The sequence below is a fragment of the Mustela lutreola genome, chromosome 1, assembly GCF_030435805.1.
Source record: "Mustela lutreola isolate mMusLut2 chromosome 1, mMusLut2.pri, whole genome shotgun sequence".
Classification (NCBI taxonomy): domain Eukaryota; kingdom Metazoa; phylum Chordata; class Mammalia; order Carnivora; family Mustelidae; genus Mustela; species Mustela lutreola.
This window is the reverse complement of record NC_081290.1, coordinates 118,031,408-118,175,586: the sequence shown is the minus strand read 5'-3', so window position 1 is coordinate 118,175,586 and position 144,179 is coordinate 118,031,408. Positions and strand designations below refer to the sequence as shown.

At 36.7% G+C, this 144,179-nt stretch overlaps 1 long non-coding RNA gene and 2 pseudogenes across 2 annotated transcripts; 2 read left to right on the top strand and 1 right to left on the bottom strand.

Annotated features, from left to right (window-relative positions):
* Window positions 1–28,135: 28,135 nt before the first annotated feature.
* On the top strand, window positions 28,136–28,567 carry LOC131824654 (eukaryotic translation initiation factor 1-like; annotated as a pseudogene).
* A 20,181-nt stretch (window positions 28,568–48,748) lies between these two features.
* Window positions 48,749–51,433, bottom strand: LOC131824613 (tubulin beta chain-like; annotated as a pseudogene).
* A 7,563-nt stretch (window positions 51,434–58,996) lies between these two features.
* Window positions 58,997–143,462, top strand: LOC131819668 (uncharacterized). Of its 2 annotated transcripts, none has more exons than XR_009349281.1 (3): window positions 58,997–59,300; window positions 62,823–62,958; window positions 143,122–143,462. It is a non-coding gene; the product is annotated as an uncharacterized LOC131819668 (long non-coding RNA). The 2 variants fall into 2 exon arrangements; XR_009349280.1 differs by lacking the exon at window positions 143,122–143,462 and adding an exon at window positions 81,454–81,657.
* Window positions 143,463–144,179: the final 717 nt, after the last annotated feature.

Genomic DNA, 144,179 nt, shown 5'->3' with positions numbered 1-144,179 from the left:
TACCTTTATATTCCCATTTACTAACCCCATAACAGCTGCATAGGAGGATCTCATTAAATATTTGTTGGGCTAATGAATTAACTCATAATTTTTTTAGGACCTTTGGAATCCATTAGAATCTGAAATCTTTAAATAATGATAATACGACATTAAGTATTCTTCACTGATTGTCATTATGACAGTAATCACAATAATAATAAGCCTTTTCATCTCTTTTCTAATTAATACTCAATTTAAAATTTAAATCTTTCACAGCCTATCTTGCTTCCCCCCCCCCCCCCCCCCGTCTTTATAGTACTGAAATATATTTAGTAATACCAAAAGAAATGAATACAGACAGATTTGCAAAAGCTGATATTTACTAGGTAACTATCTGCAGGGAATGTTATATCAAGTCTGTCACCCTGAACAGTTTGGAATCCACATGTCATAAAGGAGACTAAGTAAAGAGCAATTTTTGACAACAACAATAATCTTAAACCTAAAATAAAAACATTTGACTTCAACAGCCTGGGCATTTATGCAGTCACAGTGATCAAATTAACCTGTATTTGTTCTGATCAGAGGCACACAAATACTATCTCTTATTTGTTAGATTTAGGTTGGAATTGAACACTTTAAAATATGCTATTTATCTCTCTCTCCCTCTGCTCCACACCAAAACAAAATAAAAATATAATTTTGAAAAGAAATGGTCATATTGGTATACAGGAACAGTTTCCATAATTTCAAAACAAGGTATTTCAGATGCATTAAATATAAGGTGGAGAAAGAATAGGAAAGGGGCTAACATTTACAAAAAAAAAAAATGCTATTTATATGCAAATAATTCTATTCTTTTTATACATTAGAAATTGAATTAGCCCACCATAATCAAATAACCAATTTTTAAAATTTTTGTTGCCCTTCTTCTAACGGGCTTGAAGAAGTTACATGAACAAAGGTATAAAATGAAGGAGGTGAAAGAGGAAAGGGAAGCGGAGGAGGAGAGGGAAGGAAGAGGTTTAGAAAGAAGTCAAGAAAATAAAGAAGGCAACTGTAACCAGTTTGACCACTGAATAAAGCAATTTAATTTGGCTTTCAGTGGCTAGATGTCCAAAGAGAAATGAGGAAAGATGCATGTAAAGAGAAAAGGCAACAATGAACCTCTTGGAACTGGCTCCATACTGTCTCTGGGGGCTAGGGCTAAAACAGGGAAAGAATCAATCTCTGCTGATTTTAAGGATTGAATTTAATTTTAAACTAGGTTCGTAAGAAAATAAGCATAGTGAGGTCACGTACTAGCGGAAGCATTATTATAAATTCGACTCTAGATCAATGGAATAGAATTGAGACTACAAAGTAAGTTCTTACATTTATGGTAAATTGTTTTTCAACCGATGTGCCAAGACAATTCAATAGAGGATGGATAGTCTTTTCAACAAATGGAACCACTGGATAGTCACATGCAAAAGGATTACGTTGGGTTTGTACCTCACACCCTATACACAAAAAATTAACTCAAAATTGGATTGTAGAGCTAAAACTACAAAACTCTTAGAAGTAAATGTAGGAATAAATCTTTGTGACCTTGGGTTAGGCAATGGTTTCTCAGATACGACATCAAGAGCACAAGTAACCAAAAAACAAAAGGTACAGTGGTATTTTCAAAATTGAAAATTTTTATGTTGCAAAGGAAATAGTCAAGAAGGTGAAAAGACAACCCACATATTGGGAGAAAATATTAGCAAATCATATATCTGATAAGGGGCCGGTATCCAGAATACATAAAGAGCATTTACAATTCAATAGTAAAAGGCAAGTAATCTAACTGTTTTAGTCTGTTTGGGCTGTATTCATACAAAATAGGATAGATGGGGTGGGTTATAAACAACAGAAATTTAGGAATGCGCTGGAAGCTGCAAGTGTGATCAGGGTACCAGCATGATCAGATTCTGGTGAGAGCCAATGTATTTGTGTGCTTACTCATGATCATTATTTGATTTGATCTCATGGTAGGTAATTTCATAAATAAACCCCATTAACTACACAAGACCCCTGCAGTGATCGGTTTAGCTTAAAAAATGTGTTCTATCTAACATCATCAGTTGGAAATACATTTCAGGCAATGGCAATTTCTTTTACCTAATGGATTGTAAACTGAAACTCAAGTCAAATCAATACATTTATTGAATGCCTGTTACTGTGCTGGGGTGCAGAGAAAATATTAAGTACAAAATCAATGATTTTAACCTCAAGAAAGTTTCTAAGTTTCTCTGTAGTTCAGAAGATCATTACCAATCTCCTGTGAATTCTTCAAGATCTATACCCTTACACTCAGAAGTCTTTTTTCCTTGTCATAAGCAGAGATAGTTGGTTAGTATTTTATCTTTTATTAGGTTATTTTAGGTGTCTACTTACATGTCTACTTGCCCTTACACATTTTAAGCTCCAGGTGACTTCATTCATTCATTCATATAACAAATATTTGTCAAATGTCGATTACCATGGTAAGCATATATGATGATATGATATAAAAAGATAATATATGATAAAATGATAAAAAAGAAAGACAAAGTTCTAGTTTCCATAGAACTTTTGGTAGAATAATACATAAAATAAACAGGTAGTATAAGTTCACTAATTTAGTAATTATTTCTCATACATGCAAAGAAAATGCACCTCTTACTGGATTGAACTGGGAAATACATGTATGTACCATAGCTCATCCCTGTGTGGCTCTTTCTTCCCCAGACCTACAACTAAGTATAGGAAGGAATCATCTCTTTTTGACTTACCACTAGCGGAATGTATAGTTTTCTCTCTTCACTCTGCAAACTTCCACTTTGCAATTTCTTTGGTTCAGACTTTCACTTTGGAATTTCTCAGTTGGGAGACAAATACCAGATATTTATGTTTTCCAAACCTAGGCAAACATTCGATTCTCTCAGCAGTAGCTAGCTCGTTCCATTCAGTAGCCTTGGAGTGAGGGAGAAATACTTCCTTCCCTAACCAAGCAGTGTGTGTGTGTTGAGGGCAGTATAGGTAAAGTACTACTGTTTTTGGATAGCTTGGCCTAAAGACATTCTCACTTTCTTCTTTAGATTTCTTTAACTTCGTATATATCCCTAAATTAGGTAATAAGTCAAAAAATGCAAAAATATTTTTTGATTGCCTATTTTGCAAGTCTTGCGTAGATGATTTCACAAACTACCTCAAAATTGAGGGTAGGTGGCATTAATGGTTGTTTTGTGTTTGGTCTTGACCTTAAACTGAAGTAGATGAAATTCCATTTCAATATCCTGTTAGGTTTTGTATCTAAATTTTATTTTCTACAACATTAACTAATTTATATTCTCAACAGTCTGACCAGACTTTTTCTACAAGGGAACTTAGTTATCAGTAGATTTGTTACTTTAACCAAAGATTTTGGAGAAAAATTAGTAATTTGTTTAAAATGGTGTTGAATATATACTAAGTTCATTCACATTCATGTTTGGAACTGGTAAGATTTTACACTGAATCATATATTCCACAATCATTTTAAAAATATTTATGATGGATTGTTAAAGGAAGTCCTATCATGTTTGGCATATTACTTTCCACACTTCAGTGGTAACAATAAAGGAAAGTTTTTCTCTTTTATCATAAATGACTGTATATTTTGAGTCTGAGACTCTCACATTCAGCTTATCTCTGATTCTTTTGGTAGAATAGGTCATGATAGGCATTAGGACTTCTGAAGAGCTCTCTAAAACTCCTGAAATTAATTGTATGCAAAAGTTTGTGCTTAAGTTTACAAACTGTTGTTCTACAATTTAATTTATAAGGACAGTATCTTAAAACAAGACCATTAGAAAAATAACATGTATTTTAGTCAAAGGAAACTAGTGGTAAACAACAACAAAAAAATTCACAAATTGTGTATCAAAATAATTGTGTTTATGCATTTATTATGTCATTGTACAAAGAATTTGACTTGACTTATAGAAATACATTGGGTAAACAAGATTTAAAAGAAAAAGGACTTTCAGTTTAAAAACAGAACATACTGTCAGTATATTCCCCCTTCTCCTCTAAGAAATCATGAGAAGACCACAATATGAAGAAAACACACATTTCTTCTTCAATTAAACTAGTTGACAGGTAAAACCCCAGACTCAAAGATAGTTGTAAAGTATTCCATAATCAGTGAAGACTAAACAGCAGGGCTGTAAGCAGTGGGCACTGCAAGAAATTATGAATTTTTAAATAACCTCTGAGAGGAAGTTTATCTAAGTATGAAACAAAACTTAGAATATGTAAAGTAAAAGATTGATAAATTCAAGAGCATAAAACAACAACAATAATAAAATTTCTTCAAGTTGAAGAAAAATGATCAACTGGAAGAAATATTTGCAACCCATTACATCCAGTGGTCTAGTTTTCCTTATATAAAAAGAAATTTTAAAAATCAGGAAGGAGAGGCATCTGGGTGTCTCCATCGTTTGGGCGTCTGCTTTGGGCTCAGGTCATGACCTCAGGGTCCTGTGCATGAGCCCCATGTCAGGCTTCCTGCTCAGCGGGGAGCCTGCTTCTCCCTCTCCCCCCTGCTCATGTTCTCCCTCTTGATCTCTCTCTCTCAAATAAAGAAATAAAATCTTTTTTAAAAAATCAGTAAGGAAGAGATCATCAATCCAAAAGAAAAAGGGGAAATGATATAAAAAGACAATTAACGGAAAATACAGATGGATCTTAACCATAAAAAGATTCCCAACTCCACTCACAATAAGCTAGTACTATGATTATGACATTGTTCTTCACTGATCATATTGGTCCATGTAAAAAATAATGGCATGCTAGTGGGAATATAAATTGATAATACTTATATAAAGTTTTTGGGAAAATTCTCAAAATTTCAAATTTTATATTGTAAAAAAATAATATACTTACAAGTTTGTTCATTGTAGTACTGTTTGAAATGGCAGGAGATTGAAAACAACCCTAACATTATTAGTACAGGTTGGGTTAAATAAATTATGATACATACGAAGAATGTAATACTATGTAGCTGTAATAAGAATGTAGGAGATCTGTATGTAGTGACATGGGACTATGTTTCTCTATATATAGATAAAAGAAAATAGCAAAGGATAAAATCATGTGCACGGCTTGCTTCTTTTCTGCCAAAAAGAAAAAAAGAGAGAGAAAGAAAGAAAGAAAAAAAGGTATATGCACATGATTATACATTCTTTGAAGGCCTCTTGAAGAATAAAAAAACAAACTGATAATGATGGTTTTTCCTGATTTGGCAGGGCGAGGTGGGTAGTAAGTAGCTGGAAGAAGGGTAAGAAGAACCTTTTATATACTCCTCTATATTTCTTTTGAATTTTGAACCATTCAAAATTTGTACTGTATTCATATCTATACTGCATATTCAAATAAAGAAAATTAAAGGTAAAATCAAATAACAATAATGACAATATGTATATTTATGATTTTGTATAGTTATTTCTTTAGTGGAAGAACATATGGATATATTTATTTTTAGATTAAGGACAGCTGCAGAGTTTTTATTAACAAATGATATTATTTGTATTTGCCTTTTCAAAAAAACCAATTTCAGTTGTTAGTTATTTCTAGAAAAATGATTAAATGCCTAAACGCAAACAGAGTAAAAAATATGATTCCATCTTCAATGTACTTTAACATAATTGTATTCCATGGCTCACTTATCAAATTACTCCTTTCTGCAGAAGCTATTTCTTAACTGTCATGCATTAACAACAACACATAATCCCTAGACCATCCAGACTTTTTCTTGACAAATAAAAAGCCATATGTATCTAATTTATACAACTCGCTGAGTTTAGAGATAAGTATATACTCATGAAACCCCACAAGAACAAAGATCTTTTTTTGTTCCTAAAGTAGATATAATTATTGCCCATTTGACTGTGGAAAACTTGATAATTTCACTCTGGAATATTTGATTTTAAGCAATATATCTTCCTGATGGATCTTTTAGGATAAAGTTGTAGCAAAATGCACATACATGTAAAGGAGTAGATAGTTTTGCTATATTCAGTTGTTGATTGTAAATCAAATACATTTTGGAAGATGTCTTCCAAATTTTCTGCATCGAGTTATAGAGCAATTCATCTTTATCTGCTGTTTCTGAAGTAGTTAGGTGGCAGAAAATGTATCTATTGAGGCTAAATCTCATCATAAATGTAGAGAAGACCAATCACTCTCCATCCTCTTACAAAACATACATCTGGCATTTCAAGAGGAGTTTAAAATAATGAAGATTTCACCCTAAAAAGGAGCATCAAAACTTATCTGTGCTTTACATTGCTCTAAATTACAATCTGATCAGTAAGTGATTCTTTTTTTTTTTTTTTTAAGATTTTATTTATTTATTTGAAAGACTGAGATCACAAGTAGGCAGAAAGGCAGGCAGAAAGAGAGGAAGGGAAGCAGGTTCCCTGCTGAGCAGAGAGCCGGATGCGGGGCTTGATTCCAGGACCCTGAGATCATGACCTGAGCTGAAGGCAGAGGCTTTAACCCACTGAGTCACCCAGGTGCCCCCAGTAAGTAATTCTTACCCACATTTATTCTCATTGTGGTATTAAGACATATATGCTGTTTAAATATAAGTATACAACTTGACCCATTCCTTCTTCTTCTTTAGAGTTGAGGGAAATGATGCTGATGGTGATGATGATGATAGTAACAAAACAATAGCAACATTTATTTTGAATAAAGATGACATACTTTATTCTGGGCACTTGATGAGTCCTCTACATCCGTAATGTTATTCAGGCCTCACAAAGACTTGCGAAGTAGGTACTATTACTATGACTATTTTATAGAAGGGAAAACATGGATTTTAGAGGGTAACATTTAAAGTCACATGGTGGCTAGTGCAAGGCAGATCCTGATAGTGTAAGGTGCAAAATTGTGTACTTGGTAAGTTTAGAACAAATTCTGCTCCATGAAAGTCTTCTTAATTTTAATTTTGTTCATCTTGAAATGTATAAATATTTCTACCTAAATCCATTCATAGGTAAGTACTCTTTGTCACCCTTTCAAGGTATCTTTCTTCAGCAAATACTCTCACTAGACCAAACTGATCAAATACATTGTCTCTATTTTGAGTTTTTTGAATTTTTCTTCCAATTTAGTTTCATCATAAATTTTCCTCACAAACTAAAATATGTTGAAGTGCATTATAAAATTTCAAAATTAAATTTTTATGCCAATGGAATTCCCATGATTTAATGTGTTTGATTTGTCCTTTGCGTTTGTAGGGAAATAGTTCAATGTCTTCCTGTTTGTAAACTCTGTTATGTTTGTTATAATTTTCAAAAACTTTCAAAAGTTGAAGGCTTTTTAAAACCACTATTTATTAAATATTTCAATTAAAAATTTTCAACTTGGGGCGCCTGCATGGCTCAGTGGGTTAAAGCTTCTGCTTTGGGCTCAGGTCATGATCCCAGGGTCCTGGGATCCAGCCCCACAACGGGGCTCTCTGCTCAGCAGGGGGCCTGCTTCCTCCTCTCTCTCTGCCTGCCTCTCTGCCTACTTGTGATCTCTGTCTGTCAAATAAATAAATGAAATCTTTAAAAAAATTTTTTTCAACTTATTTTGAACAAACTGTGAATACCATTGTATTGCAATACCGTTGTAGGACACTTAGGTTGATTATAGGGTAGGATGTCTTCAGATATTTTAAATTAAAACAATAATAAGAACAGCTTTGGTGTCTCTTGAAATAAAAATCAGAATTTGGGATTGTGGAACCATGCTTCCCAACAGTATCAGAAGGTTCAGTTTTCTTGGTTTTACTACTTGGGACACTGACTCCATCTTTTAGGTCCTATCTCTTACTGGAAACACTCTATATTTTTCTTAAAAACACTGAGCAAGGTCCTAACTGGATGGCCTCTGATCTCCCACTGCCTTAATCTGATAATACCATTAGTTTGTGAGACCTTCCCTCTAAAATGTTATCATAGCTATCCACTTCACAAACTGTAACTTTGGTTTATCAGACAGAGTTCCACATGAGACTTACAGCTTTGCCATTACTGGTTCCTGTTGCATTTATTACTATATTGAGGAGAAATCTACTGGGAACAATATAAGACACTATGACAACATTGCCATTTAGCAGAATTTACTCTGAAAATTCTAAGCATGTGCATGGAAAGCATTTTCTTAATTACAAAAGTTGAGTGAATATATCAACAATTTCAACTTTATTAGCCATAAGATATCGTTTGAGAAGATTTTAGCAAAGCATTGATCATTTTAAAATATAAAAATAATAAAATTGTGTTAAAATATACTTTTCAGAAAATTTCAGAGGACATCGAATTAGAGACAGCTATCACTAAGAAATTCATTTAAAGATGTGACTATGTACCAAGAGCATTTATTTTGCTTTTATCTTCTTATGTTCAGATAATGAATATAAAGAAGTCTTTGTTTATACAGATATTTAATTTTTAATTTTTGAAAAAAATTTTATATAATTTGAGGCTGATGTAAAAAAGTTTTCTCATTCTCAGAAATGTCCTGATTTGGACAACAAATAACATGGTCATTCTTAAATCATGTCATTTCTGTGTAACCTGCTCTGTCAGTAGGTGGCAGTCCTGACAACGTCTAAGGGAGAGTCAAGCACATGAGGAAAACCAGTTTAGTGCAGGAAGAGAGAGAGAGAGAGAGAGAGAGTTTATAATTGGATTATAGAGAGCACTGTGGCTTATTTGCAGCCATTTCATCCATTTCCCATAGATTTGTGTAGAGCTGAAATTAAGCTGCCTGATTCATGAAGACATTTAAAAAAAAATTAGTATAGAAAGGTGAAATACCTTTATAATTTTTTTTTCTGTCAGTTGCACTTGTCCTATTTTTCTTCTATAGGTTATGTGAAGTTAGGTTGAGGCTATGAACTAAAAAGAAAATATGATGATTTATTTTTACCAATATGCTAAGGTTGTGAAAGAATAATGATAAATGATAAAAAAGAATTATACACATAGACGAACTCAAAATTGTATTGGCTGAGGGTAGAACTGAGAACTCCCAACTTGATCTAGTAGAAAAATGTTTAGTTATTTCTAGAATTAGGGTGAAAATTAAATTCTAGGCAGAATTTCACATAATATGCATATATTTATGATTTGCAGTCAAGTTGTCAACTGAATGTAATTAGCTCTGAATATTTTTGTACTTATATATTAGGCAATTCAAATATGCTGTTTATGTATTTTAGTGACAGGTCGCAGAAAGAATTATGTTGAACTTTCACAGAAACGGAAAAGAGGGTTTTTTGGAAGGTGGGTGAGAGCGAGTAAGTTGGGTGAATCTCCCTCCTGTCTCTGCCTTTCTCTATACGGCTACTTTCCCATCTTCGGTGGTCAGGGGAGACGAAGGATATGTTTCCAGAATACTCCTTCATACTACCAAAATATCACCGAAAGTGCTAAGGGGAATTCTAGGGCCAAATGTGATAAAATATATTTGGAGAGGGAAATCAGAAATATTTAGCTGTTTTTAGTAAAACATAAAAAACAATTTTCCAGGGCAAGATGATGGTTATTTGTAATTTGTAACTTTAGGGGAAGTAGGGAAACAAAGATTTTTTTTTTTTTAACAATCAAAAGCACAAACTAATCAGATGTGAAATATCTAGAGATAATAACTTGCCAGAAACCTTAGTCTAAGGTCAGGAAGCAATCAAAAGTATTGGAAGAACCGAGGGCTCGGAAAAACCCAGCCCAGAGCAACACCTTTGTGAGGAAGTTAAAAGGAACTTAACTTGAAACTCAGGTTTGAAGATACTCCCCTTCCGTGATCTATGGATTCCATGGAGCAGTGAATTCCACTGTCCTGGTAAAAATATCCAAATTCTACTTTGCAAGTCAGTTCCCTTTGTGAGATGTCTCAGCCACCGTTTGTTTCCTAGTTGGTCCCAGTAAAGAGACACCCTGGACTGCTCCGTGTCAGGCAGGTGTCCAGGTCTTCCCATCTCTGTAATACCTGGGCTCTCCTACTCCTCTTCCCTTAAACTATCCACACCACCACTTTGAAGAGGCACACACTTGCCATATTCAATCAAATGCCTTACTTTTGCCATAAGCCTCTGTTGGATTCCCTCAGCTGGAAGCACTCTTGCCTTTTTCTAAATCTGAATTCTATTGCTATATCTCTCATTCATCTCTTAGGCCATTCTACTTTCATTGGAACTGTTGATGCCTACCTTTTCTAGGCTGTAAAGCCATAGAAATAGCTACATATTTTATTGTGCACAAGAAGAGCCAACCTTACCAATAAATACTTACAGAATAATTAATTATTATATGCATAATTATTAAATTATTATTATTATTATTATAAAAACAATGGTTAGAAATTAATTGGCATGGGTGTTTCCTTTCTTCTTTTTTCAATTAGGTCATTGAACCTCAGGGTCACTAATTTAAAAAAGGAAACTGAGGACTGGAAAGCAAATCACAATGGAGAAGGAATTATTTACAGTTTAAACCTGTTTATGTAATGTTACGTGAGACTCTAGATTTATTTACTTCTACCATATCTGGTGTTTACCCAGTAGTAAACTTGAAATGATTCCATTGTACAATGGAAGGTTTAAAAAAAAAAAAAAGCAGAAGTTTTTTTTTTTTTTTTTTTTCTAAGAACAGTGGAACCACGGTCAATGAAGGAAATATCTTCTCCTCTCTTACTTGAGTGGGGGAGAAGTAGGTTACATTATAGAACCAGAGGCCCTCCTTTTTGAGGTTTTCTTTGGGAGCTATGCCATTTTATCACCTGTTACATTGGTGAAAGCATTTAGCACAGTGTCTGTATATAATAGATACTCAATAAAAAAATTATTTACCTTGTTGTTGCATTGCCAAATGCCTCTGAGAAATTTTTCTAGTTATAATAATGAGTTATGAAATAAAGTGTTTGTCTCGGCAAACCACCAACTGTGAAACAGGTGGAACTTAATTAGGAGTATAAATGATGCTTATATCCTGCTGGATAACCGATAACTCGGCTTTTTTTTTTTTTTTTTTAAGATTCTATTTATTTTTCTGAGAGAGTCAGAGAATGAAAGAGAGAGAGAGAGAGAGCGTGAGTAAAGGGAGGGTCAGAGGAGGACCTGGACCATGACCTGAGCCAAAGGCAGATGCTTAACCAGCTGAGCTACCCAGGCACCCCAGCTCGGCTTATTTTTTATAACTAGAATAAGAAGTAGAAAGTCAAGTTGACAAGTGATTAGGAACTCTGATTTCCTTTAAAATTGGGATTCTACTATAAATATTACTATTATAATAATATTAATAACTTTGTTGGGCTACCTGGGTGGCTCAGTCATTAAGCGTCTGCCTTCCGCTCAGGGGCTGGGATCAAGCCTCATACTGGGCTCCCTGCTCAGCGGGAGGCCTGCTTCTCCCTGTCTTACTCCTGCTTGTGTTCCCTCTCTCACTGTGTCTCTCTCTGCCAAATAAATAAATAAATTTTTAAAATATTAATAACTTCATAATCAGGCCTCAGAGGTGGTTTCTGTTAAATATAAGAAAATGCATTTAAATATCCATTTAATATTTTTTCTAGTATTTGAACAGTTGATTTAATAAAATCTTTAATTTGAAATGACCTCTTTATATATACCAAAATTAGGATTTGTCAGCACAGCCCAGTATTTCCATGGCCCCATTATGTAATGCATATGGAAGTTATTTAAATATACTCTAAATCTTTTAGTGAGGTGTACTTACAACAGACGGAAGAATCAAAGAAGTTGTAGCATTGTAAATACCAACATAAAATAAAATGAAATACATTCTAGATACTCTTTGGGTATAGAATGATTCCATAGCATTTCCCATTTTGGACAGTAGATGTCATCAAAAAGTTAAAGATGCCTGAGTAACAGCCACTCAGTACACCGAGGTTATTAAGTATTATTTGAATACAGTTGTGAAAAAATGTTAGAGGGAGAAAAACTTCTTTATCATAAACCTTTTCCCCCTGATGCCTTTAAATGCAATTTTCCCTACTATTAGACATTTTTAAAGCCCACAAAATGACAATGTATTTTATTTCTTTTTCCTGAAAGAACAATGTGTTTTCTTTTTATTATTCTACCCTTTTCTGTCACATCTTGAAATTCCATTTATAATGTTCATTTGTAGTCTGCAGACTCTAAAAATAGAAAGTTAAGTAGTAATTTCTATAAACTTCTGAGATTCTCAGATGAAAGGTGTTAAATGAAATGTATGCCTAATTACAATATGTGCCAAATTACCCTATTTTTCTCTGAAGCCGGGGCAGAGTACTCTCCAGCTACTATCAGTAATGCCAGCATCATCATGTTTGAATATGACTGCCTAATAGTGAATTAAGGGTTGCCAGAGCCACCTCTCAGTAGGAGGCCAAGAAAGAGGCTGAGGGCCTTCCTTCCAGCTGCTTTCTCAACTTAGCGAAGGCGGACCAATTCCAACCTTGCACTAATGTTTTGATCCCAAGAGAACCGCAAAATAATCTCAGCCTCTTGGGCTAAGGGGAAGAAAAAAAAGAGCGAGGCTACCCCACCTCCCCAACCTTAGGAACCACATTGGTTTGAGGAAATCATACCCAGCAGCAGCCACAACGAAAGGAAAAATTGAGCTATCAATGAATTAGGAAAGATTCCCCTGATGGACCTATCACAAGGCTTTTTATTTTAATTAAATATTTAACTCATTAATATTGAGAGAGAGGGTAGAGAAGGGCAGAGGGAGAGGGAGAGAGAAAGAATCTTAAGGAGGCTTCACACCTAGTGTGAGCTGAAACGACGCTTGATCTCCTCACCCTGAGATCATAACCTGAGCCAGAATCAAGTGTTGGGTGCTCAATGACTAAGCCATCCAGGTGCCCCAAGACCTTTTAGACAGATCACTGTCATTTCCCCACTATTTCTGAGTCCTAAAACTCTAAAATAGGTGTCAAATGTGTCAGCTCCAATGTCCCTGGGAAGCAGGACGATAACAGAAATGTATGAATTGGTCCAAACTAGTTTCTCCATGGTAAGACATTCCAATTCAAACTTTGCCAGCACTGTCTCTGCTCAAATATAAATCTATAAACCAAGGTAAGCCCCTAGGCTTTGAGCATTTGATTCTTGCTTAATACTTGGTTTGGATATTTATGGGTAATACTTAGACAAATCATTAACTTGGAACTTAATGAAAACAACCAAAGGATCTATTGCAAGCTGACTGAGCTCGCATTCTAATGATTTCATGCAGCAACCGAACACATAATCATACAGGTAAAATTATAAAGGATATTATATAGGATAAAATTATTAAGGTAAAATTATAAAGGATATGGAGGAAAGTTCTGGTATGATTTCAATTTCTCCTAAGTACTTGGAGATGATCTCTGATTAGAACAGTTCTGATTCTGTCTGTATGGCCCTTTTTTGTTGCCCTTGACCTGTGGGAGAGCTCAGCCCTTGTTCTTGTATCTAAAACACTGTCAGTGAGTTCAGTAAACCATCCTGTCAAAATCCATCTGCCTGAATTAACAGCACTGACCAAATATTTTATTGAATATAATATCACAGCACATACATAGTGGAAGGATATTGTTTTGGAAATAAATTGCAATGCAAGTTTAGTTAGAAGAGCTTATATTTAACTTGAAATTACTGACTTCTAAAAGAAACCTGAGCAATCTTTACTAGTTTTCTCCCCCAGATAAGTTAGAATAAACTATGGGTAAAAGTTAGACACAGAATTAGCAGTATTTCTACTTTTGATGATTTTTTTCTTTTTCCACATTCCTTTTGATTTTCTACAGCTATGCAGTTTTTTTTTTAAATTTTTTATTTTTTATAAACATATATTTTTTATATACATATATTTTTATCCCCAGGTCTATGCAGTTTTTGACAGCTGTTTTCACTTCATATTTATCATATGTTGCTACAGAATTCTGATACATGTTTTAATTATTGCCCAATACTCTTCTATTAAGTTGATAGGCCAAAATTTAACTAATCATTTCATTTTTTTTTTTTTTAAGATTTTATTTATTTATTTGACAGAGAGATTGCAAGTAGGCAGAGAGAGAAGGAGGAAGCAGGATCCCTGCAGAGCAGAGAGCCAGATGCGGGGCTCGATCCCAGGACCCTGGAATCATGACCTAAGCCGAAGGCAGAGGCTTTAACCCACTGAGCCATCCAGGCACCCCAATCATTTCTTATTGTTAAATATCTAGGATTTTTTTTGTTTAGAATAAATAATTCTGCAATGAGTATAGATATTCTTTCTTTTAGATAATCCTTGGGAATATTCCCTGGAGTGAGATTATTGCATCAAAGGATATCAACATTTATATAGTTTTTGGGACACATAGTAAAAATGATTTCTAAAATGTTTATCAGTTTATGTATATACATTAGCCAGCATAGATACTTATCTTATTTTTCATTTTGCACAATCATTAGTCATAACATGTTTTTAAAATTTTAATGTCCAATTTTAATTTGTTTACTTATTTTTCCTCCTATGTGCTCAATTTTTTTCTTTTTGATATTGATGTCTTTTCCTGAAAATATTTCCTTAGTTTTTTCTTCTTTATTTTAGTTATGATATATTTTATTATAAAGAAAGGATAGCTAATACATAGAAGAATCTTTTCCTTTGTGGTATCTTTTCTCTCTACTTTTTTATCAAGATTGTAAATGAGACCACTTTCCTCCAAGGTCTTTGTTAATTAGTTTATATAATTTTTTCTGGCAGCCAAGCTGTAGGTAACATCCCAATTTAGTTATTAATCTACTGGCATTGCAGGGAAGGCATGTGAAAAAAATTATCTTTAATAATTCTCATTAACTTTGAAACACTTGCTGCAAATAAACTATTATTTATTGTCTTAACTAATTTTGTTGGGAATAACTAAAAATAAAAACTTGCTAATAATTAGAAGTACAGCAAATTTCAAGGCAGTGTGCTCAGCTCTGTGAATTTTAGGCAATTATTTTTTTCTCTTCAACTTATTTTAATATACAACTCTAAATATCAAGGAGAATTCTTCTGAAGTTTTTTCCTCCCAATGTAATAAAACTGATCATTGCTCTACAGAACATATCATTTGTCTTAACCAAAACCAGGTAATTTCTAATTGGTTTTTTGAAAGGTTACCATTTGCTTTCAAGTTGATTTGCTCTTTTTTTCAAAAGACTGCTTGACACCACATGACTTGTGAATTTTTTGTTTGTATGGACACATCTGGCCTTAGAATATTGCAGTTTATGGATCAAAGAAGGCTATTCATCCCTTATGTAAGAATTTGAGAAGATGAAATGCTATCATCAGCTTCATAAATATGGAACATATCTACTACCCCACTCAGAAGCCATGAAGTATTTTACGCAGAAAGAGATTTACTACAATTTGCTGAGTGTTCACAACCCTCCCGACAACAATATTAATCTCTCAGGCTTGACATACTCACTCAAATGGACTGAAATAGACCAAATATTTGCCTTCTTCATACATTTCAGATGTAATTTTCTTGGTCTTCCTCCGTAACATCTAGCGATTTCCAAATTGAGAGATAAGAGAACACAGGCATATGCATGGAAGAGACATTTCTTAAAGCTCACTGCAAATTGATACAACAGAAAGCACACCACAAATTCGTGGAAAGGCATGACAAAATCATTGCATTTCTTGTTAGTGCCTTTGCCCACTACTATTAGGACCACTGACTGCTTCACATTAGGCTCACCCTGAATTAGTCTAAGCCCTAGGCCCCACAGACTGGTGTTTATTGTCATGGTCATTATAAGCCATTATTATTTGTTCCTAGAGTGCAAATGAGTTTGTTTTCTTTTAATTTCTCTTTGGAAAAGTACCCCAAGGGAATGATAATTTGCAAAAAAATGGACACGTGATTTTTTTTTTGCCAAGTGAGTTTAAATTTAATTCGGGACTTTCTAAGGGAAAGGCTGAAGGGACCTGACTTAAAATGATTCATTCTAATTGATCATATCAAGGACAATTCATACTTACAGATGAGAGAATCTCAGGGTCAGAAGGTATCTAGAGGGTCTTGTACTCAACTCACACTAGCCTCAGGAGACTGCTGTGAGAAAAGAAAAAGATCTAGCAAGGAAAACAAGGTGTCAAGTCTGTGGGAAAGGCTAGGAACAGGAAACAGGAATGGCATAAAGGAATGGAGAAGTTCCAAGTGTTCAGGCATCAATTTCAACATGTTACAAGGAAATCCTTGTAAAAATGCATCCCTTTGTGAGGCTCCTGTGAGATTTGTTTCTTTGGTATTGTAGTGAAATTGTTAGTGAAGTAAAGATATTGAAAAAACAAGGTGATTCACAGCTTAGTAGAAATACTGAACCTCCTAAAACATCATAGAGAGAAAGAGTACAGGGTTAAGGGTGATATAACAGATGTTTCATTGCTGGTAATTTTGTTTGATGATGGAATTGCTTCTTTTTGTTTTGTGAGTGATACCTTCATCTGCCAAACTGACGATTCTTAAAAAATGGCAGCATTCCAATACTATCCTTCAAAAATTGCAACCACTCTCTTTTCCATGAGGAAGCTTTCTCTTAAAATTTGGAACTCATATTCAAGTAGAAGTCAGTTATGTCTACACAATTCTTGGTAGTCCTCTGATTAACTATGTTGGATACATTGGAATTATGTGTTATTGCTTTTTAGGTTTTATTGGGAAATTCAAGGAGAAGCTGGAACACTTCGTCTCTTTAGCAATTATGTGTTTTGTCTCTCATGACTATGACTAATAGTATGTTCTCAATTTAGAGCATCTTTTTCCAGGAAAATGGTTTTATAGCCAGAATATGTGATTCTTTCTTGGCTGTTCTTCCCAATGCAGTGTTTTAGGATTATCACTAGTCGTTGCTTGTGATTCCACAATGTGTTCCTTCAGGCAATTGAACATTATAAAATCTGGACACATTCTTCATACTTAAAAAGGATCTTTCTTGCTTTCATGTGAAAAGCTCTTCATTTCTCTTTGGCTTCATTAGTCTTCAAAATTAGTATCCAGTCCTTAAATATAGCAGGGCTTGGTTTCTGTTCTGCCAATTACCATGCTCCAAATCTCTTCTACACTCCTCATATGTTATTAAAGTATAGCCCCAGATCTACCTTCAAATAACCACTGTCTACTTTTTTATAATTTAATTTTTTTATTTTTAAAACTTTCTACTATACTCTCTTTGCTGCATTTTGGGGTATTTTTGTTGTATGTCTTTTTTTTTTTTTAATGTTCAGTTAACCACTGTACAGTACATCATTAGTTTTTGATGTAGTGTTCAATGATTCATTAGTTGTGTATAATATCCTGTGCTCATCACAACATGTACCCTCCTCAATACCCATCACCCAGCTACCCCATCCCCACATCCCCCTTTCCCTCTGAAACCCTCAGTTTGTTTCCTGGAATCCATAGTCTTTCATGGTTCATCTCCCTCTCTGATTTCTCCCCCTTCAGTTTTCCCTCCCTTCCCCTAAGGCCCTCTGTGCTGTTCCTTATGTTCCACATATGAGTGAAACCATATGATAATTGTCTTTCTCTGCTTGACTTATTTTACTTAGCATAATACCCTCCAGTTCCATCCATGTTGATGCAAATGGCGGGTATTCATCCTTTCTGATGGCTAAATAATATTCCATTGTGTATACCTCCTTTTAAAATCTTTCTATATTTTCTGTGTGTAGAATAAAAGTTAAGTCTATCTATCTTCAGACGTTGATTTCTTCTGATCTTGAAAGGCCGAGCTCATGTATAATTTCTATGGTCTTATCTTTAACCATTCCAGTCATAAGTGGTTAAATTCTTTTCACTAAATGTATTTTGAACACATACTGTATATGAGGCATTAGACTAGGCTCTGATAGAAGGTTTCATGGAGGAGATGTCATTTAGATTTCATGGAGGACATGTCATTTAGGAGATGCCCTCAAGGATGGGTAGAATATGACAGGTATATGTTTTTGGAAAAGCTTTTTGGATGGAGGTAACAGAGCAAAGTTACCTTTGAGAAAGTCTATAATCCGTTATGTTAAAATAGTCAATAAACCAGACAGGTAAGGATTTATAAAGAGAAAAATGCTGGGATGGTAGGTTTAGGCTAGGTCATGGAGAGTGATACACACACACACACACACACACATGCATATATATATATATATATATATATATATAGTTTTTAAAGCAATCTCAAACTTACAAATTTACAAAAAATTGCAAATTTAGGACCAAGAACTTTTATTTTCTTCAATCATTTGAGACTAAACTTGTTCATCTGACGTCTCATTGCCTTGCACACTTTAGTATGTATTTCATATAAACAGACATTATCCTACACAGCCACCCAATATCCAAATGTGAAATAACCATTCAAATATGAAAATGAATACAACTATGTATCTCATCCTAATACCTCATTCAGGTTTCTCCAGGTTTTTTCCAGTAATATCCTCTAAAGCACAAGAACCCTATTTAAAATCATATATATATATATATTTTTTTTCAAGTATTTCAAAGGCCCACAGAGTCCCTTTAGAGGTCCATGTGCAGTCCTTCAAGAAAGATGTATTTAGCTTGGCCCTGAGAAACTTACTTTGGTCTCAAACCAATCCAGCATTGTGTTCCTAGTGTATAACATTTCCTCTGTAAAATCAATTTTTTTCTCATAGGAATTCATTCCTGATGATTTTTATAGGAGACCATGCGGTATTGACTAGTAACAAAGCAAGGACACCTCTGAGTAGTATCACTGCTCCAAAGCCAGGTGATGAAACCTTTCTCCGGAGGCTGTGCTGGTGGGCTCTTGGTCAGCTCCACGATCCCTCCAGATGAGTCCATGTGTCTGAACCTCCATGCTGACAACACAGAAAATCCTCTACCCCACATTTAAATCATCTAGACTCAAGGTTTGAAATTTTAAGCCGCCTGGTTTATAATTTCCAATTAGCCAGAATTGTGGAATAAATATACAATTGGGAAATTATGCTAGAGAAAAGACTATGAAGAATGTTCTTTATTACTCTCACTTCCCCACACTAGAGTTGCATGATCTACTCTGCATGACTCTATGCATGATCTACTCTTAGTTTTGATCTTAATGGTTCTGTGTTTTACCTGCAGGAAGGTGTTCACCTGATGGCTCAGAATAGAGGTGAGCCTCTTCCAGCTGTGGTCTCTACATTCACAATAGAGTCTCACCAAGCCTTTGTTAGTAACAAGTCATTCTGTGTCTTCTGGTGGAACTTCAGATCATTCAGATTTCTTTTTCAGTTAGGGAAATGTTCTCATCTTTCTAGGAATAAATCTTTACATTAGAAAATGATTTTTATTTCATTTTCAAGACAACTTTTTGGAAAATTAAAATAATACTTGGCATAATTTAAAATTTCATCTTTCTTAAAACATTTGAGGACAAACTATATCGAGCTAAATAAATCTCAAAGCTGTGTCTCTCTACTGTAGTCACATTTGGCTATGACAATTCTGTTATTTTTCATGATCTTATATCTTTCCTTACTTTCATCTGATTATAGTGGAAAATGTATGAGGAAGCATCACAGATTTCATAGTAGAATTTCATTAGATTCTGTGGCTGTCACTCCTCAATGCCTCATTAGCGAAGAGGTGGCTTTTTGAAGCTGGCTGCCAAGCGTCCTGCTGATTTTATTCCCTGCTGGCATGGTTGGATCTTGACAAGGGCAGGAAGGAAAAGAAAGGAAAGCTGTCTGTGACCCAGAGGCCTATGACTTTTGGGGAAAAATGTTCCCAATGGGACCTTCATGACTGAACTCCAAAATTTGTATGCATGTTAAAATAACATGGATTCACCTTTCAAAGCAGATCATTATTTTTGAAATACAGATGTGAAACACAAGCTTTTGTATATACAACATATATAAAGACTAATACAGAAAAGAATTAGAATATTTCCATTTTATCTATCTTGTAAGGAGAAGAGGTGCTTAATTGGGATTCTCAACAAGAAATTTAAGGAGCAGAATTTCCCATGTAGTTATTCAATCTCTTCTTTTGGGGTGATGCTCTTCCATTATCACAAACAAGGGTTCCCACCCTTTGGCATTTGCTAGTAGAATATTTGGTAATAGCAACAGTAAAATATGTTTCTTGTTTTACTTTGTTGAAAGGAAATGCATCACCTATTGTACTAGTTCTGGATGAACCTTACAGTTTTACAGGGAATTCCTGATAAGAGTATTAACAACAAATTCCATGGCTACTTAATAGTGACCTTAAGATTTGATGCATACCAGATGTTTCCATTAAAGCATTTGGCTTCTTTATTTTTTCAGTTATACTAAAAAAGTAAATTATACCTTAAATAGAGAAAAACTCACTAAAGCAGACATCGTTATTACTGGAGTTCCAGTTCAACCATTGAATTCTTTTCCTTCACATCACTAAAAAGTGCAAAAGTATGAGATACCTTACATAGCTTACAACATGGGTTCTAACCCATCAAAGGATCACCATGGAGTTTATAAATGGAATCACTAAGAGATGAATGAGTAGTTCCTCTATGTATGTTTCGATGTATCTATGATTAAACATTTAAGTGTAGCGGGTTAAACCATCTTTAAGTCAGGGTTCCCTTTGCTGCCTAGTAAAGATAATAGTAACTGGTATGTCTGCCTCTGTGATTTGTACTGATGATCATATGAGAAATATTTATACAATTAACTCATAAGTGATGAAGCATTATAAATAGGTGCATGATTCTTGTTATTAGTATTTAGATTTATAATGACTTAAAATCTCCTTTTTTTCTGTAAAAAATTAGAAACTGTACAAAACTAATGATTTATTACCTATGAATGGAATTAGTCATAAATTTGCCACAGTCCTTCCCTTTCCTGCTTATGGTCCAGCAGGGATGACCACCAGTAAGAATCTGCTGTGGTAGGTGCTGAGATGTGCAGCATATGGGTATTGGGACAACAGGTGGCTGAGGAGGAGCTCGCTCTTCCACATAGCAATTTAAACTGGTTGTTAAGAAAATATGTGGGACATCAAACTTACTCTTTGAAAAGCCATTTTTTATTCAAGAGAAATTCTGTGTACATTTCCCTTTACTTTCTTCATTTTAAAGAAAATCTGTCAAAGGAATTTTAAGTAGCCTAAATAGATTTTGAAATTTCCTTTTACACCTTTAAGCTTTCTTCATAGCTTTCTTAACAACTACTTTTAAGACTTTTCCGTTTTAAAGCTATTCCGTGAGAAGGATACCTTAAAAAATCAATTTTGGAAGTTATGAACTTGTATCTCTTGTATGGGAGGGAAAAGTTTCCCTTGATCCTCTAAGGGTCTCTGGCTGAGTCTGTAAAATAAACTGACAAAGACATATTTGTGGGAGAAAAGTATATATGTTGACTTCATGTAAGCTTCATATACCATGGAAGCCTTCATAAGGAAGTACAAGCCCAAAGAAACAGTTGAACGTGAGTATTTTTACGCTAGGTTTGATGAAGAGTGGACAGTCCTGTAGAAATATGACAGGTCAAAGGAATATGAGGTAAGTGTAGCAGATTGGGGGAAATTTAGCAGGGCGTTTGCTCTGATTTGCCTTGGTGTCCCTTTGTCTCCTGAGATAGGCATGTTCCTTTCTTCCAGGTATTGGGGGCTACCTCACATGAGGGTTTTATGACCTGTTTCTGAGGAGAAGGGCAGGGGAGACAGTCCGAGTGACCCCCTTTCTGCTATTTTCTTACAATTCTTCTGCTTAAAATAGTCCGTATTCCAAGGTGCTCTATTTTGAGGTAGCTTGTGCGAAGTCCCATCACTCTGTGAGTAGAAGCAAAGAATTCAAGGCTAAAAACATACCTCCTGACTCAGTCTTTAAGAAAATCAATCCCATTCCTATTGATTTTACTTCTGTCTTAGGAGCATTTAACAGTTCTCTGCTGGCTACTGGAGGAGGGAGGGGACGGGAAGCAGGTAGGAAATACACAGCATGCTCTAGGCCCCAAGGGCCTTAGTTTTAGTATTTGTAGAGATGGATATTAGTCATGTAAAACAGAGGACCATAGAAAGTATGTAATGATATATTTAACTGAATATAACCAAGTGCTAATTCAACCAAGTGCTACAGACAATTAGTGTTGCAACAGTTATCTGTACAGATTCATTTTAATTGAAATTATAAAATAATTAAAATGTATTTTTGCTATCTTTCCCTTCTATCAATATGCATACTTACTTTTCCTGTTCCTTCCCTACTCCTAAATTTTACTTAGATCTTTTAGAGGTCAGAATGAACCAGGCTAAAATTCCAGTTTGATGGCCAACATTTTGCTCTTGATTCCTCTTCCTCCTGATGCTTCATTGTGGTCAAAGAGTCTTTGTTGTTTTGTTTTGTTTTCAATTTTATAATTACGAATTTGGAAAATAAACTGAAATTTTAATACATTTAAGTTAATTCAAAAATTTTAGTAAAGTGATAGTTTTGGGTATTTCCAAAAACCACTCAGTGAAATATGAAAATGCTACTGCTGAGATTTTGTTTTCATTAAACCTTGATAAAAGTTGCTTACATTGTATTACTGAATAAAATTGTCCCACTGTGCATTAAAGGCAAAGTGGTACGGGCAAAATTTCAGGTTTGTAATTCCAGTTTTTAAATTAGACAAGAAAAAAAAATACCCCTCTGCATTTGTAATGAATGTATATCATTATACTCCATGTTCCATTTCCTTCCTCTTTTATCCAGGTACCTCCAGAGAATTCTTCAGATCCTTGCTTTTCCTTTTTTCCTACTGTAAAACAACATGCTCTGTTTTTGAAGAGACTTTGTAGGATAATTTTAAAACCTATTTTTTCCAGTGGGACAGTGAATGCGTTAGTGCTTTCTCTATTCAGTTTATCTCTTGTTTACAGGTTTATGGGAAATGAGATTATCACCATTTTCAAGCCTCTCTGCATTGTAGTTTCCTTGACGACCAGTAGAAATCCTTTACTGACATAGTAATGGTGAATGGGAAGGTTGAACTGGACTAAAAGTTGGGAGAAACAAGTAGTTTTTAGGTCATTCCTGAATTTATTCATTAGGTAGTAAAATGGCTAAACTCTAAATTTTAATATGTTTATATGTGATATATAAACATATATGTATATGTATATGTGAAAAACTGCTTTCTTGGATTGTTATGCATTATTCAAAGATCCCTTATTAATTAATTTACATGATATAATTTTCTAAATGGTAACAACCATGTAACAGTTTTATAGGATAGTAAAAGAGATGGTCTTCCCTCCTCCACTTATTTATGTCATTATTTACTTGGGAAGAAAACATCATGAACTTTCTGGACTCAGGATTTATCACTCTATAAAGACTTTCCAAAAAATACAACCTCTAATTTTGGGAAGAGTGTTTTTCATATCACAGAATTAGAATCTTGGCAGGTACTTTCCTGTTTTCAAATTTTACCAAACAGTTGACTGAATCATGTCATAAATGCAGTGATTGCAAACTCTGTAAAACCCATAATGTCTTGACCACTAATTATTTCATGTATAATGTATAATGTATACCTTAGGTTTTCTACCATGTTTAAAATTCTGTATTTGTTTCATTGTGCTGTTGAAACAGTAACGATTAGGTGCTGCACAATCTTATTGATTAATATGAGGTGAATCTAACTAGCATAAAAATGACAAAAAATCATTATGTTTTAGTAATTTTATTTTAGAAATAATAACACTAATTTCCAAGCTCCGTAAGGGAAGGGAGCATATCTGCCTTACTCACATTTGTTCTCAAAGGGTTTTTGGTACAGTGCTCAGCATATGAGAAGGGTTGAGAAAATTTTTTCTGAGTGAATGAATGGAAGGATTTTTATTCAAAACCTCACAACTAGATTTCTATGTGTTCTAAAACTGGACTGAAATAGAGCCAGATACCATGAAAACACATAGATCTTCCATCAGGAAAAAAAAAATGCTACAAAGGTATTTAGAATACAAAGGGTTCTGTCTAAAGGATTGTTAATTATTGTAACCTGGTAAAGATTGTGTTAACTGTCCAAAATCAAAGGAATGATTTACTTGTTTTAAACTAATGTCTATTAAATAATTAAATATAATATTTCACTAGCTGCCATCAGCTTTTTTGCATATTATTTTCTTAGGAAATATTGAGTCCGTGCACAAAAACATATGTACAAGTCTTAATAGCATTTGGTTAGAAACATCAGAGCTGATGTTTTAGATTTGTTTTGTCGTAAGATTTAATCAGCCCTAATCTCTTCTTTTTATTATTTTTGAGTAAAGGATTTCAAAATTAATGAAAATAGATTTGTGTTTGAACTACAAGAGTAATATTAGGAAAATTTTATGGGAAAAATACTATTAAATTTAGCTAAAGAACTTAGCTTTCCGGGGCACTTTAGCTGCCTTTTAAATGAATGACCCATTGAGATTTAATTTATACCAGCTCTGCTGTGCTGTAACAAGCAGCCATTATGTCTCTAAAGCATGAAGTTAATGAAATAATGCCCATTTGAAGTTGGTTATTAGGTGCACAGAGATATTTTTTCTTGTTTAAAGCTAATTAACAAGAGAGACAACTTGACCATTTTAAATGAAATGAGTGGGAAATGAGAGTGATATGTCCACAATGAGGCAGACAATGGAAATTTAGCTATCAAAGAAAAGTGGAAACATACAAACACTTCAAATTATGCTAGCTTTGAGAAAAGAAACATCTTTTCAGGTAATTTTTAAACCAAGTGGTGTCAGCTAAAATGATCCATTCTTTTACCAAAGTTTAGCCTAATTCTCTGTTTATATTATGTATGTGACACATGATATTATATCATTAGTTTGGAAGACTGGCAAGAAATCCACCGAAGATAAGGGAGCACATAAATGGAAATAATGCTTAGATGTATAAGAACACTTCTCAATGTAACCTTTTATGTCTGGGTCTTAGAAGAGGTCTTAAAGTGTCCTTGGAAAGGCTGAGCTTGAGAAACAGTCACAAAAAATTTTTTTTTATGTGTCCTTTAGTATGGGGTCGATAGAGTCTTCCTAATAAAAAGTTCAGAGCAAAGCTTTCTCAGCCTCTGAATTCTGGAGCATCTCAGTTTTCACTCAGTTGGAGTCAGGAGACTGCTAAAAATGTTTCAAGTTCTTTATAGAACGAAGCTGAAAAGCAAAGGTGAAGATTCCTTTGGGGTGTCCAGAAAGTTGTGACCTCCTATAGTAGTGGACAAAAAAGTCAGCTGGGACCAGTGTTTAGAATCAGATTTCTGGGCCCCACCCCCGCTGGTGGGTCTGGTCTATGAGTCAATACCCTAGGTGGTTTGAATGCAGGTGGTCTTTACCCTCCTTCTTAAGAAACACTGGCCTAGAAGCAAGACTAACGAGGTCAGAGTAACTTGGACACTATCCAACACTCATCAAAACCTACAAAATTTGTGTTGGAAATAAAGCTCTCCTCTAAATTCTGTTGCTTCCTCTCCAAGCAACAGAGTCAAGAAAAGGCAGTGATGGCAGAGAAGGAGAAACAGAAGCAGTTAATGAGACAGCAGGACATCGCCTGGAACTAAAGCACCCAACTGGTTGGAGAGAAAGAGCCTCATACACTACAAATGATCAGAAAAAATAATGGTACTGCAGGTGGATTAGGGATTTAATAATAAATACTCGGTGAGTACTTGGGACAAAATCTTTGAAGCTTTTATCCTGCTGTGTAATGGTTTGATACAGCTTGGAGGAAATTTACCTTTGAAAACACTTAAATGATACTAGTCTTTTGTTTGTGTGTTTGTATTAGAAAAAGGAAGATGGGGCTCCTGGGTGGCTCAGTCAGTTAAGCATCTGCCTTTGGCTTGGGTCCTGATTTCAGGGTTCTGGGACTAAGCCCTGCCTCAGGCCCCCTACTCGGCAGAGAGTCTGCTTGTCCCTCTCGCTCTGTCCCTCCTTCCCGCTCATGCTCTGGCTCTTGCTCTTCCTCGCTCACTCTCTCTCAAATAAAAAAGTAAAATCTTAAAAAGAAAAAGAAAAAAGAAAAAGGAAGAACGTTGGTAGAGGAAGCCATCCTGAATTGTCACAAAGAAGTGGAATCACTTTAACTTACTTGCATACAAGAATCATAATATGTTCTTGATATTTTCCCTCTAAACTCCACCTAATTCACAAAAATTTTTAAACTCCCTGCATATCATGTATCAAATATGTGTTTTGGGATTGTTTCATCCTACATGCTTCTAAATGCTGACTTGTCTTTTATTTTTTCAATATAGTTTTTTATTTTGGAATAGTTTTAGATTTTTGGAGAAGTTGCAAAGATAGCCTGAGAGTTCACTTAGAGTTCACCTCTCACTTGGTTTCTCCTACTATTAACTTCTTACACAACTGTGGCACGTTTGTCACTACTAAAAACATGGATGCATTACGATTTATTGAACTGCAAGATTTCACTGGTTTCTCTACCAGTGTCTTTTTCTGGTCTAGGAGCTAATTCAAAATACCATATAGTATTTTGTTTTCATGTTTCCTTTCATCTTCTCTGGTCTGCCACAGTTTTTCAGTCTTTCATTGTTTTTCAGAACTTTGATGGTTTTGAGGAGTATCGATTAGGTATTTTAGAAAATGTCCCTGAATTCAGGTTTGTCTTACGTTTTTCTCATGACTGGACTAGGATCATGGATTTTGGGGGAGAATTCTACATGATGAAATGCTCTTCTCATCATATCGTATCAGGGGGTCCGTGCTATTAACATGATTTATCACCAGTGATCTTAATATTGATCAGCTGGTCAAGGTAGTGTTCGACATGTTTCTCCACTGTAAAGTTATTTCTCCCTTTCCCTATTCTACTTTTTGGAAGCAAGTCACTATGTCCACCCCACATTCAAGGAATTGGCGAATTAGACTCCATTTTCTAGAAGGACAATATCTACATAAATTATTAGAAATTCTTCAGTAAGAGAGATTCATCTCCTTTTCCCCATTTATTTATATCCATATAGACTGATAGATATTTATTTTATACTTCGGATTATAATCCAGCACTACATTAACTATTTGTTTTATTCAGTTTGTTCTAGCTTGGATCACTGTGACCTTTCAGGCTGGCTCCTTTGTTCCTATAACATGCCCTCCCCACCCCTTTCCTTAATACTGCCTTACTTCCTGGCTCCGTAAGATGTCACAGGTCTACCTTGTACTTGCCTGTCCTATCTGTGATATCAGCTGGCTTTGTCTTTTAACCTCATAAAAACAATGAGTAAATGTATTTGGTTTCCTGTTTATAATACTTTGTGCCATATCATGAATGCTTTTGGGGATACTGATGGCATAGGCCAAGAACAAAGCAGCGTTTTGCTAGGTGCACTATGCTGGACAAAATGTAATGAATGCTCTTATCTGGCCTGAAGACACTGTTAGGAAAGTGATGACAGAGATGCTTTCGGATGGACTGCACATTTTCCTTTTCACTTCCTCTCATTATGTAGAAATAGTTTGGAGAGAACCCTGTAGGGAAGGGCGGTGGTTTTGTTACCTACCACACACAAAACCAGGCATGACCTTGTTCTTTGTTGTTTTTTCAGCAGCCTAAGTTTCTAGGGTAAACAACAAAACCGCTGGGAACAATCTTCGGCAAAGAAATAAAGAGAATAATTTATTGCTTTATTCTTCTTCCCCCCTCATCTCCCATTATTGCTTGATTAACATGTATTAAAAACTTCTGGTACTTCCATTATTCCAGTCAACAAATTCAACTGCTTGATGTTCTTATCTTTCTTGCCCAGTTGTATCCAGAGATTCTTCCTACCTTCTGGCACAGCTGGAAATGAAGTCAGTGGTTGCCTTTGTCTCCTTTGTCATACCTTAACATTCGGGATATGTACTGCCGAACAAGTAGTGACCGTACAATATAGGTTGGAGTGTCCCATTAAAAAGTACCTTCCAGGCGCCAGTCACTGAGCCATCCCTGAGGACTCAGCAGCTTCCCCTTGGAGGCCCCTGGCTTCCCCATGCTCCTAACCCTCTATCCAAACCTTGCTCTCGTCTTCCCCTGCCTCCACCTTCTACAGGCAGTTTCTACAGAGGAAAAAGGAATCCTATGTCCGCTATCCAGATGCTCTGCTCTTTCTATCCCTTTGCTGATGCAAATAAGGGTGATCTTCCTGCTGGGACTGAGGATTATATCCATAGAAGAATTCAACAGAGAAACAGTAGGAAGATCCTTACTCATCTTCTGAGGAGTGGCTGGTGATCATGAGAGAAGGAAACAAGTGAGGCGTTGAAGAGGAAATTTGCCCCCATTTGTACTGTAATTGAGCATCTAGAATGTGAAGTGATTCTGCTACAGGGTGACCAGCACGAGAACATATGCTGCTTTCTCCTAAACGTTGGACTCGCTGAGGATGACTAGCTGAGGTTCCTGGGTTTCCAGCATTTTGGCTCACTCAGCCTATGTGAGGATTTCCTTGCAATGAGTAGAAGTTCCCTTCAGTCCGTTGTCAAAAACCATTTGGAGTCTGCTTTAACTTGAACTAGTATAACTCCCTGATCAAATAAACTGAAAAGATCCATGCAAAAAATAATTAATTAATTAAAATTAAAATAAAGTAAATAGTACCTTCCTATAATGAATGGTTTTATCTAAGGAAGATAGGGAGTTATTGCTTCCAATAAGTACTAGGAAAAAACAAGCAAATGAACAAGTGAGGTAAAAATACCTCTGCACAATGAAGGAAGCCATCAACAGAATAAAAGCAACCCACTGAATGGTGGAAATCATTGGCAAGTCATGTATATAAGAGGTCAATTTCCCAAATATATAAAGAACTCATAGAGCTCCGTAGCAAAAAAAACATCTGATTAAAAAATGGACTGAGGAACTGAATAGACATTTTTCCCAAGGAGACCTGTACATGACCCACAGGGACATGAAAAGGTGCTCAACATCACTAATCGTCAAGGAACTAAAAAAATCAAAACCGAAATGAGATATCACTTCACACCTGTTAGGATGGCTATCATCAAAAAGAGAAAGGATAACAAGTGTTGGTGAGGATGTAGAGTAAAAATAATACTTGTGTGCTATTGCTCAGAATGTATATTGGTGCAGCCACTATGGAAAGCAATATGGAGATTCCTCAGAAAATTAAAACTAGATCTACCATCTGATCCAGCAATCTCACTTCTGGGTATATATCTGAGGAAAATGAAATCACTACCTTGAAACATGCATCCCATGTTTAGTGCAGCATTATTTAAAATAGCCAAGACATGGAAACAACACATTCTCTCTTTTTCTCTCTTTATATATACATAAAACAACTATATATATATACATATATATGTATATTATGTGTATATATGTGTATACATACACAATAAAATATTAAATACTTTATAATATTTATATCTATAATTATAAAATATTATTCAGCCATTAAAAAAAAGGAATCCTGTCATTTGTGACATGTGAAGTGACCTTGAGGGCATTAAGCTAAGTGAAATAAGTCAGAGAGAGAAAGATAAATACTAAATATGTGGAATCTAAAAGTAATGAACTCACAGAAAAAGAGAACAGATTGGTAGTTGCCAGAGGTAGAGGAAATGGGTGAAGATGATAAAAAAGTACAAGATTCCAGTTATAAAATAAATAAGTCCTTGGATGTCATGTCCAGCATGAGGACTATAGTGAACAATACTGTATTGTATACTTGAAAGTTGCTAAGAGAGTAGACCTTAAAATCCATTGCAAGGAAAAAATTATAACTATATGAGGTGATGGATTTTAACTAAACTTTTCTTGGTAATAATTTCATAATATATACATATATCCCATCATTATGTTGTATACCTTAAACTAATAAAATGTAATTTCAATTGTATCTCAATAAAATTGGAAAAAGAATTCACTGTGACTTTTCCCTAAATTATCTTACAACAAACACCAGATCTTGAAAGAAGCCATTTACATTTGAAAACCTACAATGATTAGTTGGTGTATTCACATGTGTAGAAGGACATATCACTGTCAAAATATATTTGTGAAACAATGGTTTGGGAACCACCTGACATAGAACTCTTGGAACATTTCTTTAATCTCAACACACAGTACTTGAGATTGCCAGATATTTTCTCCCTAAAGATTTTGTTTTCTTTAATATTCTTTTGGTTATCCTGATTGTGTTGTGGATAAAGGCAACAATTAGGTGGTTGGACTAGATTGCAAGGTCTTTTTCAAATTTTTTTTTCTTTTTTTTTTTTTTAATATAATTTTTTATTTTTTATAAACATGTATTTTTATCCCCAGTGGTACAGGTCTGTGAATCACCAGGTTTACACACTTCACAGCACTCACCAAAGCACATACCCTCCCCAATGTCCATAATACCACCCCCTTCTCCCAAACCCCCTCCCCCCAGCAACCCTCAGTTTGTTTTGTGAGATTAAGAGTCACTTATGGTTTGTCTCCCTCCCAATCCCATCTTCTTTCATTTATTCTTCTCGTACCCACTTGAGCCCCCATGTTGCAACACCACTTCCTCATATCAGGGAGATCATATGATAGTTGTCTTTCTCCGCCTGACTTATTTCGCTAAGCATGATACGCTCTAGTTCCAACCATGTTGTCGCAAATGGCAAGATTTCATTTCTTTTGATGGCTGCATAGTATTCCATTGTGTATATATACCACATCTTCTTGATCCATTCATCTGTTGATGGACATCTAGGTTCTTTCCATAGTTTGGCTATTGTGGACATTGCTGCTATAAACATTTGAGTACACGTGCCCCTTTGGATCACTACGTTTGTATCTTTAGGGTAAATACCCAATAGTGCAATTGCTGGGTCATAGGGCAGTTCTATTTTCAACATTTTGAGGAACCTCCATGCTGTTTTCCAGAGAGGTTGCACCAGCTTGCATTCCCACCAACAGTGTAGGAGGGTGCCCCTTTCTCCGCATCCTCGCCAGCATCTGTCATTTCCTGACTTGTTGATTTTAGCCATTCTGACTGGTGTGAGGTGATATCGCATTGTGGTTTTGATTTGTATTTCCCTGATGCCGAGTGATATGGAGCACTTTTTCATGTGTCTGTTGGCCATCTGGATGTCTTCTTTGCAGAAATGTCTGTTCATGTCCTCTGCCCATTTCTTGATTGGATTATTTGTTCTTTGGGTGTTGAGTTTGCTAAGCTCTTTATAGATTCTGGACACTAGTCCTTTATCTGATATGTCGTTTGCAAATATCTTCTCCCATTCTGTCAGTTGTCTTTTGATTTTGTTAACTGTTTCCTTTGCTGTGCAAAAGCTTTTGATCTTGATGAAATCCCAATAGTTCATTTTTTCCCTTGCTTCCCTTGCCTTTTGCGTTGTTCCTAGGAAGATGTTGCTGCGGCTGAGGTCGAAGAGGTTGCTGCCTGTGTTCTCCTCAAGGATTTTGATGGATTCCTTTCGCACATTGAGGTCCTTCATCCATTTTGAGTCTATTTTCGTGTGTGGTGTAAGGAAATGGTCCAATTTCATTTTTCTGCATGTGGCTGTCCAATTTTCCCAGCACCATTTATTGAAGAGGCTGTCTTTTTTCCATTGGACATTCTTTCCTGCTTTGTCGAAGATTAGTTGACCATAGAGTTGAGAGTCTATTTCTGGGCTCTCTATTCTGTTCCATTGATCTATGTGTCTGTTTTTGTGCCAGTACCATGCTGTCTTGATGATGACAGCTTTGTAATAGAGCTTGAAGTCCGGGATTGTGATGCCACCAACGTTGGCTTTCTTTTTCAATATCCCTTTAGCTATTCGAGGTCTTTTCTGGTTCCATATAAATTTTAGAATTATTTGTTCCATTTCTTTGAAAAAGATGGATGGTACTTTGATAGGAATTGCATTAAATGTGTAGATTGCTTTAGGTAGCATAGACATTTTCACAATATTTATTCTTCCAATCCAGGAGCATGGAACATTTTTCCATTTCTTTGTGTCTTCCTCAATTTCTTTCATGAGTACTTTATAGTTTTCTGAGTATAGATTCTGTGTCTCTTTGGTTAGGTTTATTCCTAGGTATCTTATGGTTTTGGGTGCAATTGTAAATGGGATTGATTCCTTAATTTCCCTTTCTTCTGTCTTGCTGTTGGTGTAGAGAAATGCAACTGATTTCTGTGCATTGATTTTATATCCTGACACTTTACTGAATTCCTGTGTAAGTTCTAGCAGTTTTGGAGTGGAGTCTTTTGGGTTTTCCACATATAGTATCATATCATCTGTGAAGAGTGATAATTTGACTTCTTCTATGCCGATTTGGATGCCTTTAATTTCCTTTTGTTGTCTGATTGCTGAGGCTAGGACCTCTAGTACTATGTTGAATAGCAGTGGTGATAATGGACATCCCTGCCGTGTTCCTGACCTTAGCGGAAAAGCTTTCAGTTTTTCTCCATTGAGAATGATATTTGCGGTGGGTTTTTCATAGATGGCTTTGATGATATTGAGGTATGTGCCCTCTATCCCTACACTTTGAAGAGTTTTGATCAGGAAGGGATGTTGTACTTTGTCAAATGCTTTTTCAGCATCTATTGAGAGTATCATATGGTTCTTGTTCTTACTTTTATTGATGTGTTGTATCACATTGACTGATTTGCGGATGTTGAACCAACCTTGCAGCCCCGGAATAAATCCCACTTGGTCGTGGTGAATAATCTTTTTAATGTACTGTTGAATCCTATTGGCTAGTATTTTGTTGAGTATTTTCGCATCTGTGTTCATCAAGGATATTGGTCTATAGCTCTCTTTTTTGGTGGGATCCTTGTCTGGTTTTGGGATCAAGGTGATGCTGGCCTCATAAAATGAGTTTGGAAGTTTTCCTTCCATTTCTATTTTTTGGAACAGTTTTAGGAGAATAGGAATTAGTTCTTCTTTAAATGTTTGGTAGAATTCCCCCGGGAAGCCGTCTGGCCCTGGGCTTTTGTTTGTTTGGAGATTTTTAATGACTGTTTCAATCTCCTTACTGGTTATGGGTCTGTTCAGGCTTTCTATTTCTTCCTGGCTCAGTTGTGGTATGCATCCATTTCTTCCAGATTGTCAAATTTATTGCTGTAGAGTTGCTCATAGTATGTTCTTATAATACTTTGTATTTCTTTGGTGTTAGTTGTGATCTCTCCTCTTTCATTCATGATTTTATTTATTTGGGCCCTTTCTCTTTTCTTTTTGATAAGTCGGGCCAGGGGTTTATCAATTTTATTAATTCTTTCAAAGAACCAGCTCCTACTTTCGTTGATTTGTTCTATTGTTTTTTTGGTTTCTATTTCATTGATTTCTGCTCTGATCTTTATGATTTCTCTTCTCCTGCTAGGCTTAGGGTTTTTTTCTTGTTCTTTCTCCAGCTCCTTTAGGTGTAGGGTTAGATTGTGTACCTGAGACCTTTCTTGTTTCTTGAGAAAGGCTTGTACCGCTATATATTTTCCTCTCAGGACTGCCTTTGTTGTGTCCCACAGATTTTGAACCGTTGTATTTTCATTATCATTTGTTTCCATGATTTTTTTCAATTCTTCTTTAATTTCCCGGTTGACCCATTCATTCTTTAGAAGGATGCTGTTTAGTCTCCATGTATTTTGGTTCTTTTCAAACTTCTTTTTGTGGTTGAGTTCTAGCTTTAGAGCATTGTGGTCTGAAAATATGCAGGGAATGATCCCAATCTTTTGATACCGGTTGAGTCCTGATTTAGGACCGAGGATGTGATCTATTCTGGAGAATGTTCCATGTGCACTAGAGAAGAATGTGTATTCTGTTGCTTTGGGATGAAATGTTCTGAATATATCTGTGATGTCCATCTGGTCCAGTGTGTCGTTTAAGGCCTTTATTTCCTTGCTGATCTTTTGCTTGGATGATCTGTCCATTTCAGTGAGGGGAGTGTTAAAGTCCCCTACTATTATTGTATGATTTTTGATGTGTTTCTTTGATTTTGTTATTAATTGGTTTATATAGTTGGCTGCTCCCATGTTGGGGGCATAGATATTTAAAATTGTTAAATCTTCTTGTTGGACAGACCCTTTGAGTATGATATAGTGTCCTTCCTCATCTCTTATTATAGTCTTTGGCTTAAAATCTAATTGATCTGATATAAGGATTGCCACTCCTGCTTTCTTCTGATGTCCATTAGCATGGTAAATTCTTTTCCACCCCCTCACTTTAAATCTGGAGGTGTCTTTGGGCTTAAAATGAGTTTCTTGGAGGCAACAGATAGATGGATTTTGTTTTTTTTATCCATTCTGATACCCTGTGTCTTTTGACAGGGGCATTTAGCCCATTAACATTCAAGGTAACTATTGAGAGATATGAATTTAGTGCCATTGTTTTGCCTGTAAGGTGACTGTTACTGTATATGGTCTCTGTTCCTTTCTGATCTACCACTTGTAGGCTCTCTCTTTGCTTAGAGGACCCCTTTCAAGATTTCCTGTAGAGCTGGTTTGGTGTTTGCAAATTCTTTCAGTTGTTGTTTGTCCTGGAAGCTTTTAATCTCTCCTTCTATTTTCAATGATAGCCTAGCTGGATATAGTATTCTTGGCTGCATGTTTTTCTCATTTAGTGCTCTGAAAATATCATGCCAGCTCTTTCTGGCCTGCCAGGTCTCTGTGGATAAGTCAGCTGCCAATCTAATATTTTTACCATTGTATGTTACAGACTTCTTTTCCCGGGCTGCTTTCAGGATTTTCTCTTTGTCACTGAGACTTGTAAATTTTACTATTAGGTGACGGGGTGTGGGCCTATTCTTATTGATTTTGAGGGGCGTTCTCTGAACCTCTTGAATTTTGATGCTCGTTCCCTTTGCCATATTGGGGAAATTCTCCCCAATAATTCTCTCTAGTATACCTTCTGCTCCCCTCTCTCTTTCTTCTTCTTCTGGAATCCCAATTATTCTAATGTTGTTTCGTCTTATGGTGTCACTTATCTCTCGAATTCTCCCCTCGTGGTCCAGTAGCTGTTTGTCCCTCTTTTGCTCAGCTTCTTTATTCTCTGTCATTTGGTCTTCTATATCACTAATTCTTTCTTCTGCCTCATTTATTCTAGCAGTGAGAGCCTCCATTTTTGATTGCACCTCATTAATAGCTTTTTTGATTTCAACTTGGTTAGATTTTAGTTCTTTTATTTCTCCAGAAAGGGCTTTTATATCTCTCGAGAGGGTTTCTCTAATATCTTCCATGCCTTTTTCGAGCCCGGCTAGAACCTTGAGAATTGTCATTCTGAACTCTAGATCTGACATATCACCAATGTCTGTATTGATTAGGTCCCTAGCCTTCGGTATTGCCTCTTGTTCCTTTTTTTGAGTTGAATTTTTCTGTCTTGTCATTTTGTCCTTTCAGAAAGTGGTTGTTTTTCTGTTTCCAGAATTGCTGTTCTTCTTCTCTTCGATCTCCGATGGATTTTCAGGTGTTTGCAATCTTTAGATAAGCTATCTAGCTGATATCCGGCTAGCTGAAGTAGTCTCAGCCAGCTACTTCTCCGCCATCTTGACTCCTCTCCTCTTTTTCAAATTTTTGGCAAACACAAACATAAGAATCAGATTGTCATTATTATGGCACTAGGAGAAGTGGGTTTAGTTACCAGAAATGGACTATGAATTTTTGATCCCAAATGTCATTGCAGAGATGTGTCAGCAGGGGCACCTGGGTGGCCCAGTCAGTGAAGCATCTGACTCTTGGTTTTGGCTCAGGTCATGATCTTGTGTTTCATGATCTCATGGGTCATGATCTCATAGGGTGACCATGAGATCTAGCCCTGAATTGATCCTCTGCTCCCTCTGCATCTCCCCCAACCCATGTGCAGCTGTACACTCTCTCTTTCCCTCTCTCTCTAAAATAAATACATAAATCTTTTTTTAAAAAGGTAAGAAAAACAATGTACTGATCATTCCTTTAAACAAGTGATTTTCAAACTTGGCTGTACATTAGAATCAGCTGGGAAACCATTAAAAAAATAATGATGACTGAATTAGAACATCTTCATGGGTCCAGGCATTGGCATCTTTTAAGGCTTTCTAGGTTATTACAATGTGCATCCAATGTCATAGAACAATAATTATCAAATTTCAGTAAACATTTAAAATATCTGGGGATGCCCGGGTGTCTCAGTCAGTTAAGCCACTGCCTTCGGCTCAGGTCATGATCCCAGAGTCCTGGGATCGAGTACCGCATCGGGCAGGGAGCCTGCCTCTCTTTCTGCCTCTGCCTACTGCTCTGCCTGCTTGTGTGCTCTCTCTCTCTCTCTCTGGAAAATAAATAAATAAATAAAATCTTCAAAAACTAAAGTATCTGGATAGTTTTATAACAATGCAGATTCTTGGGACCAACATTAGCACTCATATTTATTGATCAGATGTGGCATCCAGTAACCTACATTTTAAAAAGTAAGGCCTCAAATACTTTGGTTCTTTGTATAATACTTTAATCTTAACTGCCATAACTGTTTGTGATACAGTTATGGCAAAAGCCAAGCCCCAGATATCACCTCTACTGAGAGCTGGACAAAATTCAATGAAATGTTTGGTTTTCTTTACAAGTTCTGAGGTCTACTTATTTCATTATATCTTCCTCATCATCTAGAGAGCCCATCTTTTAACATTCAGCTTTTTGTTACCTACTCTTGAAATATCCTGGTTCCTGCAAACTCCCTCTTTCTCTAATTCAGATTAGATTGTGTTCCTATGCAATTGTCTTACTATTTTGTAAGCCTTAGTATTCCTATCTGTCTTCCAAAAAACACAGAATTCTTTAAGATGACCAACTGTGATTTAATTTCTGTGCTTCTACTGCATGACTCAATTGCTTATCACTGGTACCTCCAAAATTCCAACTCTAATAGACAAAACATTATAAATATAATGTACTGTGAAATATTCTATCTCAGTGATAAATGCAATATGCCATGGAAATACAGATATTTTTGTTCATCTGTAAATTTAATGTATTCATACTTTATTTTTTCCTTCTCCACAATTAGCATGAATAATTCAGAGGAAGCAATATTCTGTCTAGCTGTGAATAAGAAGTTCACATGCAGTTGACTCAATTTTCCAAGCTATTGGAGAGGAACAAAAGTAGATAATCCAAAAATCACTTACGTTTGTGTGTGAAATACATTTTGGCATTTCTTTTGGAATAAGTATGGCCAATGCTCTAGACATTCCCAGTATTTCATGTAAAAGATTCTAGTCATGTCTGTAAGACCTGATTCTCCAGAAGCCAAAAAGGGGCCTATATAGTTCTTCCATGCACTACCCGTATAGACTGCTTTCCTGAGGACTCCTCTGGAAGTGAGAGCAAGTTATTTAATGAAATAAAAAGAAACAAGAAAGGGATTGGCATTTGTGGTGTGCTGTGTGTTTTACTCTTGGACCTCTCCCCCTCAAATGTAGTGGTCTCCTGTTATTTCCACATACACAAGAATATTCTATTTATGTCAGTAAGAGTTAATCAAGCAAAATAGGTTATGACACCCTGAAGATCATGAATGCAAGCTAAAAGAATCAAGGGAAATGTCTGAGGATGATAGATTGGATTTCTATCCCCCCCATAAATATTTAACCATTTATAAAGAAACATTTTTTGCCCCCCCCAGGAAGACTTTTAGGTGCTTCTCCAAGTTCGATAATTTAACTTTATTAAAATATATACTTTAAGTAAAAAAAAAAAAAAGGAAAATTTACAAAATTCAGATTAGAATTAGTTAACATATTTTCTATTGGAAGCATAAAAAATATATTTATGGATATGTAAATGTGGTAAATTTTTTACTGTATTTTTCTCTCTTTTTATATGCTAGTGATAAAGCTCTTAATATTGATAAAATTTACAAAGTAGTAATTAAAATATCTTCATTAAGTGTTTTAATTGCAGAGCAGTAATTAAAATATCCTCATTAAATCTTTGACTTTTATTATGGCCTTGATCAGTTATGCCTCCAGTATTCACTCTATCCCTTTACCATTGGGGTGAAGCGATGGGGATCTGAGTAGGCAGAAACCAAACAGCAAAATCATATTCTCTTGGGACACCTAGGTGGCTCAGTCAGTTAAACGTGGGCCATCAGCTCAGGTCATGGTCCCAGGGTACTGGAATTGAACCCCACATTGGGCTCCCTGCTTAGCTGGGAGCCTGCTTCTCCCTCTGCCTGCTGCTATCTCTGCTTGTGCGTGTGGTCTCTATCTTTTTCTGACGAAGAAATAAAATCTTAAAAAAAAAAAATCATATTCTCTTTCTGACTGTGATAGGTTCACGGCATTGGACAAAAGTTGATCCACTCAAAGGATAGCCCAGAGCTTTTAGTCCATCCTTAGGATGGTAAACACTCCCCCTTTGAACTAGAAGGAGAAACATGCATTATTTCATTTGTAGCTGGCAACTATCTCATGACCACAAGAAGAGCCAGTCTTGGGATAAAGGTTTTGGTGAAATCATTTAGTCATCAGCTCAGGCACCTGAAACCTATTCTCGTCTAAACTTTGTAACTCTGTTAACTAATAAACCATCTTTATCATGTACAACAATTTGAGTTATAATATCTGTTATGTGTAACTGAAAAAACTCTTAACAGATAGGAATACATATGGCTTATATTGTCAGATGAAAGAGAAGAAAAGTGATTATTCTATCATGGGACAGAAATAAATAACAACCCCACAAAAAGTATGAAAGGATTTACATCTGTGGTATGATGTGTTTGAACCTAGCCTTAAAAGTTGAGGGCAGCTTTTCTTGTGTTTTGCATTTCCTCCTGATCATGATAGAATGAGAAAATGTGACACAAAACTACTCTAAGTGGCCTAGTGGGAAGTGATTTTTTTCATAATTTTCTTATGTTTGTTTTACACTCCATCTATCATATAATCCAGACTAGAAGGTACCTTTCAGATGATCTAGTCTAATCCTTTCATTTTATAAAGGAGGAAACTGAATCTCATTGAGGTTAAGTGAAATGGGCAAGGGCTGAGACAGATGTTTTTGCTTCTTGATTTCTGATGAGCCTTCTTTCCACTGCTGTATGCTATCTACAAAATACAAACAAAAATAAAAGCAAAACAAAACAAAACAAATGACTGATGGGCTCTTGGATGCCTCAGTCAGTTCAGCATGCGACTCTAGGTTTTGGCTCAGGTCATGATCTCTGGGTCATGGGATTGAGCCCAGTTTCGGGCTCCAAACTCATCATGGAGTCTGCTTGTCCATCTCCCTCTCCTCCCCACCTTCCTCAAATAAGTAAATAAATAACATTTTAATAAAACACACCCATACACACAAACATAAATGACTGACTCAGGTAGATTGTCTTATTGTTCACGACCAATTATTTTCTCTCCTATAGGAGGATTGTATCTCATTGCCATTACCATTTGCCTTTCAGTGCCTCCCAGCACTTTTTACTCTATCAGCAGCCTTGACCAGGTGACTTGCTGGTAAATGTGAGTAAGTGTGAAAGAATCATAGCATACAGTTATGTGCGGCAGGTTGCTCTCATGCTATTTTAACAAATCCCAGGAGGTGACTATTTTATCCCAGGTCCTGGAAGGAGAAATCCCACCACACAATGCCTGTGCCTTGTATAGAGATATAGTTATATATAACATTAATGGGCAAGAAATATTTGTGGTAGTAATTCACTGAAACTTGGAATTATTACTTCAGCAAAGTTGACTAGTATTGGGAGAATCAACAGCAAGTATCCCATGTGTTTTAGAATGAGAAAAGAGCAAAGCCCTATACATGTAAAATGCATTCCTTGTTTTTCACTGGATGTTTGAAGGATATAATACTAATTAGTCTCTTTTTCATGTCACTAACATTTTACAAAATCCGAGTTAACCTATTTCAATATTTTTACTAATTGTGAGGAAGAAGGCGAAATGGCATAACACATCAAGATACAGATAAATAATGTCTATATTAATATGATATCTTAAGTCCATCCTGTGGTAGGACATAGTCTACTATATTATGTGTTTTTAAACATGTCTCATACTTGACGGTGAACTTCTAGCACCAGGTACTGTTTCTATGCACTAAACTCACAGAGATAAGAGACACAGTTATAGACCTCAAAGAGGTCAGAGTTGATTGTCTCATTCTCATTTAGGTATTGAGACATGCAGTGGAGTACTATGGTTTGGGAGAGAGAGAGAGAGAAAGAGAGAGAGAGAGAGAGAGAGAGAGAGAGAGAGAAATTTATCTGGAAGAGCCAGGGAATTTCCAAGAGAGGATGATATGTAATTCAAATGCCAAAGAATGAAAAGGAGTTGTCAAGATAGGCTGAAGGGGAAGGGACCAGCATATGCAAAAATAGTGAGTCATTAAGTACTACCTCATGACTGAAGCATAGGACAAATGTGAGGTGACAGGGAGAAGCAGACATGGGCTCAGCCATGACAATTTATCACATTGAGGACTTGGCCTTCATTCTGTATATAATAAAATGTCACTGGAAGAATAAAATCAAAGTACTGACATGGTCAGAATTTAGTTTTGCAAGTATCTCTTTTTTGTGTGAGAATGAAGAAAAGAAAATCTGGGAACACTGGTAAGAAAACTTTTAAAAGTATCTGTATCAGTGTGGATAAGAACTGTTAAGATACTGCATGTAAATCAATGGCTATGGAATACAAAGTTATTTAAACTTACTTATAAGGTACACTTTGCTGAATTTTGTGAGGATTGAGGTAGAAGTCACTTTCCCTAGACAAGTAGGTATAAGGAAGTTTGCAACAAGTATCTTAATGGAAGGGGAAAGAGAGAAAGAGCCTAATGTAATGATTTTGGACTCAAGATTAAAGGAGAATATCATTTAGACCAGCTCTCTGATCTTAATCATTAATCTTTTCCAAGTCTCCGTTAATAAATAATAAAATAATAAAAGTTTATTTATTTATTTATTTGAGAGAGAGAGCGAGCGCAGAGCAAGCAAGAGAGAACATGACTAGGGAAGAAAGGCAGAGGGAGAGGGAGAGGGAGAAGCAGGCTCCCTACTGGGAAGGGAGCCCAATGTGAGGCTCGATTCCAGGACCCTGGAATCATGAAGGCAGTCACTCAACTGACTGAGTCACCCAGGTGCCCCTAAAGTACCTTAAAAGTTATGGTGAGATTATGGACTCTGAAAAACAATCTGAGGGTTTGGAAGGGGCAGGGGGTGGAAGGTTGGGGGAACCAGGTGGTGGGTATAGGAGAGGGCACGATTGCATGGAGCACTGGGTGTGGTGCAAAAACAATGAATACTGTTACACTCAAAAGAAATAAAAAAAAAAAAGTTATGGTGAAAATGAAACGAGATGAGGCATAAAAACATTTTAATATTTAGATCCATAATAGGGGATTTATAATTTTTTGAATGTATCTTTTTTCTCCTTATTCTTATTCATTCAGTCATATCCACTAGGATAGAAAATATGAGAGATTTGGGGTGAAAGATGGGGTGGAGACAAATTCAATTTGAAAATCTAGAATCTGATTTTCCTGTAAGATGTCAAGATGCAAGAATCTACTGGAGAGTTGGCAATTCAAAGACGTATCTAGTAGGTGATTTACATTCAATTCTGAGGCTAAGAGGACCCTAGGAAGGCGGGTTATATTAAAATTGATGCCATAGGTGCGAATGATATTACTAATGTGAATGTATAGAAATAAGAATGGACAAGGGGCAAAGAGTTAAGATAGGAGGCTGAGGAGTAAGTAGCCTGACAGTGTGTGGGTAATCAGTAGAATGTTCTACAAAGCAAAAAAGACATTTTAGAAGAAGGGATTTAATTAGAGATAAATATTTCAGATGGAAGGATATAAAATATCTAGGATAGATATAAAATACTGAAAAAAATAAATATAGACTGTTATAGAGAAGTTAGATGACAGAAGACAGATGTATCAAGGTGTGAATTAAAAGGGATTAAATAGAGAAGAGTAATTTAAGGCAGTTCTTTTAGGACCACCAAATGTGAGGGAAGGGAGACTGTGAACTCCCAGCAGCCTGCTCAGGGTCAACTCCGTCCCCACTGAGTAACAGAGTTCTTGCTTATTGTTGGTCACAGTAATATGTCCAGTTTAAAATCACAGTTCCAAGCCGCTCTACAATTGGGTGGCTAATGAGACGGGATCACACATCAGTGGGTGGGGCTTCCAGGACAACTCTTTTAAGGAGCCGCCCTAGCTGGAAGCCATGTCCTTCTTGCTTTCCTTCTGGGAAGGGGTAGAATGGCTGAAGTTAGAGCATCCATCTTGGGACCTTGAAAAAAGGTGAGGAAAATCATATACTTCAGTACTAATAACCTTGAACCAATGTCACTGTTTACTTCTTTTGTTTAAGAAGAATCTGTATTTTAACTCCCTGTTATTGGAATGGTTTTTAGCAGCTAAATGCAAGTATAAACTGACAGATTATGATAACTTGGTGACATAAGGTTAAATGTACACATATGTATATTTTTTCAAAGCAATGGCTTACATGATTTCCAAGCTTCTTGAGGTCATCGTTATTATTATTATTATTAGATTGTTTTACTATTCTTTCCTCAACAGGAAATGCTGATACAACCAGAGCTGTACTTAACAGATCACACTCCATAACCTCCTTTACACCTGGGACTGATTGACATGATTTTGAGCAGATGCTCTAATAGGATGAAACTCTGGGGAAACAGGGTTAGCCAGTAAATACATGAGCAGATGCTTCTCATCATTGGTCATCAGGGAAAGGCAAAAGCACATGGCGACATCCTTACACTCTCACTAGAAGGGCTAACCTGGAAAGGATTGAAAATACCCTATGTTCGAGAGGATGTGGGCAACTGGAAACTGGACATCTTGTAAAATATATGACCAGATACTTGGGGAAAAAAGTTTGGCCAATTTTTCTATGGTCAAACTGCTTATACCATGCAACCCAACAATCCTACTCTTGTGTATTTACCTAGCAGAAATGAAAGCACATGTTTACATAAGCAATTGTACAAAAATTTTCATTGCAGCTTTATTTATAATAGCCAGAAATTAGAGATAATGCAATAGGTGAAGGATACAGGAACAGGTGAATAGATACACTGTGGTACATCCTCCATGAAATATTTCCCCCAGCCCATGGCTGAGCACAGAGGAAGTGCTGCTTCAGGTCCATTCCTAAGAGACACAGGCCTTCTTTGGCCTGGCCAAAGTTTTCTTGGAATTGTACCCTGCAGTCTAAGAATCTCTTTTTACCACTTCCTCTTGCTTTCCTCCTTACTTTCACAAGCATCAGAGCTGCCTTGCTCAGCAGGCTCTCCACACCTTGATCCTCTCACCATTCTCCTTCACATTATTTCCCCTAAATTTCTTTCATGGCTAATCCTGTCTTGGCACCTGCTTCCCCGGAGTATATGAATTAAGAAAATGATTGGGTTGGGCTGGGCTGGGCTGGGGGTGGGGGCATGAAGGAAATTTTGGAGCAATGGAAAAATGTTCTAGATCTTTATCACTCCAGTGGTTATATTCATTTTTGTCAAAACTTATTGAAATGGATGCTTAAAGTGAGCATATTTTATTCCTCAAAAAAACTGATAAAAAATAATCCCAGTGGGTGCTGTGGTTTACTGGTCAAGTCAGGTAATTATTAAGTGACATGATTTGCACAGACTGCAAAGCAAAGGAAATAAGAAATCTGCATGGCACTGGAAAAAATGCATTCTTCACTTATTTAAAGGCTGCATTTATAAATATTTAGGAATCATTTATTTCCTTGATAAACCTATACTATTAAGCCATGATGGCTTATTCATAAGCAGGCATGAAATGGTTAAGAAATAAAAACCTGGGTGGTGGTACCAGGGGCAATATTTGAATGAGACAGAGAAATTATCATTAAGCAATGGCTTTCTAAAAATTTTATCTGAAAATTATTTTTTCCCCCACTGGAATGGCTCCTGAATTTATAACCACTGACTGTACAGAGTACGATAGTATACTGAGACAGCAGGCAGCATATTTTATAAACCAGGAACATTGGAGGAAAAAGGCAACTCTAACTTTTACCAGTATATTTAAATTCTCCCTTTCCTCATCGGTTCTTCTCCCACATTGTGACTTTCACGAAAATAACAGGGGATCTATCCTTTTTCTGTTTCTGGGTTAGCTAACTCACCATAGGCAAGCAACGTATTTTTATTGAAGAGATTATTTAATGAATAAATAACTTTCCATCACAATCTTGCTTCTCATGAGGCAACTTTTCAAAATATCCCGTGTTCATTTTCTTCCAGACTCAGCTGAGTCCCTGTAATGACATGATTGTTTTATTGATTTGTTTTTCTTCATTTACCATCTATTTTTACTAGCAGGCTTAGCCTTTACTAAAAACTAAGGAGCCAGATCAAAAGAGGATCTTGCTATTCTAATTGAGGTCAGAAAGCCTGTGTTTCATACAACCCAAGTACAGATGGTTTGTGGCATATAATTGAATTGCTAGTTTGCTCAATCTGAATGCAATCTTTTCAAGGTGACTTTACCACAGCAGAACTATTAGAAATGTCAAAATCCATGGGATACAAGATTCTTGATTGACTATTTTAAAAAAAATTCTGTAGAGCCACAGTGTGAGAAAAGCAATAGTTCTCTTTAAAAAAAAAAAAAAAGCTTCTGGGGTGCCTGAGTGGCTCAGTGGGTTAAGCTTCTACCTTCGGCTCAGGTCATGATCTTGGGGTCCTGGGATCGAGCCCCGCATCCGGCTCTCTGCTCAGCGGGGAGCCTGCTCCCCCCCACACCCCTGTTTGCCTCTCTGCCTACTTGTGATTGCTGTCTGCCAAATAAATAAATAAAATCTTAAAAAATAAAACAAAAGTTTCTAATTTTAGAATACTTTTTGACTAACAGGGAAGTTCTAAAGATAGTACAGAGAGTTCTAGCATGTATACCCTTTCCCCAGTTTTCCCTCATGTTAACATCTTATATTACTGTGATACCTTTGTCACACTAAGAAAACAACATTGTATGACTATCATCTGGGCTCCAGATTTTATCCGGATTTCACTCTTTCCCCACTGATATCTGCTATGGATCCCAGGACCCCCTGCAGGATAACACATTACATGTAGTCATCATGTCTCAGGCTCCTCAGTGTCTCCATCTTTCCTAGTTCTTGATGATCTTGACAGTTTGGGGGAAATGTTTTGTAGAATGTCCCCTCCATGGGTTTCTCTAACGTCCTTCCCATGGTTGGACTGTGTTTAAAGTTTTGGGGGAAAGACCAGGGAGGTGTTAAGGGAAAGACGGTGAGGGAAAGACCATGGCATCCTATGAAGGCAGCATGCTATCCCCATCATTTATTAATGTAATGTTAGCCTTAATCACCTGGCCAAGGTAATGCTTGCCAGGGGTCCCCACTATGAAGTTCCTTCTTCTCCCTGCTGTAGTTGTTCTCTCTTTGGAAGCAAGTCACCCTGTGTAGCCCACACTCAAATGTGAGGGGTGATTTAAGCTCCACCTCCTGGAAAGGAAAGAATCCGCATAAATGACATGAGATTCTTCTGTGAGAAAGAGTCCGTCTCTTTTCCCTCATTCGTCTACCTACTACGTCATTTATTTATATCGGTACAGAGTCGGGATGCTTATTTTATGGTTTGGATTATCATCCAATACTATGGGGTTTATTTTATTGTTTGCATTGTTCCAGCCTTGGCCATTAGGAGCTCTTTCCCCTTCATTCCTTTGACAGGACCCATCCTTCTATTCTCTGAGCACCACCTACTTTCTGGTACTCGATGTTGCTTCCGGCCCCAGCTCTAGAATCAGCCATTTCTCCAAGGAGCCCTGGTTCTTTTTTTTTTTTTTTTTGCTTTTTAGAGAACGGTGTCAGAACCCAAGATCTGGGCACCGGGTCATAGTTCTTTTCTTAAGGGCATGATTATTGAAGTTTCAGTAGCTACTAATATACCAGTACATCAGTGTATGCCTAGTAGTTAGCTAAAGGAAGAGTTTTGCTTCATATATTGGATATATTCATCAGGGCTTTCTGTTTTGTATTATTTAAGTTCTGTTTACAGTATTATTTCTTTTGAATTCTTATAAGATATATGGAATATTAGATTACGGTGGGCATTGTCTTGGCAGCAAACAACAACCAGTTTTTAAAAGAACTCATCACTGGATTGATTTTCTCCCTGCAGAATTGCACAATGGCTGTTAAGCTATGCAGAGCTCACTGGGTTAAGGAGGCCTGTTACAGAGATACAGGTACATTCATTTGGTGAATTTATTATATTTGGAGTTAGGTTCCTTTATTCTTCTGCTGATTCATCAATGCACTAGGAACTGATCTATCTTTTCTGAGTGGGTTTATGTTATTCAAGTTTGTAAAAATTGATATATCTCTATTAATTCTGAGTTATTCATTTATGGTAAGAAATGCAATAGTAAGCAAACTAAAATGCTTACATCAGTGGAATCTTACTCATTAAATGAGATATTTAGGAAGCAAAATTACAGTCAACCCTTTCTGGTGAGCAGAGATTAAAACGAGGGGAGTTTCAAAATTTACATATTGAATGACATGCTGTCAAAGTAGCCTAATTTGTTTTCTCCTTGACAAGGCACCTCCACCTCTAGAAACAGAGAACTCTAAATGGGCATAGCCTACTTTCTGGTTGACCAGCCCCTTCGTTGTTCCTCTGTGAGCTGACAATTCTCTCTTCTTTTTGCAGTTACTTACTGAATATGGCACAGTGGATGTGCGTCATTCTCTCAATGCAACATTTCGCTCTTACTCCAGTTATAATTTTTCTGAAAATAACTGCCTCACTAACCTTAATTCAAGATTTTGGTATTTGAAAATTCTTCAGTTACATATTTAAAAAAAAAAGAAAAATATATTATTTTGGGGTTTGCTTCTATGAAAGGCTTAAGCACAGATATTGCTTATGGATTTCACTACTTTAATCCAGATGGAGTGACTTTTTTTTTTTTTTAAATTCCTAATTCCATTCCCCAACTCCTTACTGGTGCCCTTATGCTCCTTTTACTGGAATAGGCACTTTTCTGTTGTCCCCATGTAATTGTGTTACATCGGCTAAATTACTTAACTTCCATAATCTCCTGTTTCCTTATCTGTAGAATGAGGAAAAGCAATACCACTTCAGAAAGTTGTTGTATGGCTTAAACAAGACAAAACATATCAATCTCTTAAAAAAACAAAAAACAAACAAAAAAACCCACTGGTGAATATTAAGCATTTAGTAAAGGTTAGCTATATTTAATAACTAACAATATCCCAAACAACAGCTTATAAGTAGAATCAACATTTCAAATGCTGCAGCAACAATCTTTGTTCTGACTCAGTGTTGGCCTCTGAAAGTGGTATGGATAAGCTACAGTTATTTACTGAATAGAGATCTGTCAGGCTCAAATATTCATCTTGGAGGCTAAATTGTCTGTTTCAATCATTATTGTTGTATAGATGCAGCAATTAATTTCTAAACATTTTTAAAATACAAAACACACAAAAACCAAGAGTAGTTTTTCATGAACATTAATTCTTGTTCAATGAAAGTGTCTAATAAGGGTTGGCAAGTGTGGATTGTGTCCATTATGGTATTTTTATGTTAGAAGAAAGTATTCATATTCATAAACTAATAAATATGTATGTCTATTACCATTTTAACATCATCATTTAAGTCTTATAAATTGGCTTTTTTTTGAGGCAGCTCTATTTGGAAATTAAATGACTAGCCTACAAAGCAATGGGAGTTATAGTTGAAAATGGCCTTCCCTTATTGCTGTGTCATAAATGCAGGACTGTAACAAGGAAAGCCTTGACAGAAGGTCATCTGCTTGGATTATTGTACACATGGTCTGTCATTTAGGTTCTCTGGAGAATCAAGGAGAAGACTGTTGTGCATCATGTTAATATGTGTCAATATGAATATCTCTCTATAAAGAGATATTTACCAAAGATTATGTTCAATATCCATGAGTCTTTCAGTGGATCTTGAATTTCATCTGTTTCATTAAGCTCTTAGAATTCTTAGTGCTCCAGAAATACCCACCCGAGTGAAATCACCAGTGTCTCCTTCCTGTAGAGTGGACCGTATCTCAGAGGCACATCTGTTCCAAAGACCAGAAGTTATGGGGCATGCAGCTGTGTCCTACAATTAAAAATTACTCATCTGGGTGGCTTAATTGGTTATGCATACAACTCTTGATTTAGGCTTAGGGTCGTGAGGTGGAATCCTATTTCAGGCTCATGCTGAGCATGGAACCTGCTTAAGATTCTTGTTCTCTCTCTCCCCTCCCCACTGCATGTGCACACTCTCACTTTCTCTAAAAAAAAAATACAAAAATTATTTAATTGTTTTCAACACTTAAATTTAAACTCTCCTCCCATTATGACTCTTTTCTCCTGTTTTGTTTATTTTCTTGTTTGTTTGTTTGATTTAAATTCTGGGCTGTGGTATATATATTGTCAGATTCTGCTCTGTCCTATTGCCCAGTTTGATCCTCTCCACACTGAACTTAATCTTTGATTCTAATTGTATTTTTTGTTTGGACAAAACTCCCTGCCTTTTACCCTTGCCCAGTTCGGATTTCTGAAGTTTAACTTTGACCTCCTACTTAGAAATTATTCTTGTCTATGTCCATGGTTTTGACTTTATCACCTTGGAAAATACACTCAAGATTCATGATCTGGTGGTTTGAGTCATTCTTCCTCATGGCTGAGTCTCATACCAGAACTAGATAAATGATGTTTCACATATTGTGCAGGTTACAGGTGATGGGGAATAAGAGTTTTCTTTTTGGAGAATCATGATACTATTTTTCCCTGAAAAGTCAGAAAAAAATAGAAACTGTGTTATTGGAAAGTTTATTTTTACAGCTTAGAGATTTTTATGAAAAGTTACACTATGGTAAACATAATAATTAAGTTTACTTATTTAAACAAAGACATTCTTTTCAGTTTCTTTCCTTATATTTTCCAAATGCACATACTTTCTAAAATATTTGAAATGATAATTATTCTGATTTCAATTTTGACAGTATACAGATAATAAAATGGGAAATGTGAAAAGTGAGCATCCTTAAATCAGTAAAATATAGTAATAAGATCCACTTTCTAGGATTGCTGTATTGTATGAGTTTATGCATGTAAAGCATTTCACTCTAAGCCTTGCACACAAAGTGTGCAATTAATTACATACTGTTATTTTTTTTCAGTTGTCATTTATTTTGGCTCTTGGAGTAATGTTATTTTTTCAATATAAAAAAAGCAAGTTCAACACAAAATAGAAATTTGAAACATAGGAAAGGATGAAGCCAAGGGAAGGGAAGGGAATAGCAAAAGAAGAAATGAGATGTTGCCAAAGATGGAGGGTCTCCTTGTACACTCTCTGGAAGAATGATCCAAAATTCTGGAAGATTTAGGTGGCAATACACACCTTTCCATATATACACAGCAGAGCTGGGTGTTTGCTAAGAAAATGTGGGGTTGAGAAGGGCTTTTCTGGAGGCCAGTCCTTCTTTCCCTTCTTGGCCCCCTTCTCCAACCAGGGGAAAAAGAAGGTATCCAACATATGAGGGAGGTTATGTAGGAAAGGGAATGATCCTGCTTAATAGAATGGGACAGATCCCAGCAAAAGAAACAGCAAAGGACAGAGCTTGGAAGAAGACTAAAAATAGAGATAATACTGTCAACACCTCTCATGAAGCCGAGAGAGGAGCAGGGGATTTCCTGGAAATTAGAATTCAGTAGCCTAGATATCCCTCCCCAAAACTTCTCTAGAATAGAAAACCTCCCCCTTCTTTATAGGTTCCTCTACTACGATGAGGTAGCTTGGCTTCCTTTTCCCTAGGCTACCACATAGATCTAGGATGGTGGCCATCTACTGGTTTTCAGCACATGGTTCTAAATGGGGTCTGATGAGACCCAAGTTCTTGGAGAATTATCTTAAAAACAAAGAGAAATATCAACTGGACAGCTGAAGGAAGTGGACATTAAAAGGAAATACGGAGTTCCCCAGAATGGCAGAACTTTAGGTTTCCCAGAGTAGAAGAGAGGAGATATTCAACAAACAACAAATATTTATTGAATGCATATTATGTGCCATGCACTGTGTTCTAGGACCCCCCCACCCCACTTCTGCTCCAAAGAAGGAAAAAACAAAACAAAACAAAATGAGACAGAGGCAGAAAATGCAATTCTGAGGGAGAGGACAGGGACAGCTGAGGAAGAAGACTGAGGAGATGGAGAAGCCTGAGGTGATTGTGCTCTGCCGTAGGCCTCCTCTTTGGCCTCCTCACCAAAATTCTCTTCTTCTGTGGTGGCATCCTTTTACTGCTGGTACTCAGAGACAAGGTTGTTCAAATTGCTCTCAGCTTCAGTGAACTCCATCTTGTCCATGCCCTCACCTGTGTACCAGTGGAGGAAGTTCTTGTTCCAGAACATGGCCATGAACTGCTCTGAGATGTGCTTGAAGAGCTCCTGGTTGCCTGTGCTATTTCCAGTGAAAGTGACTGCCATCTTGAGGTCACAAGGTAGGATATTGCAGAAAGCCTTGGCATAGTTGGGGATCCATTCCACAAAGTAGTTTCTATTCTTATTTTGCACGTTGAGCATCTGCTCATCGACCTCTTTCATGGACATCCATGGACATCCATGGAAGACAGCCACGGTGAGTTAACAGCCATGGTGGGGGTCACAGGCAACCATCATATTCTTGGCATCAAAGACCTGCTGGGTGAGTTCAGGCACAGTGAACAGTGCACATGCACAGTGTGGAAGCCAGCATATATTGCTGGCTTCCATGGCTGGTCAGAGTGCAAAGCCAGGCATGAAGAAGTGAAGAGATGTAAAGGGCAACATGCTGTTGGCTAGCTTGTGGAGGTCAGCACTGAGCTGATCAGGGAAGCAGAGGCACGTGTTGAGATCGCTCATGGTGGCTGAGACAAGGTGGTTCAGGTCCCTGTAGGTTGGCATGGTCAGCTTGAGAGTACAGAAGCAGATGTCATAAAGGGCCTCATTGTCAAAGCAGTAGGTCTCATCTGTGTTCTCTAGCAACTGATGGATGGAAAAGATGACATTGTAGGGTGTGACCACTGTGTCAGATGCTTTGGGTGAGAGTACCACACTGAAGGTGTTCATGATACAGTTGGGATACTCTTTTTGGATCTTGCTGATGAGCAAGGTGACCATTCCAGAGCCTGTGCCCCCACCCAGGGAGTGGGTCAGCTGGAAGGCCTGCAGGCAGTCACAGCTCTTGGCGCCCTTCCTCACCATATCCAGGACTGAGTCAACCAGCTCAGCCCTCTCTGTACAATGGCTCAATTGTTACCTTCTTTGACTGATCAAAAACAAAGCTGTCTGGTCTGAATATCTGCCCAAGAGACCCCGAGGGAACAGAGTCCATGGTCCTGGGTTCTAGATCCACCAAGATAGCACAAGGAACATATTTGCCACCTGTAGCTTCATTGTAGTACAAGGAGATGTGGTCATGTGCCTGTGGGCCATCTGGATGAAATGTTGGTTCGTTGGAGAAAGGGAGAAATATCTTCTTTGGAGAAATGTCTGTTCATGTCTTCTGCCCATTTTTTAATTGAATTATAATTTTTTGGATATTGAGTTGTGTAAGTTCTTTATATATTTTGGATACTGATCCTTTATCAGATCTATCATTTGCAATTGTCTTCTCCCATTCTATAGGTTGTCTTTGGGTTTTGTTGATTGTTTCCTTTGCTGTGTAGAAGCTTTTTTATTTTGATGTAGTCCCAATAGTTTATTTTTGCTTTTGTTTTCCTTGCCCCAAGAGATCTATTTAGAAAAAAAGTTGGTATGGCCGATGTCTTCGGGCCTCATTAGAGATCCAGTAGATTTTTATTAACAGATAAAGATTAGCTTTTATGGTTGGTGAAGACTTTGTGTCCATGAAACCAAAATAGTCAAATGTACATGAAATATCTGGTCCCTTTGAAGTTACTTATATTAATCTTATTACCTCATTTAATCCAAGTTGTCAGAAGATTGGTTAAAAAAAAAAAATGAGACTGCTGTATCACTTATTGATCAGAAAGTACAATGGGAAGTTCCTAGGAATCTTAGTCTTATTAACTTATAGATTTATTAATTCCTTAAAAATCTGCAAATCATATGAAAAGCATCATGCTAAGGGTGGGACATTGGAATTCTAGTTCAAGCACTATCATTAATAAGCTATGTGATCTGTAGCAAAAACCTTTCCCTGGACTTCAGTTTTCTCACTAGTTTAACAATATTTATTAAGTCCTTACTGTATGCGAGGGTCCATGCTTGGCATTAGGGTCACAGAAAGGAAAAAAACAGCATTGTGAAGGAGATAGATATGCAAATGATTAAAGTATGCATGTTAAAATTATATATCATTTTTTCTATTTAAAGAAAAAAACAGAACGTCAGTGACTAATCTTCTTGGGGAAATAGGATTAGAAAACCTTCAGAGGAGAGATGTTTAAGAATAGAAAGAGTTTGAAAAAAAAGAGAAAGTCATTTCGTATAACTGATTAAAGACAGCTTAAATTTTCATGATCTTAGCAATATACCTTTTGAATTTTTGGAGCAAGATGTTGGGCTAGATGCTAATAATATGAACTAATCATTAAAAGTGGTATTCAGATACTTTGAAAATGTCAAAAGCCTTATAAATACAACTACCCATCATATACATGTTTAAAAATTCTGTTTGGGTTTTTTTTTTTTTTTTTTTTTTTTTTGGCCTTATTTATACATTCCCAACAAGAGCTATCTCTGTCTGAAACAGAACTCCCTTTGCCATAAAGTAGCCCAACTTTTCCTAAGGCATTTGACTAATAGTTCAGAAAAATGACTTGATTTTATCTTATGCTTTCATAGTTATTAAGATATAAAAGTTTGGTCTCAGTGTATGTAAGTTCACATAGAATATATATTTGTTTCTTTCACTCTAAAGATTCCTGTGAAATACAGAACTAAAACCTATAATTTTTTTTAACTGCACCATTGACATGTAGTTTATTCCCTCAGTGATTTTTTTAAAAAGATTATTTATTTAATTTATTTGACAGGAAGAGAGAGAGAGACAGCTGAGAGAGAACACAAGCAGGGGGAGTGGAAGAGGGAGAAGCAGGCTTCCCACTGAGCAGGGAGCCCAATATGGGGCTTGATCCCAGGACCTTGGGACCATGCCCTGAGTCAAAGATAGACGCTTAATGACTGAGCCACCCAGGACTGAGATCCAGTAGAATTTAGTTTTAAAAAGTATAAATCTGGGGCACCTAGGTGGCTCAGTGGGTTAAGCCTCTGCCTTTGGCTCAGGTCATGATCTCAGGATCCTGGGATCAAGCCCCACATCAGGTTCTCTGCTCGGCGGGGGGCCTGCTTCCCCCTCTCTCTGCCTGCCTCTCTGCCTACTTGTGATCTCGGTCTGCCAAATAAATAAAATCTTAAAAAAAATGTATATATATATATATATACATATATATATATATATCTACCTAAACTACTCCCTCACTTCTCCTGACAGGTTCTCAGCTGAACGTCTGGATTTACAAAGATTTTAAAAAGAGATTACCCCACATTTTCTCTTATCTTACAATAAGATATAGTCCCTTGGGATGAAACCTTGTTCAGTGCCAAGACGACTCAACCAAATGGATTTTTTGGTTGGCTGAACTTGCAGACAGTTAGACACATCAATAGAAGAGCCATTGCTTTATCCAGTGACTATATCAAATAGCTATTGTTAAGATGTAAAGGTCTCAGTCAATCAGGACTCAAGAGTCTCAATTTTTTTTTTTAAATTTCTCTTTAAGAGCTATTTAGATCAGACTTGAGAACACAGAACAATTCTTGTTCAATAAGAGATGAAGTTGGCTATGAGACCAAAGGGACTTTTACTTCAATGGAATATGAGAGGAAGAATAGGGGTAGATCTCAGAATAATAGAATTTTAGTGTAGGAAGGGCCCTTAGAAGTAGCTAAGCAAATGCTTTCAGTGCACATATGAGAAAACTAAAATGCAGAAATGTTAAATGTCTTCCAGAAGCCATGCGGCCAGTTTTCACATAAAAGGGCCAGAAGGTGCCTTTATTGTACAACTCAAATTCAGGCTTTTGACATTACCTCCCAATTAGTTTATATAAATACCCACCAAGCTACAATGATAACATTGAAATATATTCATCCCTCAATTTAAATATGCTGTAATTTCTATAATCTGGCATCCTTTACAATTTAAACAGGTACCTCCTTTTTCAATATCCATTTCTGATATCCTGGAAATTTTCAGATACACATTTTAATCATGATTTTCATCACTGTTCACTTGGAAATAAACTAAATGATGTTGTCTAAAGGATATGAGTTTGGAGGAAATACACACAGAAAAAATTTGTAAAAACATTACTGCAGGCAAGCTGGAACCAAAAAGGTTTTAAGGCTGTAAAAGACAAGTATAAGGGGTACCTAGGTGGCTCAGCTGGTTAAGTGTTTTCTTTCAGCTCCGGTCATGATCCCAAGGTCCAGGGATCGAGTCCTGTGTCAGATCCCCTGCTCAGCAGGAAGCCTGCTTCTCCCTCTCCTTCTGCCTGCCTCTCTGCCTGCTTGTGCACACACACACTCTCTCTCTCTGTCAAGTAAATAAAATCTTAAAAAAAAAAAAAAAAGACAAGTTCAAGGTAAATTGATAATACAACAGAGTTGAAGGGAAAGCGAGACTAACAAGGTGATGCATAATCCATCAAAGATGAGAACTCTGAACAATCCTCCATGAGTACTTGACTGGAGTGGCAAGGATGATTGTTCTCAAAGATACTCCTCTGGAGTAAGTGGGGGCTAGCTGGCCCCTGGGGATATCAGTGCTGTGGCTGCTGCTATCGTTCTAGCCATCTTCAGCTCCTCGGGGACAGGCGCAGAATAGGAAGACAGCTGGACTTATTGGGGCCAATTCCACATTAAAACCTGTTAAACCCCTAGGGCCTACCTGGGCCTACTTCACCATAGTGACTCCATGTTGCCTAGGTAGACATTTTGTTGCTTAATAAATGCCTCAACAGTTATTGATATCGGTTCCAGGTAACTGTTAATAAAACACACACCTAAAACAAGGCCAGATAGGTGGAAACATCCAATCAGCCAAAGCCACATATGTAGAGGTCTGCAGGTGTGCCCTATAAAACTAGCCTGTAAGACCAAAGGGTCGTCGCTGTCTTCAGAGGTGGCCCTGGCCGGTCAGTCTGACTTCTAATTCTTGGCATAGAATAAGGCTTTGTATAACTTTCACTTTATCTTGTTCCTTTGATAATGGACCCAACAGACTTAACCGAGGATTTAGTTACAGTCATAACAGGCTGGATGATAGAAAAAAAAAGGGTCCCCCCTGTTTTCCCCACATATGAGGCTATATGCAAGGGAGTAAATATACTAATTATTTGGAATCCAGCCCAAGCAATGAGAGAGGTGAGGTGGAGAGTAAGTGATGGTAGCATCTATAGGATCGGTGGTTAAAGATTACTCAAACAGACCTGAAAGAGAGGAGGGGGCCATAAGAGGGGGCCTTTTGCAAATGGGAGTTTGAAGGTGTTGCAGTTATTATTAATGAGAAGGTGTAGGGCAAGAGCCAGAAAATAAACACTTTCAGCTTTGCAGTCTATGGGGTCTCTGTCTCAATGTCTCACTCTGCCATTGTAACATGAACACAGTCATAGACAATATAATAAGCAAATGAACATGGACACATTCCACTTAAAAATATAAAATCCAACCTTAGTTTGCAGGTTGTACAAACACAGGCAGTGGGATGGATGTGTAGGCCACAGGCCAGCCCTCTGTTTAAGGTTATAAGCCATGGGCAAAAGTGGCAGAGTGAAGTATAAAACATTGAATATGAAAAGAACTAAGAATTTGAAGAGCTAGATGTTTGGATGAGTCATCTACATTGATGCTAAACTCACCATGAACAATGACAGAAATTCTGTAGGAATAAGCACTTGAAACCTAGTGCTAAAATCTCCAGTGAATACAGGAAGTGACCAAGGGAAAGGTAGAATGAGATGTCTGTGAGAATGAATGTTGGTATAATGATGACATGTATTTTAAACACATGACTTTTTTTTTTCTTTTTATGACAATGGGGTGGGTGCATTGATCTGGAATCCAGAATGGAAAGCAAGGAGTCTGCCAACTGTGACTACTCTTAGTGTTATATGGGAAGAGGGAGCACAAACATTCCCCATGTCTAAGACCTATGGGGAATGTAGTGCCCTTAAGGCATAGCCTGGTTTCAAAAAAGCAGGAAAACTATAGGAAACTTCAACAAACATGAGGGTGGAAGTTTCTTTGCAGATGCCATCCTAGAAGGCACAAGTAAAGGGGCCTGCTGGGAGGTTGGGTGGTTACAGGGAAATGCAGAGGGAAATTCTGGAAAACTAGGAGTTCCTGTGTCTAAAGAAGGTTGCAAATATGATGAGGGTGTTCTGCATATATATATATATATATATATATATATATATTTTTTTTTTTTTTTTTTTTTTTTTTGCAAGGAGAAGTAGTGCTGAATAATGCTGAATAATGGTGAATAATGGGTTCTAATTATAGTCTTCTAGAATACTGATCTCTTTGGTTGTTAGGGGGTGAGACAGGCAGCATTTTTAAATGGGATAGGAAAGAGAGGGGCCATTTTACAGGATTGTGAGGATCCCTGTGGTGTCGTCCTAGTTTCTTTTGAGGAACTATGCATCCCTTATCATTGTCTTGCTAGTGTCCAGAACAAAACTAGCAGACCAGCTGGGTGTAATGAAGATGAATATACCAACAACATTAATAAGAAGTCAGAATAAAAGAATGGTGTAAGAAATGTACTGATGAAGGAATTGGGAAAAAAAGTAAAAAAAATAAAAATAAAAATCAGATTAAGCAATTGCAGGAGAGGTTCAAGAAGGCAATGCATTTGCTATGGGCCTTGATGGGTGAGATTTTGACAGGGCGCCCCCAGTGTGCTCTGACTTTGCTTTCTGAGTGCGTGGGAGGGTGCTGATGTGCTCACGCAGTCAGATGGCAAGGATGGCTTCCAGTCATTCTAGTTGCCTCTGTGCATGCTCAATGATGTGAAATGAAAAGGTTTGGTTGTTCCACATTGCCATGTGTTCTTTTTTTGACATTTCCTAAGAGGTAGAGAACTAGAAACGGCCAAATGAGTAAGAACAAATTGAAAATCCCAGATCATTTCATCTGTTGTCTGTTTTAAAAGGGAGCTGGGGCCTATTTGGAAAGGTATCCAAGGTAGAGAAAAAAAAAAAAAAAAAAAAAAAAGACGTGAAAGATAATTCCTATTATTTCTCCAAGGAAATAAGTATCATAAAAAAAAAAAAAAAAAAAAAAAAAAGGCTTCACCTTCCAGACAAGTTTTGGTAAAATGTTGGTATTGCATAAAGCACCATGTTTGGTCAGCCTCTTCAGAGGTATAATTTAGTCAGCAGAGAGCCTGAGGGCCCTTCTAGATCTAGAATGATTTCTTTGTGCTGTCAGGGCAGGAAAGTAATAACTCAATGCTTTCCATTTGGATTTGCTCCTTGAGTCTAGTTTTTAATAAAATTATAGCCATAGGCTATTTTTATAAAATTCCCAAGCTGGTACAAAATTACTTTAGCCTTAAGGGTTCTTTCCCACACTTAGATTCACTTTACCTCAGGTTTTCTATCAGTCCAGATATAATGTGTGATGGGAAATATTCCCTTTTCACAGATATGAACATAATTGAAGAAGGAGTTCTGAAGTCCTCATAACAGCCAGATATTTCACTTTGGAAGCCTTTATGGATAAAGGTTAATAATGCTTAAGACCCCCTCTCCTTGCAAGCTGCCTTTAAGAAAAAATACATTTTCTCCATCAGTTTGTTTTTATCTTCAATATTATAGAAAAAAAATCAGCTCTTTCTGAGTAATAAATTATCCCAAAATATAGCTGCTTAAAATAGGAAATATTCATTATCACCTAGTTTCTGAGGCTCAAGAATCTGAGAGGATGAGGAACTTGGCTGGTACTGGCTCAGGGTCTCTTGTGAGGTAGGACAACTTTCTGAAGGAGACTTGGACATCTCCTGGCACAGCTGAAGCTGGAGTATCTACTTCTGAGCTTGTTCATGAGGTTGTTCACAGGCCTCCATTCCTTACTGGCTGTCAGTTGGAGGCCCACATTCCTTGCCAAGTAGGTTATGTCTTTATGACATGGCAATGGCTTCCCTCAGAGCAAGTGATGAGGGAGAAAGAGAGAGAGAGAGGGGAACCCAAGACAGAAGCCACCGTCTGTTATAAACTCACCTTGAAAGTGTTGTACTGTCATTTCGGTCATATCCTATTGGTCACACAGACCAACACTGGCACAGTGTGGGAGGGGACAGCCCACGGGTATCACCACTCAGAGGTGGGGATCATTGGGAGATCATTTTGGAGGCTATCACTAATACAAATTTAAGTTTAATGTTATATCACAAAAGAATCACACATTTTGGAAAATACAGAAACAAGAGATTTAGAGGAGATAAAGTACTCTTTTACTACAGGGAGACCGTCTCTGTTACCACATTGATATATACAGATTCTTCCAGAAATTTGCTGTGGGTATACTGATCACATGGTACCTAGAAAACAGGTTTTTCTGAATTAAAATCTCAAATCAATTAATTCCTTCCATTACTGACAATTGTTTCACTCTACTTTTTTACTTTTGTCTACATCTGGGACTCCTTCCTTCGTGTATAAATTACTCACTTATACTCATTTCGCAACTTTAGTTCCCAAACCTGAATTGCGACCTCCTTCAAAAAAGCCTGATGTGATTGTCAGACTTCAGGGTGTCATGTGGGCGGGAACACTCTCACTCCCTTTAATGTCTAGTTGTTTTTCATTTTGGCAGGAAACGGCTGGCTGAGCAAAAGCTACAGGGTGAGGCATTCTGGCTGCCAGCCTTGGGTTGGGGGGATTTGGGAACAGAGATGGGGAGAAAGGGCAAACCTGGAATTGGATTCAAAATGATCTGCAAAGGCTGAATGGGTCCACAAATAAGATGTACAGTGAAACACAGGAAAGCGCCTTCTTCCTAAAGGGTAGAACTGGTCTAGTTCTTTTGTGTGTATCACTGTTTCTTTGAAAGCCCTTAAAAGAGGCTTCTGTAGGTGGCAGCTCCCACGGGGTAAGGAGAGGCAGCACCACACAGCAGCTCTTTTCTCCCTCTGGTGGTTGAGCTCTGACCAATCCCTGCTCTATGGAGACAAGGCTAGAGCTGAGGTGAGTGACCTTAATGTCATGGGGCATATGCCATTTGCAATGGATATTTTATTTTGTTTTTTTTTTTTGCTATTATTTTTAAAAAAATATTTTCCTCATAAAAATAAAACTGCATTTTATAAGAGATGCTAACCATTGATTTGGTAGTAATAGCTAACTTTAATAGCTAACTTTTATTGACAGTGTTCTAAAAGTAGCTTAAGTGTTTTATCTTATTTAATCCAACCACCATGGGGAATGTTATTATTATACCCTCACTACTACAGATGAGAAAAGTGTAGCACAGAATATCAACAAACTTGCCCCGAATCACTAAGCTAGGACTAGCAGAGTCTGGCTCCCAAGGGAGCCCCTTAACCACTGGGTGCTAATACCGCTTCCCAGTATGTCCGGGGCACTGTGGTAAGCAATATGCTTATATTCTGTCATTTAATCTTTATAGGACACTATGAGATTGGTATTATTGTTTACATTTTAGAGAGAGGGAAACTGAGGCACAGAGAATTTACTTTGGCTAAGCTCCCATGGCTGATACAGACAGAGCTTACATTCAAACCAAAGTTCATGCAGGTTTTTTCTATTGCTCATATCCTCATATTCCCAGAGTAAGAGAAGAAACCATTTTATGGTGAGCAGCAGATACATAGAGAACAGTTTATGTTAAGAAAATAAATTCTGTGTGAATTAAATAGGGGAAAAAAAGGTTTGAATGGAGCATGCCAACTGTACTTTACACCCTTGGTTTAATTATGACACAATTTCTTAAAATTTCTTTAAATTAACTTTTAGGCATTTTGGTCTCAGATTTAAAAGCCGATGTTTTTGTTCACAAATAGAGGATGAGAGAATGTGAAGTGTGACTGTAAAGTAGCCAAAGTTACTTCTGATATGATCTCTAGATTTATCTGCATAACTCAGTTAAACAGAAGCAGAATGCACACATATGAACATGGAAATACATGTATACACACACTGAGGGTATGCAGTCTTTTTTTTAATTTTTTAATTTTTTTTAATAAACATATAATGTATTTTTAGCCCCAGGGGTACAGGTCTGTGAATCGCCAGGTTTCCACACTTCACAGCACTCACTAAAGCACATACCCTCCCCAATGTCCATAACCCCTTCACCCTCTCCCTCCTCCCCTCCCCCCAGCAACCCTCAGTTTGTGAGGGTGTGCAGTCTTTGACTAGACTGGTATACAGGGAATAAATTCACTGGCAAGTAAATCTGATTTTAAGTTCTAGGTTTGCCTGCAGGTATTCAAGGAGAGGTTAGGCACTGGGTAAAAAAATAATGTTATTCCTTTATTTCTATATTGTATTCATGTAAGAGGACTTTAAAAATTTTCACAGGTCTTCATTAATGAATGAAAGCAGTAGATCAAGTTTCTTTGTAATGGCATGTAATTTTATATTTTCACCAAATGATGTATTTATGTGGTTATACTTGAATATTATTATGTCTGATGTTTTGTAACCTAAGAAAACACTTGGAATGAACCCAAGTCACAGGAAGGACTAGGGATTCATTCCATTTTCCATTCTGTTTTTTGGCTCAGATCTTTCCAAACATGGAAACAAACAGCTTATCTGAAACAAAAACATTGACCTTTATTGGAACAGGTTTTGTGGTTGAATATTGAAGGTTCACACAATTTCCTTTTCGAAAGACAGACATATACAACCAAGGGCAGGTTATTAAAGAAAAAGCACTTAAAATGTTATGTGTTTTTAAGTCGGTGCTTTGGCTTTCCATGGATAAACTACAATGAGGTCAAGTATTTTAGGTCAGTCCTTGTCATAATTTTAAGTTGAAAAATGTTTTCTCCAGCATCTTTCTACTTTTTCCTGTTTTTCTTTTTCTCTTCTGGGTTCCTGTCTCTTCTTCTCTTTCCCTACCACTATTACTCCCCAAACGCTATTACCCCCCAAATTCCTGCCCTTCTGCCCTCTTGGGGACACATGGCCTATATAATGATTGCAGTATGGATCCTTGGAATCAAATCCTCTATCTCAAGTCCTGACTCTGGACTCATTATTTTAGATGACTCACATGATTTCTCTGAGGTGTGTTCCTTATTTGCAAGCTGGGATGAATAATAGTTAATTTATACAGTTGTCAGTGACATAGTTTTGGAATATTGATGAGGTCCAGAGCTGATGGCCAAGAAAGAATTCTTCAGATGTCTTTGGAGCAAAAAGGTGATTTTATTAAAGCCCAGGGACAGGACCTGTGGGCAGAAAGAGGTACTGCACTGGGTTGTGAGAGGTGACTGATAATATACTTGGGAGTTGGGGGAGGTAAGGAAAAAGTTAGTTGTTCAAAAGAATTTTCATATGCTAAGACTCACAAGATCCTGGAGGCCTGGCTATTGTCATGTTAAAGTTGTCTTTCCTTCCAGTAAGGCATTCACATTGAGACAGTTAGGTGCTTCCTGGAGGAATGTTGTACTCTACCTATCTCAGGTCCTTGTCAATGGGCTATAGGTCATAAAGAAACTGAATTTTGCTTACTTCCCTTCTACCTCTATTTCCCACATCACTATGGAGTGGAGGGTGGTGTTAGGGCTCCAAGAAGTTGAGTTATGGGTCTCTGAAAGTTCAGCAATTGATAACAATGCTTTTTCCTTGTAAATCTTTATAAATCACCTCCTATACTGGTAAACTGATGGGCTCATGTCCTGCAGGACAGTGGTTTCTATTAGGTCACCATTTGTTTTCCCCTTCCCTTAGTTTTAGGGCAGCCAGGAATGCCTAAGGAATGTCACACAGATCCCACCGAGGGGAGGAGGGGCATGGGGAAGGAAGGGGATGTTTGTACCGTGTCAGCTTGTGCTTTGTCTTCAGAGTGCCTTCTCCTCCCTCATCAGTCAGGATTCTCCAAAGGTGCATGTGAAATTCTTGATACCAGGACACCTGGGTAGCTCAGTCGGTTGGGCCTCTGTCTTCGGCTCGAGTCATGATCCTGAGGTTTTGTGATCCAGTCCCACATCATCAGGATCCAGTCCCACTTCATCAGGTTCCCTTCTTCTCCTTCTGCCTGCTGTCTCTCCTGCTTGTGCTCTTTCTCTCTGACATATAAATAAATCTAAAAAAAAAAAGCCTGATACACAGTAGCTCTGATTCTTAGAATTATTACTACCCAGGCTGCCCCCCTCAAAAATGCCTTCCTACTGCAAAATTATTTACTATCCCTTCCCTTATCAGCTCTCCCATTTCCTCTGTGACTTCATGTCAGTTACTAAATAAGGAAAGGATTAGGCAGACTCATTTAAATATGAATTACTGGTAACAATGTGTAATCAGATTAATGAACAGTGTGAACTTGATGGGACAAAGATACAACATTGTTAATCTTTTCCTTTTCAAAATCACTTCCTTCAACTATTCTCTGGAGAATTTCCATTTTTATTACACAGTGACATCTTAAGAGAAACCCCAATATCCTCCCTTTCAGTTATTAAACATCAGCCTGGGCCAGTTTATATCCAACTTAAATCTTTCTCTTCCTGCCATCAGCAACAAGACTTTGGCTCAAAGGACTAGGAGTTGGGAAGTGAAAAGGTCTGACCCAGGAACATTTCTCCATCCTTCCTTTACTGAAGCTCTTTCCGTCTAGTGTATTGAGGACAAAAAAGTGAGATGGGAGAAAAGGGTAAGTCAAATGACTCTTACTTAATTGGGGTTGGACTTTTCCTTTCTTGACTGTGACAGTTTCCTTGGTGATGACCTCTGAGTGAAAGACGACCAAAAGCAGATTCTCTCTGGAGGAGCATGCATGGGTGAATTCTTTGGGACACCCTACAGGAGACTCCTTGCTATATATATGTATATATAGTTCTCTGCCATAGAAGATCTACTCTGCCTTGAATTCTTCCATCCAATGAATCCTTTAAAAAGGTATAATTTCAGACAATAAGGCAGTGGTTGAAGTTGGAGTTTGGGGGAGGTTTTGCCTCTATCTCCCAAATTATAGCTTGTGGGCAGGTGATGTCTAACCTATTCATCCATTCCTGGATCTATCACTGTTGAAGAGAATTGTATTTCTTCTTCTTGTCTTCACTTCAAAGAATGTGGTGGCAGAGGTAGGCATAGCATTTGAAAAGTGAAGGGATTAAAATGGCTGTAGCAAAGATGAGAAAACTGCCAAGATTGGGAACCAACAAAAGCTAACACATTTTGTTCAGGCAAGCCACAATTCTAGGGACTAAATACTCTTAGCTTTCCTAATTGCATCTGTTCTGACAATGTGATTACTACCTATAGAGGAGCATTTCCCTCGAGGGGTCTTAGGCATGCCATCAGATTTGTGCTTCCAAGAAGGTAATGCCCTGGCATTTTTATATTCCAGTCATGATGCTGAGCAAGGTTATTGGTGAAACTTCAGCTGAAATCATTACCTCTCCTAAAGTAAACTGTGAGCCAAGATTCACTACAAGAAAGCTATTAAGAGAAAGTGTTATTGTACCACAATATAAAACCCATAGTATTCCACGTGCTTGTTTGGTCCCTAATGAGAAATAAAGTACATGTTTCTTCTGTACAGAGTAGAAAACCATATTATTATTTTTATTTTTAAAATAAAGAGCCAATATATCTTACTCGGAAAAGAGTAACAAGAGTAATCTTGTTACATCGTGACAAGAGTAATCTTCCTCTCCTTAACCATCAAGAATGAAAGAGCATTTTGTTTACTGAATAGTCTATGGGTACACCCACACTATAAGGAAACACAAACACTTTCTTTAAGCCATTTTTACAAACTTCAGTGTGAACAACTCCTTTGAAAGTCATTTATCAAATGTAGTTAGAAATTATGACCTCCCTCTAGGTCAATACAACCATTACATTATATCGTCAGCTAGCTCTTCACCTACTAATCCTATTTTCACTTAGAAGATGAATCTCATTTCGATAAACAAAGTCTTGCTTCATGTCAGGAAGCTTGACCTTTCCTTTCTCTGTTTCCTGTTTAAACTGGCAAATTTCCCTTCTCCATACTTTACTCAAATGCCCTTTGCCCTCCATATTATTTATTTCCATGAGCCATTCTCTTTCAGTTTCTTTCCTGAGATTCATGAAATATTTGTCCAGCTGTTTTTAATAAAAGCCTTAAAAATAGACCCAAGTTGTTTAAATGTGCACCTGCTCCTAATAAGGGAGTAAGTCTGGGCTCATTGCACACACAGTCTTTACAGCAAGCAGCATCTTCCCATGGCCTAGACGTCCCATTTCTTTCATACATGCTCTGCATTTCACTCTTTCACTTCTATCCATGTTTAATGAATATCAGATATTTAATGAGTAAAGCTATGCATTCAAAATCTAATTTCTGACTTTTTGTCTGTATTAACAAAATATAAAAATAATTTTATACAAAATAATGCAGTCCATGAAAGGTGGAAAAACATCATGTTAGTGAAATTTTTGAAACCAAAAATTACTCCATACAAGCTCTGAAATCTGTGTATGTGTTCTAAATAATAAAACACAGTCTGGGTTTTTGTTTTACATTTTGTGTTGTTTTTGATTTTATGGAAGCTCACACTAACTCCAAAAGAGATAATTATGAGAATTAACTTTAAGACTGCTTTTCAAAAGTACTTGAAGATTCTGAATGGGAAGAATTCTCCAGGAATATGATATGATTTTAAAATATAAAAATATAGATCATAAGTTTTTTAAAAAAGATTTTACTTAGTTATTTGACAGACAGAGATCACAAGTAGGCAGAGAGGCAGGCAGAGATAGAGGAGGAAGCAGGCTCCCCGCCAAGCAGAGAGCCCGATGTGGGGCTCAATCCCAGGACCCTGGGACCACGACCTGAGCCGAAGGCAGAGGCTTTAACCCAGGGGCCCCAGAACATAATTTTTTAACATAAAAATAATCTGACAGCTTAACAAAGGAAAAGCCATCTATCAAATTCACTGAAGGTGTAGTGAATACACATTTTGGCCAGTGGTTGAATGTTCAAATGTTAAAACCAACAGCTGGTCAATAGGGATATCATAAAATAGAAAGAACATGTCAAATAACAAAATAAATCTGAAATGTTATTACATAAAATTTAGCTATTGAGATTTTGTATAATTTTGACAATTGCATTTTAAGGCTTGACATTATAGAGCAGAAATATTTTTTCAGCTCTGGTGACTGGTAGGTTGCTCTTATGATAATTATATTGCACGTGAGTAAGACTAAATAGACTTTCATTCTCAACTGTGGTTAGTGGAGGAGCAACTTCCTTTGTTAGCTCCTACAATCTAGGGTATATCTGACATAACAATGTGATCAAGTTATTAACAACCCCCATAGGCCCCCACCCAACTATAACTAAGTGTCCCACCACTTTAGTTTGGGGACTAGCATGATGATAAGGTGATGCTAATGATGTAGCCCCACAAACTGAAGCTCTTGTATCACCCCTGAAGAAGATGCTTTCTGAATATTTTCAGAAGCAGTCTTGCAACTGTGAATCTCACTTATATTTTTATATCTAATATTTTCACAGGCATTTCTGCTTCACAAAATCTCTTGAGAAAAATTTGTCCTTAAACCTGGGACTAGAACTTTGGCAATAGAAAAATATGACTGGCTTTCAGGATAATGAAATTGTTCCTGACTTTCTATCTGCCACTCAGGTTTCTAGCTATCTCTCATTGACAAGTGTTCCTGGAGAGGAATGATGGAATGATAGGTGGGTCTGTCCATCAGGTAGCATTGAAGAAATATTCATACCTCATGATGTATTAGTTTGATTTCTTCAGCAGGTTTCAGTAGAGGAAGGCTCTATTAGTTGTCAGTATATCTGCAAAGTATATAATGAGGCTTGCTTCCCTTGTTCAAGCAGGCTTTGAACATGTGATGAATTTAATTCTGTCTTGGTTGAACATCTTATATAAGAACAAGATAAGGCAGTTTAAAATATCTTGATAACAGTGCAGCCTGATTTAGGTGAGGTAAATTATCATTGCAATTTTATATTTTACAATGATTACTAATATTTTAAATTAAATATTCAGATGTTCATAATAAAACCAAGTAGATAAATGAATAGATAGATATCTGATAAAGCAAGTATAATAAAATGTAGGTGGTAAATACATGGTATCACTGTAATGTTTTTTAATCTTTCTATATGTTTGACAATATTCATCAGTAGGAAAAATAATAATTTTTTTAAAAAGATATTATTTATTTATTTGACAAAGACAGAGAGTGAGAGAGAGCACAAGCAGGGGAAGCTGGAGGCAGAGGGAGAAGCAGGCTTCCTGCTGAGCTAGGAGCCTGATGAGGGGCTTGACCCCAGGATCCTGCAATTGTGACCTGAGTTGAAGGCAGACACTTAACCAACTGAGCCACCCAGGCATCCTGGGAAAATAATAATTCTAAAACAACATGCCTTATATTATAGGTCAGAATCTCTGTGGGAAGATCAGGAAGGAAATGTAAGCTTGGGTAAGGCAGCTTCCTTCGATAGGAGGCAAATCATGGAGAAGGACTCATCAGTGAACCTCATTGGTCCATTCTCCTGGCTTTAGGAGGAATGATTACCTCAATGTATTCCCTTATCCATTCATACTATTCATATCATTAATGATGTTAAATGACTATGCATGGAGGTTTCATACATAGTCCTCTATCCATGAGTTCATATTTATCTGATAACAAAGAGTAACACCATATTTTGCTGATACCCATTCAAAAACTAAACTTTGGTACAACGTATATGCACTAGCATTTGAAAAGATCAATGATTTTTTTTCCAGAGAATCAACCTGTGAATTAAAAACAAAACTTAACTTAGTACAAGTTAACAAGTTAACAAGAATGTGTTTTAATTGACTTGAGAACTGCTATTGGTTCTTAGAGAAACTGCTATGTCCACTGTGAAAATCTCCATGTTATATTTTTCCCTTCATGATTGAGTCACCTCATTACACAAAAGTCCAATTAAATGTTGGACTTTTAATTAAGACATATTTTAGTTAAGACATATCAGTTGATCATTTAAATCTACCAATTAAAGTAGTATACATTAAGTACATTTAATTTAGCATGATAATTGTCATTTCTTATTTGTTCACCTTCTACATATCAGAAATTAGACATATTCTTTAAATACATGTATTATACTCAGCAAATCTGCAAGGTAAGTATTATTATTCATTGAGACATACAGAAAATTGAGGATTAAAGAGATTGGCAATTTTTCTGTTTCTCCTTTTTTTTCATAACATGCAAATTCTGGTGGTCGTGGAACATGGACAGAGGTGAGGAATGTGCCATCACTGATAGTTACATCATTGTGTGTGAGAGTAGGGATCATATTTTTTAGCTCATCATTATGACAATTATGCTTTGACTATACTGGTCACAAGGGTGAGTTTTTCTTCCTCCTTCCCTTCTTCCCTGCCTCCGTCCCTTCCTTCCTTCCTTCCTATTGTGGTAAAAAGCACATGACATTAGCTCCACCATCTTACCAAAACTTTAAAGTGTACATCACCGTATTGTTGACTCTAAGAGCAATATTGCCCAGCAGATCCCTAGAACTTTTTCATTTTGCATAACTGAAACTTTTTACACGTCAAACAGCAGCTCTCTGTTCCTCCCTGCCCCCAGCTCTTGGAAACCACCATTCTACCTTCTGCTTCAATGAATGTAACCTCTTTAGATACCTCATATAAGTGAAATCATGCAGTTCTTACTTTCCTGCTGTGACTGGCTTAGTTCCCTTAAGATAATGTCCTCAAGATTCATTTATCTTATAGCATATGACAGGATTTCCTTCTTTTATGATTGAACAATATTCCATTGTATGTATACATCACATTTTGTTTGTCCATTCTTGTACAGATGGACATTTAGGTTACCTCCACATCTTGGCTACTGTGAATAATGCTGCAATGAATATGGCAGTGCAGATAGAAATTCTTTTTTTTTTTTTCTTTTGCAGTTCTTTTGGATAAATAACCAGAAGTGGAATTGTTGGGTCATGTGGTAGTTCTATTCTTAATATTTTGAGAAACTTCCATAGTGTTTTCCATGGTAGCTGTGCCATTTTACATTCCCACCAACATTGGACAAGAGTTCTAATTTCTCCACTAGGGATGTTTTCTTACAATAACTTTATTGTGTTGACTTCAAAGTGGTTCACTTGATCCAGACATTGATTGTGTGGCATCACTGCTAGGGGCCTGCTCATCCACCTTAATGTCTGTCCTCAAAATCTCCAGGTAAAAGAAAAGGATGGTTTTCCTTTGCTCCATAGCAGAGTGTATTTTAAGGAGCCATGGAATTATAATCACTAGTCCAAGAATCACTGATGGGAAGTTCAAAATGTTATAGCAATCTGTACATGGATTTTTTTCCCCTGTATTAAGGAAAAGAAAAAGACAAACCATGAATTTCAATATGGTGTCTTAAAGTGAAAAGATGTATGTGTTGGGCAACTCTGTTAAAATTGTCGCTAATAGCAGAAAGGATATATATAGTATTCCTGATGAGACTGTCAGCTGGGACTTCCATCAAAATTAAGAGGTATTTTTTTTGAGCACAAAACAGCCTCAGGCACCCTTTAAATCACTGTGGAGTGGTGTGACTGAGACATCAATGAATTCTGAAAGAGCACATGTTATTTCTTCCCTTTGTCATTGAGTCACTGCTGAACAGAACAGTCCAATTATACAAGCTGATGTCCCGGGTGTTACTTTTGTCTGGGAATCACGTTTGGGAAATAAGTACATGGTCATTGCTAATGAACATCACCTACCATACCGTGCGCTTGTAAGATGCTTCTATCAGTGCTACTGACATTTCACGCCTGGGATATCACAGTACTAGTGACAGTTTGGAAACAGGATGCTAGAACTCAAGAGCTTAAGTCAGCTGATGCAGTGATAATTGCCAATTGAAATGTAGTTCTGACTTGTTGATTTAAAAATACTGCCCCAGGCATAGTGGAATTACCTTGGACCTTCTTCTACCTTTCTTGGGAGAAAAATGTTAATGCAAGCATACAGCATCTCTTTCAATGTGCAAGTTATTCTTAATCTGAAAATGGGGTAAAGGAAAACCTATTTGAAATGAAGTGAATTCTGAAGCATGAGGAATGAGAATTCCTGACTCATGGCTGTAATTTGGGACTGTAGAAAAAGATAATGAGAAGGGACAAGCAAGAGCTAAGTTCAGCTGCTTAGAAGGAATGCTCGGACTGAAGCCTGGGGTAAGCCCGAAGAGCCGACAATAGCCAGGAAAGGTCAGAGGAAGGAAAAATGAAAGAGTAATAATGTGAGGAACTGTTTTTAACAGCTTCACTATAAGCAAAAGAGAAGGTTGAAGGGCCCCAGGTAACGCAGAGCTACCCATTACACCTGTGAATGGTGATTATAGGGTTCGAGTTTGTTTAAGACACCTCAGAGACAAGGGAGCAAGGGTAAAAATTCTGTAACAGAACCTGCTCTATGGCTCACTTCAGTGCTGGCCTGATAAACATTGGGTGCTTTGAAAGAGAATTTTATTCTTTACTATTGGGAAAATGTAATTAAAAATAGGATCCCCCAGCCTGAAAAACCGGTCCACAAAGGTATAAAGAAACAGTTTTATCACCGAGTAAACATAAAAATACAATGCACATCGCAGACAACCTGCTGAGAGATTGCAAAAACAGAGATCTCACCCTTTTGTAGAGTCAAGGAGATGAAACCATTACATACACATTCTCAAGATAAACAATAACTAATCCTCAGGAAAGAAGACTTGACAACACCATTTTTTACATGGTTGATTCTAGATCCATTTCATAATTGGGGTGACCATCTTGTGGTAACTAATTGGCTTTATCCAGAGGAAAAATAAACTTCTCATGTCTTTAATGATAGAAAGTAGTTTTGCATCTTGGCGTAAGGCCACTCAGGTTAGACTCCAACCCTCCCACAGAAACTGGGAGATGGGGGCATTATCTCCTTTGATGTTTACATTTCAAAGAGACAGGTTCTTAGATCCTTGAGAAAGACATCCTTGTATCATAAAGCTGGCAAAAGTCCTGTCTATTTTTCAGATTTACACACATTTCAAAGAGAGGGGCAAGTAAATACGATTATAAATTTCCTAAAATAAATGCTCTAAGAGAAGGAAGTGAAGGTAAGTCTATTGTTACATTATTTTTAACAGGGAGAATTAGCCTGTTATTTTTAATTTGTACTTTTACATTATTCATGAATAACATTTCTGGTAAACTCCATCCTCTAGCACAGTAGCCCTTGATATTTCCAAGCATTATGACTCCTTCTTAACATTAAAAAAAAAAGTCTATTTACCATTTCTCTGTGATAGTAGTGCTATACTTAGTTTTTTGAGAAAATTTATTTATTTATTGAGAAAATACACACTAATTAAACACTACTATAAGTCCAGATACTCTTTTAGATCAGTTTGTATTTTATTACTCTAGACATTATCTACATTTATTTAAAACATAGTATCTATGTATGCAAAACATAATGGTCTTTAGTTAAGCTATATTCCTTTAGTATGTATGTATGTAATCTCTACACCCGAGGTGGGGTTCAAACTCACAATCCCACGATCAAGAGTTGTGTGCTCTTCTGACAGATCAGCCAGGCATCCCAAACTATATCCTTTAAATAACACCTCCCACTCCATCATTGGCTCAAAATATGGAAAACACTAGGATTAACTGAAATAGCTTCTGATCAGCTGAAATTATTGCTAAAAAAATCACTTGAGTGCTCACATTATTGTATATCAACATCAAATTGCATTTCAAAATCAATTACTTAATTAACAAGGAATGAGCCTCAGGACACCGTTTAGTAATTCCTGATTCTAATTCACACAATCTGGCAGATCTGATTATTTGAAGCCTCAGACCATTACTCTATGGAGTCCCTCCAGGTTGTGTTGGAGAGGACCAAGTGAAAAATCTCTTAAGTAGAAGGTATAGCTGGGGCAAGGTGCCGTCAGGTTGTATCTGCTCAGTGTTCGCTGCCCCCAAATGGCTGGAGCGAAAGCTGGGTGACCAGGAAGACATGATGGAGGGTATAAGAGCTGCTTGATCTATTCCTAGTTTGCACCACACAGTTACACTCATCAAGTTCAGCCCATTACAAAGCTTGTAGGGTGGAATCTGACAAAAATTCCTTAAAAATATGTAATAACAGAGGGTTAATGAAACAAATTATTACATCCTGAGGCTTTCATCCTGTATGTATGTGATGAGTGAGCGATCTCATTCCAGCGTCCCAACGGGAAGATTTGCTTTTTATTCACATGAGATGGTTTGTTTGGAAAACGATCCCAGGGAGAAAGTCTAACGGACTGCAAAAGAGAGAGAGAGAGAGAAAGAAAAAAGTACAGTATAAATAGGTTACTGTCATTGGTTCTTGGAGTTTGATCCTGTCATAAAGTTCTAAGGAACAGTTAGAAAGAGTCCCCAAATTGCCCACCTGCAGGACAGAAGGAAGGAACGTTTATCTATTGCTTCTCATCTTTTTTTTGCTTGTGGGTTGCCCCATGGAGTGTTAGCTTCTTTATACATACAGATCCATTCATATCAGTCCTTCGCTGAGACCTCAGGGAAGCCCAGGGCAATGCAGCTGGACATGGGAAGAGAGGTGCTGACAACTTTGGGTCACAGTACACAAAGCTGGTTGCAAGAGCAAAGGTTGGAATATAAGTTGGGCTGAGAGGAGGTGCGGCAGGATATAGGAGGTGTCCACTACAGGAACTCTCATCCTGGCCTCTTTCAAAGCTGCTTCAGTGATAAAGATAGGCCTTCTCCTGGATGCCTGCGGTGCCACTAGGGAAAGGTCTTTGGTGTTGAGGTGTCTAATTTTTTCAAACGTTCTTTGTTTTCTTAATCAAGACAATTGGGATGTAAGAGTAAATGACGGACATTTTACTGGTATGACTTGATATGTTCCAAACCCTTGATTGTTCTCTGTGACTACTTCCAAATGGTCTTTTTAACAGTATACTCTTTCTTAACAAATGGTACCAGCCTTGACTCAGTTTCCCAGATCACACTTTGGAGGTCATGATTCTTTTCTTATATTCTATCAGCACACCACGAATCTTGCCTGCTGGACCTTTACAACATATTACAAACCTTCTACTTCACACCACTCATGCTCCCACACACTACTCACAGGCCGCACCACTTCTCATGTGAATTATCCTAATAGCCTCCTCACAGTTCTTTTTGGTCCCACTCCTGACTTCTATAGTCTGTTTTCTGCACAGTAGTCAAAGTAGCCAGTTACTTTTAAAAATAAGCCATCTTATTTTCTGCCTCAGCTCTTCCATCATTCCATTAGGTTTCAAATAAAACCCAAAGTCCTTATTATGGCCTGTTGTTATATCATCTGGTAGGATATTGAATATATATTAAAAATGGACCTATCTCTCTATATAATAAGTATATTATAAATATATTATATTAATTAATATATAATTAATTATATATAATCAATATATAATTAATTATATTATTATAATTATAGTATTATATAATATAATTAATATATAAATATATTATAAATATATACATTATATATATTTTAAATATACGTGTTATAAATTATATATATGTAAATGATCAGTGAGTCTGTGATCTCCTTTCCTACCACTCTAGCTCTTGCTCTCTGGCCTCTACTTACTCTGACCTCCGTGATATTTCTCAAACTTGCCAAGCATGTTTCTATCTAGGCCTTTGCATTTGCAATTTCTTCTGCTTGGAGTGGTTTATTCTCAAAGAAACTTCCCAGATCCCTTTGTTTAAAATAGTCCCCTGTCGTGCTATATTTTCTTATCCTATAATTTTTTCATGTAACATACATAATAATATATATTATATATAATATGTGCGTATATGTGTATGTGTGTATTTCCCTGCTTCACTCACTAGAATATTTGCTACATAAGAGCATGGACTTGAATTTACCATTCTATTCCTATTTTCTAGAACCGTTCTTGGTACATATGGGTTCAATAAATCTTGTTAAATAGATCAATTAATGAAATCAGATCAAATGGCACTTTAGATTTCCCTTTATGTATTCCTCAGAAGCTACTAGTTAATAATGGAAAAAGAAAGAATAACAACAAAGCATCCCTGTAGCATTTGTCAGCATTAGCTAACTTCTGTACAACCACAGCCATAGTCATATTGAATTTATGTTCACTTCATTAGTCTAATCAGGGTTTTCTGGGAGTATAATAATTTAGGGGCCAAGTCTGATAAATACTCCATGTTCTTCAATGTCCTGAAGTCATCTAGGCAGCACATGAGAGACAGAGCTTGGATGTAGAGGACATTTTAGAAGCCTCTATTGGAAATGGCATACATCCTTCCCACCAACACCCCATTGCTCAGAATTTAATCCTATGGCCCTACCTAAGTGTAGGGGAGGCTGGAAAATAGAATATAGTTGTGTGCTAGGGCAAAATGTAACTGTATTGACTCTGTCACAATAGATATATGGATGATCTTCTTTAATCCTTAAAAATCCCTGAGAGATAAGTACTCTATTCCCATTTAGAGATGAAAAAAATCTGACCCTCAGAGAGGTTGAGCTGTAACGAAGATTATATAGCTAATGATTATGTGGCAAAGCCAACACTTTACTCCAGACATCCTGTGATTTTCCCTGTCATTTTGGGTACTGGAAATTCCACAACACCAATCATTTTGATGAGTTAGACTTTGCCTATGATTTTATCTGTACTTACACATCAATTAAGAGTAAATGTAAGCTTTGTACTTGAATATTTTTTAATGTGTTTGTTAACATACTGTGATTTTTCTTTATAGTTCAGTCCCATTCACTGTTTATAAGGTATCTCTGTCATTCACTTCTTTGATCTGACCGATCACAGTATTTCATTCCTTTTCAATAATAAAAATTGTATAACTAAACTTTTTATTCTACTTTTCCATACACTTGGATATGTATTGAAAATTTCAGTTCACAACTGAACTGAAATATATAGCCTTATTGATTAATGTTTCTGATTTATTTCATTGTAATCGTCCCCACTTTGTACTTGAGACATGAATTGTACTTGATTACCTCCACTTGCCAAACACTGAATCTTTGCAAAGAATTATATCCCTATCAATTGAGGTTAATTAAATGGATCATCAATGAAACAAGATTCAACGTAAATCAGTGAAAGTGCAAGATGTAGTTCAGGGCCAAATTAGAGAATTCATAGAAAACACCAGCTAGGAGGTTTTGTTTTTAAGGTATATTTGTCACTCAGATGCTGGTTCTCTTGTGGGTTTAGAAATGATTAAAAAGCCCTTCAAGGGGCGCCTGGGTGGCTCAGTGGGTTAATCCTCTGCCTTTGGCTCAGGTCATGATCTCAGGGTCCTGGGATTGAGCCCGCATCAGGCTCTCTGCTCGGCAGGGGGCCTGCTTCCTCCTCTCTGCCTCCTCTCTGCCTGTGTCTCTGCCTACTTGTGACCTCTGTCTGTCAAATAAATAAATAAAATCTTAAAAAAAAAAAAAAAGCCCTTCAAAATCTCACTCACAAAATAAATTCAAGAGATAATGATGGCTAACATAGAATCCAAATTCTTTGTGTATAGTAAAAGATGTAACATTTAGTGACTAGAACACTCATTTCCTCTGTCTAGGTCACCCCTTCCTGCTTTCAAGATACTGAGTAAACAAAATTATAGGCCTAATGATTTCATAGCAAATAAAAAAAAATTATGAAATTTGGTAGTTTTAAAGGAAAACATGCCTAGGAATTTTAAGACTTGACAAAATACTTCCATATCATAAAATTAAAATATAAAGCAAAACAATAACACTAATAAATCTTCCCTAGGGAATGGAAAGACATTGTACATTGGATAAATTTCCTATCTTGAAGATAGTGGGATAAATACCTGACCAAATTCTTGTTATCTCTTTCAACATTTTCTTAGATCCACGTATCCCACCTAGGCCTCTCTGTGAACATGTTCTTCAGAGAGATCACATACATTGGTAAGACTGGAGTGTTCTTTAATCAAAATAGATTTCAGAGGAGCTGTATTTTTAGTGGAAAAGGCAGAGAAATTGAAATTGAGCAAAATTAAGATTAAACCCATTTAATAGCCATTTATCTGATAATTTAAAAAAAATTTTATTTTACTGTGTAAGAACACTTAACATGAATCTGCCCTCTTAAATTTTTAAGTATGCAATACATTATTGTTGACTATAAGTACAATGTTATAAAATAGACATCTAGAGCCTATTTATCTTGCTTAACTAAAAATTCATGCTCACTGATTAGAACTACCAATTTCTCCTCCACTTCCTTTAAAGCCCCTCACAACCATCCTTCTATTCATTGTGATTCTATGAATGTGACTATTTTAGATACTTCACCTAAGTGGGATTATGCAGTATTTGTCTTTCTGTGACGGACTTATTTCACTTAGCATGATGCCCTCAAGATTCATCCATGTGGGATAGTGCAGAATTTCCTTCTCCTTAAAAGACCGAGTAGTATCCCAATGTACATATATATCACATTTTCTTTTTCCATAACCTGTTGAAGGACACTTAGTTTGTTTTCACAGCTTGGCTACTGTGATGCAGCTATTGTGATGAACATGAGTGCTAATATTGTTTTGAGGTCCTAATTTCAGTTCTTTGGATAAATACCCCAAAGTGGGATTGCTGGATCTTATGGTAGTCCTACTTTTAATTTTTTGAGGAAGAGGCATAATTTTTTCCATAGTGCCTGCATGAATTTGCATTCGCACTAACAGTGTACAATGGTTCCAATTTCTCTGCACCCTCTCCAACGCTTACTGTGTGTGTTTGTTTGTGTATATAATAGTCCTCTTCATAGATGTGAAATGTTAGTTCATTGTGCTTTTGATTTTCATTTTCCTGATGATTAGTGATGTTGAGCATTCTTTCATATACCTTTCGGCCATTGTATGTGTTCTTTGAAGCAATATCTATCAAAATCCTTTGCCCATTTTTAAATTTGGTTATTTGGTTTTTGCTCTTGAGTTGCAGAAACTCTTTGTATATTGTAGATACCAATCTTTTATCAGATACGTAGTTTGAAGATTTTTTTCCGCAATCCACAGGTTGCCTTTTCATTTTGTCAATTGTTTCCTTTGCTGTGTGACTTTTAGTTTGAGGTAGTCCAACTCATCTACTTCTGTTCTTGTTGCCTGTGCTTTTTCATGTCTCATCCATGAAACCATTTCTGGAAATGTCATGAAGCTTTTTGCTCATGTTTCTTCTAGTAGTTTAATGATTTCAGGACATTCATTTTAAATCTTTATTTTGAGTGGGTTTTTATCTACGGTGTAGGTCAGGGGCCCAATTTCATTATTTTGTAGTTAACTGGTATTTTCAACACCATTTTTGAAAGAGACTATCCTTTATGTGCCATAAATAACATAACACTTCTTCAGAACCCAGAGAATCTTCTGTTATTTGATCTTACTATAAACTCTACATGTATTCTTTTCTTATCCTGGTTCTCTCAAGAGAGAGAGAACTTGAATCACACACTGAACATACTGAGAGTTCTTTCCTCTTCTGGGCTCCAGCCAAAGCTGGAAACCTTCTTTGCTATTCAGTAAATAGGTCAGAGTACTGTTCCTCTGTTTTCAGAACCTGAAACCGTGAACCAGACATTGTATGTTTCTCTTCGTGCTGGAAGATCTGGGATACAAATATCCTCTTTTACATTGAGGAAATAATACAGCATGCCACAAAGTACTGGATTATTGAAAATTTCACTAATGAGGCAGAACCTCGAGTCTTTGAAGGTTGTGCTATTCAACCTTTCTGGTACATTTGTCTTACCTATACCTAAGCCCCAATTTACATTTTAACCAAATTAACATAATGTCATAGGTATAGTAGCCTGTGTGATGTTCTGTGGAATTGGAATGTTTATTTGCTCAAGTGACTCTGGACTATATTCTGGAAAAGACCAGGGAAATTGAAGTAGTATTACATTAAGACAATACATGCATATTGTTGTCTATTCTATTTAAATGTAAACTGTTTTGGATCCTCCTTACTGGTAAGGATGGACAAGAATGCATCCATCAGATCAGTGGCTACATAACATGTGCTGGAGCTCTGTTAATTTGCTCTAGTATAGATGTCATATCTGACATAGAAGCTGAAATTTGGGTTTCTATTTGGGCAATATCCTGGGTTTATTTAAATTTTGTAGGGGCCAGACTTTTGAATTAAATGGGAAATGATGGAAGCCAATATCCCAGCATAGTTTATGCATTAATTGTGGCAATGATCTCATTGATTTGTTTGGTAATATGTTATTGTTTTTGACTTACTATATTTACTATCTTAGCCAGAGATAGAGGGGCATTTTAGGAGGTTCCACTTGGCCTTTTCCTCCAGTATTTCTCTTATGCCACAGTTCAAGGAAATAATGTGGGACTTCTACCATTACCACCTAAATCTAATAAAATTATATAGTTAAGGAATGAGAACTCTTGGGTGTGACCACAATTGTGAACTGAACCTACTCTAAGACAACATGTATTAGCTAGATAACATCTTCACATTTTCTATTAGAGAGATGATAATGGCACTTTAGACATCTAAATAACAATGCCAACATATCAATGTATACTAACATTTTCAAAAGATTTGGAGAAATTCTCTTTCCCAATGTATGGTTAACCAAGTGAATGGTTATAGGTCCCTTTAGGGAAGGATGGAGGAAATTACTAGTGAATAAACTCGTCATAGTTTTGTATGAGTTTCCTTACATGATTCCAGAATTTTCTTTTAGTCAATGAGTTCTGGATCTGAAAACTGACTAAAGTCCAGAGATTGTGCATAAGGCCAATTATACTTTTTCATGGTTTTTTTTCACATTTTATTATGAATTTTACATAAAATACAGAAGAAATTGAAAAAACTATTCAGTGAATACCCATAATCTAGATTCTATTATCAGTTTTGCTGTGTTTATCAACTATTCAATCATCTTCTTATTCATCCTCCTATAAACATAGGAATAATTTTTTGATGACTTCAAGGTAATTTACTCTATCAGTACACTTCACCCTTAAACATTTCAGAATGCATATCTTCATCTAGACTTTAATATATATATTAAGATTTTTCCCCCCACTGTACTGTTCCAAGGAAATGTACCTTAGAGTAGAGAAATAAATGTCACATTATTCCTTTTCATTTTCATTTGATGAATGTCTCTACTGTTTGCATTGTCCAAAAAAGGGCTTTAAATATCCATATATCTAGAAAACAAGAGCAGACAAAAGAGTGTCAAAAACAAGTACCACTTTTGGCCCAGAACAAAATTCTTGCTCTAAAAGAAAATAATAGAAAAAAACACAAGCTGTTCTTGTTAGTTACATTGATCAGCTTGACAAGCAAAGGAGATCTCTTGTAACATGAAAAAATGTGTCTTTGTTTTTATTTGTATGAGGTTCTGTTTTCTTTGATGTTTTACAATTGTTTGGTTCATTTCTTTTTGTCAAATATGAAGACTAGTGGATATTTAAAGGAAGTAGTTTCCTTTCAAGTCAAGCCATTTATTGATCATCCAAAGTTTGAAAAAAAATAATGAGGGCTAAGTAGTGCTCAGTGAATTTTTGGGTGTTGTCAGTGGAAGATCTGCTTTTAATGTTAAGAGAGGCAGAAGTCTCCCTTCTTGTCTAAATAATATGAACCAGCAGGAAAGTAATAACAAAATTATGAATAGAAATAAAGAGATTTGTGGGCAGCCTGACTTGGATTTTCTTTTTTCCCCAGTTACCTCTCATAATACTGATTCTTTCCTCTATACATAATTGGTTTGGGCCTTAGGGGATGATGTGGCTTAGAGTAAGGATATGGGCCTTGTACTGATGTAGACGAGCTTTGAAAATTTTGCTATTTGTTATTTCCTAGCTGTGTACTTAAGGGAGTATCTCACTTTCTCTAAATTTCATTTTTCTTTTCTAGAAAATGGTGGGAAATAATGTCTTTCTTAGAGTATATTTTTGAAAATGTTGTTGCACAATGAATAGCTTCTATTGATACTGATTTTGTTATTTGGCAGGCATTAATTGATGAGTATCTCTGATCTCTGATGTATCTCAAAAATATAAAGTTGATAAGTTCCCCGCCTAAAGATGCAAGTTATGTAAAAGAAAATTATGAAAATCAACAGCTAATATACTTTGTAATAGTGCTATCCAGAAAGGAGACATTGAATGGTAAAGAGCTTAAAAAAAAAAAAAAAGTATGATAAGGAATAATAACCAATTAAGTCTTGGGATTGAGAAGTTGTGTGAGAAATTGGTGAAGGTGTTAAGAGGAATGAGGAATTAAGACTTGAATTATTTCTTGAATAATGATAGTCAGATAGGTGAACAAGAGAAAAAAGGATGTTATAGAAAATGCACACCTGAAGTATAAAGACACAGAGGTAGAAAAGAACATGGCTTGTTTGGGAACTTTGAATGATTGATACAAAATGTATGTGTAGGGACAGTAAGATAAAGAATGAGAGAAGTAGGCAGGATCTATACAATAAAGGAGCTTTGCTAAGAAAATTCAGCTTTAAACTAAAGACCATGAGATAGCTCTAAGAAGTTAAAACAAGGAAATTACAAGAATTTTGGGAAGTCACTACATCTTCAGGATACAGGGGTGAGAATGAAATTGGAGAAACTAGTTATGATGCACCTCAATATAGCATACAACTTAAAGAAGTAGTAGTAGAAGTGTTTATTGGGGAGAAATTTACATTGTATTTAAGAGATAGAATGGATCTCTTAATTATCTTAATATATAGTACTTTGTAACTAATTGGATATGCGTAGTGATGGATCAGAATCAAGAAAGATTCAAACTTCTGATTTCTGAGGTTGAATGGTTGGAAACCTATCAAAAGGGGTAGATTTGAGGAGAAAGATACTGATTTCTTCTTTAGATGTATTGATTTGAAGTGTTACGGAGCATTCAAATGGAAAAAGAGTAGGGAATTCTATGCAGAATTACAACATTCACTATATGCTGATATACACATGGACACATGTGTAATTCTGGAATTTCTGAACCTGGTAAGATCTAAAAGTCAGAATGGAAATTAGTTATACCCTTGGTGTACACTGGAAATGCTCAGGATATTTTATTTGCCTCGAAGGAACGAGAGTGAAAGTTCAAAGTCTGGATAATACCAACATTTAAGGTTGAGAATAGGAAGTAAAGAAGAAGAAAAAGGAACTGAACAGGAAGGTTAGAGAATCGCCAATACTCACTTGTTTGTTTACTAGTGTGTTTATTCAAAGAATGTATATTGATCTCTTTTCTAGCTTGGATTGACCCCAAGTCAGAATCTGAGATGAAAGTATGCATTCAGTAATTTATTTAGAAGCAAGGCCAGCTAAAAAACAGAAATGAGGAATTAGTGGAGCAAAATAAGAAAGTACTATCAAGGTGGCTATCATTGAATAGTAACCAATGCTTAATCCTCTGGGATCATTTGAGGAAATTTATGAAAGTTTCCCAGAACTCTGCACTCTAGGGACGAAAGAGAGAAACATTTATCTATGGAATTCTGCCTTCCATTGGCCAACAGTAACCCCACAGGTTTAAACAACTCACACTTCCAGCATGTACATCAGTATCTGAGTGGGTGCACTTGGGAAACTCATGCTATGGCATTAGAATGGCCCTAGTGCAGTAATGGAGAAATATGTAGTACTGACCAAAGTGAGTCCTAGCAAGTTAAACCATCATGAATTTGGTTTCTGAATGGAACAGTGTCGCTAGAATAAGAGGTAGAACTGAAAGGATAAAAAAGTGGTGCAGAAAATTGTTTAGTACAGTCCACTCCTTGCAGCACTTAAGTCCTCCCTCTTGGTAAGGGTTTGTCTAATCCATCAAAGAGTCTCCTTCAGGATGGAGGCCAGCGGCACTACAGTGCAGAGAAGCCCTAGGTTGGAAGATGTATGGAACTGGCCAATGTGAGGTCTTGACAAGTTGCAGTTGGGGAAGTCGATTGAACCTTGCGGCTGGAATGCGGGGAGGCTGAATGGACATGAAGTGGGACAGTCTCAGTCTTTTATTTATTTATTTTTTTTTAAAGATTTTATTTATTTATTTGACAGACAGAGATCACAAGTAGGCAGAGAGGCAGGCAGAGAGAGAGGAGGAAGCAGGCTCCCTGCTGAGCCGAGAGCTGGACAACACAGGGCTCAATCCCAGGACCCTGGGATCACGACCTGAGCCGAAGGCAGAGGCTCCAACCCACTGAGCCACCCAGATGCCCCAGGACAGTCTTTTGATACAAGCACTTGCTATCTACATCCTGTTGTATGGTAAGCAAGATAACAATCATCCAAACCTTCATGTAATTTACATTCTAGTGGATGAGAGAGGCAAAAAAATATACAAAGCAATTGCAAAAAGTGCTGATTTAAGAGGGAGACATTTAAGATGTGTTGAAGTTGTTTCGAAGGAGGAATCTGTAAGGAAAGAAAAGCATTTCACAAGTCTTTTCTTTAGGACTTACAAATGTAGCTACTGTTCACCCCTGAACAACATGAGTTTGAACTTCACAGGTCCATTTATATGCAGATATTTTTGATAAATACAGTATAGTACTCTAATGCCTTTTCCTTATGCTTTTTAAAAAAAATATTTATTTTATTATTCTTTTTCTTTTCTTTTTTTTTAGATTTTATTTATTCATTTGTCAAAGAGAGAGAGAACACAAGCACGGGGAATGGCAGACTGAGGGAGAGGCAGGCTCCCCACTTAGCAAGGAGACTGATGCTGGACTCAATCCCAGAACCCTGGGATCATGACCTGAGCTGAAGGTAGACGCTTAACCCACTGAGCCACACAGGCATCCTGAGATTTATTTGTTTATTTTAAAGAGAGTGAGAATGTGAGAGTAGGGGGCTCAGAGGGAGAGAGAGCATCTCAAGCGATCTCCTGCTGAGTGCAGAGCCAGATGTGGGGCTTGATTCCATGACCCTGAGATCATGACCTGAGTCAAACTCATGAACTGGAAGCTTAAGTGGGGCACTGAAGACCTCAACTGAGGCAATCAAGTACTGCTCCCTTACACTTTTCTTTTCTCTAGGTTCCTTAAATGTAAGAATACAGTATATGATACATATAGCACACAAAATATATGTTAATTGACTGTTTATGTTGCTGGTAATGCTCTGAGTCAACAATACGCTATTAGTGGTTAAGTTTTCAGAGGGTCAAAAATTATATGTGGATTTTTAAAAGATCTTTTATTTATTTGAGAGAGAGAATGAGGGGAGAAGGAACGAGAATCTGAAGCAGACTCCACACTGAGCACAGAGACTGATGCAGGTCAGTCCCACAACTGTTGAGATCATGACCTGAGCTGAAACCAAGAGTCAGACGATCAACTGAGTGAGCCAGCCAGGTGCCCTATATGTCGATTTTTGAGGGAAAAAGGATTTGGTGTCCTTAACCCTCATGTTATTCAGGGGTCAACTATAGTTAGTCTTAGAATAGAGAATACTATTTTATCCTCCCCCTCCTTCACCTTATTTGTTTTCCACACAAACACTTAAGGCAACTAGGCAAGCTTTTGTCCCTTCCTTTGAATCAGTGTATTTATTACGAGTCCAGCAGAGGGCTCTCCAAAAGATTTGCTTGAAACTTGGAGCTGTAAAGCTATTAAATAGTGTGAATAGCTCTGAACCTTTTGGGTTTTTCTCCAACATACTCTCCTACTAAAAGGGAAGAAAAAAACGTCAAAACCAGTGAAATGATAGAAGGAAGAGTATTTATCCTCATGAACACTTACATTTTCCATTCATTGATATTCCCAATGGGGCAGTGGGTTAGGACTTAGATATATATATATATAAAACAAAAAAAAATTAAAAATATTATATATGTTAAATATTAATGTAAATATAGCATATATTTTACAAGTATAAATATATTAAATATAAACATATTTTATAAAAATATGTTTTTAATTATATTATTTATATATTTAATTATATTATAATTATATGTTATATTTTCTATGTAGTATGAATATATAAAAACTATACATATATAACAAAATTCTCCACTGCTTTTCTCCTTTTATTTGTGGTTTAAACTTCATACATTACACACTTAGCTGTGTTCATCCACCTTATGCCTTTATGATTCTGAACTAATAAATCACTAAAGACAATAATTTAGTTTAAATTGTTGCATCATAATTTTGCCTTTAATCATTTGAAGGACAACAGCAGCAAACAGAATTTGGTTTTGTCTCACTTGGTGACCCTCACCCACAAGCACATTTAATTACAACCTTCCTCATTTTCATTATAGTACTTTGCTAATTTGAAATTCCACCTAGTCAATTAATGTAGCTTATGGTATCTGTAGAAAATCATGAACCCATGGTTACAATTTTAATTATGGCGTACATTTTACAAATCTCTGTCATCCATTGCAAAGGACATTCTCCTTTGTGTAAAATGTCATGAAATTGGTCTTCTTCCTTTGACTTAATATTGCCTTCTTGAAATATAATGAATACCTTTTGGTGACAGCATCCTTTTCCCGGTCTGGATTGGTGAGAATCATGAACTGCACTAAGGTATTTTGCTAAACGTAGGCACTGGAGCAAATGTGCCATTTATAAAATGTCGTCGTGACATGTGGCATTTTTGAAACACTGAAAAGACCTTGGTGCCTAACAAGCTAACAGAAAGGCATAAAGTCTTTTTTGAAAAGAAAAAATACTGGGAAGAAAAGTATAAAAAAATACAGTGTATCATTCATAAATATATGTGTTTATTTCTCAGATTTCCACAAGTTTAAAATTCTAAGGAAGATTACAGCTGCCTTTGGACCATTAACCAAAAATAATGACAGAAATTGCAGAAAGGATAAGCATAAGGAGAGCTAACATTTTTCAGTTCAGATTTCTATGGGTTTATAGTATTATGATTTGATAAGAAATAATATAATTTATAATTTCTTATAAGCAAAAGCATGTGGATTATTTACTTCCCAGTTTTATGTCCTATTTCTTTCTAAAAAAATACTTAATATATTTTAATTCTAACTACAAAAATATAGCATATCCAAGATTCTCATAAAAATGTCTTGACTTCAGAGGTTATATATGATGGGGCAATTAATTTATAAAGTTATGAAAGAATATTGAGGCTAGTATCTCCATGGTCAAGCTAGGCAACAAGTATGTTGGCCATTGTAATAGAAGCTGTATGATCCCATCACTGCAAATTTGTTTACCAACTAAAGTTCTTGTCATAAGTTATAAGGTTCTTGAAGTTATACTCATATTTCATTTGATGGCTCAGAGTAATGTTAGCCAGGAGTTTTATAGTGTCATGTTTAAAAGGCCAGACACCAGAACCAGACTGTTCCAGTTCAAATCTTAGCTCTGTCTCTTATTAGCTGTATGACCTTGGGCTATTTATTCAAGCTCTTCATGTCTCCGTTTTCTCATCTCTAAAAATAGGTGTTAACAGTGACACCTACCTTGAAGGTTTATAATGAATAAAAACAAAACCAAGCCATAATAAACACTTAGAACAGTGTATATTCTCAAATATTACCCATTATTAGTAATATTTTTATTTTATTACCTGTAAGACATACTTGCAACAACCAGGTCTTTATGACAAATATGTTTGCTGATTTCCGTTGTGTGTCAGTATGCGCTGTTTGCATCAGAGAGAAAGAGAAGAAGGTGAGAGGGAGGAAGGAAGGCTGAAAACTGTGGTAATTAACATTTTCAAGTCAGGTATGATGAAATGCCTTTAGTGCACACAGTGATCATCCCTGGAGTACACTTTCCTATGTCTCTCCGTTAATTCTCTTGGTCATTGACTGATGTCCCACCTACGTATTGATTTCATTATTTGAGTAATGGCATTTTGCAGCCTTGTCATTGAGGCAGGAGACTGAAAACTGCATGGTCATTCTCACCTCTGTGGTCACGGTGGGTGGACAAGCACCCCCCCACCCCCAACTCCCAACAGCTCTTACTAAGGTCTTATGAATGACTGAGCCTTCAGGTCCTTAGTTATGTGTTTTTGAAAAGTCTCTGCCATCTTCTCCAGAATCTCCCTCTTCCTCAGCCTGCTTGGAAGCATGAAGACAGAATCACTATTATTCTCACTCACCCTTCACCTCCCCCACGGCCCCACCTCAACAAGTGGGAGTTTTAGCCTCAGGGAAGTAAAAATACACACACACACACACACACACACACACACACACACACACGTTAGGGAGGAAACTGGCAAGGCACAGGACAAAAAATGATCAAAACTATAAATCACAAGTGGATATGCTTAGGATGTAATGCCTAAAACCAAATGATATAGTCAGCAGGAGCATCAGGTTTTTATGGGTAACTAATGAGCTGATATTTGCATATGTTGTTTTCAGGGACCTGGGAGGCTTCCTGTTTCTCTGTGCTCTTATCCGCTTTCACTCTGCTCTCCAGACATCTGAAGTTCTCATGACTACCGAAAAATGCCAAACCCACTTCTTCTACTTGGTATTTTTGTCCTTGTCTAGGGTGGTTCTCAATCACCCCTTCAAAGGCTGATTTTGTTGTTGAGATTGTACCTCCTCTTTTAAAGCTCTTATCAATCCCACTTTTAAGTTGACTTCCCCTTACTCTGTGTTCTCTCTACATTGATTGTGAGGGTATTACAACATTTATTTTATTATACTGGGACTTTCTGTTCACATTTGTCTTCCCCACAAACTGTGTCTTGGTAGTGGAAGCTATGCTTGTTCATCTCTGTCCCCAGTGGTAGCCCAGTGCCTGGAAGCACAATATAGGTGCTTGATAGATGTTTGAGGAATAAATCAATAGATGTAGAACATTTTCTTTATTATTTCTTTATCATTCATAATAAGTAATTATTACTTAGTAATTAAGGAATTGACAATCAACTTCTTAGTCAAGCAGACCCCCAAATTAGAAATCATCTTTGTATTTTCATTTCTTCTTTATCCTTTATATCTAATTAATCAATATTTAAGATAATTTTCAATTTCCTTGCCAGTGCCAGAGTTCTTGTTCAGAAGCTAACTGTTACATGTTTACAAAATTAAAATAATCGTTCAACCGGTATTGTTAACTCTGGTCTTCCCCATCCAATCACTTGTATGCATTTCTAAAAGTTTATTTTTTCTAAAATTCTTACAATTTCCTAAAAGTCTCTAATTTTGAGTCTCATTTATTTTTAATAGGGTGATACACATGTGGTAAGTAAATTAAAAATCTAATGTAAATCACCCTTCCACCCATCTTGCACTTCATAGAAAACCATAGTTATCAGTTTCTTTGGTGTCTTTCTAGAAAAATCTCTCTACGTATATCTGTATGCACGTGTGTGCAGATGTATATAGAAAGCCTCTACTTTTTTCCTTGAAACTGGGAGAATAGTCTATACACACCATTCTGCATCTTGCTTTTTTAACTTAATATGTCTGGGAGATTGTTCCTTGTCAATAATTTTGGATCTGTAGAATTCTTTTTTTACGAAGAATTTTTTATTGTGTTTAAATATATGTAACATAAAACTTAGCATTTTAACTAATTTTAAGTGTACAATTAAGTGGTTCTAAGAATTTTTGCAATGTTGTACAACCATAAGCACCATCTGTACCTAAAACTTTTTCACTATTCCAAATAGAAACTCTGTACACATTAAATAATAACTACCCATTTCCTTTCCTCCTCAGTTCCTATTAACTTCTTATCTACTTTCTGTCTCTGAATTTGTCTGTTCTAGGTAACTCATACAAGTGGAGTCATGCAATATTTGTCGTTGGCTGGCTTATTTCATTTAGCATGTTTTCAGGTTCATCTGTGTTATCGCATATATCAGAAATTTATTCCTTTTTATGACTGAATAATATTCCATTGCATATGGAATATTATTTTGTTTATATATTCATCTGTTCATAAACACTTAGGTTGTTCACCTTTGGACTATTGTAAATAATGTTGCTATGAACCTTGGTGTACAAATATGTAAGTCCCTGCTTGCAGTTCTTTTAAGTATATAGGTAAGAGTAAAATTGTTGAACTATATGGTAGTTCTCTGTTTTGAGGAACTGCCAAACTGTTTTTCACATTGGCTACAACATTTTACATTCCCACCAGCAATGCACAAATGTTCCAACATCCTCACCAGCGCTAGCTTGCACCCACTTACCTACCTTCCTTCCTTCCTTCCTTCCTTCTTTTATTCATTTACTAATAGCCATCTAAATCAGTGTAAAGTGGTATCCCACTGTAATTTGGGCTTGCATTTCCTTAATGACTAACGACACTGAACATCGTTTTGTGTGCTGATTGGCTGTTGCATATATTTCATTCTGCTAAAAGTATGAAATATTTTGTATACAAAATTTTATATTTGATAAGTATCAAACATCAAGTATGAAATGTAAAGATTAATCATAGAACAAAACCGCTTTTTAGGGCTGATTATGTGCCCTACATTCATTGTCCAAAACCCTCCCAACCCTTCCAAGAGGGCAAAATTAGCCCCACTTTGCACACAAGGAAGCAGGCTCAGAAAGGTTAAGTCACTTGCTGAAGGTCCCCAAGTAATTTGAGGTGAAAGTACTCCGTGCTTTTAGGTGAAAGTACTTTCGAAATACTTTCACAAGGTAATGCTTCTACCATTCTCTCACATGATTATATAAAATATAGATTATAAGAATCCCCTCCCCATGTTTTGTATTATATGTATTATCTGAAAAAAATTTAAGTTGTTTTTTGTGGCTGTTGTTCTCATATCTAATTTCTATAAATGTTCCAAAAATAAGTGTGAAGATACTGTGGGTGTCCATAGTTGTTGTGTACAAGGTACTATATCTGTCCATATATATCAAGCATGAGGGATGATTAAATATACCAATGACAATGACAGTGGATTTGTTAATTTTTCTTTTCAGTTTTTGAAGCTATTATTAAGTGCATAATGATTTGATTTTATTTGATTTGCCTGATGCTGGAACTTGTTACAGTGACTCATTCTTTGGCATGGCTTTCAGTCTTAAGGTCTATTTTCTCTTATACCTCTGTCAGTTTTTTATTTTGAATTAAAAAAAAATTATTTATCTGTTTGAGATAGAGAGAGTGAGCAGGAGGACAGTGGCAGGCAGAAGGAGAAGTAGGTCCCTACTGAGCAGGAAGCCTGATGCGGGACTCCATCCCAGGACTCCAGGATCATGACCTGAGCCAAATGCTTAACTGACGGAGCCATCGAGGCACCCCACTTTGTCCATTTTTTAATAGTAATTGTACGCAAACAATGAATCATGGAACACTATTTCAAAAACTAATAATGTGAATAACACAATAAAAAATAGTAATTGTGATGGTTATTTTAATATGTTACTTAGACTGGGATAAAGGTTGTTCAGATAGCTGGCAAAACATTACTTTTCGCTATGTCTGTGAGGGTGTTTCTAGAAGAGATTAGCATTTGATTTAGTAGCCCAAATAACAAGTTGTACCCTCACCAATGTAAATGGGCATCACTCAATCCTTCGGAAGCCAGAATGGAGCAAAAAGGCAAATGGAGGATGAATTCGTATTCTCTCTTCTTGAGCTGGGAAGTGCATCTATTGCTTCTCAGAGCTTCTGGTTTGCAGGCCTTAGCACTCAGACTGAATTAAGCTACAGGTTTTCCTGGTTCTCCAGCTTGCAGATTGCACGTTGTAGGATTTCTTGACTTCCATAACTACATGAATCATCCCATAATAAACCTTGTATATCTATCTACTTTTCTTGTATCCTAATGGTTCTGTTCCTATGGAGAATCCTAAAACAGTAATATAGGTATATCAACCTTTTTTGGTTGTAGTTTTAATTTCAAACTCCCTGTGTTCTTAGGTTTTAAGTATTTCTTATAAATGACACATAACAGGATTTGTTTGTTTGCTTATTTATTTAATATACATCCAGTCTTTTTACTAGAAAGTCAATGCACTAATGTTTATTATGGTTATTGATATATGGATTTATATATTCTCTGATTATTTTGCTGATATTGAGGAATTGATTTTAGTCTAACTGCCATTTCCTTGAAGCTAATGTCATTTTTTTCTCTGAATGGTTTTAATATTTTATCTTTTATCTTTTGGATATTCTGTATGGTTGCAGCACAGTGCATCTAGAGGTAGATTTTTTTTTATCCTGCTTGATTTTATATCCCTTTAAATGATGACTTATTTAATAACTTTTTTTCAGCATTATTTCTTCCATATTATTCCTTTTACATTGTTTCCAATACCTTCTTTTGAAATTCCATTTAGAGGTTGATTGGGACTTCATCATGATTCTCTGCATTTCATAATATCTCATTATTTTCCATCTCTTTGTTTCTCTGTGACTTTATTTCCTGATTTATTAGTCCTGAGCCATTTGAATTTTCTGCAATTTAGATAGAATTATTTCTAAGCTTTCAAACAATAATTTCAAAGCTCCTAGGTTAAGCTGGAGTGTAGATTCGATATCTACTTTTCTTTCTTTCAATGATTTCAATTAAAAAAAGTGCTTCTCACATAGTAAACATACTTATTTTGTATTCAGCATCAAAATATAATGATATCAGATATCTTTGTGGTTTTAGGTTTCTTGTTTGTCATTTTCTGCTGACTCTCATACATGGTGGCTTGTTTCCTTTGTATCCTGTGTTTTCTTTTGTAAAGGGTGACCTCTTGTTTATTGCAACTCTCTCTGTGTGGGTTCCCTCAGACTGGCATTTAGGGGGAATTTTAGAGGGCAGTGGTTTCTCTTTCTACAAATTGCCTAAGGACTCTATTAGCTAGGGTCTTCCTATATCAAGTTGTGTCCTCACCTGTTAATATTAAAGGAATTATTGAAAATTCACTTTAAATGAAGTTTAATCAGATTATTAATGTTTTGTCTACATGGTAATAATTCTCTGTAAGCTAAATTATTGAAAAATTTTTAGCATAATATGATTTAAATGTCACATACCTAGTTTTAGATGAGGGATAGTAGCTTCTGAAAAATTTTAAAGAATGCTTCCATAACTGCACAGAAGTACAATTTTGTACTATTGTTTACTTTAAGAAAAAAATATTTTCCCTGATAAAATTTTTAGAATAAAACAAAAGAATTTCTAGATACCCTGAAGACTACTCCTCAGTTATTCTTGCTGTATATGTTTACCTAGTTATTTCTAATATTGAAACTAAAAGTAAGTTTTGGTATCTTTCCAATATAGGCAGCCAGTCTTTTATATAAATAGACTAAATTTATTATTTTGATGATTTAAAGAGAATTGCAGTCTATGGTATAAAATGACTCCAGGTTATTAAAAGAAAGATTTTAAGGAAAATGTACACACTAGTACAAAGAAAACAAAAGAAGCAACATGTGATGACATCTTAGAAAGAAAATGGATTATGGTATCTCTAGTTTCCCTTATATTATGGCTGTGAAGAGTTAGAGGAAGAGAAGCTAGCAAATTCTTTATTACAGAGATGGCAGATTTGTTTGTGGATTTCAAATTCAGGATAGTTGCCACATTTAAGCCTCAGGAGAAAACCAGAAAGTTTTGAATGAGAAAGTGATCAATGGTTGCCAGTAAGATATGTGACCTAAGAAGAGGCCCATATCCTATCAAAAAAGGATAATTTCTTTGGGAAACTAAAGTTTGAGTGTCAAATAAATAACTACAATAGTTCTAAAGTCAGGAACCATGCATCCAATCTCAGACTGATATTGAAATCAAAGGAATACTTCTGAACAAAGTAAGTGCAAAGTAGCTCTAATCCCTACCACTCACTAGGATTTTGCTTCAAATTAGGTAGAACTACACTGCTGTAACTCAAACAGCATTGCTTCTCTTGCTCTTCTCTTCTAAATGAGACCACTCTCAACTTCCTCTTTCCCTCCAAGCCAGACTTTCAAATGTCAATAGTGATATACTCCAAGCCTGACCATCCATGTGATTAAAGATTTGCATTGCTGACTGCCATTGTAGAGGACAAAGCAAGTTTGTACCCTAGTTTTCTTCTCTACTAGTCACAGCAGTTTTAACATATGGAACAACCAAGTTCTTACAGGTTATTATGTGTGGAACAATCTGAGGAAGCATCTCTTATGTGCAGGATAAACTGTCTCATTATTTGTATGACAGAGGTATCAATCAAGTCCTAGCGGTGGGGACCAGAGTGCAGGTCAGAAATCAACAACAAAAGTACAATCCTGAGCATGTGAAGAAATGGTTTAAGAGAAACGCTGAGTGCTCGCTTCGGCAGCACATAGACTAAAATGAGAGCAAGGCTGAGATTTCATGGGAAATGAGGCACTAGCCCTGGGTAGTTTAAACTGGTTTAAGAACGATAAAAGTTAACCAAGATCTCACCACCCAGTGGAGCTAAACCTTTTTTGTATGGCTCACCTGGCTGGCTTTGGCTGAAGAGCAATCAGGGCAGCACCTGGAGAAGGAAGGTCTGAGAAAGGTAGCAATTAAAACTCAAGGACTTGCCTGATACAATGCCAAATAATTTTGACATACTTGAAGAACTTGGCTTTCACGAATTTATACATACAACCAATTTAGAGTAACACAAATAAACAAAATAAAAGATGTCAAATTCAAACAACTGCTTCAGTCCAAGATAAGCTTCTTTGCTCAATTGTTGAATATTGAAGCAATTCCTAACACTGCTGGATGTGTAAAGACAGCCTCCGAGAGCTATGTTACTTTTTCCCTAAGGAAAAACCCTCTGGTTTTTTCATAATTGTGATCTTTGACTCTATGGAGGAAAGATTATCTCACTTTAGAATTATCTTCTTCCCCTTCCCATGTGAGCAGGCTAGTCAATTTTCTCTAAGCATTATGGGAAAAGCCCCTCATAAGTGTATATAAGCCCATTTAAAAAATTGTCATCTGAATGTGTGTAATTAATAATTGCATGTTTATCTTTATATCATTTCTAAATTATTACTGTAGTTGAGTCAGCTCCCTTCGAGTTGTGATACAGTACACATACATTATTTCTTACTTTTATTATGGATAATCTTTGCTTCCTTCTTGGTGGACTACAAAACTAAAATTAATCTCTCCTTTATCATTTTATATTTCTATTTTTTTTGTTATTTGATGAAATGCTATATATAGACACATCATTAAATAACACACATTTTCATCAAATTATGTTTTTCTGAGAAACTAGAAATTCTAAAAGGAAAAGTTAGAGGAGTTTCCGCATTATTCCAGTGCCTAGGGACTCTGAGTATTGAAAATTTTACGCTCAATTTATTCATTCATCCATCTGCCCTGCCCCTCAAAAGATTTAAGTAACCATGCAGCTTTATGAATGACAGCGCTTTATGCCCCACTGGGAAGTTTACCACCACCTAGCAAAAACTTAGCATTTGGGGGCCACTGTATTTTGGCCTGAAGGAATTAGGGATTCATTTTGGAGCTGTTAGCATTCCGTGTGGCTAACATTCAAAGTACCAATCTATTTATTAGAGGTGCACAGATGTGTGTACAGATGTGTTAACAAGAGAGACATAATTCCTATTACAAAATAAAGGAGGGGCACCCATTCAAGGCACACAAGTTTTTATTTTCACCATTTATAGTGATAAGAAGTGAATTATTATACCACAGTATGGATGACCTTAGAACATAAATTTTTAAAATGTCTTAAATCTTATAATTAGTGCAGATTATAAGATACACAAAACCCCTTAAAAATGGATACATAGATGAATTTAGCATGGTAATCTAGAGTAAAAGGTTATCCAGCTGGGTGGAGGTTTGAGTTTATGCATCAAGACAGCTGCAGAATTGGAAACTTCTGGCAAATGTATTTCTAGGCATTTTTGGTCATTCATAAATATCTGGAAAGGTTTTGATGAAAAATATCAAATATTATTGCATTTGTGTTTATTGTAACATCTTTTTAAGTCTGCTGTTTTAACTGAACTGTATGTGCTAGACATATTTTCATTTTGAGAGAAGGAAATTAAGTGATTATTATAAATAAACTTTTTTAATTTTAGAATTGTTTTAGATTTACAAAAAAAATTGTACAGGTAGTATAGTAATTAAAACCACTATCAATACACTATTATTAACTAAAGCCCATACTTTATTTAGATTTCTTTGGTTTTTACTTAATGACTTTCTGTGTATTCCAGAATCCTGTCCAGAATACCACGTTACATTTTATCAACATGTCTCCTTAGGCTCCTCTTGGCTATCACAGTTTTAGTCACTAGTGTTGTTTTTGAAGACCTTGACAGTTGTCATGAGTACTGATTTGGAATTTTGCAAAATGTTCTTCAGATGGAATTTGTCTTTTACTATTATACTGGGACTGAGGCTTTTTGCGAGAAAAACAACAGAGTTCAAGCACAATTCTCATCGTATCTTATCAAGGATAACTCCTATTCACATGACTTGTCACGACTGATGTTAACTCTGTTCATCTGGCTGAGGTAGTTAGTTTGTTAGTCTACTGCAAAGTTAGTCTTTTCTACTCTTTTCAGACAGCAGCCTTTGGAAGGAAGTGTAGCACATATGTAAAGAGTGGATAATTATACTACCCTTAGTGAGAGTGAAACATCTGGTAAAGTACCTATATAAATTATTTCTAATTACTCTGCATGGGTGATTTGACTGTTCTCCCCCATTTATGTATCTAGTCATTTGTTTATACCTAAATGAACTTATGGATTTTCATAATTTTTCAAAAACATAAATTTTCAAAAACGATTTCATCCTTTGGGTAATAATCCAATACAATTTTACTTCTTGGTTGCCCAAAGGCTCATCTTGTGTGTTTTCTGCTCCAGTCTAACAATCAGCCATTTCTCCAAGGAGCCCTCATTTTATTTGAGAATAGTACCAGAAGCCAAGACCCGAAACTTGTTCAGAGGTTTGCTCACTTCCTGTGGGATGTCATTTCTTTTATATCCTCTCAGCTGACAGTGCATACACTAACCTGTGTGTGTATTGTTAAGAAAAATTCAGCTGAGTAAATTTGAGGGTCTAATTGGTTTTATTCAATAATTTATGAATTGAGCACTTTTCATCTAGCAAATGGTTGGAACTCAGAGGAGTTGTACAAAATAGAAGGCTTTTATTTGGGGGGGGGTGGACAAGGAATTGAAAGGGTAGATTATTTCAGGCAAGGTGACCTTCCCTTAAGGGAATACAGGGGGTTTTATCATGTAGATGTCCTCATTAGTGTTGGCCAGGATATTCCAGACTGGTTTAAAATTCCACTCTTGAGAGAGGCTGAAACTGAAATTAGGTTAGGTATCAAGTCTTGGTGGGGCTTAGCAAAAGTGGCTCCACTTTAGAGCTGCTGTTTCTTTTTAATGAGACACATTCATAAATATTGCTATATGTAAGAATTTTATCTATAATAAGCTAAACGTGAATTTATACTGATGTTGAGAACTCTAATTCAATACCATGTAAATCAATATAGTCTTCCATTGCTTACTATAACCCCCTACTCCAATCATGAGAAACCTGGCTCCCACCATTGCCATTCATTTACTTAATCATTCAATTCCATTATACATGTGGTTTTAGAATTATTAACATATACTGCTATGGGAAAAATTTTAACTCAAGTACAGTGCTTCTGTACAATTCCTTTGTCTTTAGCCTAATGAGTAGGCTTGTAAGCAAACTGTTAAACTAATAGCCTGGTTTCTGTTGAATGCTTACAGTTAAGTGTGAGAGGAGAGAGAAATTAAAGAAACTGTTAAGTGAAAAGTAACCAGACCCTTAAGATTTGCAAAGTTCTGTCTATGCATATTACAAGAAAGGAGAAAGTACATTCTGGAGGAAACACCAAGGGTGTGGCTGGGCAATCACTCCATAAAGAGATTGTGCGTTGTGTGTTGATTAAAATTAACAGTCAGCAGAAACCAGATATAAAAATGAAATTATACTAATACAGACTGCTAGTTTGAACTGAAATGGTTAGAGATCATCTGAATTAAGGAAGGTTTTTGGACTTCAGGGGTTTTACCGGGTAGGAGGATAAAGTTTTCCAGCTGCAGGTGCGCTATATGTCCTGCAGGAAAGGGGAAGAATGACTCTAAAGGCAGTTTAGAGTTCATCAGGGCTACCACTTGCACCACAGAGCCATGGGTAAGGCTGTTTCCTCCTTACTTTCGCAAGGTGGGCCCACTTCCTTGGTGTCAAGAGAAGAGGTGAGGTGGGGCCATGTCTCAGGGTCCTGGGGTGATGCTGCTGCCCCACGGAGCCGCTGAGGACAAACCAGTGGTCCAGGAATGATTCTTCTCAATCTTCCTGTAGAATTCTGTAGAATTCTCAAAATATATTGGAATTGACTTGCTAGGTTTTGGACTTTCTTGATACACACTGCCCTTTTTTCCTTTCTATTGCTCCTATTTGCAAAGGGAGTGTCTATCCTATGCTTGTCCCAACATTGTATTTTGGGAGTGCATAATTTGTCTGGGTTCAGGAGGTAACAGCTGAAGAAGAATGTGTCTCAGGATAAAGCCAATCTTAAGTCTTACCTATACATGATTCAGAGGATATGTGGATGATATTTTGGACATGGGATTGATGCTAGGTTGTGTTAAGATTTTGGAGCTATTGGTTCAGGGTAAATATACTCTGTATGTGAGAAACACAGGAATTTGGCAAGGGAGGGTTTGGGGGAAGAATGTTATGGCATGGATAGCAGTCCCCTAAAATTTAAATGTTAAGGCTTTAACTCTATTTGGAAACAGCCTTTAGGGAGGCAATTCATACTGAATGAGGTCATAAGGGTAGGGCCTTAATCTACAGGACTGATGTCTTTATAAGAGGAAGAAGACACTTAGGAGAAGACACACTCTTTTTCTGTCTGTACAAATAAAGAAGGAGGGCCATGTTAGGACAAATCAAGAAGGCAGTTTTTTCTAGCCAGAAAGAGAACTTTATAAGAAACTAAATTGTGTGGTGGTTTGTTTTGTTTTGTTATAATTATCTTTTTGTGGAACTTTGTTTATGTATTGTTTTTCTGGCATCAATGAGTTATCTGTGTTTTCTAGAAGCTCACCAACCTTCTTTAAGATAATTATTTTGACTTATTTGTCAGGCAATTCATAGATCTACATATTACGGGTGTGTTAGTAGAATTTTCTTGTCTTCCTTTTGTGTTACCTCTTTTCCTGATTTTTTTTTTTTGTGTGTGTGTTCCTTGTCGCCTTGTATTGGTGTCTGTTTACTAGAAGAAGCAGTCACCTCTGTGCAGAGTTTATATATCTGCTTCAATAGGGAAGGTCTTATATTTGTGGGTAAGCATGAGGGTGGCCACCAGGATGAGGTGTGTAATGGTACCCATCCAGGGGGCACACAGGTTCTGTGAATGCTAGATTTAGGAGAATATAAGGGCACCAGTTCTGGGAGATGGAGTATGATAGCACTGGTCTAGAAACACATGTGGGTACTGGGACAGTTGGATGTAAGGGGTTCCAGGTCCAGGGGTGTGTGGTGGTTCTGGTCCTTGGGGAGCAAAACAGTGTCAACTGAGAGGTGGTACATGGTGGTGGCAATTGGGAGGGCATACAATATCTCCAACTCTGGAGAGATACAGCAATTTGAGCCCCTGGTGGCTCCAAAAGCTGGGGTTCTTCCGGGTGAAGGCAGTCCCTGAGAGTGGGGAGGACTGCTGGTGTCATCTTGTCCTCTTTTTCCCCACGGGGGATCTCAAAGCTGAAAGGATTCATCTTACCACTGAGCTGTGTCTAGGGGATGGAGTAATGAGGGTAAAATGAAGCTGCTTTTTCTACTCTCTTCTACACAGTTATTTTCAGTTGTTTTGCCCCCTGGGGATGCTGTGGCTTCAAACCTGGACCCTGGAATTCTTCCAGAGTTATTTTCACTCTAGAAGTGGTTAAGTCATAGTTTTGGATGAGGAGCAAGGCCTGGGGCCTCCTAGTCTGCTCTCTTGCTGATGGTACTCTGCTTGTTTTGTTCCCTGTGGTGGGTAATCTTAAGGGGAAGCCATATTGCTGCTCTTCTTTCCCCTTAAAATTATTTCCTTTGTCAGAAGTTCTATTATGTGAGAAACTGCAATGATGAATGAGGAATTCCACAAATCTCAGTCTTGACAGAGACATCATGAACAACGAAAGTAAATTTGTATGCAGAATATTTATCGATTCCTGTGACAAAATTGGCTCCTCCCTCCCTGATTGAAATATTGTCATCTCAGGCTTCTGGTCACCTTGAGAAAGGGTCTATATCAGGGGCTTAATTTTAATCTTTGCTATTGATGGTTTGGCCTCTCTCTTTGATCTATGGCTACTTTGTACATGTGCCCACTGAGCAAGAATTAAGGTAGTTGTTCTATGGAAGAATTTGAATCTCATTAAATTCCTGGAAGTGGTCAGTGATTGCAGGGGCTCCTGAGAAGAATTGGTCTCTCTTGTGAAGTAATTGACAAAGAGAAAAATTGTTTAAGGTTTATAAGCACTTTTTGGAACATTTGTAAAATACCCAAAAGCATATGGAAGAAAAACATTAAGGGTGGTTCTATAAAGGCAAAGCATTCATCTATATATTGTTAGATTTTTTTTTTTTTTTTAGTCATGAAAAGAAACCCTGAATTTTCAAAATAATTATTTCCCAAAGCTATTATTTTACCTACATTTTAAATCTATGGCTCGGACTGCTAAAAAGATGGTTCACATAATTATATCTGTGAATGTAAGCATGAGGCTCTGATGAGCAGGGCTTGGAAATTGACAATTAGCAGTAAATCAAAGGATTCAGACAGCCTCATGTTAACATCATCATTAAAATGAACAAGAAGATTACATTGATCAAATATGAAAAGAGTACTTAAAACATTGAATCTATGGGCTTGCCTGCAAATTATTACCTCAGAAGGCTATGTGATCATTTCTCCTTTTCAACTGATTGCCTGCACTCAAATGATTTTATTGCTGCATTATAATTCAAGATTTAGATTTAAAGTATTAAAAGGGCAGCTTGTTCAAAAGGAACTGTGCTTTTCCTCTGTCCAGTTTTGTTCATTTTGATCCTAAACTTTTAAGAGTTTGAAGTATCTTAGAACCCTTAGGAGGATACTTCTCAGAAAGAACTCAGACAACACATCTTGGGAAACATTGGTGCGCTTCAGATGAGCCTGTCATGCTGGTCTTTAAAAACCCAGTGTCTCCGTCTTCCAACCTCATTGTTGCTTCGCATTGTTCTTTTAGTTCTGGCCAAGACAATAAGCTACAAAAAAGAAATAGGACATAATTAATAGAAGGAAGATTAAAAAAAATGATTACCCTTTCACTATAATATTCTGATTTCACAAATGAGGAAATTGAGCACAAAAGGGATCGCTTGGAAAGGACAAAGTTGAATAGCTCATTAGTAAAAAATCTAGTTTAATAGAGCTAAGGTTTAGAGAAAATGGTAGAGATAGACTTTCTGTGGTGTGGTTTATAATCTATAATGTACAGAAGAAATAATTGTAAGACTAATCTTCAGACATTGGTCGTTTATTTTACATTCAATAAATCTTCCTTTGAGTGCCTCCCTTATACAGGAAGACACTGCACTCTGGGGAGGGAGAGATGGCTTAGGCAGAAGCCGTGGATTCCTGCTCTTAAATTGCCTTCATTCTAGGGGGGGTTGCAGATGTTTCAGATGCCTAACCAAAATTCATTACTATTGTAATAAATACTTCCAGACAGTAAGACACGGTGCTAACAGTGCACAGGAGGGAAGGATCTGATCTTCTTTGGTAAATCAGAGTTAAAAAACAAAGCAAAATCCCTTAAGCATTTGGGTAATACCAGTTTTCTTTTTAGTTTTTTTTTTTAACTTAATCCTTTTACAATATAGGAAATGATACAGTGCTACATCTAGAAAAATTGGTAATGAAAAAAGTTGCACAATAGGTTTTTAAGCTATCATTGGGTAAAAAGCATGATATAAGAAAAGGGTGATTAAAAAGTAGACTCCAGATTTATGAGGTTTAGGTAAATAGAAGTTTGCCTAATTCTGTACAATTCTTCTGCCTAATTCTGTACTAATTCTTCTACTAATTCTCATTCGTAGTTCTCTCAGGAATGATCTCTGAAGCACATGCCTTAAGTAGCGTGCAGGCTGCTGACCCTACATTACATGCAGAATCCTGGCGTTATTATGTGAGCCATCCAACACACACTGACCTTAGATGGCACCTTACAGGACATGGTATCAGACCCCATTCCATTTCTACAGACAGTGGTCCTTGGCCAAGAGGCAGACATGCCTGAGAAATGAGACAGGAGGTAGGGCATTTTGCTCAGATTCCAGCTGCATGATTACTGTCATTGGGGGTCAAGACATACTGGCAATGTTTGAATAAATCCAGAATAATTCTGCCTGTGAGGGCACCAAAGCATCGCTTCCTCTCTTGATGCAGAAAAAGAAATGCCACTAATATGGATATCAAGATTTAGGTTTTGCCAGAAATCGTTAAGACAGTGCAAAATTCATATTAAATGCTATAACGCTGCAAAGGCGTTCTGCAACAAGTTTATTAGTGATGTGTTGGTTCATTTTTTCAAAAAAATAAAATAAAAATAAAAATAAATTTTTCAACAGCAGCTTTCTCACACACAAAAACACTTCATGTAAATGAGAGACAAATGTCACTTTCAGAAAAGGGGGATATTCATGCATTGACTTGTTTAAATATCCGGTTAGCTAAATTTTATGAAGTTAGTTGATTGGTTTATGGAAGTCACTAGATCGCAGTACCAACTAGTTAATACGATATTACATTTCAGATTCAGATGCTTTTAAAATCCAAAACTTGAAAGGAAGGTAGGAAACTAGGTTTATTCAATGGTGACTCTAGATGAGTGTTTATGTTGGCACAGGGACACAGGCTTCTAAAGGCAGTACTAAGGGGTGCCTGGGTGGCTCAGTTGGTTAAGCGTTTAACTCTTGATCTCAGCTCAGTTCTTGATCTCAGGGTCATGACTTCAAGCCCACATTGGGCTGCATTTCAGGGCATGGACTCTATGTAAGAAAAACAAGTAAATAAATAAAAAATAAAGGCAACACTGAATCTGTGACAAGATCTCAGAGTTATAGAAGTGCTAGAGATTTCCAAGTTTTCTACAAAGTAAGTCTCAGCAGATAGAATAATATTTTTTATTTGTTTGTTGTGTTATGATTTATAAGGAAATTTCAAAATTTTTTTTTTTATATAATTTAATTCTCACATCAGCCTTGGCATTTAGGTAAGGTTGGTATGATTATCCTCATCCTCAAAAGCTAGAGTCTCTTCAGGCCAGTCTTTATAAAACACCAAGTAAGGATCTTGGTAACACACAAAGAGTTCGGGTACACTGCCTCTGTAACTTTGTGACAAACGTCTCACTGTTCTGTTTTTTCTTTCTCTTATTGCATTTGTTATGTAATTTGAATTTCACTGGAGAAGGAACTGGTTAAATATTTTTGTGACCTTGAAAAATAATTTGTCCTTAGCTTTCTAAAATGCAGCCCTCTTTTAATTGAGAGATTTCTATCAAAATAAACTGGCTGCATACATTTTCTTCTGAGCCAGCTCAAGTGAACTGAGTATTTTGCTGGTGAGTGTTCTACTGTGAGCCAGGTAGAAGTCTAGGTGCTAGTGGTAATAATGTGACCATCGGGATGTCTTTGAGCAGCTCAGGATCTTGCCAAGAAAAGAAGCAGGGAAAATCTGACGCTAATACAATGTGATAAGTGTGATATTAACAGTTTGAGCAAAATGTAGGGAACACAGTGGCCTGAACAATTAATTCTGCCTTGGGGGGAAGATTCACTGAACTGGCAACAGAAAAGAGATGGAGGGGAAAAAAAAGTCAGTGCCCTGATTTTAAGCCTTTCATTCTGTCTTCAGGAAATGTGGGAAAATGCAACATTCAGAAAACAAATACTCAAAAATTAAAAAATAAAAGATATCTGAAGACTTATATAGCAAAAATCACCTAATTTGAAAGTTGCCACAAGGTAATTAAACACACAGGGGGTGCTATATTAACTATAAATAGATATTTGTGACTTGAAGTCCCTAGGGACCTCTCAAAGAGATGTCTGTATCATATTCCTCCTATTCAAACCAACAGAGATGCTCTTGGTGCACTTAGTTCCAGATCTACAAGCCTAGATTAGTGGTATGCTGGTGAGTAGTAAATGGCTCCCCTATAAACAAAATCCTTGATTTTATAGCATTTGTTGATTTTTGTGGTATAAATATACTCATCATGGACAATTTTAAATTACTAATAGAAAGTCATCAAATGCAGGGTGGAGGAGTATTGTACACAGGGGTCCTCATGAGCCAGCACAAGCCGGTCTGAGCAGACAGGAGGTCCAGAACTCAAAGCCTAGACTCATACTCCTGGCATGATAGAAAGTACTCAATCAGCAATTCTAATTCTGGCACGGTCACTAAAAAGCTGTGAACTCAGTTAATCACTTAAACACTGACATTTAATTGGGTCAACATCTATTGAGCACCTTGTGCTAGGTGATTTCAGATAATTTACTGACATGTTTTGCATGTTTACATGTTTTTTAGTTCTGAAAGGTGGGCATGATTATGCCCATTTTTCAGAGGAGAAATGAAGCTCACAGGTATTAAGTGATTTTTTTTTCCTGATGCAATAATGCATACAAACAGTATGAACCACTGTGGAAACGGACATACTATTATATTGTTAGAATAAATTAAAATGGCCATACTCATACTCTGTTCCAGCAATTTGAGCTATTGGAAAATTTGTTTTAGGAAAGGTATTTGCTATGTTCTAATTCTAGATCACCCTCATTTGCTCCGTCAATTCTGGCATTTCTTGAGAATTCACAGAGTGTTGTCTAAAGACTAGTTTGTTCAAATAGTTGTCTTTATTTGAAATGTTCTGAAAGGTTTAATTTTATTATTGTTCATAGAATACACTAAGACTGCAGTTTTAATTTTGTGTAATGTAATATTTATTCACTTGCAAAGAATAAAATGAAATAGAAAACATACCAGAATTATCCAATCGGATAATCCTTGCTGTTGTTGAAAAAGCTACACAAGGGAAGAGACAGAAATTTTGAATAGTATAGAAAGATACAAAACAAAATACGACAGCCACTCCCTTATTCACACCAGTTTTTCTCCATGGGTAGTTACTATTCTGGGAAAGATAGTTCACTTAGAGTCTCTCTCTCTCTCCCTCTCCCTTTCACATAAGGAAAATGGAGCGTATAGCTTATAAAGGCAGTTATGGCCCCTCTATTTTTGTCATGATTTTTGTATGATTTTTAGATAGTTTTAGAAAGTATTTTATTCTATTCATGAAGTACAGATCATTTTCATGGCTGTCTGTAGCATGTTCCCACATCATCGAATGATTAAGAGCTGAATCTAATATCCATAATGAAGAGGGTTTGTAAAAGTTCCAATAGCTCTTCAATATTTCTTTCTAAGCTGTTACTTTTATAATGAATTAATTTGTAACAGTCCATTTCTAATATAATAACAATAGTAATAACAATAATAATTACCGTGGTTTTTTTTTTATTATTTATGACTACCATAAATAGTGAATACTACCTCTTCTGCATCATAATGAGATGGTTTACAGGCCCTGAAGTTTTAGCCCCAGATACATTTCTGGTTCCTTCTCCTACTATTCTCTTTTTTTCCATTTCCAACCACACTGATCCAGATATACTAAAAAACCCAGATATGCTCAAGCTTCAGAGGATTTGTTTTTGTTTATCCCTGCATCTGGAATGTTTTAGATTCAGATACAAGAATGTATGTTTCCCTCCCCTCTTTCAGGTCTTCACTCAGTGATTCATTCCCTACATACTTTACTTAAAATTCTAATCTACCCCTACATTACTTGTCTTCCTCACTGCATGCTTTTCTTTCTTTCTTTCTTTCTTTCTTTCTTTCTTTTTTTTTTTTTTAAAGATTTTATTTATTTATTTGTCAGAGAGAGTGAGCACAGACAGACAGAGAGGCAGGCAGAGGTAGAGGGAGAAGCCGGCTACCTGCCGAACAAGGAGCCCGATGCCGGGACTGGATCCCAGGACGCTGGGAGGCAGCCACTTAACCAACTGAGCCACCCAGGCGTCCCACTGCATGCTTTTCTCACAACCATTTACTTAACACACAATTCCTGCGGGCATCTGTGGTATAAGTGGACAAGCTTCTGGTCCTTTGCCCCAGGGTTTACCCCTGGTGTGTCCTGATGAGAGCTAGATCACGTGTCCTGCATGAGGAGCTGGATAATCCATAGATTAGAAATCAGGAAAAAATAATATTTCTCTCCTTATGAATGGGGAGGTAAGAAATTTTCCTCCTCCTCCTTGGAAAAGTAATGGGACTGAATCCTAACTCCAGCTTTTGGTGTGTAAATTAAATCTTTCCAAGAGTCAGCCCCCTCTGTCTCTGCTTTTTCAACCCAAGGATGTTTCCATGTTTCTGGGCTTCATTCCTCCTTAAAATCGAAGTCCTTAGGGAGATAGCCTTCAGTCTTCCTGGAATTCTGGAGCTTAACATAGGCACCTCCTCTGGGCTCCATCAGACCATTTAACTAGACAGATGGCTGCAGATACAATTCTCATGGCCTATGAGAACTATGAAGAGGCTAGATTTCTTTACAAGCATACTAATAAATCCAGGGAAGTTTTATCTCACTGTGGAGCTGGTAGTGAATACTGGCTTTCAATGACTCTTTCAAAGGTTGTTACTGCACTTCATTGATGATAAACATACATGCAAATCTTACCCACGGTATCTAGGAAAGTGTAAATAATTATTTGTTTCCTGGTCATGTTAAAATTACTGTTTATAATTTTGTATCATAAATGTAGAACCAGGTCTTTTCTAGAACAATAAGCACAATAATTCTAGAAGGCGATCTCTCTAAATACTGATTGCCATCCCACCTTCCACGTTGCACCACCAATGGGAAACACAGGAAAAGGGTCTGTGGACTGAGCAAGAGCTGTCCCATTCACAGAAGAAATATTTCTCTTTTTTCTGGTTTAGCTTAAAGCCAACTGGGGAGAGCATGAGCCACCACATTGATTATAAGCAAGAAAAAATACCAGTCAGAAGGTTGATTGGCATTGTAAAGCACTCATGTGAAAGCCTTCACAGCAGATGGGTGCAGGCACACCTGAAGGACAGCCTGATACATGGCATGAAGTTTGCCCTGGGTGCCAGGATTAGGGGGGCTCCCACGATAAAGGAAATCTACTAGTACCACTAAATTTGGGTGTTGTAAGCCAGAGAAGGAAGCTGCAGTCAATAACAATTGAAATACAGAAAAGGAGAGCTAATCCGTGGGCCCACACATAAGGCTCAAGCTCAAAGATCATGGTGGGACTTTGGTAGCTGTGAACCCTCATTGTCCCAAGTGTGCTGAGTGAGGCTCAGTCAGTGCAGGCAATGTGACACCACTGTGGCAGCCCAATCTTGTGTGACACAATGTAAGAAACCCCATGCTGATGACTAGGGAGAGTTATCCTATGACCAGGACTATGACTACGTAGTGAACCTTATACATTGTGGTGGTGGTGGTGGTGGTAGAGTTGCACAACACCCTGAAGGAAAGATGTGGATCCATAAGGATCCTGGTCTAAATTAGGGAACAGGTTACAGCTGTCCCTGGCTCATCCAGGCACTGGAAACTCTTTCACGTTGACGAAATTACTTTTTATTCTGTGTTTACTGTTTTCATCATAAGAGGGTGTTAAATTTTGTCAAATGCTTTTTCCATGTCTATTGAGAGGACCATGAAGTTTCTGTTCTTTATTCTATTGATAGAGTATATTATATTATTTTTGAATGTTAAGCCAAACTTGGATAAATTCCACTGGTTCATGGTATGCAGTCCTTTGCACATGTTGTTGCGTTTAGCTTGCTAATATTTTTGAAGGATTTTTACTTTTATATTCATAAGAAGTGCAGATTTCTCTCACTTTCTGAAAGTAAAGCATTTCCATGAAATCTTTCATAAGCTGAAATGGCATAAAGCAGAAAAGCAATTACCATTAATTTATATGGAAAAATGTTTGAGTATTCTTAACCTGAAAAATAACCTCTCAGGCTTTTCTAATACCTTAGGACACATCTTGCTAACCAATGCACAAAATAAATTGAGATAAAGCCCAGATAGATGCTCACAGATATAGTTGGGAGCTATAGTATCTTTATGCTAAGATGTAGAGTATAATTTCGGAGTGGGAGCTTGGTGCTGGTACCGTAACTTCTCTGGGTACATGCTGCCTTTATAAGGAATTGGCTTACTGCAAAACAAACCTGAACGCTATTTATGATTTTCACTTTTTTTTTGTCCCCATAAAAACAAAAACCCTCTTTGGACTCCTTTCAGTTAGCAAAAACAGGCATTAATTTAGATCTTTTGCCAAAGTATAGTGGCATAGTAAGATCTTTCAAAAAGTTGGGGATACCTGTGTTGGTGTATAGTTTTCTTATGTTGCCTTGGTATTGGTATTGGTCTGAGGGTAATACTGGCATCTTAGAATGAGTTGGGAAGTGTTTCCTTTTTCATTGTTTGGAGCAGTTTGAAAAGAATTTCTCTTTAAATATTTGGTAAAATTTGGGGCGCCTGGGTGGCTCAGTGGGTTAAAGTCTCTATCTTCGGCTCAGGTCATGATCCCAGAGTCCTGGGATTGAGTCCCGCATCGGGTTTTCTGCTCGGCAGATAGCCTGCTTCCCTCTCTCCCTGCCTGCTTCTCTGCCTACTTGTGATCTCTGTCTGTCAAATAAATTAATAAAATCTTAAAAAAAAATTTTGGTAAAGTTTATCAGGCAAGTTATCTGCATTTGAGTTTCTTTTTGTGGGACATTTATTACTAATTCAATGTTTTTATTCACTATAGACCTTATCAGATTTTTATAATTTCTTTTTAAGTCATTTTCAGTGGTTCATGCCTTTCTAAGAATTTAGATAGTAGAGTGAGATTACTAGAAATAAATTTCTAGTTTTTGTTTACAGGGGAATGACTTTTTTGCCTTCCTTTCTGAATGATAGTTTTGCCAGCTATAAGATAGTTGGATGATAGTTTTATTTTTTCTTTCAGCCCTTTCAATGCATTATCCCACTGCTTTCTGACATCCATTGTTTCTCATGTAATGCTAGTTCTTAGCTTAACAGGGGCTCCCTTGTATAAGATGTGTCCTTTCCACTTACTGCTTTCAGGACTTTTTCTTTCTCTCTGCTTCTCAACATTATCACTATGATATGTCTAGATGTAAATGTCTTGCATTTGTGTTATTGAATTTCTTTGATGTGTAGGTTAATGTTTTTCATTAAACTTCTGAATTTTTCAGCCCTTCTTTCTTCAAATACTTTCTGCTTCTGTCATTCTCTTCTCTTCCCTGATACTCTTGTTGCACAAATGTTTGTGCACTTAATATTACCCTCTAATTCTCCGAGAGTCTGTTAATTTTTCTTCTTTTTTCCTCTATTCTTGAGATGGTTCTCCAAGTGTGCTGATTCTTTCTCTGTCAGCTCAAATCTACTATTGAGTTCCACTAATACATTTTTCGTTGCAGTTATATATTTGTCATTACACCTTCTTTTGCTTACTTAAGCATTGTTTCCTTTGGTTCTTTGAACATATTAATAGTAGCTTCTTGAAGTCTTTGCTTGCTAAATTGGTCATCTGGACCATATCAAAGACAGATTCTGTTGCCTTCTTTTTTATTTCCCTGCTCTTAGATCTTAATGTCCTGTCCCTTTGCGTGTTTTTAAATATATTTTTCCTGTTGAAACTGAACTTTTTAGGCAATGTAACAGATCTCTTTCTTCTGAGTCCTTTTGTTGTTTGCTTGCTTAATATTTTAGTGATTGGCTGGACCATTTTAGTGAAGTCTGTTTCCCCTTCAGTGTTCAGCCTGTGATGTTACTCCTCAGAGAATGAAGTCTTGGGTATGCTCACAGTCATCCTGGGATGACAGTGATTTTAGCAGGGTTCTTTTTTTACTGTCACTTTCCCTGATATCTTTGTTAAGATGTTTATGTCTGTTAGTATCACATCTAGCTGTTAGCTTTCACCAATTTCATGCTACTTGCTCTATTGTTTTTGACAGTGTGCCTGGCATAAATTACTCTACATTCTGATCCATTTAACTCAGTCCCCTTTATGGGATAGTCTTTGAGGCCAGTCTATGTGGTTCATTCCAACCCTGAGGTGAGGTGGGGAGCTCTCCTTAGCTGTTTTTATCCCAGTTATCTCTGGAAAACTCCATTATTCTACAGTTTAGCTCGTTGCTCTCATGGAGCAACCAGGCTTCTCTTAATTGTTTATCATCAAAATCCCTATTATTTTTGATGCTATACTTAGATTTGAGCTTCCTTATACTCTGTTCCAAATAAACTCAGTTCCCATGGGAAGAGCTTCAGAACTCTCTCTTTCTATAATCAGCCTTGCCCCTCAGCAAAATCCCTACACCACTGTTCTAGAGTTGGAAGCAATGTAGTGGCCTCTTCTTAGGGTGATGTGCCTGCATTATGAGCAGGGTACTAAGTGGGGATCTTGGGGTGAAACTTCCATCCTACATGTCTGCTGGAGCAGTGAGGATCTCACTTGTCCCAGCCTGCTACACCTGGACTGAGAGTTGGGGGAGAGGAATCTCCATTTCTTGGCCATACTCATGAAAGTGGAACTTCCATTTTGAAGTGGAAGTCATGGCTCAAATGCACACAATTTGGCTGTTCTTACAGAGATTATGTTTTTTTTAAGATTTTATTTATTTATGTGAGAGAGCAAAAGTGAGAGATAACAGAGAGAGAGGGAGAAGCAGACTCACCTCTGAGAGGAGAGCATGATGTGGGGCTTGATTCTAGGACCTTGAGATTTTAATGTGAGCTGAAGGCAGATGTTTAACTAATTGAGCCAACCAGGTACCCACAGTAGATTTTTTTTAACTAAATGTTTCTCTATTTTCTATATGCCCTTATGATAATTTAGAGACTTTAAAGCTATTTAAAAATAATTTTCACCAGTTATAGTTGTTTTTGCAGTAAAAATTTTCATAGAACTCCTTATATCATCATTTTTGTATGATACTTGGTCAGTAAATAGAAGTTAAAATTCACTGAATAGTTAGGATTGCCAGAGAGAAGTTTAGGGATTTTGCAGGCTTTAGCTCATTGAATTTCACCTCAAATTTATGAAGTAGTTACTATAATGGCTCCCATTTTATAGATAAAGAAACTGAGGAACACAGAGTTTAAGAAATTTAACACAAGCTGGTAAGTAGAGAGTAGGATTCAAATCCAAGCAGTCTGGTCCCTGAGTCCACACTTTCAAGCATTATGCTATTTATCACCATTGCTCAAATAATATAAAGCTTCAAATTTGCTGACACCTACACATAATCATAGCAAAACCCCTTTCATATTATAATCAAATATTTGCTGTCAGAGAATAAAAGTCTTTTAAATTACTTTTACTGTTCTTGACCCACTCAGAAATTAAAATTTTAAACTACGTACAAAAAGGCAGGACAAAAAGTCCTGCTTCCTTCATTTCTTCTTTTTCTAAGTGATCCCAAAGTTTAATTGTGTGGTTTTGTTCCTTCTTTAGGTTCTACAACTAGGCCAATTTCTACCTGAATTGGTAAAGATTAAGTCATTTTTATGGTAGATAAATCTATTTCTTAATCTTTCATGTATCTTAAATTTAAAATTCTACAGGGTCAAGAGGTCACCACACAATGCAGAACCAGATTTTTCTTTTCTTGCCTTTTTTTTTTTTTAAGGACCAGAGTTATTAATGTAGCTTGCTTCTTAACTACTACTTCCTTCAGAAAATAGCATTGTCAAAACTTAAGTGGTATTCCCAAAGTCTAAAAACATTTTTAAAAAAATTTTATTTATTTGAGAGAGAGAGAGAGAGAGAAAGCACGAGCAGGGGAAGGGACAGAGGCAGAAGCAGGCTCCCCACTAAGTAGGGAACCCTGATGTGGGGCTCAATCCCAGGACCCTGAGATCATGACCTGAGCTGAAGGTAGATGCTTAACTGAGCTACCCAGGCACCCCTAAAAACATTTTAACAAAAGCTCATTAAGTGTTATGGACTGAACTGTGTCCACTCCCTCAAAACTCATATGTTGAGCCCAACCCCGTATATCACTATATTTGAAAGTAGAGACTTTAGGGAAGTAATTAAGGTTAATCAAGATCATAAGGATGGACCCCAAGTCCAGTAGGATTGATATCTTTATAAGAAAAGGAAGAGACATAAGAGATTGCTCTCTCTCCCTAAGACACACAGAGAAGAGGCCATGTGAGGATCCAGGGAGAAGGTGGTTTTTCTCGGAGTCAGGAAATTGTTCTCACCAGAAACTCACCTTGATGACATCATGATCTTGGACTTTCAGCTTCCAGAACTGGGAGAAAATAGATTCTTATTGTTTAAATCACCCAGTCTGTAGCAGTTTGTTATGGCAGCCCTAGCAAACTAATAGATGAAGTTTACCCATATTTAGAAAACAGCTGTGCTCACCACTAGACTATCAAATGCTTGCTGCCCATATTAATTGAAGGAAATGGATAAGCAGAAAGAGAACTGAGAGAAAAGTCAAAGCTTTGTTATTTTAGCTTCATCAAGCTATTATTCAATCTTTTCCATTTATTTGGAGTCTACCACCTATAAACTTAAACCTTATTTGGTCAAATTTCTCCTTGAGTGGTTCAAGTATTTACGGAAGAGACTTAAAAGTCCATTCTCATACAGATGGCTTTCTTTGTAAACTAGCATCATGTGGAAAAATTGAAGTATTTATGGTAGTATATAGTCTCTAGGTTTTCCCAAGGTTAAATTTTCTGTTTAGGTCCTACATATGGAGGCCCTTTTAGGGCATAGACTGTATACTTCAATTATATGTCTTTTGGGGGGGAAATAAATAAAAAAGCCAAGTATTTGGCTTTGCTTTTGTCTTGAAATTGCCATTTCATGTTCTTGTCTTATTATTTTTCTAACTCCAAATGAATTCTAAGGCCTTTTCTCCTTATGTCTATTGACCTATCCCAAGACAATCTCAAATGTCATAGGAAGTGCAATGACTTATCTTATGGGCTTTAATCAAAAAACCTTGCCTTTTCTGTCTTCTTAAATTGCTATGCTTGTCATTTCATACCTCACTGTGGCTACCTGTCTTTTGACATGACCCAAATGACCCTTTGAACTTGACTCTCAGCTCTGGATAAAACCTAAATATGAAGAAAAAAAGTTGGGCCTGGATCAAGAAAACTGTTCCACCCTCCAACAGCCAACACTACCACTACTCTAAAATCTGCCCATGACCTTAAAGAGAGCTCCCTTTCCCCATCAAAACTAGATCCAACTCCCTCCATGTAGTTTGTAGCCCAATGCTAGACACACTAGCATTCTAAGGTACAAACTCCGTCTAGCTCTATCTCTGCCAAGACTAGTGAGGTAGAGTGATTTCTAATATTGTAATTTGCATTTTTCTTTCTATATTTCTGTATATCCATAATCGAACAACTGGCAGGCTCCATGCTTTCTTGTTTGATGGGAGCTCTGTGGAATGGGAAAAAAACAAAACAAAACAAAAACAAAAACAAACCCAGAATTTAGATGCAAGAATGTAGGGCTCGTGATATCCTGGCTTTTAATTTTTGGAGTCTAAGCCCTCCAAGGAGATTGTGGTAGGCTTCTGAAGGTGAGGAAAGAGGGACATATTGAAGAGAAGCTTGAAGGAAGGAGAATCTCCGTCAGGAAAAGAGTGAGTCTTTGAGATGTGGAAATGGTGGAATTCTGGTCTTCTTGAATGGTAGATGTGCATGCCTTTCTTCTTTTCAGTACACCCCAAGTGGGTGGTAGATCCTGTGAGAGGAATGGCTGTACAGTTTCCCAAAGATTCGTTTGTTCTTCACAGGGATGAGTACTGCAGACCTGGAGAGGGTGGGAGACAATGGCACAGTAGGAGTTTCTGTGGGAACCAGCACAAATGCTTTATGATTGGAGTCTCCAGGATGCCTTGCTAAAAGATAAAAACATGACATCATTAAATGAAGTGATTGAGGTTGAATTTAAACCAGCTAGGCCAGGTGAGGATTCAGCTTTGAAATCAATATATTAGACTCTTTCTTACTGAGATTTTAAGCTAAGATTTCTGTACACTGTATGGAAATCTACCCATATATGCAACTGTCTCTAGAGTTTGGCATTTCTAAACAATCAAGATTCAGACTTAGAAGGGAATCTCAAACCTTATCAATATGGAACCCTGACTTCACACACACACACACACACACACACACACACACACACATACACACACAAACTGTTAAATGCTTTTGCAGTTGCAGGTGTCACCTCTAGAGCTCCCCCAAAGAAGAGTCTTCAATCTTGAGGGGATTTGGTCTCCTAAAGCTGGGAACACTGAACATATACTTACTTTGGTTGGATGAGATAGAACAATGGTATTGTGATTGGTATTTGAGAAAAGTAAAAGAAAGAAGAAATAAAAAGTGTGAGTGATAGGGAAACAAAATGAGAATGTAAATAAGACCCTACATTGAACTTTGATTTTTAAACACAGGATATCACAGACTGTTTTATCCCCATGATATCCAGACCCTCAGCAAATTTGCCTTTTTTCCTGGCATCTTTGGGGAGAGTTAGAGGAATTCTGAATGCCCTCTGGAGTAGTACTACCAAAAGTATTTGATTCCCTCCTTTACCAGACTCTAAGCAAATGCAACCTGAAGTCAGGCATGGTTTTTTACTCATAGACCTTGGTAGAGAGGGTGGATCTCCTGGTTTCAAGCATTGATCTTGCACTTAGTTTTGTGATTCTATGCTCTCTGGATCTGAGTTTCTTTTGTAATAAACTAGTTATAATAGCATTAGTGTTAAAAAAAAAAACAGAAAAAACTGTACCTGTAAGAATGTTGTAAACTAAAAAATTATATAGTGCTAAGGCGATATTATCACAAATATGACAGTGCTGCTTTCTCTGCTGTTGAAAGAAAAGACCTGATATAAAACAAATTCCTTTTGTGAGGATCTAAATATCTATTTGTATTGCGCTTACACACAAAACACACACACACTCCCTCACACACACATTGTCACAAAAACACCCTACCTCACACACATCACAGCTCTGAAAACATTAAATTAAATTTCTTTCCATATGGCTCAGAACATCTGGTGATTAACAGTTAAATAAAATTAATGAGGCCTTCCATTTTTATTAGTCACGTAGTCATCCATTGGAAACAATAGCTTTTTTCAAAAGATCTCTGTTTTTTAGTTCCCTTTCTCTCCAAGTTTCTCTGGCTGACCTGACTTTGAACCTTGCTCCCATATAGAGGGAAGTATTTGGCTTACTATAAAGGAGCTAACCTTTCCCCATGCATCTCGTTGCCAGACTTCCATTCATCCCTGCTGTGCTTGATATAAATCAGAGGACCATCAGCTTTAATGTTTATTGCTTTTTATTTCTTTATTTCTTTTTGTCTACAATACCAAATATCCTAAGTGTGTGTGTGTGTGTGTGTGTGATGTATGACATGCTTGTTCTATAGTACATACTAATGACTTTTTTTTTAGCCATGGGCATTTTATTGTCATAGCATCATGTTCAAAATGAGAAATAATTTATATTCCACCATGCCCTGGCAACATTCATTACTGCTAATATGGAAATAGTGTGGAACTGGACATTTTCTTGTGACCTATTGCTTAATAAATTACAAACATTATCCTATCAGGATTGACACTGGTGCATAAACGACAACCTAAATGACCATTTGCAATATCAGCTGGCTTATGGTTCAGCATGAATATTTATTATGATTTAATATGAATACTTAATATCCTATAAGAGGTTGGATATGTCATTACCAGTAAAATTAAAGGTGCTTTGGTGATTTTAACATTTAAAAGTCATAGAGTTTAATAGTCTCACTAGGATCTTCATATTCTAAATGATTGATTTGAAAGCTCCATAGGTTTCAAGAGGTGACTAGCAAACTCATTTCAATTGCATTAAACTACAAAGAAAATATATCTTTAGACACCATCTGGCTACTTATCAAAACCGATAAGAACATTTTCACACTTAACTGTTTCAAATGAAATGAATACAAAGTAAGAATTATTTCCTTAATATAGTAGGTAAAAATATATGCTGATTATTTTTCTGACTTTTGAAAGTCTTCCTTCTCCATTTAACCACAAGTGTTATTTTACAACTACTAGCACCCAAGAAGCTATTTTAAAATTCTCTAGCTCATTTACCCATTTTCTAGATGAGGAAACTAAACTTTGAAGCTAAGAACTTGCGCCTGGTTTTGTTAGCTAGGTGGTGGCACCCTGAACCTAGTTTTCTCATAGATTTGACAATGTTACAAGTATCTTAGACCTAGGAATTCGACCAATTTTTAAGTGATTTGTAAGTGTTCATGGGTGGCTCAATATAATAAGACAACATAAACTACAATATGTAAAGTACTTTACAAATTCACTTTTCACATTCAATATATTCCTAAATTCTTATAACTGCTCTGTAAAGCACATTATCAATGCTCTCATTTTCCTGGTGAAGAAACTTAATCTCAGAGAAGTTTAATAAGTTGTTTGCAGTCAGACAGCAAGTAATAGCAATGCTGTGATTCAATCATAGGACCGACCAGTGGTTACACAGGTGATTCTCTTTGTACTGCACTATTTTTATCTTGTTAATCTAGGGCCATTAATAATTTCATTGTTTATAATTACCTTGGGAGATTGAAGCTTCCTATGGTTACATTAAAAAGAGTCCCTGCGGCGCCTGGTTGGTTAAAGTCTGCCTTTGGCTTAGGTCATGATCCCAGGGTCCTGAGATTGAGTTTTGCTTTGGGCTCCCTGTTCAGTGGGGAGTCTGCTTCTCCCTCTCCCTCTGCCCCTGCATGTGCTCTCTCTCTGAAAAATAAATAAGGTCATCCCCCCTTCCCAAAGAGTCCCTGCATCCATGTCCAAAAAGTAAAAAATAACCTGAGCCTCTTGCCTTATGGATTCTGGAATTAAGCCTGCTAATTAGGAGATGTAGGGGGTACAGTCACCTACAGTAGCTCATCCTGGCATGGGGGAGAGTGTGCACTTTGAAGCTGCAGAAAAGAGCTGAAGGATTTGTGAGAAGGTGATGTTCAGTGATTGTTCAGATTTGCTTTTTTCAACTAGAAAGACAGAAACGTGCTAGTTGAAAGAGCTGTGTAAACTACAAATGGCAACCAGGCTTTTTTAGCAGTAATATTGTTACATAAGGTCTAGAGGCAGGGTCTAGAAGGTCTAGAGACAGGGGGAGTATTAGGACTTCCATGTTACTATAGGGATGGAGGTAGAAAAATAAATATTCATACCTTTAAAGAGAAAATAATAATTCTGCATCTGCATTAATGTCCATGAGGTTTGAATACCAGAAGTTCTGGATTAGGTCATGAGCCAAGAAGGAGGTGGCTTGAAGGATGGCATATTGGTAATCTGTTTCTGGATTTAGAGGCTTAACATAACAATGCTTATTATTTCAAAGTTTGTGTGAATCAAAAATCGTGGTGCAGATTAGCCGAATGATTCTGGTTCAGGGTTTCTAAGGATGTTGTAGTCAAGATTTTGTGTGAAGTTGAAGTCATAGCAAGGCTTGACTGGAGAATGATGGCTCCTTCACATGGCTGTTGGCTAGAGGCCTTGGTTCCTTACCATAAGGGCTTTTTCATAGATCTGCTTGAGTGTTTTTATGACATAGCAGCTGGCTTTCCCCAGAATGAGTGAGCTAAGAGAGAATGCCAGGTGGAAGCTTCAGTGCATTTTATGACCTAATCTGGGAGGTCAGATACTCACTCTCACCAGATTCTATTCAATAGAGGTCAGGCACTATGTCACACTCAAGGGGAGGGGATTTAGGCTCTGCCATTTGAGAGATGAACTAAAAAAAGAAATGGTGGACATATTTGGTGTCCACAGATGAGTTGATGGGTGTGCGTGTGATTTAATGCTTAGAAGTAGAAGGAACTTGAGACAGCGACATGTCCCCAACCCTCATTTGACATAAAATCTAATTAAGACTGAGTTGCAATGATTTCACTACAACACATGAGTTTTGGTGGAAGAGCTGTGGAAAAACCCTGTTCATCTGGATCCCAGACTCCTTCTTTTTTCATTTCCAAATTATATGAGCTTTAAAATATGTTTTTAAAGTCTGTTCTTCCTATGTATTTGGAATACAGTGAAAGTTTGCTAAATTAGTTTTAAGAAGGCCTAGAAAACATAACGAGAAGTCTCTACAGTCAGACATCAAGGCTAACGCTGCCAGAGCGAGGAGCAACAACCCATCTCTCCTTCCCTGCTCTATAAATGAAGAGGCATTCAACAAGGCTGACCATCCAGCACATGCTGCTATGATAACAAACAAAAATGTGCCTCCTCAGTTGAAGCATTTCTTGATTTCACTTCCCCAGCTTGTAAAACCAGCGACCCCTTCCTCGGTGTTCTCCCCATATTCTTCTGTTTTAGGACCTCTAACACTTCGTATCATCCATCTTTCTACAAGTCTGCTTCTTCTACCTTCCAGGACCTCAGCTATGTCCTGACCTCCTCATTCAGTATTCCCAGTACCCAGCATGCTGTCCAGTTTCCTGATAGACACAATGATAGATGATAACAATGACAACATTGTTTTATAGAATTAGTGAGTATATGTCATTTAAAAAAAAATACTTGACATGAACCTAGGATTTAAAAAGGAGGCAAGTTTGTTTTTAAGAGACCTATCTGCTATGTGATTGCAGGTTCCACTTCACAGCTTCCCAGCTGGACTATATACATTTTAAACACTTATTAATTGAGATATAATTGACTTTTAGACATTGTATCATATGTTGATTTGATACACTTATATGGCAATACAATTGTCATGGTAACATTATCTAACGCTTCTTTCATGTCACATAATTATCGTTCCTTCTAGTGGGAGAAACAACTAAGATTTCATCTCTTAGCAAGTTAATGTTTATAATTTTGTTGTCTATCAGACTATACATTTTTAAATGGATTTACAAGTGTGAAATCAGACAGTGGTTTTTAAATTTTATTTTATTTTATTGGATTCTCTGTGGCCTCTTGCTCAGTTGAAAGTGTCAAGGCAGGCACCTCACAATCTTTTACAGGAAAGTTTTGCGTAATTGTGAGGCACAGAACAGATTACGAAAGAACATGGTACTACTCTTGACCACCACTAGGTGTCCTCTGTTGGTTATTCTAGTCTATAAAATTTTTTTGCTTGATTTCTATCCTCTTGTTTATTTCTGTAAGATTTCACAAATAGATACATCTTAATGATTTTTATAATAACCATTGGAAAAGGCTGATTGGGGCACAATTAAACAGTGTAAGCTAGTCTGAATTAATTGAAAAGATATATGAAGCGCATGTTTCAAACTCGGCAAAGAAGTTTTTGAATTATTTAAACTTTTTTTGGTGACATAGTTTTTCCCAGCAGTTTTCCAAAAATTACTTTTTCCTCTTCCCCCTTATAGCTAGTCTCTTTCCTCCCCATATTTATATATTTCTTCATCTATAAAGATGAAGAAAAAAAGGCCACTTCCATTTAAACTGAGCTGTGTCTATTTCATGTTCTTGGCTTTGAAAATTGTCTTTCATGCTATGTGCTTTTCCAGATATAGAAATAATTGGATACTGCTGTAAGTTAAAATAAAAGTATGTCTAAGTATTTCATAAGCACAAAGGATGATATATTGTAGTAAGAGCTAGTAGCTCATGGGCAAGTGATGCTTAGTAAACACCTCAAAGTTATAAGTTCTTCACATTTCTCTTAATTTATAAATTTGGGGTAGGATCCCTCCACTGTTTCAAACAGTCTCACTTAGACACATTTGCTACAACCTCATAACCTCATAGACTATCTTTGGTATGAAGTATTTTATGGCTTCCCTTCTTTACTCAAGTTTCAGCCCTGGAGTCTAATATAAACATTTTAATTTTTATTAAATCCAGAACTTGCTCAACGTTTGTCCCTATTTCTTCATGCCTGCCTGCCTGCCTGCCTTCCTTTCTTCCTCCCTTCTTCTCTTTCTTTCTTTCTAGCAGAGAGAGCAAGCATGAGCAGGAGGTGGGGGCAGAGGGAGAGGGAAAATGAGAATCTTAAACAGGCTCCATACTCAGCATGGATTTTGAGGCAGGGTTCGCTCTTTTGACCCTGAGATCATGACCTGAGCCAAAATCGAGAGTTGGATGCTTAACTGACTGAGCCACCCAGGTGCCCCCATATCTTCCATCTTTAGAATATGCTCTCTTAGAATATGATCTTCCCTCCTGATGGGCAACTTCTATGTCAAATTCTTCTCTTCATACTTCTAATTCACCAGTTTTCTAATACATGGAATATATTCCATTAAATCACAGCTTATAGAGAAACATAAAGCATAAAATTTTTTTGTCACTACCCATAAATGAATTAAAGGAATTTAATGGGCCATCACTAATAATATTAGTAGTAATATTAATCCAAATATTAGGAAATTAAAAACATGACTATACTGGAATAAAGGAGTTGGTACAGAATGGCTCCAAAGAAGTATTTCACGTATATAACTAGTCAAATAGAGCCACTGTTTGTTTAGTAGATAAAGATGATACTCAGGTTATTGTAGAGGAACAATGGTTTGGAAATTGCTGCAGAGATTATTAGCTAGTTAAGTTGATACACTAAAAAGAAATGAAGTAGGAAAGCTCCCATGAAACAATTGTTCAAATGTAATACAATATGTTTCCTATACTTAGATGCAACCTCTCAAAAACATTTCTTGGAGGGTTCAGTCATAAGCAGCCACCACAGGTAGAGAAATGAGAGAAAATGAAAAGAGAAAAAAGAGGTATTATAAGAAAGAGATTGAGAGAGACAGACACACACATATGAAAAATGATGACCTATTATAAAAACTTGGGACAACTTAGGCAAAATTCAAAGGAAAAAATTAGATGAGGAATACCCTAGTCCTCTTACTCTTTATAGCTCACACCTTCCTCCGGGTAAGACATTACAAGTTTGGGGATGAAGGTGGCTGATATTGAAAGGAACCAAGATGATTTTCAAAAAGCTAGTAAGGAGATTTTTTGAAGATTTTGGGGGACTGTCTGTGTTGCCCAATGTTGTTTTTGCGTTGAGTGTTTACTTTGATTCTGGAAAGCTAGGTAAGAAAAGATTTCCAAAAGAGGATAATTAGGAAGATTAATGGCAGGTTTTACTTCTAAGACTTTGAGCTCAGATTTTAGACATAGAAATTTTTTTAAAATGAGGAAAATATTAAGACCTGATACCCTTTTCATGGTTATAGATTTGTATTTCATGGAATGTATGCTGTGGCCAGTATTCAGAAGTGACATTTAATGGTGTGGGGTAACATGAAAACCAAAAATAAAGAGGGATCCACTAGTCATTTCCTGGCAATTTGCTTCTGAGCCCTTTTTGAAATATAGAACACAAAAAGGAGGAGCAAAGAGAAGGATGAGGCATATAAGCTGTGACCCCAAAAGGATAATCTGATCCAAACTCCAGTACTTATAAAGAGAATATGAGTTCACCAAACAGCCTTTGAAATAAAAAAAAAAACCCACACATTTGAAACAGTACGCAGAACTCACCGAATTTCCAAAGTGAAAAGGAAATAAGAGATAGTTTGGTCCAATATTCTTTTATTTTCTAATGAAATCCTTTTCCTGCGTCCTTGATAATGAAAACCATGTCTCCATTGGATTTTTTTTTTAAACTTTATTTATTTGACACAGAGAGATCACAAGTAGGCAGAGAGGCAGGCAGAGAGAGACCGGGGCGGGGGCAGGGGAGGGGGGCAGGGAGCAGGCTCCCCGCTGAGCGGAGAGCCCGACGCGGGGCTCGATCCCAGGACCCCGAGACCATGACCCCAGCCGAAGGCAGAGGCTCAGCCCACTGAGCCACCCAGGCGCCCCTCCATTGGATTTTTTCTTTCTTTCTTTTTTTTTTTTTTAAGCGTACTCCTTATTTCCCAAAATACCAGTGCCTATTTCAGAGTAACTCCCAGTATGAAAAGGTTCCATTTTCGATTATTCTCTTCTTTATAACTTCTATTTATCTTAGCTCTGTTCTCTGGATGCCATTTTGATTTAAGTATCTATATCCACATATAATGCCCATTCTAAGTCTTCTTTCTCAGACTAAGCAGTACAAAATTTTGCATTTGTTGCCTATACATTTTCATTCATAGACCCTTCCTCATCTTCAGGTGCTTCAGATTCACTTAGTTGAACACAATATCCGTATCAAGAGAAATGAAAAAAAAAAAATGAGGCTGCCACTGTGGTGGTAGACAACATGAAAGAGAGAAGTAATAATATTTACTATGACGAAATTTGTCTAGAAATTCAAAGTGACAACTAGATAGTAACTTATCATGGAAAAGTATAGCTGGTATAGGTAGCAAACCACAATAGTGATGATGAAGCCAGAGTTGGGAAGGTGGAGATTCAGTCTGATAGATCTGCAGCTAGAACCAGAGGTTTAAGAACACTGAGAGGGCCAAGGAAATGAACAAGTGCTGTTGTCTGGACAACCAGAGTGAGGAGAGGGGCAGTCTACAACACAGTGTATAGGCCATCAGAAAATCAGTTTAGAATTATTAATTACTTTTTGACAAAATGGTGTGGGAGCATTAAATTCGTACAGAACAGCTATGGAAAAATGATTTTAATAGCCACTAATATTTCTTTTTCACAAGATAAATGTTTTATATATTATGTAAATTATACAAACATTTACAAAGTCAAAATTCAAAAAACTATTTGGAGACAGTAAAATTTATCAAAATCACCCTACCACGAGAAAACCATATTTCCTCTTTGGTGATTGTTTCCTTAGTGCATCTCTCTATGCCCGCACATGTGTGCACACAGAAGCATGCACACATAATAGTACACATTTGGGTCTTATTACATATATTATTTTCTGTGAACACTTATTTTTTCAAATTTCCTTTTTCTAAATTTGACTCTTTCTTTCCTCTTATTTTCTGTTCTTTTGGGCCGCCTCTAGCTGATCCATGTTATAAACCTCATGGATCAATTTCCACAGGCATTCTCATGTCATGCTCAAAATCAGATGTACATATGAGGGTTTTATTTAGTCACAGTTTGTTTTATGAATGTGGAATTATATTATATGCATGTTTCTTTAATGTATTGTTTTTCTCGAAACGTTCGGTGGGGCTCTGGTGAATTGATTTTTATGGGTGTATGATATCCTATGATAGGAATGTATCACAATCTATTTTCCTACTGAATGGCATTCTCTTTGTTTTAGGATTTTTCCATGATAAATGTGTAATAGTCATCCTTGTATATATAGTCTTAATCACCGATGCTTTTATTTCTATGGGGTAATTTCCCAGGAGTGGAATTGCTGGGCTTATGGACATGTACATTTTAAATTTTTAATTGACATTGCCAGATGGCTTTCCAAAAAGCCTGCAAAAATTCACTTTCCTCTTTTCCCCTATATCCCTGCCAGTAGTGAGATTATTACTGTTCCAGTTCTAGCATTCTGTTGGGTGAGCTATGAGAGCTGTTATTATTATAATCTGCATTTTTCCAACTACTAGTAATTCATACTACTAGTAATTCATACTACTATTCATATGTTTGGTCATTTTTTTTTATTATATGTCTGAGTATTAGAATTTAAATAAAAATGTAATATATTTTTTGCATCATTAGAAATAAATATGTGAAAAAAGATAAACCTTTAAATATACTTTTTATAATAGCAAGCATTCCATAAACCTCTCTGGTGTCACTTAATCCTGAGGCAATTAGAGAGTCTGTCAACATCTCATGAGTATGGGTGGGTAGTCTTAAGAGAATTCATTGACTTGTAGAAAGCTGAAGCTCAGATGGTATCTGTTTTATAGGATATACATAATTTTTAAGTTAACAAGTGGTTGGATTAGAGGATTTAAAAACAGAAAGAAGCAATTACATGGGTGGTAGGTGAATATGGTTGGACTCAGCATACCAACACAAAGTGCCTAAATCCTGAGAGGAAGGATGGAAAAGGGAGACTTGTATTTAACATTCCAGAGACCTTCTTGGCCTGAGAGGCGGTAACACAGAAGCTAAGGCAAAGAATGCATATGTTCTGATGTAGAGGATGTGTACTTGTGCTAGAGGCCTTATTTGAAGGCCTTGCTCCCAGTTATCTTTAATTCTGCTTCAACCAACACCTCTCAGTTATGGCTCTTGACAGCATGAGACCTGGGTCACTATCTGACTTGTCAAGTCCATGGCCAGTTGTTTTTTTCATTACCTCGCTGGTGGTTATTTCCAAAATAACTAGGATTTGTTTTAGGCCAAATGTTAGACTGGATTATTTTTTATTCTGAACCCTTTATCAGTTTACATGTTTACTTCAAATTCTTATAGATTAATACATTCATGTATTTTGAGTCAATTCAAAGGTGAAATTTTCAAAATCAGTTTGACCATCTGTCTTCCAAAACAGTGATAAAACATTTGACACCAATGATGAAAGCACGCAGTATTTCTTGATCTTCAATAATTCAAATACGTCTAAAGGTATTGATTTTATGCTCAGGATGACAGAATTTTAAGCAGGGAGATAAAAATAAAGCAACACTAAAAATAAGTTGAGTGGATTATAAAAAAAAAAAAGTCCTTATATTACAAGTATTGAATGAAGTTCCATACAGATCCTCTTGGCAAAGGGTGGGAAACATGGCAGAAAGACAGTTAAGGAAATCTTCTGATTGATCATTGGTTGATCACTGAGTTATACTGATACAAGGATGTCCCCTAGGAATACAAGCTTAAAAATAAAAGTGCAATATGCCAGACATGCCAAGAGACTTCATTATGTAAAGTGGGTTCTCCCAACATTAATTTATCTAATAGTAGAAATGGGCCAGTTGAAAGAGAAGGTTCTCTAAAGAACAATAAATAAGAGAAGTGAGGAACACGTTTTTCTTTACCTTAGGCCCAGTGAGAATTCTGCCTAGAAAGGTAATCTGAGGGGCAAAGGAATATGACATCATGGGGACTACATCAATATCTGTGAGTCAGAGAGTATTATTTTTAAAAAAAAAATGTTGAGAATCCCAATGTCAGATGACAATATGCAAAACAGACTTGATTCTTCCTCTAGGACACCTGAGTTGGAAATGGTAACTAGTAAGTGGGGCTAGAGTTGGCAGGGTAAAGAGAGAAGCTCTTCCTGTAGGACGTCCCCACTTTCTCATTTCTGGCTTGTAAACATAGAGGAGTATTAAGCTGGCAACAGATAACTAAATAGAGTAAGGGTTTGGTGTCATAAGCAGTGAGGTCAAACTGGAGGTTAAGGATGTTAAGGAACAGTTTTCTAGATGGCCAAGCCTACCCAAGATTCTCATAACGACTGTAAGGAATTTACTTAATGTAAATCCAGAGGGAACTCCCTACAAGACTGTTTTCACTTCAAATACCACCTTCAATTTCAGGGTTCCCAAGGGCCACCCTCACATCCAAACAGCTGGCTGCAAATGTGGGAGTCCCCATGGATTCCCTTAGGTTTAATAATTTATTAGAACAATTCACAAAACTCAGGAAAGTACCAAATATAAGATTACAGTTTTATTATAAAATTAAAACAGGACAAAGGAAGAAATGCAAAAGCCAGACTATGGAACCGGGACTTTACAAACTTGAAACTGTCATGACTTCAGGGACTTGTTATTCTGGCACTGGTGATCTGTAGCAATGAGCATACAGAGTATTGTGATCCAGGAAGCTCACCTGACTTTGGTGTCCAGAGACCTAACTGAAGGTTCATTGCCTAGGCAGCACTGATTGAATCATGGCCCACGTGAACTGGATCTCCAGCCCCATCCCTATTGTAAGTCATGCTGATATCACCTGACCAAAAGTTCCTACCTTCTTATCATGTGATTGTGTTTCTGGTGTGGCCAGGTCACATATTAAGACTATTGAATTTGCCCTGTCCACACTGAGTCGTCACATGAACATAAATTATCAGGTTTGGTCCCGGAGCCCATCATGAATGTCAAAGACATTCCTACTATCTATAAAACTTCAAGGGTTTAGAGTTTACCTCCCAGGAGCAGGGGCAAAGGACAGACTTCTCTTTGAAGATTAATTCTTCATTACACAAGTTGTATGTTCATATTAAAATGACATTGCTTTTGTGAAATGTGACTAAAGGAGATTAAAATCCAAGGACAGGGAAAGAACTAGCCCATCGAGAGGATTTGAAGGATCAGTGGGAGCATGGATAGTTGCTTATGATAACATAGTCTTGAGTTCACTCAATATATCTGTTACCTGAGACTGACATATTTTGAAATTGCATTTGTATAAAATCAAAGTCAAGCTCTTTCTATTATGCCATATGATATTTTAATTTTTCTACAGAAATGAAGTTAAAATTTTAATTTGAAGATTGAATAAAATTCAATGTGCTTAATTTTTCTTATCCAGAATTGTAAGCTTTTACTCATATATTAAAACTGTTTCACTGTGTATAATTTTAAGTCATTGTAGGACATTGTGTATAATCTTTAACTCATTATAGGACAACACTATTATGAACTATATGAACTATATGAACACTATTTTCATAATAGTGAAAATGAGACTAGTGAAAACAGTTGGATTAACAATATGTTTCAATATAAACTACTTTAAAAGCTCTTTAATCTCACAAAATAAACTGAGGGTTGCTGGGAGGAGGGGGTTTGGGAGAAGGGGGTGGGATTATGGACATTGGGGGAGGGTATGTGCTTTGGTGAGTGCTGTGAAGTGTGTAAACCTGGTGATTCACAGATCTGTACCCCTGGGGATAAAAATATATGTTTATAAAAAATAAAAAATTAAAAAAAAAAGCTCTTTAACAAAAATAAATTTTAAAAAAGAGAATTGTATTAATACTGCATTGGAACTATCATCTAGCTTGTGTCACTCTGCTTCACATAATCTGAATATCAACATTAGTTTAAAAAAAGTTGAGTTGGTCAGAAAGCTAATTTTACAAAACAGTGGTAATGAGTTAAAAATAAACTCATTTCATTGTGTAATAAAATGGTCATAGACTGCTCCCGTATGAAACAAATACATTGTCTTCATGTGAGTAAAAGGAGTTGAGAATGGAAAAGATTGCTATCTTCCGATATTTTCATAGTTTGTTTTAGGAAAACCTATGAGATATTAATTTTCACATAATTTAGAATAATTTGAATGATTTCTTAATTAATGAATTTAGTAAGAAATTACCAAATTATTTTTTACTCCCCTTTTTACTCCCAAATTACCAAATTACTCCCTTGGATATGATTTTAATATATCAAAGCAGAAATCACTGAAGTATGAATGCCATATTACAAGGAAAAAAATGGATCAGAATTCTAAAAGTCTTTTTTTTTTTTCTTTGACTTGTCCAAGAATAGGATACCAGGTGGTGAGGTTATGCCTTTTTTATTTTCTTATTTATTTTAAAGATATTTTTATTTACTTATATTTTAAGTAGTCTCCATGCCCAGCATGGAGAGGTTATGTCTTTCCACAAAAGGCATTTATTCCCAAAAAACCCCTGAGGTTGACTTTAACATTCACCTTCCTGCAGCGTTTCAACTGCTGCTTCCTGTTCTCATCTCTTCTATCCTTATCCTCTACTTTTACTTCAAGTCCATGACTTCTGTCTATTCAGGTCTATCCTCATCTGAATGTCCTGTTTAGGAGTTGATATTCTTAGGACACGTCCTGTTTATGCTTTTCCCTACTTAAAATATTTGCCTTTTCTCAAAGCATAGGTTTGTTGGTACAGATGGATTAAACTATTTATCCATTCCAGGTACCTTGTTTGAATTTTAAGGACTTAGTCTCTAAAAATAGTGGACCTAATCTGGATGCTGGAAGTTTCAGGTACTAGAGCAGAATTCTTAGAACAGAATCATTTTTCCTCGTTGGAACCCACTTGACTTCTTATTCATCTGGGCAGTTTTATGAGGCAGAAGAGGCAGAGTTTGAAAGGTTGGGCACTGAGTTTATAACTTCCTTACTTATTAGCTTTGAGACCTAATGAAAGTTAGTTAAGCTTAATATGCTTAATGAGGTTCCCTAACTCATGGGTTTGTGGTAACGATGAAATGAGATAATGTATGTAAAGTACTTCCCTCGTGGTAAATGCTCAAGAAGTGTAAGTGATTATTATTCCTATTTATCTATCCTCTTGAAGCTCTTGGGAATACTAATGAATTTGAACCAAATTCATTCTTATTTTCCAAGTTCAAGAAATACCTTTGTTGATATGGTTCAACGAGCAAAGGTTAAATAATTACTAGATTGGTGCCACCTATGAAGGCATGTGACTTGTGTTTTCTGGGCTGGCGGCTGGGGGTTTGGCTGCAGGTTTTACTTATTAGCTGCTGCAAATTGTGCTCCGCATAACTGAATAGAGGCCACTGCTGATTTGAATGCTTGGTGTGTGCTTGCCAATGTGAAGGGAATATAATACTGTTTTCTAGGAAAATTAAAATTAGCTTTTGTGTTGGAGTTTGCATTATGAAGAACAGGACAACTGTTCAGTCTGCCTCTTATTTCTGGAGTATGTAAAATGGGTTAAATATCTCTGTTTTTAGTCCCAGTGCAATTTTTAAGTGCTATTCTTTGCCCTGTTCAAATTAATGTGAGAGTCAGACATTTACCTTAAAATGTAAATAGTGGTTAATTATTTTCAGGTAAATCTATGTAATTTGATGATATAAATACAGTAAGTGCAAATACCATGAACTAGTTAATTAATTTATTTTTTAAAAATTTTATTTATTTATTTGACAGAAAGAGATCACAAGTAGGCAGAGAGGCAGAGAGAGAGGAGGAAGCAGTCTCCCCGCTGAGCAGAAAGCCTGATGCAAGGCTCGATTCCAGGACCCTGGGATCATGACCTGAGCCAAGGCAGAGGCTTTAATCCACTGAGCCACCCAGGTGCCCCTCGTGAACTATTTTAATGCGGAATATTCATTCTATTCCTCATCTCATGGTGGTGAAATAGCTAACTAAAGTCCCAGTCTTGTTGCTTCCCTTTATGGAATCCATATATAATATTCCTGGAAAAATGCTTATAAAGAATACTTTGTTCCTACTTAAATTTCCTATAAATTTTCCTATAAATTTGGCTGCCTTGAAAGATCAACTTAGAAATGTATAAAAGAAAGAGAAAACCTTTCAGAAACTTTCATACTTTTCTGGCAGGGACTTTATCACTATGAGTATAAATGAGGAATTTTGAAAGTAGATAGTGGGTTATTGAGCCATTTTGTAGTCCTGTTGCCTACCAAGGGTATGCTGTTCATAATGAACCCAGTAAAAAAGTATCTGTTGCTTATGAGAATGGCTTATCATTCAATAGCTATTTCCAAGTTGGTAGATTAATATTATTCTGACACGAATGAACTTCCTTAGCAATACAGACCAGAGCATGATCTGACTTTCTCTTGTGAGTTGTGGTTATTAGGAACAGCAGCTCTCTTCAGTTCAGTTGCTAAATACCTCATCTACTTTTGGATAATTGTATGAAAACACAATTCACTGTTCTTCAGGAGTACTGTAGGCTCTTCTAGGCCTTCACGGATGCCAAACTGCTGCTTGTGATGGGACTGTGGCATTCCAAAAATATTCAAATATAATGTGTTACTATATGGCAGGAGTGGGAACACTTCTTTTATTTCTGCCTTAAGCAAAAAGAGTATCAACAAGAAAGAAAATGTAAGTGAACCTATAAAAGTAAAACTTTGTTCCTATTAGAACATTCCTAATAATATTCAGAATGCCCCTACATATAATGAAATGCACTAAGGGTAATGTCTTGGCACCATGGGTAAATGGTTTAATTGTGAGAAACTAATTGTAGCAACCTAATGAAATGCATTTATAATCCCACATAAACCAAGCTATTGAGAATTATGTCAGATTTTCTCACACTTGTTTAGCAGAAGAAAAATCTGTAACTCTCCTGGGTAACTCTAGTTCCATTCTAGCACTCAGTAGACACTATTGTTTTGTTTATATTTTCCTTGCTGTCCTGATGTTTTTCTTGAAAATTTATACTTACTTTTCTTTAAATTAGCATCTTTGGCTGACAACCCAAGCAGTGATTCCATTTTGTGGCAAAGCCTATGCTTGCATTTCATTCCCAAACTATCTTCTCCACTATCATGTTAAAATTAGGAATTAAAATGTAGATATCTGGCTTCTTTTCCAGGAGTAGAAAGGACTAAAATGGCGCTATTTATTGATTTTTGTTTGAAGAATTGTGTGAGTAAATTTTGGTTGTAAGGAAAATTAGGCAAAGATAGTTCTATTTTTAATGTTTTGAGAAATTTCCTTTGTTTTCCATAGTGGTTGCACCAATTTACATTCCTACCAACTCTGCATGAGAGTTCCCTTTCTCGACATCCTCACGAACACTTGTCATTTTTGTCCTTTTGATTATAGCTAATGTGACAGGTATGAGGTTATAAGTCACTGATTTTGATTGCATTTCCCTGATGATTAGTAATGTTGAGCATCTTCCCATGTGCCTAATCCATATGTCTTCTTCAGAAAAGCCTATTCAAGTCCTCTGGCCATTTTTAAATCCTGTGTGTGTGTGTGTGTGTGTGTGTGTGTGTTTTACACTAATTTGTGTAAGTTCTTTTATATTTTATCTTTATATTAGTCTCTTATTGAGTGTATGGTTTGCAGATATTTTCTCCCATACAGTAGATTGACTATTTGTTTTATCGACAATTTCCTTTGCTGTGCAAAAGCTTTTTGTTTGATGTAGTTTCACTTGTTTATTTTAGCTTTTGTTACCCTTGTTTGAGAAGAGTGGTCCAAAAAAGATATTGCTAAGACCATTGTCAAAGAGATTATAACCTATGTTTCCTTGTAGGGGTTATGGTTTTAAGTCTTTATTCCATTTTAAATTTATTTTTATATGCTGTATGCTTATATGATGTTAGATAGTGGTCTAGTTTAATTCTTTTACATGTAGCTGTTTAGTTTTCCAAATGCTATTAATTGAAGAGATTATCTTCTCTCTGTTGTAAATTCTTGCCTCCTTTGTCACAGATTAATTGATCATATATGTATGAATTTACTTCTGGACTCTCTATTCCATTCCATTGATCGATGGGTCTGTTTTTGTGCCAGTACTATACTTTTTTGATCACTATAGCTTTGTAATATAGTTTGAAATCCAGCTTTATTCTTATTTCTCAAGATTGCTTTGGCTATTCAGGGTCTTTATAAATTCTTTGTTCTAGTTCTGTGAAAATACCTTTGATCTTTTGACAAGGATTGTGTTGAATCCATAGAGTGCTTTGGGTAGTTATAGACATTTTAACAATATTATTTTTTTTAAGTCTATGAGCACAGATATCTTTTGATTTGTTTGTATCATCATCTATTTCTTTCTTCAATGACTTACAGTTTTCATCTCTTTGGTTAAATTTAGTTCTAAGTACTTTATTCTTTTCAATGCATTTGTAAGTGGGATTATTTTCTTAATTTCTCCTTCTAGAAGTGAAACTGATTTCTGCTCATTTTGTACCCTACAACTTTACTGAATTCATTTATTCCAATAGTTCTTTTGGTGGAGTCTTTGAGTATGAAAGAAAGAAGGAAGGATGTTAAGTGTAGGTTTCTTATATGTGCTCTTTATCATGTTGAAATATATTCCTTTTATAACCACTTTGTTGAGATTTTTTATCATAAATAGATGTTGAAATTTGTTAAATGCTTTTCCTTCATCTATTGAGATGATCATATGATTTTTATCCTTTGTTTTATTAGTATGTGCATCACATTGATGGATTTGCAAATGTCAAGCTATCCTTGCATCACTCTCACTAGATTGTGACATACATTCCTTTTACTGTATTGTTGAATTTGGTTTGCTAATTTTTAAAAAAATTTTTTAAAGGTTTTATTTATTTATCTGACAGAGAGAGAGACAGAGATCACAAGTAGGCAGAGAGGCAGGCAGAGAGAGAGGGGGAAGCAGACTTCCTGCTTAGCAGAGATCCCGATGTAGGGCTCGATCCCGGGACCCTGAGATCATGTCCTGAGCTGAAGGCAGAGGCTTAACCCACTGAGTCAGCCAGGCGCCCCTAGTTTGCTAATCTTTTGTTGAGAATTTTTGCATCTATATTCATCAGGGATATAGGCTTCTAATTTTCTTTTCTTTCCTTTCCTTTCTTTTCCTCTCCTCTCCTCTCCTCTCTTCTCCCTTCCCTTCTTTTCCTTCCCTTTCTTCTTTCTTTCCTCCCTTCCTCCCTTCCTCCGTCTTTCTTTCTTTCTTTCTTTCTTTCTTTCTTTCTTTCTTTCTTTCTTTCACGGTGTCTTTTTTCTGGTTTTGGTATCAGAGTAATGCTGGTCCTGTAAAAATGAATTTGGAAGCTTCCCTTCTTCTACATTTTTGGGAACAATTTGAAAATAATAGGTACTCACTATTCTTTAAATGTTTGGTAGAATTCAGCTAGGAAGCCATCTGGTCCTGGGCTTTTGTCTTTAGGGAGTTTTTGAAGTACTAATTCAGTCTCATTATCTGTAATTGGTCTCCTTAATCTATTCTGTTGTAATTCAGTCTTGGAAGGTTGTGTGTTTCTTAGAATTTATCTATTTTTTTAAGTTGTCCAATTTGTTGGTGCATAATTGTTGATAGTAGTCTCTCAGAATCCTTTATATTTCTGTGGTATCAGTTGCAAACTTTCTTGCAGTTCTGATTTTATTTATTTGCCCCCCACCCCCTTGGTGGTTTTTTTTTTTTCTTTTTTGTTTTGAGAAGTCTGGCTAGAAGAGAAAAACATATTTAATTATGTACATATGGGGAATTCACATAAACATGAGAGATTCCAAAGATAGTCTGGCAAAATGTGGTATACACATCATTCTGAACTAAGGAGAAGGGGCTGGGAGTGAGGGACTTCAAAGGAAGGAAAATCAATTCACAGGAAGTTAAAAACGCAGTAAATGATTAGTAAACAAATGTTTGCTGAGCCATATAGAAACAATGGGACATAGAGGAATTTTAATAAACAAAAAGTGCTAAATTCCTTCCTGTCTACCACACCTAGTTCATATTATACTGTAGTCATCTATAATGAAAGCTCTTTTCCTGGAGCAGTTTCCCTAGCTAAAATTTTTTTGGCACTTAAAGGAAAGGTCAAAAGTTCTAGCACCTTCTGTTTCTTAATAATCAACCCAAAATAACCCACATGCCAAAAGACACAAATTGGGGTGGCAAATTTTCTCCCCTATGCTCTGTTCAAGGACTTCTGCCTGAGCTCTCTCTAAACTATTGGTTTTCAATATTTAAAAGGTCAAAGAGATGCCTCTTCTCATCACTGCCAGAAAAGCTTCTGTTCTGTTTTCAGAGCTTTCATTTCTTTGAAGCCTCTGTGTACTGTTTCCACTTGACCAACACCACAGGAGTTCAATTATCAAAGAATGACTCCCTTCTGAGAATTCTTAAAGAAAAACACTCCCATTCTGAGATAAGATAACAGATGCAATAAGTTTCCCATTCACTCCGTAGGATATTAAACAATGTCAGAATTCTCTGTAGTTCAGCCTTGGAGTGGGATTTTTTAAAGTTACAGAATGGTCAAGGCATATCCAAATAATGCCAATGGAGGCAATTTTGCAAATTCATTCTTGTTTTATCTCTGGACACTTGAATGCCAGACTGACTTTTTCTGTCCAGGACTTTTCTGAGCCTTTCCTCCTGACTCAACATGCACACTCTCCAGTGCTTTCCGTCAATAGGACTAATGCCTTCTTAAAAAGGACTGAGGAAATGATACATCTTGTGATGAACCGTATCATTTGTTGAAATCAACATTTATTGAAATAAATAGAATCTTTGGGAATATTTTTTAAAGATATTTTTTATTTATTTGACAGAGAGAGAGAGAGAGATCACAAGTAGGCAGAGAGGCAGGCAGAGAGAGAGGAGGAAGCAGGCTCCCTGCTGAGCAGAGAGCCCGTGTGGGGCTTGATCCCAGGACCCTGGGAACACGACCTTGAGCCGAAGGCAGAGACTTTAACCCACTGAGCCACCCAGGCGCCCCTGGGAATCTTTTTTGAAAGAAATTTATATTCTGAAAGAATTTTGTAAAACAAATGGGGGAAAAAATCCTCCGATTTGTTTAGGGTGCTTTATATTACAGGTGATTGTCATCTCATTTAATCATTACCACAGTCCTATAAAATAGATGTTTGTGATTCACACTTTACTGAGGAGACAGGTTTGCAGTGCACTAAAAAACTTGCATGATATCACATGCTAGAAAGAAAGAATCAGTGCACAAACCCAGGTTTCCTGAATTCCTTGTCCTGTTCTCATTTCAGTGACTTCTTCACTTATACTAACATCATTTCAGTGGTAAAAAGGTAAGTCTTTCCCATAAAATTTAGACATTATGAAACTAGATTCTTAGTTATTGTCTGTGCAATTTAAAATCAAAGAACACAAAATGTATAGGTGAGATTTGTGTCCATTCTTCTGTGAAAAATAGAATTGAAGTTGAGGATGTGAGTCAAAGAGTAAAGTTGATTTTGTCACTAGGATATTTCAATGGAAATTGAATCCGTTCTTGAGTATTTTCTTAAGAAATATGGCCATCTGTTTAATATTCTAATGTAATGATCAGTAAGAGTACACACACAGACACATACACACACACACACTTTAAAAGGATACATCACATAGAATGTTGAACGCCAGTATCTTCAAACTCCTTCCTATTCATAGGTAGTAAAAATTATGAATGTGAAGCCCTAAGTTTGATGCCCTAGATCATGTCTTGGTGGCATCACTTACTTTATGAATGACTTTGGGAGAATCATTTATGAATCTTAACATGGTTTTTCTTTTTATATAAAGTAGAGATAATAATATCTAATTCACAAAAAATGTGTGTGTACCAGATTGAAAGCATCTGTTTTCTAGAATAGAAATCCCAACTTGAAATGGAATTTTGTCCTCATTGAATTGAATATTCCAAGGGCAGATCTGGCTTGAGATATGATTTCATCCAGAATTCAAACAAGGTCATTGAGATCCATCTTTAGGATCTGGTTTCTTTTTATTTTGGCTCCAAACATAGGTAGGGAGTAGGTTCTTGGCAAATGTTGACTAAAGTTGTTTTAAGCCCCAATCCATATACCCAGTGGAAAACATGTAAATTTATTTTTTAATTTGTTTTTTTAAAAAGATTTTTATTGATTGATTGATTTGAAAGAGAGAGAGCGTGAGCACAAGCAGGCAGAGCAGCAGGCAGAGAGAAAGGGGGAAGCAGGCTCCCCACTGAGCAGAGAGCCTGAAGTGGGGCTCGATCCCAGGACCCTAGATGATGACCTGAGCCAAAGGCAGAGGCTTAACTCACTGAGCCACCCAGGCTCCCCCAAACATGTGAATTTATACAGAAGAATTCATAGCTTATTTTTCATGCTCATCTCTAAATTAATTATTGTAGTGAGTTGATGAGATACCAATTGGCTTCAGCCATTAAATTCTTAAGAAAAAACGGAGCTGAAGATATTTATTTTGGAGGGTTTTTTTAATTTTTTATTTTTCATAAACATATATTTTTATCCCCAGGGGTACAGGTCTGTGAATCGCCAGGTTTACACACTTCACAGCACTCACCAAAGTACATACCCTCCCCAATGTCCATAACCTCACCCCCCTTCTCCAAACCCCCCTCCCCCCAGCAACCCTTAGTTTGTTTTGTGAGATTGAGTCACTTATGGTTTGTCTCCCTCCCAATCCCATCTTGTTTCATGGATTCTTCTCCTACCCACTTAAGCCCCCATGTTGCATCACCACTTCCTCATATCAGGGAGGCCATATGATAGTTGTCTTTCTCTGCTTGACTTATTTCGCTAAGCATGATACGCTCTAGTTCCATCCTTGTTGTCGCAAATGGCAAGATTTCATTTCTTTTGATGGCTGGAGTTATTAAAATATGGAGGATATTAAACTCATAGGTTTGGATACAGTAACTAAAGGAGTGGAGAGGAAGAGAGAGGAGGCCCAGGGTTTGAGGATTAAAGTGCTTTAATATTAAGTGGTTGAGAAGGATGGAGTAAAAAAGAATGCCAGTATGGAGCAATCAAATGAGGTAGGATGAAAATCACGAGAATGTGTTATTCTGAAAGCCAAGTTAATAATCTTTATTTTTTTTTCTAGAAAGAGATAATGATTACCCAAGTCAACTTTTACTGACAAATTAGGTGAGAGCAAGACCAGTAAGTGAGAAGCAATGAGGAAGTCATTAATGATGTTGATGATAATGATTTTAGTGGTGTGGTGGGAGCAAAAGTCTGGTTAGAGTGGGTTTAAAGAAAAAGGGATATGAGAAATTGGGAAAAGGAAGAATAGACAAGTCTTTCAAGGAATTTTCTGCAAAAAAGGAATTATCAAAGGAATCACAGCAGTAGCTGGCAAAGAAAGTAGAGTCATGAAAAGATTCCTTTAATATGGAAGAAATAGCACAATATTTGAATGATGATAAAAATGATTTAGTAAAAATGAAAACTTAATGAGGAAAGAGACTGGAGAATTACTAAAGTGATATCCTAAAGGAAATGAGAAGAGATGGGGTCTACCAGAGGGACTGGCTTTGGATAGGAGCAAGGAGAAAACCTCTAATGACTAGACAGAGGAAAGAACAGTAGCAGGTAGGTGGTGAGATGAAGCCCTAGGAATCTATGGAAGATTCCCTCTGTTTCAGTTCCTGGTGTGGTAAGAAGAAAGATCATGAGCTAAGAATGGAAATGGGCCAAGAGGTATTGAAAGTTTGAAGATAGGGAAGAAAGAAGGAAGTTACATTTTTTAGGAGAATGGAAGGGTAAATGGACACGAGGGTAAAGGGTGTGATTCCTAAGCAGCATTTTAACAGCTTATTGGCAACTATTTTCATGAATTTAAGAGGAAATCAGTTATCTTAGATGGATGTTTATCCCCAGTCACATTTAACTTCTTGAGTACAGGAATGGACTTGGCAAAGACTCAGATTTATCCAAGGTTATAGTATTAACGTTATAGATGAGTAGAAAAGAGGCAAGAGAATCAAGGGAGTGAGGGATTTGGTGACACTGTCTTGACTTAAATGACCATCTTCTCTTTCTAATGTTACTGCGACAATCTTCTAAATGACATCCTTGCCTTAATCCTGTTTCTCTCAAATGCCTTTCCTGCAATATAACCCAAGTGATTTTTCTGAAGAGCAAATTTGAGATCACTCTCTTGTCTAAATCTCTTTAATGGATATTTACTGCCTTAAGGATAAAGTCTGAAGTTTTGGGTTTTTTTTTTTTTTTTAGATTTTATTTATGTATTTGACAGAGAAAGATACAGTGAGAGGGTAACATAAGTAGGGGAGTGGAGAGAAGCAGGCTTCCCCCTGAGCAGGGACCCCAATGCAGGGCTTGATCCCAGAACCCTGGGATCATGACCTGAGCTGAAGGCTCAGGCAGATGCTTAATGATGCTTAATGACTGAGCCACCCAGGTACCCTGAAGTCCAAAGTTCTTAACATGATTTCTATGGACATTGATGATCTGACATTGCTTACTTTCTTAGGCCCCATTTCTTTCCACTTCCTGTTCTTACTCTTAAATCTGATGGGTTAATGGATTTCAATTTGAAGCTCTTTCTAGACTTTGGGAAATCTTTTCTCATTTCCAAACTCTTCTCCTGGTTAACTCCCATTTGTCTTTTAGGATTCAGCTAAAACAGTGATTCGTGCAAACGGTCTTCTTGACAGTATAAAGGTTGTTTGTAGTTTTCTACTCTTACCTGTTTAGTTCATAAGATTTCATATGAATAATGTTTTTGTGCTATTAAAAAAAAAACACTAGGATCTTACTAATCTAGGCTAATCCTCTCATTTTATAGGTGGGAACACTGAAGCTAAATTTCACAGATAATTAGTGAGAGAGTCAAACTCAATAATCTCAGTTCCTTTCCTTATCACTCCAGTGTTCTTTCCACTGTGTCTGTGATTATTTCTTTGGCTACTACATACATTCCTTTGTTTTCAAACACTCACTGATTACAGAGTACATTTTCTATACCTAGACTTCTGACAAGCAGGGCCTAGCTGCCCTCAAAGAACTTTTAATCTCAGGGGAGGATGGACACCAATAGATGATTATTAGATCATAGTGTAACTGAACCCAAATCCATCTGCCTGATACAGAATAAAGCCAATTTGAGATATCAAATTTGCAGCAAGGAAAGAGTTAATTTCAGGGGCAAACAAATGAAGAGACAGAAAATAAGCCTCAAATCACCCTCCCCAAAGGAACACAGAGTAAGTTTTTTATAATCATAAGGGTTGAATTACGTGCGTATTGATGAAAAGGGCAGGGAAATTTATGACTATTCATGAGGACAAATGGAGTGTGTATATTGAGCAAGCATATATGTAACATATATCCCATGTTCATTTTGAAATGGAGACCTACATCAGAAAGAGGCAAAATTCAGCCCATGACATGAGGAGCTTATGTAAGTGCAAGGAGAAAGGGCTATAGGCATGCTTGGGGAGCTGAACCAGTATAAATTGGACGGCATCTTGGAATGCAGGGTCTTGCTTCTTCATAGGCTGGAACCATATCAGTTGACTTGGATTTCAAGCTTCCATAGAGACAGCTAACAGATTTGTTAGTGCAGTCTGAAAAGACACAATTAGATTAGAAGGAAAGACTTTCCTGCAAAACAAGATTTAACTTTATAGTAGCTTCAACCTCACTAATGCTGTGGGACATGGTTTCAATAGGGAGGTGAAATATTAGAGCTATAATGTATTCATGGATTATAACTTTAGTTTACTGCCTTTTGTTTCCATGTGTACTGATTGTATTGATCAAGCTACGATGTAAACTCTATGCCCATAGAGTGCTTAGTTGGTTTCTTTTGTCTTCTCTCATTTCTGCTTACTGTCAAACATAAGGTTTTACATACCAGGATTTTAATAAAACTTACTGATGGAATGGGGCTAATCCATTGTTTTCTATTTCCTGTAAAACAATAAATGCATGGCTATACCAAGCAGGAAATGTTAAACACTTTCTGAATCTAAATATCTCTATTAGAATTATAAAAACTAAATGGAAGGAAATTCTTAGACTTGAAGAGGGATGTGATATAATAATACTTAACACTGACTCATGTATTTTTATCTATACTATCTAATTTAATGATCACAGTTACCTGATTCTATCATTACCATTTTGCAAGTAAGGAAACTAAAGCACAGAGACTTCAGAATATCTTTCAAAATCACACAGCCCCAAAATTAAAGAGTGGAGATTTTAACCCAGATAGTCTTACTTAGATGCACACATTTAACTAAATTACTATAATCTTTCACTATCCTCTTTCAGGTCCCAGCTAGGAGACCCAAACATCTTTTCAGGCCCTATTTTTTCCCCCCAAATTTACTTTCTTTTGGGCAAGAGGGTTCCTTTTTTTTTTTTTTTTTAAGATTGCATTTATTTATTTGAAGATGAGAGAGTGAGAGAGAGAGAGAGAGCAGGAGCAGGGAGATGGACAGTGGGAGAGGGAGAAACAGACTCCCTGTTGAACAGGGAGCTTGATGTGGGGCTCTGTCCCAGGATGCTGGGATCATGACTTGAACTGAAAGCGGATGATTAACCCACTGAGCCACCCAGGCACCCCAAGAGTGTTATTTCTGATTAGGAACAGAGACATATCCTTATCATTTTGTATAGCATTCATTTTTACCACCTGCTAATATTAAAATACAGCTCTTCATTGGGAACCTGGGTGACTCACTTGGTTAAGCAACTGCCTTCAGCTCAGGTCATGATCCTGGAGTCCCAGGATCGAGTCCCACATTGGGCTCCCTGCTCAGTGGGGAGTCTGTTTCTCTCTCTGACCCTCTCCCCTCTCATATTCTCTCTCTCTAATAAATAAATAAAATCTTATTTATGGTGAGGTTGCGTCCTTCTTAAACCTAGTGTAAATCGAAAACAGCATTTGAAATAAATTAATACTCCTAACCTACCAAACATAGCCTAGCCTAGTCTATCTTAAACATCCTTAGAATGGGCGCCTGGGTGGCTCAGTTGTTAAGCTGCTGCCTTCAGCTCAGGTCATGATCTCAGGGTCCTGGGATTGAGTCCTGTACTGGGCTCTCTGCTCAGCAGGGAGCCTGCTTCCCTCTCTCTCTCTCTGCCTGCCTCTCTGTCTACTTGTGATCTCTGTCTGTCAAATAAACAAATACAATCTTAAAAAAAAAAAAAATCCTTAGAACACTTATACTAGTCTACAGTTGGGTAAGAGCATTCAATACAAAGCCTATTTTATAATAAAGTATTGAATACCTCATGTGATTTATTAAATACTGTACTGAAAATGAAAGACAGATTGGTTGTCTGAACATAGAATGGTTCAAAGCTTATCAGTGTTTACTCTCATGACCATGTGGCTGACTGGGAGCTGCGGTTCACTGTTGCTGCCCAGTATCATAACAGAATATCTATCACATATGACTAGCCCAGGGAGAGATCACAATTCAGACTATGGTTTCTACTGCATCATGTATTGCTTTCACACCATTGTCAAGTTGAAAAATCGTAAGACAAACCATCGTATGTTGGGTACCATCTGTAACTACAGATCACACAGTCATTCACATTTTCTCAAACTTCTAATAAAATAAAAAAATTTGAAAACCAGATTCTACTGGAAAAGTTGAAAAGAATAATCAGATTTGAAAATCTGATTAATGTAGATGAAATACAATTTTGTATTTTCCTCAAATAAAACTATCACTAATTTAAAATTCTTTCAGCATAATGAGGTCAGTTTGTTATGTAGTGATTAATGGCTAGGGCAATTTGTTTTTCATCAGGCAGAAGCTAGTATTAGATAACCTCTACTCCTAGGCAGACAGGCTACTTTTAAGCTTTCCTTCTAGAACTGTGCCAAGTCTCCAGAGAACCCAGCCTTCCTTATCTGGAAATGGATCTATAAATTGACTGATACTCACCCATACCAAAAAGGCTTTTGTGAAGCCTTTGAGAAGGTTGATCTTCCCACACGCCACTCACTGAAAGATAATGAAGGAAGACAGCTTTTAAAAGATATTTACTTTCTTGGATGAAAGTATAATTTCATGCTTGCATATAGGATTTTTCTATACTCACAGGAGGCTCTGTTAAAAGAAAAAAAAAAAAAAAAAAGCCAGCCTTGAAAATTGCTTGAGTAGGCAAAACCAGTTTAGTTGTACAAATAAAGCTTAATTTAACTTACTTTGCAAGACTAACTTAGCCTGTATCATTTCCTGTTTAAGCCCCTGAAAATCATAAGTGAGATGTAAACTGATGGCCTAAAACTGATATGGGATAACGACTAAACAATTCCCTATCATTTAAGGCAATTCTGATATTATAAGCAATCCTTATGAAGAATAAACAGTCACTGCTATCCCACTCTATCAGCTGCTTTATAATAGTATACCACTGAGTTTTATTCCATGTTTTGGTTTAAGTGGTCCCAACCTACTGACTGTCTTTTTGGTGTATGTCTTCTTGGTGACAGTGTCCGAGGACTGATGAGGGTTCTTGGCTTGGAGTAGGATGGAAATCAAATGTGAACCAAGAGGAAGTGAGAGTAGAGTTTATTGAAGATCTAGAGAGAGCAGATACTGACAGAGTGCCTAGAAGACTCAGAAAGGAAAGGAGAGTGAGTCTCATCTTTACTTGGGGCCTGGGTTTTTTTAATCAAAGATGGTGGTCTGGTGTATGCATCCCCTGAAGGATCCAGGAAATTGGTGAAACAAGGATGAATGCTCAGGTGTCCTCCAAAAGGTACATACTGGAGCCAGGGGTCTTGATGTCAGGATGTCTGGAGTCAGTGGTCTTGTAAAACATACATGAATGGCTTTCCCGGTCACTCCTTAGATTTTCTCTTTTGTGCTAGAAGACTCCAAAGAAATCATGAACTCCTTGGCCTTTACAAGGGGGGTATACATTATTAACTATAAGCCATAGTTGGGTAGGAGTGCAGGTCTGTGCAAGAACAGAAGTAGAAAAAGGAGGAAATAGCTTTTTCATGGAATCCCTTAGGTTCCCTGTCTCATATGTATAATAACTTCTACTAATTACTACTTTGGTGATTCATTTGTTTTACTTCTGTTATTTATGAACTTTTCAACTCACATGTATGATCTTCCTATATTTCTTGTACTTACAGTATACTATACTATACACATAAATTTAGACTTAGGATCTATGGTTCTATTGTTAGGCAGCTCTGCACTACACATTTTCCTTATAGTATTTACAGTATCTTAAAGATTTTTCAGAATACAGTTTCACCTATCCAAGAAGATAGCCGCCCTGGCCTTTCAGTCAGCTAAAGGGCAAAGAGAAAGCACCATTGCCTCCGAAAAGGAGAAAGACTTGAGAATGTACAACTTATAAAGACTTTTAAAGAACAAATGGCAGCTTAACAAGACAAGGAATGGCCAAGTGTGCAAGGAAATCAGTAAAAAGCTATTGCCTTTTGAAACATCAGAGAAGTTTCTGCTTTAAAGTCTTAATCTTGTTAAGATAAGAATTTGTCAATGAGCTCAGTGGGAAAATTGGATTATACTTTGACCCATGGTTGGAGGAGTAGCAGAGTATCTTTCAGGACAAGAAATTAAATAAAAATAAATCCAATTCTTCTTTGATGTGGGACATAAATATTCCCTAGCCACCATTTTCTTTCTTTCTACCAAAAAAGATAACATGCTACTTAAATAGAGAGCTCTAGGAAATTATCCAGGATTATTATTATTTTTTTTCCTCTACCCAATTATTACTTAAAATCTTGCCACTTTTATTCACTCAGGCATAGTCCTTTACATTTTCATGGTCTTTTAGATCTTTCAGTCTTTGGTGATTGTCTACTTAATAGTTATTTTCCTCTTTTTATCAAATGAACTCTTTTTTTTTCTCCCCAGTTGTCAGTTTTCCTGCATGTGAGGGCATGCTTCAGGAGAGGCTGGCTCCTGCCTAGGGCAGAAATCTTGATAACCCAGTTATATTTATTGGATAATTATGGATTGATTAAGCCAATTTTGGTAATTCCATTGCCTATTGACAATGATCGTTTAAGGAGTACCATGTGGCCTAATGCAGGTCAATAAGACATGAGGAGAAGGCGGCTGGGGATTCTAAAAATTTTTTTAGATCTTCAAAAGGTGCAGAAAGAGTTGGTCCCCCTTCCCACCTTGTCTCACTTCTGGACATTAATATTTATGAACAGACTGTTTGAAACTGGCATACCTGTCCTGAGACAACAATATGAACTAGTTGACAAAGTTAGAAAAGTAGAATGGAAATAAGGCTTTCCGTGCTGATTTCTTTTTCCCAAAGAAATCATAACACTTCATCAAAATGACTTGACATAATAGTAGGGAGAAATAAAGCCAATATCTGTAAATAGACATAGAAAAGGAATTTTCAAGTGGTTTTTAAGGATTAAAAGAAATTGCACAATGGAGAACAAGCCAAATAGATAGATTTCTTTACCATTTCTGGCACATAATAGGTTTATGATATTTCAGTAAGTATTTGGATTCTTTTTTTCCCTAAGTATTTGGATTCTTGTTCATCCTTTTTGTTTAATATATTGTTGTACCTGGATTCCTGTAGATATGTGAGGTTCCTGCTCCATCAAGAACAGGTTCCTGACTTAGATCTCTACTGTTTGACCAGTAAAAACAAAAAACAAAAAACAAAAAAACTGGTAAGTCAGGGATGTTCCTAAATGCACCTTCCTGCCTCTCCATCTCAGTCTTCTATGACTCCTGACTCCTCATGCATGTTTTATTTATTAATTTTTTAAAGATTGTATTTATTTATTTGACAGAGAGACACAACAAGAGAGGGAATGCAAGCAGGGGCAGTGGAAGAGGGAGAAGAAGCAGGCTTCCTGCTGAGCAGGGAGCCTGATGAGATACAGGATTGGGCAGGACCTTGGGATCATGACCTAGCCAAAGGCAGATACTTAATGAGTGAGCCACCAAGACACCCCTCATGCATGTTTTAATCTTTAGCACACGTAACCAGTGTATTTCTTTGACACCAGTGTACTCTCTCATGCATCAGTACCCTTGTGTATGTCTATGGTATTACCTAACTTACCTCTGCTGATCTGTCAGTGGGCAGAGCCTCCAAAAGTCGTTCATGAGAGCTGTGGAGAACTGAGCAATAGAAAATCTCTTTTCAGCTTAGATTACAAGAATGTAATGAACTTTCCTAAAATAAGAAAAGAAAATCCTTCCTTTTTCTCCAGCAAGATGGTAGAGGAGGCAAAATAGAAATACGGCTACAGTTCTGAGCAAAAAGAAATCCATTTCAGGGGTTAACAAGGAAAGTATGTAGACAGCAAGCACTTTACAGAACTAATGAATTAGGAGAGAGAGTAAAAGATGGGAAAGAAAGTCTCTGTAGAAATCATTTGGTTAGACTTATTTCTTGAGACAAAATGAACAAATGGGTTTAGCAGGGACTCAACAATAAGTTCTCCAGCATGATAAAGTGAAACTCCCTCACAGTGTGCCTTTGGCTCTGGGCACACACTAACAGAGAAACAACCTAGAGGATAAGGACTCTCTGAGTTTTTGTGGTGAATTCAGGCATTTTCAAAAAAATTCTTGCTGTGTTTACAAAAATCCCTCCAGGTATTTTGAGATACAAGTACTTTTACTGAATAGCTTGTTCCTGCTGTTTTTAATAAGTGCTCTAAATTAGGAAAGTAAAGCAAGTAGAAAGAATTCTTTATTAGTCAGGGTCCCACCAGGAAATGAAACAAAATAAATACTTGAAATTGAGGTTTTCTGAGGAATGTTTAATAAAGATGTTATAGGATTTCCTTTCCTTTGGTGCCCACAGTTCTTGGTCATGCCACTTCAAAGAATGAAGAGATAGATGAGACAAAGAGTGGTAGGCAACAAAGCAAAGTTAATTGAATGCTAGTGAAGTTTACTGAGTGATGGTAAAAGATCCCAAAGAGGGAGGGGACCCAAGAGGGTTGCCTATTTGGTGTTTAGATCTAGTAGGTTTTATGGAATTGTTGGCAGGCTGTTTTAATCTGATTAACTCTTTGTGCTCCTGTCACCCAATCAGATTTTTGTCACCTACCTATCATGAGGAAAGGGAGGAGGGCTCTTTTCAGGGTGATTAAATTTTTTTAAGGGTACTTTCCTCTTAGGGCAGTGGGGAGTGGAGGGGCTTGTTACTGCCTGCCTGCCGTTCTTCCAACTATCCTGTATTAAAGAGACCATTTATAGAAATGTCAGCAAGACAAAGGGAAATCACCAGAGTGTAAATCCTCTGGGCCAGTAGGAACAGGATGCTGTTCCTACCTCTAAGTTTAAAGGGACAAAAGAAACAAAGCAATTAATAGACCTCAAAGAGAGAGGGCCATATGACAGGAGCTGTGACCATTGAGAGAGGAATGTAGCCCATCTTGAGTGGACCTGAAGAAAAAAAAAAAAAGAGTAAATAACTATACTGACTTTGCTCTCTTTCTTTACTCTGATGTTTTGCTGCTGCTTCCCATTGACGAAACCCAACCAGAAGCCAGAAGACAAAGAAGTCTGTTGATCCAGTTCATGGAGGTCAACCTTCTGTGACGGAATGCAAGATGGCAAAGTGCGGAGAGTAGAGATGTGCACCACAGTCCTTTTTAAGACACATCCTTGACAAACCTTGATGATTTGAGTCCGAGTGTACTTGTGGTACATTTGAATATAGTGTTTATTCTGACTGAAATGCCTCTTTATTCTCCACAGGCACAATAACCTCTTTACCGCTAACCCAATCTCCATCTGGCTTAAGATGTAGTTCAAGACACAAATCAAGTGTTACCTCCCTGGGAAGGTAGGAACTATTTGTGTATAGTCCTGATAAACTGAATCAGAGTCAGGATCAGCTGAACAAAGCAGAAAACTCAATAAAAGAGTGCCTTGAACATTAAAAAGTTTATTTCTTACACATATAAAGTATATCTACTTAGGGAAAACTCACAAATCTCTAGAAACTTTCCTATAGAAAATGAATGAACTTATCCTGTGTGCCAGGAGCCTCAGTCCAACGAGAGATAGTCTACAGAGTATAATCATCAGCTCACAATTTTTAAGTTGGAGAGACACTAATTTTCATACCTTTATAGTAATGTTGAAAGAATCATTAGAAAACAGTGAACCACAGTGGACCATTTTATATTTTAAAATGAAAGAAAAATAGAATAAGAACAATGATAGGGGAAAAAAGACTTCAGTCACACTGCAGACCTATTTTCTTTCAAGACTACAGAAGAAATGCAGTGAGAGGAATCTAGCCATGTGAACACTTTGAAAATAGTTTTCCCAATAATTTCCTCTCCAGTAAGGGTAATCATTGCCCTTCTATATGATTCTCCAATTGCAAGTACATTTCAGGAACTGGCACAGAGGACTATGAAGAGTTTGCTAATGATAGTCAATGTTTTTAAACTATGTGAAAGCTGGGATAATAATTGAAGGGAGACCCATTTACTAAGTTCTCCTGGGTAATTGTCCTAACTGCCAAGTACATAGGGAGTCTGTACACATCTGCAACCAGATATTGCAAATAGGAAAATCAACTCCCATTCT